Below are 141,973 nucleotides of genomic sequence, written 5' to 3'. Positions count from 1 at the left end.
AGGCCGAACTGTAGGATTAAAGCAACAAATCCCGAATCTGGGAAGCGGACCTATTTATTTATTCAGATGTGTGGTGTTTGTGACCTGGCTCCACAAATGCCACAACAGGAGGGGAAGCCCTTCTCCCAGAAGGTTTTCTTGTATTTTCATACAAGTGAAGGAAAGAAAAGCCCTCTTCCTGTCCCAGCTTTGGAGGCTTTGATGCTCACCACCTGTCCCCAGCCCCACGGTCTGGTGCCGTGTGACCCTGCAGGTGACCACCCCACTTGCCGCAGACTTCCGGAGAATGACCACGGGCTGCGCCCGTCTGTGTCTGTCTCTGCGAAGAAGCCATGCTTCTCCGTGAAAGGAAAGTGGCCTTACACCGACAGGCTGTTCTACCATAAGTGATTGCCCGATCAATTTTATCAGAACCATTAGTAATGATTTTAGAACGTTTCGGAGATTGTGGGGGGAGCGATTACTAAAAATCCACCGAAGAGTGACTTTTATTTGTCTAGATCAGGATTTTATAAAAAAAAAAAAATAAGACTCTGGAGGCGCCTGGGTGGCTCAGCTGGTGAAACGTCTGACTTCAGCTCAGGTCAGGATCTCATGGTCCATGAGTTCAGGCCCCGTGTCGGGCTCTGGGCTGACAGCACAGAGCCTGGAGCCTGCTTCAGATTCTGTCTCCTTCTCTCTCTCTGCCCCTTCCCTGCTTGTGCTCTCTCTCTCTCTCTCTCAAAAATAAATAAACATTAAAAAAAATTAAAAAATTAAATAAGACTGATTCTCAGAAGTCTCGGGGACTAGATGCTCTGGTTCCTTTAATTTCCTGGTTAAGAAAAAGCCAATCTAAATGTTTGCTTTGGCTCCTGTTGACGAATGTTTTTCTAAAACGTGATGGTTGGAAAACAGGGACTTCTCTTTTGAAAAAGGAAACGTGGTGGTTAATTCTCTGGCTCTAATAAGGTCATTGGCCTCAACATAAGGCACTTTCTGGACTTCTGTGAGAGATTCATTTGGAGACGTCTGCCCAGCTCGCAATGACCCGCCTCGGACGGGGGCACTGAGCTCCGGCCACGCTTGTGTAAAGTGACCCTGCACTCTGGTCACGGTGGTGGCGAGGGCACCCTGCCCCAGGGGACCCGGTCAGAACTTTTCCCCTGGGGATTTGGGAGCGAGACCAGTAGCAAGAGGTCAGTTTCTCCCGGAGGCTGGGATGGCCACACGAGAACTTGGGAGCTGGGGGCCACCGTTTTCTGGGCAGTGTGCGGACTAAGGTGTGGAGACAGCTAGTCTGTTAGGGGAAAAGACAGAGAGGGCTTCACCCCCATCCTGGTCCTGGCTCCCCCTCGAGCCCAATTGCATTTCTGCCCTAGCCTCAGTGGGTCTCCCTTGCAGACTTAGAGGAAATGGCCCATTTCTGCTTCAGCGGGCTCTATTTGGTCCTGCATGGTCCTTGCATCCCAAAGACACATGTGCTTCTGGTCCCCCAAGCCCATCCTGCTGGCCATGGATCCCCTAGCCTGGGTTGTATTTCTCCTTTTCTGGCCTCGGTTTTGTTCTGGTTCCACCGTCTCCCTTCATCCCTGCCTGAAACTGCGATGTCACCTTCAACCTCTCCCTCCGCCCGTGGCCAATCAGATGGCCAGACCCACAGATTCCTCCCCCCTCAGTCTCTGTCTCTGCCAACTTAAAAAAAAAAAAAGCAAACAAAACAAAAACACAAACTTTTTTTAGTTTGAGATAAGTGTATGTTCCAATACCATTGTAAGAAAGAATACAGAGGATCTCCGGTACCTTCCACATGGTGTCCCAGAAGGGAGCATCTTGTCTAATATAGTACGATATCATAGCCAGGACAGTGAACTGGTACACACAGAGACACAGAGAAGACGGCTGTGTGGGCACTAAGACAGAGACCGGGGTGACACAGCCAAAGGAAGTTGGAGCCCCCTGAAACTGGAGAAATCAAGGATTCTCCCCTGAAGCTACCAGAAAGAGCCCGGCCCTGCTGATCCCTTGATTTCCCGCTTTTGCCCTGCAGTACCGTGTGAGACGAAAGCCGGCTGTTTCAGGCCCCCTAGGTCGTGGTAAGATGAGAAAGATAATATAGTTTTTGACTTTCTCCCCAAACTTTGTATTGAAAAATTTTCCCCAAACTTACTGCAAAGTTGAAAGAATAATCTACACGTTGATCCATCAATTAACATTTTGCCCCATTTGCTGTGTGTGTGTGTGTGCTACAATACACGGCATGTTTTACATACCTGTGTATATATCACGTCAATGATCTCCCCCTTGGACTGTTTGACTCTTTGGAAGTTACAGGTATCCTGGTGCTTTACTCCTAAACACTAAGAATAAAAACATTGTCTTTTATAAGCATCTATACCACGATTGCACCCAAGAAACTTACCTTTAATATAATAATATCACCTAATCATTAACCAGTATTTAAATCCTTCCAATTATGTCCCTCATGATAGTTTTACAATCCAAGATTCAATCAGGAGCCATGAATTCGATTCAGTTCTCATGGTTTTCTCTTCATCTTCCACCTTAAGCAGCCCATCCATTCACTGTCTTTCATGACTGATATTTTCAGAGTCCAGGCCAGCCTTTTTTTTTTTTTTTTCCAATGTCCCATAATTTGGCTTGGATTTGTCTCACTGTTTGCTCAAGACAGTCTTGAGGATAGACATTTGGGGCAGGTATGTCACATGGATGATGTGTGGACAGGTGCCCTCCATCAAGAGACACATGGCAATCGTGACTTTATCCCATTACGGGTAACGTGAAGTAACCATTTTTTAAAAAATTGGCTTAATGTTTATTTATTTTTGAGAGATAAAGAGAGAGTCTGCAATTAGAGGAGGGCAGAGAGAGAGGGAGACACAGAATCCGAAACAGGCTGTAGGCACAGAGCCCGACGCGGGGCTCGAACTCACAAACCATGAGGTCGGGACCTGAGCCGAAGTCAGACGCTTAACCGACTGAGCCACCCAGGCGCCCCGTGAAGTTACTGCGTTTAAATATACATTATCCTTTAACCTGTGGGGTGACATTTTGAGCCCATGTGACTATGTTCCGCAGAAACCTTTCACCCAATGATTTTAGACATCAGTTACGATCTTTACCTGAATAATTAAATCTGTGATTCTTGTAATCTATTGATTCTTCTCAATTTATTTGCTGGCATTATTTCATAAAGAAGACCTATCCCCTCACCGCTTTTTAAAGTACTCTTTTGGATTCACGGACACCTTTCTAAAAAATTCACTCTGTTATATAATCACATTGTCTTTACCGCTCAAATCATCCCAAATTTGTACAGGGGGAGGCCCCTCAAGAAAGCTGTTTTCACACGTCCACATCAGTCTTTGGGCCCCTCCTTCTCTCTGAGGCTGTAAAATATTCCAGGATGACTTTGTAGTTTCCCTGCTCCAGGCCTGGAGTCAGTCAACTTCCCTTTGGGGGAGAAAGGAATTTAGAAACCACGTTCTGGGGACTGAGTGTGCTCATAGCCACCAAGGGTCATTGTATCCATATCTTGTCAGTGCAGAGAGACTAAAAAAAAAAATATATATATATATATATATTTTTTTTAAATTACGAGTTCCTACTGAAGATGCCTTTACCTCCAACACAAATCAGAGGGGTCCTCTTCATATCGCCATAGCTCATGTTAGTTTTTCCCCTCTCACAGCAAGATTTGTTGTTTCCAACATTTGCATAGTGACTCATTTGCCCCGTCTTAGAATACGCATGAAATAGTATTCTGTAATTACTACACGAATATCACTACTAAAACCAAACCTATTAAGTACATTTTTTAAGTTTGTTTATTTATTTTGAGAGAGAGAGAGAGAGAGGACGGGAATGGAAGAGGGGCAGACAGAGAGAGAATTCCAAGCAGGCTCCACACTGTCAGCACAGAGCCCAACAAGGGGCTTGATCTCATGAACTACAAGCTGAAATCAAGAGTCTGATGCTTAACTGAGCCACCCGGGTGCCCCAAAACCTATTAAGTAAATTTTAAGTTTCTTTGTAGCCCCTTTGTCCTCAAAGTATATCCCACCAGAGGATGTACAGCCAGAGAAAACTCTTCAAAATTTACTTGGATTGTGGGGTGCCTGGGCGGCCCAGTTGGTTAAGTGTCTCACTTCAGCTCAGGTCATGATCTCATGGTTCATGGGGTCGAGCCCCGCATCGGGCTCTGTGCTAACAGCTCAGAGTCTGGAGCCTGCTTCGGATTCTGTGGCCCTCTCTCTCTCTGCTCCTGCTCCGTTCGCACTCTGTCTCTGTCTGTCTCTCTCTCAAAAATGAATGAACATTAAAAAAAAAATTTTTTTTTAAATTTACTTAGATGGTTGTCTACCTGGTTATCAATTTATATCAATTTGATACATAGATTCATCTGCTTCTTTCCCTGCACCTTTGAGAAGCCTCCAGAGGGCTGGGGAGACTACCTAAATAGTCACACGGTAAATACGGGCAAAGTGACTTGGAGACGGGGGAGCAAGATGACACGAGAGGGCATCACGGACCAAGAAGACGTGGCTTGCTGCAAAAGCACCAGTGATCTCAGCGGACGCAAAGCCAAAACCAAAAGCGCATTAAAGCCCAATATCCATTAGGGAGCCAGACTCTCCGGACGCGGTTTTGACTGATGAGCAGGGGCGAAGCGACCGGCAGGACAGAGTCTCAGCCAGGATGGTCTGGTGGGAAACAGGGGTTTCGGTCATTTTTCACTGAGCTCATTTGTCACTGCAGTATTGGGCCTACAGGCTGTTCTGCCCAACATTTGGCAGCCGAGGCGCTCGGTCTCAGTCTTGATTTTCCCAAAGTGTAATACACAGGTAATTAAAATTTCGAGTCTCCTGAGATTCACAGATCTCAAAATTTTTAAGCCTCGTGTCATTTCTTACGTTGCGATCCAACTAATGCTGACCTCCCCGAGGAGTCACTTCAGAGAACACTGAACTGGCAACGAAATGAAAACGTCAGGGGTGAGGGAGATACGCGTCTCTGCTTTAATAAACAGCTCCCTGCTTGTATGCCGTGAGTTCAAATACGTTCCTCTGTGCCTCGTCTTAAAGTTACCTCGCAAGGCCTCAATTCATCATCCTGGGTTTCCCTGGAAACCATTGATAAGATTTCAAAACACTTCAAAACAACATAACCGCCCTCTTGAGATGTTTCCTCGGTTGCTGAGGAAACCTGTCTCTTATTTTGGCCTCGGAGTGGAAGGAAGGGAGATTCCTATGCCAGGGGCAGAACGGAATCTGAAAATCCCCGAGAGGATCAGCCCTGAGGACGCGGACCCTCGGATGCTTCCAGCCCTCCGCCCTTACCCTCCCGTGGGGGGCCCCCAGGCAGGCCCCAGGCTGGCAATGCTGTGCGAGACCTCTGTTCCGAAGGCCCCAGCCCTGCTCCCTCAACTCCCCTGCGTACCTAGAGATGCAAACTTTGGGGAAATGTATAGGCAGGGTAGTGGGTCGTGCGGTGGGTCCCTCCTCCGGGTTTCTTGCTGCTCTGCAGATAATTAATAGAAAGCATGCAAGACCAGATTCCACCCTCTCCTTCTGCTCCAGCCCACCTTCCCGGTTGTGAGAAAGGGTCTGGGGTGGGAGGCAGGGGTTGGTTAATGCTGCAGGAGGAAACGGCAGCTGGCCCGGAGAGGGGCACAATCAACGAGAGCCTTTCCTGTCCGCGCCAGCCGGGGTGCCCAGCTCCCCAGGGAGCAGAAGGGAGCTCAGCCAAGGTCAGCCTCCGCCCCAGGTCTAGGCGTATGGTGCAAGGAAGCTGCAGGAACAGGGCGGGGGGCACCCACCACGGGAGGGGTGGACAAGGGGGAAGTGCAGGGAACGGGGGGCACACCCTTGGCATCCAGGAATGGGCATGACCGGGCATGGGGCCAGGGCGGGGTGAGGTCTGAAGTAGGGGAGCCCAGCCCCCACTGGCAGGAGGCTCCTTGAGGGGGAGGAGGAAGGAGAGGGTGTTTAGCAGGGCGTGCCCAAGATGAACCCTGGAGGAAGGTTCCAGAAGGAGTCGGAGGTATCTGTTTCCAGCTTGGGGTTAAGAACTGCGTCACAGACGCCGAAGCCCACTTTTCAAAGAACAAAGACTTTTCAGGAAAAGTAGAACTGTGCGTCGCCCAGGCTCGGTTTTGACTGATGAGCTTGACTCAGGGTTAGGCCTCATTCCCGGCTCCCCCAGCCTCTCTCTGTGGGCCCGCTGCTTGGGAGGGCAGAAGAGGGCCTTGGCAGCCTGGCTCCTGTGGGGACCCGAGATGGCGGGGGACACAGAGGTACGGGCGGCAGGGGAAAGGCAGGGCGGGGCAGGCAGAGGGGAGGCCGGGGATGCTTCATGTGGGAGGCAGCTTTTGAACTAAGCTTAAAATGGTAGGTACCGTTTCTTACAAATGAGAAGGAGGAAAGACCTTCGGGAGCAGAATGATGGAGGAAGTTCAGTGCCCAGCTGTCTGGAGCTCAGGTCTTGGGGACGGGGGAGCTGTGGGGGGGGTCTGAGCAGGTACAGGGGACTCGGGGCCCCTCTCTGCACAGGTGGGGCAGCCCACAAACCCGCTGGTGGCTTAATGGCTGCCTAGTGTGCCCCCCTTGGAAAGATGGGGTACCTGGCTCTCCCAGGAGGATGGCGACAGAGGCAGGATTCAGAGGAAAGACGGCCGGGTGGATGGGGACAGTCTGGCTTTTCAGACCCTGCCAATGAGAAGACGCCACCCGTGTCAATGGTGGCTGGTAAGCTGAGCCACGTGGGCATGAGGGAGAAGTCTCAGTTAGCACCCCCCTTGCTGGAGGCCGTACCCTACCAGGCGGGGACAAGGCTCCTTCGCGGATACATGGGGAAGGAGAAGAATTTGCTCCAAAGGGTGACTCTCATGCGGCCCCGGGTCGCATTCCGTCTTGCCTCCTCGAGGATCTGGGTCCTGAACCTCCCTGTCGCCTGCATCTATAGTCTTTCCGGCTACCGCGCTGTTCCCGTGAAGCAAGCAACTCAAAACGAGCACCCGCGGAACCACCTTGCGAACTTGTCCGCTCCCCGGGCTGCGGTCACAGCCCGCCTTCCGCCCTTCCCTCCCGCCACGTTCCTGCCCTCGCTTTGCTGTGTCGAGCCTCGCGCACACGGAATTGGATACAGCACAGTCCTTGCTCCCCGGGGCATCCACGCGTCCTTGGCCCCTGGGTGACGCCCCCTTGTGCATTTGCTCATTGAGGCGTCTGTAAGTACCTGAGAACTCCCCGTCCCCAGCGACAGGTGGCAGGTGAGCAAAGACCCCGCACCCAGGTGGTTTCGCCTCCCTCCACGTGCCTTCTCCCACCCGAGGCGAATCGTCGCTGGAACCCGGCTCTGCTGCCGGCAGTCTTACCGCAGAGCCGTGGACCAACAGAGCTCCTCTGCCCACCCTTCCTCCTGATGGCCCGGGGGTCGTTCCCATGTCGCGGCGAAGGCCACCGGCGCTGCGGTGAATACTCCTGTCCAAGCTCCCTGCTGCACGTGGGCACTATGTGCCGGGTTTGTCTCTCTTCTTTCTAAACTGCTCTTAGGACTCTTTCCGGGGCCCTCGGGGCTGTTTCGCTCCGCAGGTGCACACCACAGCCTCTGCTGTCCCCACTCCATCATTCTAAGCGGAGTTCACGACTCCGTCACAGGGACGAAGCCGTCTCCCGGACAGCCACCTCTGTGCGTGACTCAGGGCGGATGCGGCTAAATCCACCACGAGCGTGCTGACGGCGCGACTTGCCTTGTACTGAGATTCGTTTCTGCTGCTCAGCTCTCTGTCACCTCAGATAGTTGAGAACGGGGGTCAGCGAAGCAAATGGTCACCCCGGACCTTCCGTCCACCTCAGCCGCCTGTGCCCCTGCGGGCTCTCTCGCTGGCACGTTTCCAGAGACTTGTGAAGGATGGACTGTTGATTGTTAAACGCCTGAGAGATGCTCCTTTGGCTTTTCTAGAAGGGCCTGGAAAGTTCAGGGTTTCCCCAGACATAACGGATGCCAGGCAAAAGAGAGGGAAGACGGAAGGAGGAGGAGATAAAAGAGGGAGACCACCCACGCATGGGTGGAGACCGAGGAGGAGAGCCACCGAGCGAGACTCTAGTTTTTGGGCACCACAGGAAAAAACTCCCTAAACGCGGAGGTGGAAGGCAATGGCCACGTTACTATGTTGATGAATTTTGTGGGTCTGGAATTCACGGGGGCCCAGTCAGGATGGCTTGTCCTTGTTCCACAGGGTGAGAAGCTTGAGTGACTGGAACCTTCTGGAATGTTCTTCACCTTCACCCTCTTGTCTGGTGCCTGGGACAGGCTGACCTGAAGGCTGGTCTCAGCTGGGACTGTTGACCAGAACGTGTCCTCATGGCCTCCTCGTGGTGTGGACTTGCTCAGAATAATTGGACTTCTCACATGGCAGTCGGGACTTGAAGAGCAGATGTTCCCGAAACCATGTGGTCTCTTGTCCCGACTTCAGACGTCACACAGCCTCACATTTGCCATACTGTCCTCCCAGCTTCGGGGTGCGGGGTGCAGAGAATGTGCATCAGCATGGGAGGAATGACTAACGCCCCTCTAAGAACTCCAGAGAGCAGGGGAAGGAAGCTGAATCTGGAAGAAAGGGTAGCTCGCCATTCTGAGGAGTCCCAGGAGATAGCGGATAGTGGCTGGAGGTGGGGTGGTGGGACCCCGACCCGGGGAGCTTGAAGACTTGGTGCCCGTGGCCCCACTCCCCCAGAAGACAAGGGCTGGGGGGCTGCACAGCGCCCCAATCCAGCCACATATGGCGAAGAGCCGACTGTCCAGACACAAAATTGCTCAGCGGTCCACGGCTCATTCCGGTCAGATGTCCTCACCAGCTGTCATTGGGGCTTGGCGACTCCTCCCCGAGTGAGATAGAATGAGCTGAGATTCAACTGGAATAAATCCACTCTGAGAAAGAGGAGAATCCTTGCCAGCTCTAGGGAAATAGTGTTTGGGATCCATTGGCTTTCCGGCTGGAGAAAGGAAGCAGCCCAGGGCGCTGGCAGCAGGGGAATCAGCCTGGGGACCGAGATGTCCGGTGGTCTGGACGAGGCCGTGGGGCCAGCAGCGCAGTGGGAGCTGATGGTTTGTCAGTGGCTGAAATGGAAGGGACTGCCTCTGTTATTCCAAAGAAAAAACAAAGCGTTATGTGAACAATGAGTAAGACAGCCCGCGTTCTTCATGTTGCTGGTTTCCAAGGTGTGACTATTCCCCCCCTTGGAGCAGGGGGCGCTGGAATCAGAGCCTTTTTGAGAGAGGCGTCTGTGACCCCAGGCTGGTGCTGGGGACAAGATTCTGACTCAAGGGCTTGCTGATCTCGTCGTGATCCCCCAGCATGCTCTGTGAATGTGTAAATGTCACTGGGACGGTGGTCATGGCAGTGAGTGACCTTGGGTCCATCCCGGAGCCCCTCACAGTGACTGTGCGTTGGAATTCTCTCAGAGCTGCGGAAGACGCGACGTGGCCCAAACTACACCCGGTTCGAAACGTGTCGTTGATGAGGGCCTGCGGCTTGAGGGAGTTTCTCGTGGGGGGGGTGGGGTGCGGGGGGGCAAACGGAAAGAGCCTTCTGGGTGCTCTGCCCAGTCCCGGAGGGAGAGCTGCACAGGTCCCGTAGATTTCCTAGGGAGATGTGTAGGAACTCCTAGAGGGGGTTTTCAACATTTTTCACAGACACCTGGATTACTAAAAAGATTTTCTTCCATTGTTTTCCTTTAGAACAAAACAAAACAACCCTTTGGAAAAGCATTCTTTACACCGCACTTAGCATCTCTCCGTGGGTAGTGACCTCATTGCTTCCTGGTACCGTGTAGGCAGGGGCGGGGCTCCCGCAGGCCGGCCTAGCCTCTGCTCAGCCTAGGGCTCGGCCAGACCTCGACGGGTCTCTGTGGCCTGTGTACATGGCCTCTGGGGTCAGCCCACCAAGGGTACATTTGGAAATAACTCATCTGAAGACGGAGGAGAGTAGGAGATCACAGAGAGGAGAGGGGAGACCCATCTGGACTCCGGACGGTGTCTGTCCCATACACTGGTCCACGGCCCAACCCATGCACACTCATACCTGTGTCTGAGGAAGGGGATCTGGAAATTAAAAAGTGGTTAGGAACGAGCGTGGTGACCTCAGCGGCTCTCTTGCGGCACCATTGGCTTCAAAGACATTGTAGACCTCCCCTCGCACAGCCGGAAGCAAGGCCTGGCATCTCGTACTTACCTGTGGCCTGGAACGTGGACAGGTCCTGGGGGCTGAGCACAGAATGGCTTCCACATCCAGCAGACCAAAGGGCCTGATGAGATGGGAAAGACAAGGAGTAGAGCGGAGATGATAAAGACCCAGCGAGGAGGCCTGGCAAGGAGGCGAGGACCTCCCGGGTCCTCGACAAATAGGCAATGAATCCACAACTGACCGAGTAAAAACTGGTCCAATTTCTCAGCTGTCAAGTTGGCAAAGATACTTAAAAATTATAATTCCAAGGGAGGTCTAAGAGACCTCACCTCGGGTCAAGAGGTGATGGGGTCTTAAAATGGATGGATTAGGCTGGCAATAGCTGATCCCTTTCATCTATCTTCAAGTCACCAAGGGAGGGCCAGGCGTCAGGCGCTTCCCAAAGCTCTGCGGTGAGAGGTCTGCGGCACCCCCTGTGAAGCACGATCGCCCGTAAATTGAACTGGAACCTAATCAAGCCTCTAGATCTAGCCAGTCACAGGCAATAGGAGGTTTAGAATAAATTTAAATGATGCCCCAGTGACTCAGCCGGCCGAATCGGGAAGTGAGACATTCTGTCGGGCAAATGACCTGGAAAATGATCAGCTTGTTTCCAGCAAATAACTGACATGGAAAAACCAGAGGAGGAGGTGAAACTGTGAAGATTACAGGCGAATTAAGAGACACGTGAACTGAAAGCAATAAAGAGGGCAGATGAACCATTAAGGCCAAGTCCAGTTTCTTGGGACAATCGGGAAAGTTGAAGAATGAGTAGTTACTATGTAATATGAAGAAATCACTGATAGTGTTTTGAGTGGAATAATGGTATTAGGTGTGCATTTAAGCTTCGATCACCTATTTGTTAGGTGTAAATATTGGAGTATTTATGAGTGAGATGATATGATATCTGGCATTTATTTTAATTGCTCCAAAAAAAAAAAAAAAGAAAAAAGTTTTAGGAGGACATAGAAATACAAAGAACGGAAGGTGGGTGAATGTTGAAAGAGGTGACGAGCGCTGTGAGGTCATCGTATTCTTCTCTCTACCTTCGTGTGTTTGAAATGTTTTCATGTTAAAAGATTAAAAAAAAAATCATTCCCTTGGTTTCGCAAAGGTGTAGAGATTTTTTTATTTCAGGTATTGTATTATCCAGCCCAGCAGTTTCCTATGGTTCCATATTCTATTTCTCTCCTCATTATAGTCTGCTTGCCTGAAAATGGTGGGGCCCTATTATTATAGTAACTGTTTTAAAGGTCTTCTCTGCTAGGGCCATCGCCTCTCTGTCATCTATAGCATTTCTGGGTCTGTCTCTATGACTGATTTTTATCCTGCCCATGTGTCACGTTTTCTCACTCCTTTCTTTGTCTAGTACGTTTTGATTGGATATCGGACATTGTGTATGTTACATTACCGAGTGTCCAGATTTTGTTGTCTTCCTTTAAAGAGTATGGCAGGGTTTTGTTTTTGGCTTTTTTGTGGGTTTCTTTTTTGCTTTGTGGAAGCCAGTGAAATTATTTTTGCATCAGATTGATCTCTTTGAGTGTTGTTTTCATTCATTCATTCATTTTTTTTGGCGATAGGCTTAGAATCATCTTTATTCTGGGGCTAGTTTTGTCTGCGACTCAAGCATGACTTTTCTGAATTCTTTTCCGAACGCCTTGTGTCTTCAGTGGGGTCTCTCCACTGGGCTGGTTGCAACTGTACGATCTCTGGAAATTGCTTGCCTTCCAAATCTCCAGAGTGGCTCTTTAAAAAGTCTTTTTTATTTTTTAATTTTTTTATGTGGCGTTACTGGAGACATAGCGGCTAGTTATCACTTTGTCGGTGATATTCCTAGGGAGGGGCCGATGGGAGGCTGGGGGCACGAAGTTTCTGAAGTTTCAGGCCGGGTTCCTGAAGTGTTTCTTTCCCCGAAAGTAGGACTTTCAACCCAGAGAGGTGGTCTCATGGGGGCGCAGTATAGTTTTTACCCAAAGACACAAGGACGCTAAAGGAGACCTTCCAAAGAGCAGTGTTTCTGGGTAGCTCGTTCTGCTCCAGTGCTGTGCTCCACACATCCTGAACTCTCCGAACTCCGGTCCCTGACCCTTAGCTCAGTGGGGTCTTTGTGGTTCACTTGGATTTCTTCTCCTTGTGCTGTGCTCTGGAGAGTACCTCCAGGCAGGAATCTAGGGTAACGGTGGCATTCCCTTGTTTTTCTCCTCTGAAAATCCTGCACTGACTTTGCTCCAAAGTCTGAATGCTGTTGTCGCTTACATTTCATCCAGTTTTATAGTTGGTTAGGTTTTTCAGCACTGGTTTCACCTCGTGGCTGGAAGCAAGAGTCCGATTTTCCCATTTCTTAAAAACAAACAAACAAACAAACAAACAAACACATTTAATCAGTCTAGAAACTCCTTCTGCTAAATGAACCAAGGCAGAAATGAGGTCTAGACAGAAGTATGGTTAGTGTTTTATGGCCAGCATGAAGGACACCTAAGGTAAGAAGTGGCCATGACTCATTATATTGTCTTATTCTTTTTTTTTTTAATTTTTTTTAACGTTTATTTATTTTTGAGACAGAGAGAGACACAGCATGAATGGGGGAGGGGCAGAGAGAGAGGGAGACACAGAATCAGAAACAGGCTCCAGGCTCTGAGCCATCACCCCAGAGGCCGACGCGGGGCTCAAACTCACGGACCGTGAGATCGTGACCTGAGCTGAAGTCGGACGCTTAACTGACTGAGCCACCCAGGCGCCCCTATATTGTCTTATTCTTATATTACATTTGTGATCTTTGTAGGAAGAAAAAAAAAAAAGGACAGATAAAGAAAACAACCATAAATCAGAATAGAAAGGAACCAGTTCCCATAGGCTTCAAAGTTTAAAAAAAAGTTTTTTTTATGTTTATTTATTTTTGAGAAAGAGAGAGACAGAGCATGAGCGGGGGGCGGGGGGCAGAGAGAGAGAGGGAGACACAGAATCCGAAGCAGCTCCAACCTCTGAGCTGTCAGCCCAGAGCCCGACGTGGGGATCAGACCCACAGACCGCAAGATCATGACCTGAGCTGAAGTCAGGAGCTGAAGTGACTGAGCCGCCCAGGCACCCCAGGCCTCGGAGACTTTTAAAAAAAATGTTTATTTATTTTAAGAGAGAAAGAGAGTTCTTGTGTGAGCCTGAGGAGGGGAGGGACAGAGAGAGAAGAGCAGAGAGAATCCCAAGCAGGATCCACGCTGTCAGCTCAGAGCCCTGCTCGGGGCTCGATCCCATGAACCGTGAGATCATGACCTGAGCCAAAACCAAGAGCCAGATGCTCAACCAACTGGGCCACCCAGGTGCCCCTCAAAGAGCTTTAAAAGAAATCCGATCCTTAGAGTGAACGATGAGCAAGCAGCCCTGCAGAAACCCGGAAGTCTCCCTCCTCCCCCCGAGGACACACTCGATACCCACACATAATAGCGTCTGGACCCAACACATTATAACCACGCATTGCTCTCAGTGGCATGCAGAAAGCTTTGAATTGCCAATAACCGTCCTTGAGTGGAGAGATGTTGGTAGAAACCACTTTTATCACGAGTGTGAATTCAAAAGAAACGAGCCTGTTCAAGAGCACAGAGAGGAGGGGAAAGAGAATCCCCATAGGTTTCTTCTTCAGGACCGCCCACCTGCTCCCTCAGGCTCTCGGGTCCAGGGCAGAGCGGGCTTCTCTGTGTCCCCGTGGGGTGGTTGGCCTGATGGAGCTCCCATCTGACCCTCCAGGGTGGGAGGAGGTATGCTAGAACGCGGGGCAGGTGGGGAGGGTGCTAGCCAGCGACAGCCCCTCTCGGTCACGGACGGGGCTGTATCTCCAACATTCTGAGCTGTGCTCCTCCCTGATTTCCACTTGCAACACAGAGGATCCTGTTTCCCTCGATGTGAGGTTCAGGCTGACGTCGCGGAGGTAAGGAAGGCATCATTTTGTCTTTCCTCATTTAGCTCCGGTTATGTGCGGATGGCTCGGGGAGCAAAAGCAGCCGTGGAAAACACTTGTTGCAAGGCAGCAGGTGGTTAGGTGCAGCTCAAGGCCGTAAGTTTTCCCGGCGGACTAAAAGGAACTTCAGCCGACTTCCTGTTTGTTGACGGCTTGACCAAGTTGAGCCCTAAAGCCACAGGTAATGTATTAGAAGCAGATATTCCTGCAGGCAGTTTTCAGGAGCCTACCATACGTTCGGATCTCTGGGTATGAAAGGGTTTTATAAACTAGGACGGCGCTTTTGTTCCTTGAAGCGGCTCCAAGCAATCAATAGAGGCTGCTGCTTAAAAGCGACATGAACGACGGTGAAGGAGCCAGGAGTTGGGCTGAGTTCTTCCAAGTCTGCAGGCTGTCAGAGCAGACCATCCGGGTGAGAGTTTGAGCCACTCCCCGGCGAGACCCTCCCTTCCGCTCCCCTGCTTCCTCCTCCCACCAGTGATTACTGCGCTGCCCAACGCTGGCCACCAGGGGGCCCAGCGGTGAGCGGAGCCAGACGAGGGGTCAGCCCAGAGTCCTGCAGGAGAGGCAGACGTGGAAGACGGTGTAGGGGCGTCTGGGTTAAGCGTCTGACTCTTACTTTGGGCTCAGGTTGTGTGTGATCTTACAGTTTGCGAGACCGAGTTCTGGGTTCTGGGCCGTCAGCGTGGAGCCTGCTTGGGCTTCTCTCTCTCTCCCTCTCTCTTTCTGTCCCTCCCCCACTCGTGCTTGTTCTCTCTCTAAATACATTGCCTTAAAAAAAATAAAGATGGTGTAAATGACCAAGTGAGGTGAGTTCTCAGGAGGAAAGAGTCACGGATCTACGTACGAGTGGTTTACAAAGGAACCTGGCCGAGGCCACAGCTGGGAGGGTAACCCTAGGGAGGTGCCGGAGAAGGAGCCACCCAGGGGTGGGCCCGGAGGGGTGCAAGAGACAGAGCCATCTCAAAGAGGGGGACCCCACGTGTGCCTCGGAAGCGTCAGAGAACCGAGAGCGGGTCTCAGATGTGACCCTTCTGTTCCTCTTGTCCTCAAGGACATCTCGGCCAAGGTTCAGCCTTCTCCGGGCTGGCAAGATGCCATTGCCTCCCAAGTCTATCCAGATAAGAGAGTTCTGGCTACCCATTCTCAGAGGGAGTGGAGCCCCCCGAGGAGGGGCCGGGCAGACACCCTGGACATGAGTGTGGGCGTTCTCAACAAAAGCACTCACGGCTCCCTACGTTTTTTAGTGGGTATCTCTTTAATTTTTTACGCAACTCCCACAGGGACGTTTTAAAGATTCACAAGCTGTCAGAGAATGTTTCAAAGTACTCTAAAGAACCAGACTCCATGAAACCTACCTCTTTAAAACGTTTTAGGGCTACGATAAACAAGGAGTATTTATGTCAGGGAGACAGATTTAAATTTATCTTCAGAAACTAAAGCCAAATGAAACCAAATGGAAGAACTGATGTTTCCTCCCCAACTACAGCTTTTGAATCACCTTACAGCTACTCCCGCGGGTGTGTAGAAAGCATAAATCGAAGGTGCCTTGTGTGATTTAAAAAAATACCATCATGTGTAACCATAAAAGGCAAGCTCTATCTGAACTCATTCTCCAATCATTTCCCCCAAAGGCGGAGCAGGTGCCGTGTATTCGAGTCGTTTTTTTTTTTTTTTCCCTTTTGGAACATGAACTCTTACACCTTTCCCTCACCTGTGGCCATTTCTGCAAAGACAGACTCCGGCAAGTTTTCCTCACCTAGGAAATCCGGATCCAGACGCACTCTTAGAGTTGAGGACAGATATCACATTGCAACAGACAGGGGAGACGAAGTCTGAAGATTTGGCTTTGCGGCAACATCTCTTTCAAATACGAGGTTTTTAAACGAACACTTCAGCGTTACTGTCATGAAAATGGAAGATTTCCAAGGGGGGGGAGGGTTTTAAGTTTATATTCAGACTCGGCATCTGGCGGGGCGGGGCTGCTCATCAGTGGGGCCTTGGCCTCTGCAGAAATGTCTTAGCAAAACGTCCCCCAGAGCAACCCTTCTCAGCTCGGGCGAGGAGTTCCCTGGCTGTTTGGTGGGGCTGCTTGGACCGTGGGCGGCTGGGGTCCGGAAGGGGGTGGGCGTGCGAGGGCCCGGGGGGGCCGCCTGCTGGTCCCCCGGGAAGATGCTTCTATTGCAACTGGAGACGACATCGTGTGTCAGGTCAACAGACGCCGGTCGTACGTGAGTGCGGGTCTGCTCCTTCTGTGGCCAGTCACGGCCCGTTCCTTTAGGGACCTGTTGGCTCACTATGGTTCAAGACTCTCTCACATCACCTCCAGCTCCCGCTTGCTCCGCTCAAACCACCTCACGGTTCGCAGGTTCGTTCCCGGGAGCAGCCCCGGCCCCGGGCCTCCTGTCCTCAGTTAGGAGGGGTTCTAGCATCTGGCGGTGTCTGGGAAAGGAGCTCAGGTCAAAGGCATCCTTGTTTTTTTATCGTAGTGAAGAACGCGGACAGAATCTGCCCACGGGCCAGGCTCCTGGCACGTCGGGGCGGTAACAGGTGCCCTCGGTTGACTCCGATCCGAGCTCTGTGTGGCTCCAGTGAAGCAGCCCCTGCTGTTTGTTTCATTTATTTCCTTGAATGTCAGGGTCGGTTTTATTAGGATGCGTTTTGCTTACGCATAAAAAAAAAACTTAAAGAAAAAAGCGAGCGCCTGGGTGGCTCAGTCGGTTAAGCGTCTGACTTCGGCTCAGGTCATGATCTCGAGGTTCGTGGGTTCAAACCCCACGTCGGGCTCTGTGCTGACGGCTCAGAGCCTGGAGCCTGCTTTGATTCTGTTTCCCTCTTTCTCTCTCTCTCTCTCTGCCCCTGCCCTGCTTGTGCTCTGTCTCAAAACTAAATATATAGATAAATAACATGTAAAAAAAATCATGCAATTATATTCATCTCCGATTCCAGCGGCACTAATAAATGCAGGTCCGTGAGTTATAACCCCTGACTGCACCCTCACAATGAGGGCGTTAGGCCAGTTTTTAGGGCCAATTGACCAACGAATCCCCGCTTGCCAACTCGCGGCAGAAAAATAGGTCCATCCACACACGCTCCGCACGGGGCCCTTGCAGTCTCCACTGGCTCCCCTCTCATCCCAGCAGGATTTCTAGTTAGCTTCTGGTTACTGCAACCAACCAGCGGACACAGTGCTCCCCACCCCCAGCCTCCTCGGAGCGGGCGGTGGCCGTGTGACCGTGCCCTGGCTAAAGAAAGGCCAGAAGGGAAGGGAATTCTGCTGAGTGCCGTTGCCGGGAAAGTTCTGGTTTCCCTTGTAAAAGGAGACAAGCTTAGCTGACGACCCCATGCCACGTGCCCCCTGCCCTTATGCCTGCCTGGAAAACAGACCTGGCACCTCGAGAGTCGACAGCAGTCTCGGCGAGGGGACAAAGCCACACGCTAAGGATGGCCGCGCAGGGAGAACGGGAGGCTGGTTCCCTGAGCAAGGGCGCCAGCCCCCAAGCACTCTCCCTCCCTGGCCACCTTGTCAGGTGACAAAAACGAACCGCTTCCTTGACCCAGCCCCTCTTAGGTTTCTGTGACAGGCAGCCAGCTGCCATCCCTGCGGATTGAACGATGATGATACGTGTCACACGTAGGCTGTTCGTGATGTGCGGCTGCCGAGAGCCTCTGGGTGGGGCGTGCCCCGGGCACAGGCTGGCAGGCTGCATCGGACCATGGCCCGGGTGCTGGCCTCTCCCTACTTTATGTTTCCTTAGCTGGAGGCTGCAGGATCCCTCTGGGATACTCACTTAAAAGCCTGAATAGTATAGGGGCACCTGGGTGGCTCACTCGGTTAAGCGTCCGACCCCACATCATGGTCTCGCGGTTCGTGAGTTCGAGCCCCGCGTGGGGCCCTGTGCTGACAGCTCGGAGCCTGCTTGGGATTCGGTCTCCCTCTCTCTCTGCCCCAACCCTGCTCTCTCTCTCTCTCTCTCTCTCTAAATAAATAAGTGACAAAAACCCAATTCTGAATAGTATAGTCTTCTACATGGACATCATCTTTTTGCACAGCTTCTAGGCAAGTGGTTGTTAAACTTTTGTGGATTATCGACCTGCAGGACAAGCCATTCAAAACTCCACGTAGCCTCCTCAAAAGATACACAGAGCAGAATGAACAAAAACGCAGCGCACCCCCTTGAGGGTCTCCTAGACGCCCCCGGACCCATCCGGGGACCCTGTCTGCAAACATCCTGTTGGAGGCACGTAAATCAGTTTTGATCATCTGCCTCTCTATGCCCACTTTGCCGATTAACAATATGCAACGTAGGTACTTGCTTGATCTTTTTTAATTCTGCGGATTGGGGTATTCGTTCTATCCCCGCAGCCGATTCTAAATGACTCTCATTTCATAAATTATTACCTGGAGCAGAAGATAGATAGAATCATGAAAGTATCACCACGAGACAGTAGGAAATCAAAAGGCACGAGAAGAAAGGCCTTCCCCCAGGTGCAGCTTCTCCAGGATCCAGGAACCCCCTGAGCTTCCTTCTTTGGTGTCAGTCTAGGGGTGCTTTGTGGATGGCCCTATTTTTTCCCTTGTAACATAAATGAAAGCTTCTGGACCCACCGTTCTATTCTGTTCCGCTTACCGGGTCTTGGAGACCGTTTCGCGCCGACGATTATAGAGCGCCCTGTTCCCGTTAATGGTTGGACGGTATTCCACTGTGGAAATGGACGGCAATTTATTTCACTGCCCCATTATTGGCGGGCATTCATGATGTGGCAAGTTCTAGAGTCACTCTTACTCCAGCCGGCCTCTGTGCGGGCTCCACACCAGCCCCTGACGTCTGCGGACAGCACGCAAACTAATCACATCCGCCCGACCCAAGGAAAGTAAGAACGAAGAGGTTATTGCAAACCCTTCTCCGCTTCTCATCATCCCCACGTAAAACATTCTGAAGTCAGAAATACAATCTGTGCCGCGTATCACTTTCAGTGAAGCAGGCGACAGCTTCCTTCTCTAGCCAGGGGGTTTGGCTCACAGGAAAACATCACCTGGCCGTGGCAGGAATGGGCTACAGCAAGGACCTCGGAGCCAAGCTGCCCGGGCCTTGAATCTCAGCTCCACACTTGGACGCTGCGTGACCTTGGGAAGGTTACTTACCCTCCCTGGGCCTCACTTTCTCATCTGTCAGCTGTGGCTAATAATGATACGTATCTCACAGGGATGTTGCAAGGATCAAGCGAGTTAAAGCCTCTCGAGTTCTTAGGACCATGGCAAGGCACAAAGCAAGTGCTAAGTGTTGGCTGTTATTAGTCTGGGTGGCCTTGGCACAAAGCTGAAGGGCCGGTTGCTTTGTGGCGGTGACGTCGCCCCAGGTAAGCAATGCAGGGGCCTGACTCAGAGTCCTCCCGGACGTCTGGTGGAGACACAACACGCACGCTCACACGCTCACGCACACACGCACACGCGAGAACACCCCCACACTTCCCGGGGACATCCGAGCCCATCGAGCCTGCACTGGCCAGCGGGAGGGACTTCTCCGGAGTCCTGCCTAACGACCAGCGTTAACCAAATGACAAGACTTGCTTCTGCCCGCAAGAGGCCTCCCACTCGGCAGCTGTAAATCCCCACAGCCGGTGTGGACCGTGGTCCCGGCATTCAGAACACTGGGTGAGGCCCAAACCCGGGCCCGGAGCTGCAGAGCACAGTCTCCAGCAGGGGGCAGAAATCCCTGCCTGCCAACCAGGAGGCCTGGGAAGGCACAGGACAGGGAGGGCTTGCCTGCCGCTAAGCACCGGCGGCCCCCTTATGTCCTCGGCGGGGATGGGGGCCTGCGACACGGCTCGCGTCCGAGAAGCCTCCCAAACAATCGGCTGGATTTGAGTTCAAGTTCAGCGGGAGGGCGAGGGAACATGGGACGATGCCCCGAGTCCAGGGGGCTCAGAAGCGGGGAGCTGTGGCTGCGGAAACACGCGGACCCCACTAAACAGAATCCGCACCTGTCCCTCCTGCCCAGGAACGGAAGTCACTTCCATTTCTTTTCTGCCAGGGGTTTTACCGTGAAATCAAAAATTGAGCCTGGTCTTCACACGTTAGCCCACCCCAGACTCAGATGGAAAGCCTGGTAAAAAAATGCAGACTCCTGGGCTGCCACAAGCATCAGTAGGGGGGCGCCTGGGTGGCGCAGTCGGTTAAGCGGCCGACTTCGGCTCAGGTTGCGATCTCGCGGTCCGTGAGTTCGAGCCCCGCGTCGGGCTCTGGGCTGATGGCTCAGAGCCTGGAGCCTGTTTCCGATTCTGTGTCTCCCTCTCTCTCTGCCCCTCCCCCGTTCATGCTCTGTCTCTCTCTGTCCCAAAAATAAATAAACGTTGAAAAAAAAAATTAAAAAAAAAAATCAGGTGAGAGGCACCAGCGTTGAGCGTCCGACTTTGGCTCAGGTCGTGATCTCACAGTTCATGGGTTCGAGCCCCGCGTCGGGCTCTGTGCCGACGGCTCAGAGCCCAGAGCCTGCTTCGGATTCCGTGTCTCCCTCTCTCTCTCTGCCCCTCCCCTGCTTGTGCTCTGTCTCTGTCTCTGTCTCTCTCTCAAAAACAAATGACACATTAAAAAAATAAAGAAATAAAAACAGGCGAGTGGTCACAGCAATTATGGTTTTGAAAAAATAATCTGAAGTAGCTGAATTTTCTTTCTCAAGATTGGTAGGCTGGGACCCGTTTCACTTCTGCCCAGAGCTGTGGGTGGAAGACGTATAGGAATCCAAAATAATAATGTCTCAACCAGACTTCTGTTGTAATCTGATTGACTTGCAAAACACCCCAATCGGAGCGAATATTAAAAACACTTGAATGACACAGAGTGAAGTTTTATGTTTTGAAAACATTTTGAAAATAAGGACGCTAATTGTCAGAAGGGAGGCAGGAGCGTTGTGCCAAGCTTTTTTTTTTTTTTTTTTGCCATTTAGGAAGAAAATGCTGCCCGAGTGCGTCAAAGATATCCAATAACACTTTAAGCACAATTTTGGGATACATTACATGCCACAAACAGAAAAGGGAGCTGCTTTTACTTAGGTATGGATTTATGAATGCAAAACCAATTTATTTTTGTGTTGATAGCTCTGATTGTCCTGTGCGTGGCATCGTGACGCTGGCCATCACCAGGTACCAAGGTACCTCTCTATGTATTTTGCACAAATCTATTATTTGAAAAATGATCGCTAACTCCCGGGGCCTGGGAACAATACATAAATCTCCAAGGGCTGTATAAATTAGTTCTAACTAGGTCAAGTGCCTGCATCCCTCACTCACATCCATTACCTTCTGTGTCTTTAATTTTCTCAACTCATCTCTCACATGGAAAATGTGATAATTAGGTATCGGTGAAGGTGTTTTGCAAAAATACTTGGAGAACTGGAATCTAATTTTCCGAAGAGATTTTTTAAAATATTTATTTATTTGTGGGAGAGAGAGACAGAGCACGAGCAGGGGAGGGGCAGAGAGAGAGGGAGACACAGAATCCGAAGCAGGCTCCAGGCTCCGAGCCATCAGCACAGAGCCCGATGCGGGGTTCAAACCCACGGACTACAAGATCATGACCTGAGCCCAAGTCGGACGCTTAACCGACTGAGCTACCCAGGCGCCCCCTGATTTTCCGAAGAGATTTTTAACACATAAACGTATCCTTCTGAATTCACCAGGTGCACAGGGAATACACCTACTTCTGTCCACACACAGGATTCTATTTGTACGGTGCGATGGGACAAGTCGTGAGGCTGACCTGTCGGCCTGGATCGTACCATACAGTCTTCATTCTGTGGACGTTGTTTCTAACCAGGCTCAGAGTTGAAAATGAAAGTGAGGCAATTCTCCGGATCTCTTCCCTTTCTGGGGGAGAAGGAGGGCCCTGGGATTGTTGGGGTTGCCAGGCAACCCGTCCTGCGTCCTGCTCCCTCAGGTGTCCAGGTAGGCCTGTGACAAGACCGTTCCCCGGGGGGGGGGGGGGGGGGGGGCTATAGATGTTCACCAAGTGCTTCCGCGTCTGCTGTTCTCACCTAGCTGTGATCATCCACACCTTGGGTGTGAGATGACTTTGCATTTGGGACGGAGAAGAAGATGTGGATGTGTGAACAGTAAAGCAAACCCTTGTTTTTCCGAGTGTGAGCTCCAGCCGAGCAAAAAACACGTAATATTATAGCAGGAAGACCGGTGAACTGAGTAGAGATATAAACATTTCTAGAAAAAATCCAGAATAGTCTCCCCATACAACTTCTATGTGCTTGAGGGGCGCCTGGGTGGCTCGGCCGGTGAAGCGTCCGACTTCGGCTCAGGTCATGATCTCACGGCTTGTGAGTTCGAGCCCCGCGTCGGGCTCTGTGCTGACAGCTCGGAGCTCGAAACCTGCTTCGGATTCTGTGTCTCCCTCTCTCTCTGCCCCTCCCCTGCTCATGCTCTGTCTCTCAAAAGTAAAAATAAACATTAAAAAAAAAACTTCTATGTGTTTGATAAAAAGAAACCCCTACAATTATACACAAAGCTATTCAGGAGCCAGGGCTTAGCTTCCGGTCCCCTGGATGGATGGGTTGGCAGGTCTCTGGAGTTGTCCACTCATCCAGCCACGCATCCGAGGATTTAATGAGGGGGCGTCTGAACTTAGCGTGAGCTAGACATCTCCCTTGCTCAGCTTATGGTCTGGGGGGCCAGCCAGCAAAGGCACAGCTCGGACACAGAAAGCTTCAGATTATACTTGGGGTAAGGGTGGAGGGCTGTGGGAAAACAGGGGAAGGGTTTTCCTTGGTGCATCCCAGAGGACTTCCCAGGGGAGTCTGATTATCAGAGCGGAATCTTGAAGGAATAAAACCGGTCGGAAGCCCACATGCTTATTTGCAGGCAACAGAAATTGGAACTGGGTCATTTGCCAGAGGGCTGGGAGAGGAGCCACGCTCCATGCCGGTGTCCAGAACGGCCTGGTGAGGGATGTGCCCCTGCACACCAACCACGGACGCTGGCTAGCACCGATGCCATGACGGGGCGAGGAGGGTGCCCCGTGACCACCACTGCCCGGAACGCCGGAAGGTCCATCACACCCCCTCCTCCCTCTGCAGGTCGCTGGTCTGTGAATCAGGGAGCTGCGTGGCGTAAGTCAGCCACACGCCCGCATTTAGCTGCAAGAGAAGCTGCAAGTTTGCATGCTCTGGGTTCCAAACATAGCCAACGTGTTCTCCGAGCACCCGGAAAACATGATCACGCGATCACCATGGGTGAAGAGGGTGGTCTGAGTACAAACAGCCACAAAGAGCCACAGAAATAGACGGTTTCGTGTCGTTTCTCCCTTATTTGTCCAAAAATTCAAGTCTTAAAAAAAAACCAAAAACGCGTGGATGTCTGTCCTCGGCCAACATTTTACTTTGCCAAGACAGGCATTAAAACCACAATATCTACAGTTTACTATTATCAGTTACCCACATAAAGGACATTTTAACGCCAAAAAAGCACGAAGGACTTAATCTCAGAATCAGGAGTGATTATTGGGTGGACCTAAGTTTGGCCGAACGGAGGTGCTCAGCATGCTGTCCTTACTTTTCTATTTCGTGTGGGCCGGGGGAAGCGTCATCAGGGTCAGCAAGGACTCGTGGGCGGGCGCTCGAGAGGCTTCTGTTCATCTGCTTTAAACACAGGGGGCTGGGGAAAATGGGGGCATGGGATTACACTTGAGGAGGACCATTCTGGTGGCCGTGTGCAGGATGATTCGAGGGGACAAGCCTGGAGTTGCAGGTATGGTCAGGATTAGAGGCGGAGCCCCCTGAGAGAAATGGAAGGGGTTGAATCAGAAGCCTTAGTGATCAATAGGCTGGGAGCTGGTGTGCGTGGGGAGAAAACACCATGGTTTTTCAAATTCTTTCGCGGTCCATTCGGATGATAACGTTTCAAACTCCCTTCAGTTTCAAAGGCCTGGATCTTCCTTCCTGGAATACAGACTCCTGAAGGGCCAGGAGCCGGCTCTCCTCTCCCTTGACACCCCGCATGCCCAAGACTGGCTTCCGGGCGACACACGGCAGGCGAGAAGCCCGTCGGCCCTCCCTGCCGCACGCACACTCCGTTTTCGTGGTCTTCTGCTGACCCCCGAGGTGAAGATTATAAAGAAGGTTGTGTTATATACTCAGGACATGAGTTTATAGACATTCTTCTGAAAAGCACACCAATTAAAATGGAAAATTAAGAAACATGACTTTGGATATTGAAAAAGTCACAGACACGACCGGTGTATTTTTTCGAGATTCCCTTCTTCTCTGTTCGGTGGAATCGGCTCAGAGAAGCAAAAGCTTTAGAAATACTATTCTGGCTAATCTCGGGGCGCCTGGGTGGCTCAGCTGGTCACGTGTCTGACTCTTGGCTTTGGCTCAGGTCATGATCTCACGGTTCGTGGGATGGAGCCCCACGTCGGGCTCTGTGCTGTCAGCAGAGAGCCTGCTTAGGATTCTCTCTCCCTCTCTCTCTCTCTCTCTCTGCTCTTCCTCTGCTCGTGTGCACTCACTCTTTCTCTTTCCCTCTCTCTCTCAAAATAAATAAACTTAGAAAAAGAGGAAGACTTAAAATCTATATAAATATATTGGGGGCTGGGGGGAGGGACAGAGAGAGAATCCCAAGCAGGCTCCACGCTGCCAGTGCAGACCCGAACTGGGAGATCATGACCTGAGCTGAAATCGAGAGTCGGATGCTTAACCGACTGAGCCACCCAGGTGCCCCAGAAGACTTTTGTTTATATGTCAAGTGTACCTCAATAAAGCCAAAATTTGTCAAAAAAGAAAAATTTGGGCTAAGTGCAAATACGTTACATACTGAAGGTTTTCACACACACGCTCCAGCAGAGGTCCGAGAGGGGTGGACCCCCAGCCCCCTTCCCAGAATGCAGCCGTCAACGGGAACCCCTCGCTCCCGGGCACCTGCTTCCCAGGCGGTGGCCGTGAACCGTCGGGGTTCTCTCTGCTTCTGGTGCGGCGGGAGGGCACGGCTGGGGTGGACGGGGCTCTCGCTGGCCCCCGCTCATCCTGTTTGCCGCCCGCCCCCTCCCCGCCCCCGGCCAACCTCCTCATCTTTGAAACCAAGGTCACCACGAAGGTGAAACAGCACACCTTTCATAGACCACAGGTGGGCAGCAAAGCCTGGACACCTGGCAGGACAATTTTTCTCCTAAATTCAGGTTACTTGACGGTTTCAGATGAAGCCATCTCAACCTATTTTAGACAATACTGAATTTTATTACAGCATAAATCGTGGGGCCAAACTGACAGTGTTTCCCTCGTGCCCAGAAATGAACTAGTAGGAAAACTAATTGCTTTTGGGGTACACTTGAGTTCCACCCCCGCCACGTTGCCCCCTTTGAACACCCAAAACTGAGTCCGATGCCCCCATTGCTGGGCTGAATACGTTCACACGGGTCGTAAACCCAGTACAGAGGCCGTTCTAGGCCCTCCAAGAGCCAAGCGATCCTCGTTCGGGATGCGTTTCTATTGCGGAGGTATGGTCAGTTGCCTCCCGCGATACGTTTATGGCACCAGGCTCTGGGGATTCAGCGACGAGTTTAGACACTGGATGCCCTTAAGGAGCTCAGTGTGGCTCCTTGAAGAAAGGAGAGGTGTGCCAGCTTGGGGGAACGGCTCAAAGGCAGGGAGTTGTGGGTGTAGGCGATGGTCGAGGGAGCTCAGCCAGGGACAAGCGCGTGGGAGGCACAGCCAAGGGTGAGGGTGAGCCCAGAGTTGACCGTATGGCGGGAAGCAGGAGGGGAGAGCGGGCCGTGGACCAGATGGGAGGGTGCTAAGTAGTAAGTAGTAAGGAGAGCAGGAGAGAAGGCAAAGGTTGTGGTCCGGTCAGGACAGTAGCAATGGTTGGGAGATCGCAGGGTGCTGGGATCTGGTGACCCCTGGTGGGGAAGGTCCCAGGACCAAGCCTGGGCTTGGCTGCTGCACCAGGTGACACAGGGGTGGGGGCTCGGTGATCACAAGCGATTTGACATGGGCCCCACGTGACATGACTGCGCGGCGGTCAAGCGAGGACCAAGGCGGGAATTTATCATGGACGCAATGGTCTTCTTCTTGGGAAATTAGAAAGTTTTTCAACCAAATTCTTTTCCTGAATATTTGGTCCTCAAAAACACCTGCAAATACCCTCACTTCATATGCAAACTACTATTATTACAAGCGTTGAAATTAACATCAATAAAGAAATGGAGGTTTTAACTGAACTTCTTGGACCGGCTTAGAGACTATTCAGTAAGAATAGAAAAGTAACATACTAAACCACTGTCACACTGACATCCAGGGGTGGCTCTTTAAGGAGGGAGCCATTATTCTATGCACAGATAAAACACTAGGTTTTATTGTTTTTTAAAAGTTTGGTGGGGGGCGCCTGGGTGGCGCAGTCGGTTAAGCGTCCGACTTCAGCCAGGTCACGATCTCGCGGTCTGGGAGTTCGAGCCCCGCGTCGGGCTCTGGGCTGATGGCTCAGAGCCTGGAGCCTGTTTCCGATTCTGTGTCTCCCTCTCTCTCTGCCCCTCCCCCGTTCATGCTCTGTCTCTCTCTGTCCCAAAAATAAATAAAAGTTGAAAAAAATTAAAAAAAAAAAAAAAAAAAAAAAAAGTTTGGTGGGGTAGGGGTGCCTGGGTGGCTCAGTCGGTTAAGCGTCCAACTTCGGCTCAGGTCGTGAACTTGTGGTTCGTGGGTTCGAGCCCCGCGTCGGGCTCTGTGCTGTGCTGATAGCTCGGAGCCTGGAGCCCGCTTCGGATTCTGTGTCTCCCTCTCTCTGCCCCTCCCCTGCTTTCTCTCTCTCTCTCTCAAAAATGAATAAACATTAAACAAAATTTCAAGTCTGGATGGGTACAGAAAAACACACGCACGCTAATAGGTTAAAATATGCAAATAAAATTTACTGCAACTTTTGTAGAATTCAATTTGTGCTACAAGACATGTTGCATAGGAAACTACTTCAAGCCCCTGAGGAAAAATATCCACGGTTTAAGGTGCAACTGGGTTTGTCTCTTCTTTGGGGAGAAGGTGAGAGACAATCTCTGGGAAGAATGAGGGTGGACAGGGGAAGCAGAATTTAAGGTCATTTCGTGTGATCATTGGGGAACTGCGGGTTCTGCTTCTTGCAGCATAAAAAACGTAGTTTTTCTAGGTGTTTTTCTTTTTTTTTTCCTAGCCAGTTGGTCTTCAGTATCTGAGTCAATAGGTACATAAGAATGTTTCAGCCCGATAGGGATCGTAGGCTGATTACACCCAGTGATCAACATGATGTGTTTCAAAACAGCAGATTCAGAGAACGAGGTCCAGGAATCCCAAACCGCCCAGCGCGGGTGCTGACCCATTCCCAGGAATTCTCTCCAAGTGCCACATCATTCCAATTCTTCAGTCCTGCCCCTTCCTCCCTTCTGAGCTGGGCGCAACCATGGTGCGATCAGGGGCCCGACACCGCTCGCCCGCACACAGCCACGCTGATCTACAACCGTAAAGGCGGGCAGCATTCTGCCTCTGGTTCCAGGTGGGGCACGTTTTCATTTGTTGAAAACATACATCCTGCTCGGATAATCTCTAATTGTACAAAAAAAAAAAAAAAAAAAAGGTGTCCCTTACGCGGTTTTTTCCTGGGGGACATGGGTGCACCAGGAAGGGAGCGGGGTTCACGTCACATGGAACAGAGCAGAGTTTGGCCAGTGACGGCAGGCACGTCTGCACACACACGAGCACAGGGGACCCTCGTGGTGAAGTCTCTTTCACGCCCATGGAGCAGAGAGGCCTGGAGCCCTGCCGGAAGCCTTCCCCTGCCCCCAGGGTAATGGCATCTGAGAGCTGCAGGGATCACCGCATTGCACGTGGCACTGTTCTCTTGAGTGACCGACCGCACGCAGGTGGGGGCCACAGCGAACGCCAGCTCCCAGCGGCCTGTCATCTCAAGGGCACCTGCTGGCTTGTGTAGGATTTTACTTTGCCCACTGAAGCTCACGGAAGGGTCACAAGTGCTGCTGCTGATCGTTTACTGTAACACGGGGCAAAGGTACAGAAGAGAACGGGAGTTCAGAGGGGACAGCAGGGCCCAGGACATTCCCAGAAAGGACGGGCAAGAGCTAGACTCATCTACCGAAAAACCACATTTCCTATTTGATTCACCCTTTTCACAAGGACAGAGCAAAAGAGGTCCAACACTTGAACAAGCGTCTCTCTGTGCTAAGTGTTCAAATGCAAAGTGAGGCTGGGAATCGCCTTTAAATACATATATACATCTGTAACATAATTTAAAAAGGTCTCTCTAGAACATAAAAACCTCAACAGCATCCGCCCCTATGAAGGTGTTTTTTTTTTTTTTTTTAAACTTTTCTGGTCCATTAAAAAAATTAGATACCACCTGTCTCATAGGCCTCCCCCCGTCCTAAAAAAGAAAAAAAAAAAAAAAAAAAAGTGATTTTAAATTTAAATTTATACCTAACAAATAGAAAGCTATTTTGGTTGGCGACAACCTGTGGTAGAAATTCCCTTCAGCACCCCCTCTCCCCCCTCAACGGAGGAGGACGGCGGAGCATCGTCTGTGCTTGGTCCTCGGGGGTGGGTCCAGCCGAGAGGGACCCCGGATGTGTCCGAGCAGCCGGCCCCTCCTGCCTCCCCCGCTCCAGGTGACTGCCCGGGCATCTGGAACAGACGGGGGGTGGGGGGGGGGGGTGCATGCCCCAGAGCAGCAGCGGACGGGAGGGAACCCGCTCAAATGACAAAGTCGTCATGGTCCACAGGACTGAAGGCCGCTGCCCTCAGGATGTCCAGAGAGTTCACCAGGATCAGAGTCCCCGTGAGGTGTTTCCAGCGCTTGGTGATGGGGTTTTTCATTTTGTCCAGGCCTATGTGCAGCTCCTGGATGACGTCCCGGTAGCTGTCCCCGATCTGGTGGCTCCACGTCAGTAAAAAGTCATAGGCGGGTTTCCACATGGCCTGGGTGGCGGAGTCCAAAATAAAAGGAGGGAGGGGGAAGAAAAGGTTAGGGGACAGCAAAGAGATTTGATCCTATTGATTCGATCCTCTTACCCGCAGCTCCTGGGCTCATTACTTATGCTTCTCTTTTGAGAGTGAGAAGCCCAGCGAAGCAGGGGGGACGGACTCCGCCTGGGACCAGCACACTGAGGGAGGAACGGGTTTCGTGCGAGAGCCGGTTAAGTGGCAAATCGTGTCTGGGCCAACAGGAAGGATTTCTCTCCTTACAACCCCTGTGGCATTTTCCGTGTGGGCCATTTCTTTAGAAACTCGCTGCGTTAATAAAGGACGCCCTTATTCTTGGGGACTTCCTGCTTCCCGGGTCTCCCGGGTCTGAGCCATCTTTCCGGAAGCTTAAAGCGAACAAGGGAGGATACAAAGGGCCTCTGAGCAGGAACCCCACCAGCTGTGGCCGAAGGTACACAACATACCTGGTACCCATCCAACACAGACCCGGACGGAGACCGACCACAAGCGGCCACAAAGGGCTCCGTTCACACGGGAGGTAGAGTTTCTCCATCCGACGGAAGGTAATTTAAGATCAGGATCTGCAGGGGCGGGCATTTCTGCTCTGGCCGCTCTGACTTCCCTCCTCTGGGCACAGCGGCCCTGCCACGGTCAGAACCAACTGTCCCGGTGGGGGGGGGAGGATGGGGCCTGCCCCACGCAGGGAGAGCCCGCCACGTGCTTTCCCGCATTAACTCGCTTATCCCCACGAACGCACTGTCGGGTGGATGTCGCCGTGACTGTGTGTCACAGCCCACGCTCACCTCGCTGTCCACGACCCCGTTCCTGTCCCGGTGGGGAGACTCGTAGGCGTCCATCTGTTGCTTGGACACCTTGGCGAGCTTCTCGGCCAGCTCCCTCCAGCGCTGGGCCACCTCCACCGCCGTGGTCAGGAGCACAAAGTCCTGGATGAGTCTGACCACCAGGCCCTGGCAGTCCATTTTCAGTAAGGCCTGAGGACAAAGGAGTAGAGCACCGGGCAGGTCAGAGGGCTGGCTCTGGTCTCAGGCAGAGCTCCACGCGGAGGCGGTGCACTCTTTTCCCCCGAAAAGTTTTAAGCCTAGTAAGTGCCCCCCGAACTCCAGCATGGCTGCGGCACGGGACGGAGTGAGAGCAATGGCTTGCGGGGTGGCCTGGGCCTGACTGTGCTCTCCCACCAGGTTCACGGGCAGCCGGAACCTCACAATGACTGCGTTTCGAAACAGCGGCTTTGCAGGCGTGAATTAGTTAAAACCAGGTCACGGTAGACGAGGGCCGCCCCTCAGCCAGTGACTGGTTGTCTCTATCAGGAGAGACATGTCCACGTCGGAAGGACAGAGGCAGAGACGGGGGAGGGGCGGCCGCAGGCAGCGAGCGCCAAGGATTGCTGTCAGAGCAACCAGAGGCAGCCCCTCCCTCGCAGCTCCCGGAGGACCCAGGCCCGCGGACACCTCCAGCGCTGGGAGAGAGTAAGCTTTTGTTGTCCCGGGCCACCCGGTCTGTGGCACTTTGTCTCAGCGGCCCCAGGATGCTGACTCCCGGCGGGAGGGCAGGTGAGCGCAGCTGGCCCCGTTTCTGCACCCTCGGGACGGCTGGAGAGGGTGATGCTTCGGGGAGACAGAACACACGCCCGGGGCTTAGGGGACCGGACCTAGAGCCGGGCTGACGTTAGGTGCCGCGGGCCTCGGCCGGATGCAGAGCTCCGCAGGCAGAGGGCTCAGATTGGGGCCCGCAGCTCACCCGGACATCTGGGCTCTCGGGTTTGGGGGGCAAAGCGAAGGCCTCGTGTGGAGGAAAAGGAGAACGGGGAGGCTGGAGGCTGAACCCAAGGAAGCACCATCAGAATACTTTCTGGAACCGACAGGACTGCTCCCTTGCCTAAGCTGCAGGAACTTTCTAGTGTGTTTTCAGGACAGGAGTCTGGAGGGACTCAGGAGGGCAAGGAATGCCCGCCACCCTGGGCGGGAAGGAGGCAATGCGACAGAGGCGGGCCCTGGACCAGCTGGTGGCCACCGGGGACTTGCTTCCCCATCTAGGAAAGGGGCAGGATCAGGCCGGCTTCCAGCACGGTGTGCTCTGTGCGACCCCGGGCTGGGGTCTTAAAGAAAGTCACATCAGCCGGCGCAAACCAGCAGGCCCACGCGTCTGCACACGGGGAGATGCAGAAGTCCTGCCACCCACGTTTCGTGACGGCTGCGGGGTGCACGTGGGCCTGGCACCATCCACAAGGCCTCTGCCGCCCAGCACCCTCTCGGACTACACCCCGACAGTGGGAAAAGTGGGAGCACCCTGGAGATGGTTCCTCAGGCGAGCATGGGGTTGGGGAGGCTAGAGGCAGAAAGGCACCTGGTGTCCGTCCTGTCCCTCCACGCTCCATGGAGCACCTGCTGTGGACACTTCCAGACTCCGAAGAGCACGTCAAGAACAACAAAGGAAGCAGCCCCTTCCCGACTGAGCCGAACACGTGGCTCGTTCGAGAACTCTGTCCGTATTTTGTGAGGATGGCGGGTGGCCTTGGATGAGTGCGGCTGCGGTCTGCCGGGTAGCTAACTTTAAAGGGCGCAGCTAGGGGCGCCTGGGCGGCTCAGTCGGTGGAGCGTCCGACTTCGGCTCAGGTCACGATCTCGCGGTCCGTGAGTTCGAGCCCCGCGTCGGGCTCTGTGCTGACGACTCGGAGCCTGGAGCCTGCTTCGGATTCTGTGTCTCATTCTCCCTCTGCCCTTCCCCCGCTCACACTCCATCTCTCTCTCTCTCTCTCCCCCAAATAAGTAAACATTAAAAAAATTTTAAAAATAAACAACAAAAAAATAAAGGGCGCAGCTAATCGAGACAGAGAACCCTCATCTCGATGTCTGGGAGTTTAACAGTACGGACAATTAGTGACTTTTTTTTTTGGCAATTTCCTGAATGCATTAGCTGGATGCCCCAGCAGGTCAAGCTCTGCAATTTTTTTTTTTTAAGTTTATTTATTTATTTTGAGAGAGAGAGAGAGAACGTGAGCGTTGGAGGGGCAGAGAGAGAGGGAGAGAGAGAATCATAATCAGGCTCTGCACTGACATGGGGCTCGAACTCACAGACTTCGAGAGCATGACCTGAACCAAAACCGAGAGTTGGACGGTCAGCTGACCGAGTCACCCAGGCGCCCCAGGCTCTGCAACTGAAAACAGGGGTGACGGGTCAATCTGGTGCTGTCCTGGGTCCCAAAGCTGCAACTAGCTGCACCTGTGGTTAGCCAGAAGGCAGCTTGAGGATCCCGTGGTCCTTTTCCGGTTTGTTTTGTTTCGCAGTAGGCCACTTCTAGTGAGACTTACTGTGAGCCAGGCATGGGCTCATCCGCTCCTCAGAACCCCCGTGAAGCAGGGGCTGAGCTCACCCCATTTTGCAGATGAAACCGAGAGAGTGACGGAGAGGCCCCCACCCCGACTGAGCATCAGAGCCGGACCCGCCTGCCTGTCCTCTGCTCCGATCCGGAGACGCCAGGTGGCTTGTCCGGGGTCCCACCGCTCGGGGCGACAGAGGTGGAGGCAGGGTCACGTTTCGTGGCGCTCAGGCCAACGAACGGCCTCCACGGTTCTGCGGACACTTGCTACTCGACGTCAGGAATGGAACCCGATAAAACACGGGTCTGGGTTGCGCCTCGTTTCAACTACTTATGTATTTCAGAAAATGGGCTATTCCCAGAGCTGGACGGTCGGCCCCCCAGTGTCCCCACTCAGCTTCCACTCACACAAAGCAAGCGTGTGTCTGTGCACTCACTCAGCCGCCCGGCTCCGGAGGCGACCTCATTTTCCAGGTAACGGAACGTGTCAGAGTCGCGCCTCTGTCCCCAGGGGCGCTGGGCAAGGACGGGGTCTCCATCCCGTGGAGCACGGGGAGCACAGGGACGGAGGTGCCTTCCTTTACCAACTTCAGCTCCGGTGACACAACTTTGATCGAGCCACACCAGCTTCAAGCGTCACAAAACTGCCACACCACCACCAAGGGGCAGTTTAGACACTTTTTTAAGGGCACACTTCGGGTGCCACCAGAGCTGGGTAGTAGAGAGCTTCACCATAGGAGGCTCTGACACCTTTCCCTGTAGCTTCCTCCTCAATTTTCACACACACACACACACACACACACACACACACACACACACGTCATCCCAGAAAACCCCATTCAAAACGATGCTGATTCCGGCTGCAATCTCAGAGTGAACTCGAATTTCAGCCAGGTGGCCAAACCTGGTGGACAGAGGGCCACACGTGGCTCTGTGGGCCACGCGGTCTCTGCCACAGCCACCCGAATCCACCGGCGTGGAGGGAAAGCAGCAGACACGTGTGGGAACCGCCGGGCACAGCTCGGTCCAGCGCGACTTCCTTCACAGGAGCCAGTCTGCCAAGCGCTGTTTTGGGAGACACTCTTAGGAACACATAATGAAGTGTCATTTTGGTTTTGCCGTATGCGAATCCCGTGCGTGCTTCTATTCCCGAGACGTACAAACACCAGAAGGGCCGCACTCCCCCATGAGCGGCGGGCAGGGGAGCCCCTGCTTTGGGGGCACAGGAGCCCCGGGAACCTGCCTAAATGCATGCACACTGGTTCGCTACCTGCCTCCTGTTTGGGGCGATAAATAGGCTTTTCTGCCGATTCGCAGAGACTCGCTGCACGCCATCCCGTCCAGCCCCCGTCTGCCCCCACCTCGCGATTTTCCCCGTGATTTCCATCAGCGTCCAAGGCTCTAGGGGTTTATCCCACCCCACCTCACTCCTGGAAACAGCCGCCCCTCCCTCGATTTGTACCCTAGAGTAAGTTTCTCTTCTCAGAGAACCTTCTCCAAAGAGCCCGCACCCGGACTCAAACGACCCCAGCCATAGCCGCCACCAGTGACCCCCGGCCACCCTGGCGGCTCCAGCAACCAGCTCTGAGCGCTGGCCTCGGTCCCTCCAGGGAGGCCTGCCCCTGTCCCCGACGGCCCTTCCCTCCCCGCCATGAGGACAGACCCTGTGTCTTGTTTGCGAGGGATTCCCGGACACGAGACGTAACTTCTCCTATCGGAAGCATGTCGCAGAACGAAAACCTCGGGGCTCCGTGTGCCACCCTCCACGCACACACTCGGCCCCCCAGATCTACTCAGGGCCGCCGCTTGAGCCAAGCCCTCTCCTTCAGTGTTGTCACAGTTCCTGGTACAAACACACTCAGAGACGTGTTTTGCACAAAGTGGACCAGAAGCAGCGGTAGAGAACCTCAACGTGCCGACGGCAAAGAGCCGGCCGTGGTTTGTCCCCCCAGAGAGCAAGAATCCCGACACGGAGCCCAAAGTCGATGAAAGTGAGGAGGGGTACGCACCGTGCGGTCAGCCACCACAGTAACAGCACCTGCCACTCACAGCTGTGCCCCGCCCCCCCCCACCAGTGACGCTTGCGACGTCGCCGACGGATGGCTTCTCGAGCTCGGGAAGGGCCCACGGCTTAGTGTCCTGGAACATCTGTGGACAGGCGTGCAGAGCCCCTGGGACATCTCAGTGTGGAGAGGCGTGCAGAGCCCCCGGGACATCTCAGTGTGGACAGGCGTGCAGAGCCCCTGGGACATCTCAGTGTGGACAGGCGTGCAGAGCCCCTGGGACATCTCAGTGTGGACAGGCGTGCAGAGACACACGGACAAGGAGGCACCAGCACCCGGCCCTTCCGCAGACCCGGGAAGCAGCAGGCACGCGCCCAGGGCTGCCCACACGCTCTCCACCGGGCACCGCAGAGGAGGGGACAGCCCCTCGGACAACCCCACGGAATTTATAAACAGCCGCAGCGTCTACGCCCCAAACCGCTCAAAGAGGTTAACAACGGGCGATGGGGCCGGGGACCCCTCCGCCTTCTGCTTCTGTCCTTCACGCGTGTAACATTTCGGTGCAAAAAAGAAACACAGGGTGTGTTTACAGACAAACAAAAATCAGTGAGGACTGTTTTCATTCAGGAAAAAACAACACCTGGGGTGAGTCAAGGAAGTTATGCAAACTCAAAGACCCCCCGCGCTCTGAAGGTCGACACTGATGTGCAGGACGACAGAGCCTGTCACCGGCGACGCAGTGAGAGAGTGACCGCAGGCCCTGGGACCCACCAGCCACCCGACGGCTACCCGCCAGAGGAGGAGGGAGAACGCGGCAGACCGGCCACCACAGGCCTGGCTGCGGGGCGCGCCCTTCGGCTGTGGACAGCCAGGTGTGAAAACCAGACGGAGGGGGCGTGGCCCGGGGAATCCGTGTCAGAATTACTCATTTGTTTCCTTCACACAAATCTACGTGGAGAGGAGTACGAAAATTAGGTCCCCCACTCCCAGGCGTCCTGATCATCGGAAGGAAGGACACTCAGGGTTGGGGCTCTCCACTGACTGCTGCTTCTGGGTGGCTCAGAGACTGGTACAGGGGGCTCCACACCCCACATACCGCCATCCTCTATCACCCCAGCCTCTGATCGGACCCCATCTGTGTATGCCCTGGCGCACCCCGGTCCTTGCCCGCGCGGTACCCCCAACCTGACAGCCCCTCCCTCATCAGGTGGGCTTCCGTGCTTCCTGCCCGTATCAGGATCCACCCTGCCCCAACCCTGTTCGCCGTTCCCTGATCCGCCGGGGGGCCCTTCTCTTCGGGGCTCGGGACAAGTAAGTCCTGCGCTGTGACTCTTCACTCCGTGCCTTCTTCAAGTCAAAGACCCGTGTTCTGGGGAAGCCCAGCACCCAGCATCGCCCCTAAGCACACAGGAGGCGGCAAAGACACGCTTCGTGAATATCGAGTACCAACGCTCTGTGGCGGCTCTTTCATTCTGGGCCCCAGGGCCTCTGTCCACCCGGCCTACCCTCCTCGGTCAGGGCCAGTCACGCCCCTTCCCGACAGCAGCCCGGCAGTGCCCCTCACCACCACGTTCAATAAGGTCCGGGGTGGGCCGTCGACGGGCTGGCCATCCTCTGTCACGGGCCGTCCCGGCTTCTCCGGCAGAGCTCGGTGAGCCGGGGACAGATGGGGCATTCTCTGACGGTGGTCACGCACCGCGTGGGTGAGAAAGGGCAGACGGAGGCAGGCGCACCAAGGAGCCCACGTGGTTGTGCAAGATGGCCCTCGGAGGAGCTCTGATATCGAAAACCCGCACTGAAGCAACAGCAAGGGCACGGAATCAAAGAAGCGGGGCCAGGGCGCGGGCTGGCCGCGTGGGCGGCACCCCTTCAGGTTCTCAGCCCGGGCCGAGGTGTGCTCTCATTCACTCGTGCATTTCCTCAAGTAGCGGACCGTGTCCCGGGGGCCAGGGTCCTTTCGATAGCGGCGTTTATATCCGATGGGGACAATAAGAAGAAACCGGAACACGAGTAAACGAGGCCACTGTGGACGGGAGAAAGCCCAGTGAAGCCCAGGGTCTGGGGCGACGAAGTACAGTGACCCAGGGCCCCGGGTCGCTTCGCGGGAAAGGTCTGCCAGCACGGCCTCCGGGCTGGTTCCCCGGGGACATGACAGCCTTCCACCTGACGTTGCGGGCAGAGCTCCAGGCCTGAGGCAGGGCCCGGACCCCACTCGACGGTGGGCAGGACGGAACCGCCCGGTTCTCATTTCGTTCCGGGCTCCTTCCCATCTCCCCGCAAACCTACCGTCTCAAACCTCCCCCCTTTCCAATTCGTTTACTCAGTTTCCAGACCACGGACGCATAACCGAACAGAAAACCATCTTCGGAATGCAAGGGGGTGGGACACGACTCGGTGGCCGGGGTGGGTCGTGGCGGCCGTGCTGTGACAGCCGGAGGGCCGGCTCACCCGAGGCCGAGCCTGCAGAATACCACTGCTCAGTGATGTGAGCGGCGGGAGAAAGGAATCCCGGTTTTCAGGACTCCTCTGCGTGCTGGGACAAAGCAGCCTGGGGTTTCTGGAGGTTTCGCCCACGTTCAGATCCGCCCGCTCTCAAGATGGTGACGGATTCAGCCCAGGGCCCGGGCGAGGGAAACCCACAAGCCTCCGAGCAGACCTTGCTGTGCCAGCCTTCCCACCCAGGGGCGCAAGAGACCCCCCATCGCTCCCACAAACGAACCCAGGGACGGCCCCCCGAAAACCTGTGCTGTCAGAGAAGTCCCCCAAGCGGGGCAGAAAGAGCTTCGCTTAAGTCTGAAAAGGCCTGACATGAAGGACCGGGATGAACAAGCCGCCTCCTCGGTCTTTATTTTTCCACAGCTGGGAAGGGCCGCTCTCGCTGTGTTGTTTTTCACCTCCGCCCACTCGGGGGAGGGGGGTGTTTTTTAGGCGGCAATGAAGGGACAATCAACACTGTTCATGTGCCATGAGAGCACCCGATTCTAGAACCCGCGGCGAACCCCAGCTTGAGGCCCCGCGAGAGAGGGACACGCGCCCCTGCCCGGTGCTCGAGGTCCGTGGAGGGGAGAGGGCCTCGAGGGCTCGACGCAGCTCCGGGGAGGATTCCAGGCCGGGCCAGCGAGGGGGCAGATGCCCTGAAGAGAGAGATGTCCCACTGCTGTGACAGCCATGCCCAGGGCCCACGTGCTGTCCCCCTGCTGCCTCGGGCCCTCCCCAGCCACGACCATCCCTCGTCCTCGCCGCGGAAGCTGCCACCACCAGCGCCCCCGGCCTCCGGGCTGCCAAGATCGACACCTTCGGTTCCCGTCCCTTCTTCTGGACGAGGTCTGGCTCTCACTGTGCGGCACGCGCCTGGCATTTTACATTCCTGGGGGCGCCGTCAGGCTGCAACGCCCGCTCCCCGCCACCGCGGACTGGGTATCTCCGGCTCCCGAGAGCCGTGTGCGCCACGGACGGACCTCAGCTGCACACCGGTGCCCACTCGTGTGCGCTCAGCACACACACCCGGCTCGGCCATTCCCAGAGGCGCTCACACAGCATGGCAGGTGCCAGGTCGGGCGGCAGAAATCCTAGGGCCGCTGAGACTCACTTCGTACACAAGTCAGGAGGCGAGAAGGCTGTGTGGAGCCTGACGGAGCAAGGAAGGAACACCAAGGGGCTTCCAGTGGAAAATCACAAGGGTTTCCAGAGGAACAGGCCCGGGGATGTGTCCTAGTGGGAAGATGGGGTGGCGGGGGTGGGGAGGGGAACGAAGCAGGCTCTCCCCATCGAGAGGACGTGGCCCACGGAAACGAGGCGGACGCCAAGGGAAGGACGTTATCGAGTTCCTCCAAGTCAGCTTCTCCAAGACAGGCCACCGGGAGCAGATGAACTGTTGAGAGCGGGTGGGGAACCCGGGCCAGGGAGGCCGTGTTCGCTCAGCAGTGCAGCGAATGCTTTCCCCCCTCACCCGGTGGCCCGGGTATGTCCTATAGTGTGACACCAACCCCCCCCCCCCCCCCCCGCTTTCCTCTTCTCAGATCGCAGTTCCCAGAGGCCGTCCTCAATCCCTACACACACACACACACACACACACACACACACACACACAGGAGGCGGAGGAAGATGCCTCGATCAAGTTAGACTTCGGGGCGGCACAGATCCCGCGGGGAACCTGATGAAACCTGCACCTTCTCCCAAGAGATCGGAGCAGAGGGGGCTGGAGCGCAAGCCTCCCTGCGCCCCCACACCCACCGGGCACCCGGGAGACCCGCCTGAGGCCTCCAAGGAGCTCGCAAGCCCAGCGGGAAGCCGCCTGAACGGGGCTCTCCACGCTGGACCCCGAGCCGTCTGGGGGTCCCTACACAAACGCCCATCTCCAGGCGCGCGTGCGTGTATTTCGGGGAGCGGAGGTGAGCCCAGATGCCGGTCCGGCGATTCACCGAACCCACGCCCGGGTGTGCGGGGCGGGGGCGGGGGCGGGGGCGGGGGGAAAGGCGCCAAGACTGGACTTGGCCCCCCCTCCAGCCCCGGCCGGGCACTTACCATCATGAGCTCCTTCTGGAAGGACTTTCGCTCTTTGTTCTCCGTGTTGTTACAATCCTCCTTGAGCTTTTCCAGAACGGACGCCACCCGCTCGGGCTCACTGTCCAGCTCGGCCCGGCAGAAAAAGGTGAGCGGCAGGTTGCCGTAGCCCAGGGCATCGGCGAAGGAGCGCCAGCTGCTGACGTTCTCCATGAGCAAGGTCCTGACCGAGGCGTAGATGTAGGTGAGGAACTTACAGGGCCGCAGGATCTGCTCCAGCAGCACCGAGGTGCTCAGCTCGGGCCCCGAGAGGAGGCTCGGCCTGGCCCTGCCCACCACCAGCACGTTCTTGGCGTGCACCAGGCCGACCTTGCCCTGGTGGTAGCCGATGTACCACTCCTTGGTCCACAGCTGCCCCTTCAGCCGGATCTTCTCCTCGCTGAGCAGCGCGACGCTGTCCCCCTTCCTGTACTCCAGCAGGTAGTGGTTCTTGCTCTGCCGCACCACGGTCTTGAGCAGCTTGCCGAACTTGAGGCTGGACACCGGGCGGTCCTGGAAGGTCGGGTATTTGGTGGTGGCAGCAAACGGGGACAGGATGATTTTCCCGACCTCGTTCTTCTTGAGAAACCGCCTTTGCCCGGAGGGCTTGATGGCGCTTTTGGGGGGCGGCTGGGGAGTCTGCACGCAAAACTGCATCAGGATGGCCTCCTGGTCGCCCTTCACCTGAACCCGCAGGGTGAAGTCGGACAGCTCGCCGGGGTTCTGGCAGGTGATGGGGAAGATGAGGCGGCTCACCTTGCCCAGCTTCATCTGGAACCCCCTCACCACCTTGGCCTGCTCGCTGGCCTTGACCTCGTAGTTGGTCATGTTGGAAAACATGCAGACGTGGAGATCCTGGGGCCTGGACAAGACGAACTGGTGCTTACCCCAGAGCTGCAGGGCCACGGGGGCAGGGCTGGGGGCCTGGCGGGTGACCTCGCTGACCAGCAGCGTCTTCGGGGCACAGTCGTGCCCAAAAATGGTCACCACGGTCTTGAAGGATGGGTGAATGTGTTTGGGCCCATAGAGGCCCACGGTGATCTTCTTGTGGATGAAGTCCCACACCGTGGAAGGGTAGAGAATGTTGGGGCCGTGGGCCACAACGGCCAGGTACATACAGGGCTCTAGGTTGTCCAGCTGCACCTGGACCGTGTCCCCATAGCTGTAGGTGAGTGGGATGGGGACATAGGGCCCCTCCTTCAAGTCACTCCTCAGGCACTGGAGACCCACCGTGCTTTTGCTAAAGATGTCGTTTTTCACCTCGGCCGACACTTTCATCTCCACGATGATGAAGGTTTTCACCTCCAGGGTGCTCACCTTCACCTCCAGCACCGGGCTGACGCTGCTGCACCTGTCGCTGTTGAGCTCCAACGGGGGGTCCAGCAGGGCTTTCATGGAGATCTGCTGCGTCTCCCCTGGGGCCACGTGGCCCTCGGGCACGTGGATGCTGATGCCGCTGTCGGGCAGCTGCACGGCGCCCCCGGAGCTGTCCAGCTTGCACGCGATGCTCGTCTCCACCGCCTGGGTCTGGCCCCACCCGGGGCTCTGGCCCAGCAGGTCCAGATCGTGGCAAGACCGGGCCAGCTTCCGGTGGCTCAGCCAGGCGGCACGGAAGTCCTCCCGGCTCTGGAACTGCTCCGGGGCCGGGGATTTCAGGCCCGTGAAGAAGCCCGAGGAGTCGGGGGCGTCGGACTTGGCCTGGAGGACGGAGAGCTCCGACAGGCTGTAGGAGCGCTTGCTTCTGAAGAAGGGGTTGTCCCGCTTGCCCGGCGCCTCGGCCTGGAGGCGGCCTGCGGCCGGCAGCTCGTCAAAGATGTTGCCGACGCTGTTGGTGGTCGCGGAGCTGGATTCGGTGAACGAAGACGTGCCCGTATCAAAAAGGAGCAAATCCACGGTGCTTCTGGGGGTCAGCTCGTCCAAGCTGGGCGTCGCCGGCGCGTTCCCGTTCAGAAACGGGTTTGTCTGGGCCCCGTTCCAGAAGGGGTTATTGCTGTAGGTCTTGCTCGGTCCCTTGTCCTCTGTCCACCCCCCGAGCAGGTCTAACTCCTTGGCCACCTCGTCTGGGCTGTCTGGAAGATGGTCGATCACCCCGCTGTCGCTCAGGGTGGAGTCCCGGTAGTTCAAGGGCTGCACGTAGGAGGACGGAATGTAGCCCATCTCCGTGGTGCTGTGGGCGTACCACCACTCCCCGCCGGACGTGTCCAGGACGTAGAGGTGGTCGCCCTTGGAGAACTTGAGGGTGGTGAAGTTGGCTGGGTGGTAGTCCTTGATTGCGATCACTTCCTTTGCATTCCCGAACGGTGTGGGATTGTCTACGAGCAAGGCACTGGGGGAAGGCACTGCATAAAACACAAAGAAACAGGGGGTGAGGGCGAGGCCCACGGGCGCCGCAGAGCACTGGCCGGAACCAGGGAGGAGGGAGAGCGCTCTGGGCGACAGGCAGCTGTGCCATAAAGAAGTCCCAGGGAACTCCGCTGTGCTCCCGGGGGCCGGCACTGCTGTCCCAGCCCACTGGGCGGGAGGGGCTCATACTCCCCCATTTCCCCGGGATCGCTTTTAAGATGCCATCTCATTTTTAAACCTTTTTTAAGCTCTAAAGATTTTATTTTTAAGTGACCTCTGCACCCAACGTGGGGCGCGAACTCACAACCCCGAGATCAAGAGTGGCAGGCTCCACCGACTGGGCCAGTCGGGCGCCCCCGATGCCATCGGATTTTGGCCAGAGTTTTCCTCATGTAACTAACTTACCCGGAGCTGCCACTGGGTCGAGAGAGAAGCCGAAAGTGACTGGCTTAAAACCTGTCACATTCTGAGTGGGGTGACCCATGGCCTATAGCCAGGGACGGGACATGAAGAGCCTGGAATAGAATCTGAGTTCGTGAGCTGGTCCCACGCTCTGCCTTGAACGCAGAACACGTGAATGGGGGGAAGGTTCCCTGACAAGCAGACCCGTCTCTTATGTTTCCAAACTGAACCCACTCTTCATCAAAATAAGACTCTGGAAGGGCGCCTGGGTGGCTCAGTTGGTTAAGCGTCTGACTTCGGCTCAGGTCATGATCTCATGCTTCGTGGGTTCGAGCCCCGTGTCGGGCTCTGGGCTGACAGCTTGGAGCCTGCTTGGGATTCTGTCTCTCTGCCTCCTCCCTGCTCATGCTCTCTCTTGCTCTCTCTCTCTCTCTCTCTCTCTTAAAATAAATACATTTTAAAAAATAAATAAAGTAAGACTTTTGAGGCCAGTGCTTTCCAGCCTCCTTTAAATGATCATTCAAAATGACAGCTTGGAAAGGGGCTCTCCCGCATGCCTTGAAAATGAAAGGTTTATGTCCGCTGTCATTCATGTCATCCCCGAGCAAGTGTTTAAGTCTGAAAAACCCCCAACTCGTTCAACAGCGACTCGAGCTAATTTCGGGTTCACGGCGTTCAACTATGTGTGCTCCCGATGTAGGCAGCAATGGGAACCACGAAAGTCAGCTCAACAAGGGGTGTGTGTTTTGGAAAATATCGGACGATGAAATACCTAAGTGTCTTCTCTCCCACCCATACATGACAAAGCACATCCAGAGAAGGAGGAAAGCGCCTTGTGAAAGAGAAGATAGCCCCCACCCCAGCTGTGCCTTGTTTCACAGGGTTTAGGGATATTCTGGCTTCCTGTAAAAAACGTTCAGAAGGGCCCGTATTTTTAGTGGAACCTATACCCACATCTTCTCTAATACACGATTAAGTCAAGAAGCGTTCTATTCTACCAAACCGGCCCTCCAAAAAAACAGCGTCTGCCAGTTTCCCTTTCCTTTGAAAAGAAATAATGGAACTGGAATTGTATTTCCTTAGCAAAGTCTGGGGAAATAAAGCAGCAAGTTTCTGTTTGTTTCCATGAACCAAGTTAGAGAGAGAAGCTTGGTAGAAAGCTCATCTGGGCGGTGGAGGCCGTCGCCTCCCGCCCTCCATGTGGGGCGGTGGGGAGAATCTAGCTCTGGGTTCACTGGGCATGGGCTTCCGTCCAGACCTCGGGAGCCCGACATACTCTCTCAACGGGCTCTGGTGGAGATGACGTTCTGATGATGTGCTTGGCATAATGATGCCTAAGGACACACAAACTGTTATGTTAAAGGAGACATCGCCCCCACCCCTCCTAATTTTATTTTCTTATTAGCACTTATCATTAACCAATATACCACGAATATTTTAGCGGGGCGGGGGGGGTGCTGCATCACCCTATTGGGGTGAGAGCCCTCTTAGGGTGTTTTGCTCACGGTGGTATTCCTGGAAGGCAGCCTGCCACATAGCAGGTGTTCGACAAGTATTCGTGGAATGAATGCTCCTCCGGTATGCACACACCAGAGAGGCCATAGTCATGTGCTGGGGTCAAGGTGTCGGCCAAAGGCAAAGCCAGAGTTCTCCGTGGCTGTGCCCTACTATAAAATCGCCCCAAGGAGAAATCACTTCACAGTGAAGGGAGGGGAGTGAATAAACACATTCAAGTGAAAGAGAGGGAGAGGTGGGGAGACAGGGGACGGGTCAGGCTGGGGTCGGGGGACAACAGCAGACCTCTCTTGCTTTGTTTTCCAGCCACCGTCTCCTGTAATAGAAACCACTTTGTGTTTCCTTGACACATCTAATGAAAATGTCACATAAAAATGAAAACCAAATGAAAATTAGAGCGCGTGCCAGCTATTAAAATCTTGTTAGAGTCCCTCAGAAGTCATATCCCTATTATGTTCCCCAGAACAATTCCCTTAGAGTGATATTTTTAAAATTAAAAACCAAAGCTATTAAGCAGGCTTTGTATATAGCCTAAGAGAACGTATCAATGCAAATTATCACTTTGGTTTCAGCAGACTGAAGAATAAAAATGGTTTCACTTAAAATTCCAAGCACTCCCCTTAGCTGAGAAGCAGTAACATATTTCACTCAAGGATGAGGCTCATCCAATGGGAAATGGCGATCCTTCCGTGGAAATGGACTGTGGTAAGAGCTCCTGCCAGACGGGTCCCTCCATCAGTCAACTGTCACAGAGCACCCGGGGACACCTGGTGGGGCGTCTATCCAATCCAACGCGGGAGAATCCCTATCGAATCCCATCTTAATGAATTCTGGGGAGCGCTGCTCAGATTCACAGCTATCCTTGATTTCCATACGAAAAAAAAAAAATCCCTGCGTGTCGGGAAGTTCAGTGCACTGAATAATACATTTCTTACCCCTCCGCCTCGGTTCTTATACGGGCGGAACATTTATCAGGGGGCAGAGGATTTCACAGAGGGCACTTTGGCTGGAATACATTCCCACCTGTCTACCGTGGGGACGCAGGGGAGGCCACCCGCTGCCCTTGGGAAATGGGTTTGAAGCTCCTCCCCAGCGGACCAGCCCCAGCTCACATCCCAGGATGTCTCCTTTATCTTTTTCCCACAATCGCGGTGTTCTTTTAGGACCCTGATGCCTCTCAGATCATTATCATAATTTTTAAAAATTCAGCTCTCTCATTTCGAGAACCCGGCCCAAACCCCACAATTTATGCTCACGTTTTCCAACTTTAACCACGATCACCTAGGCTATAAAGTAAGAAAACAATGCCCATTACTGGGCTATGAAAAAGAAATGGTTCCATTATTTATAAAACTACCTGGTAACTGTTACTGTTATTAATAAAATCTCATGATTTCTTTTGCCAGTATGTTTGAGGAACATTTAAAGCAGTGCTCAAGGCTCCCAGCATAAAGCAGAGACAGGAAGCGACTGAGGATACAGTGAAGGGAGAAGGGATTAGAAAGAGACAAATGGGGGACATACGGTTGTTAGGACATCAGGGAAGAGGGCCACAGTGTGACCCAGGAGACAGCAGTTTGGTTCAAGAACTATTCACTTAGCACTGACTTTGTGCCAAGTTAAAGATACAAGGGTAAAGGTCCGCTCCCACTGCTCAGCTTGTATTCTGGACGGCCCAGTGGGTAACCTCAACACGTTGTGGTAAACGCTGTAGGGAAGCCGCCTAACGGTGGATGATGAGGATGTAACCCATGACACCAGTAAGCACCTAGTGAGGTCAAGGTGGACTTCTAGGAAGAAAATGACCCATCCATCTCACTGACCCAGTTGTAAGTGTCTGTTAGAGGAACCCAGAGGCTCAGGGTGATTGACCCTGGGGCCACCTCTAAACCAGGGGTCAGCGAACAACGGCCCCTGTGCTGTTTTTGTAAATAAAGGTTTATTGGAACACAGCCATATCCATTGCTTACTCTCTCCTGTGACTGCTCTCGAGCTGCCGCGGCACAGTGTGACGGAACCCGGAGGGCCTACAAGGATGAACATACTCCCTGTGTGACCCAGGTCCCTACCTTGATGTCACCCAAACTCAACGAGAGGAGAAAAGACAAACATATTCTGTATGAAGAAGTTTCATAACCAACGGGGAATTCATAACCTCCCAACCCACCAACAAAACAAAACAAAACAAAACAAAACAAAACAAAACAAATGGTTGTTCCAGGGCTGAATGTGTCGTCATGAAGTTTAGAGAGCTAAAACTTAACATCTGAATGGGGCCTTGAGAGCCTTGAAGGCAGAGAAGTCCTTGGGTCTCAGAGCACTTGCAAATCCGCCCCCTCAGCCACCGTTGTGTCTCTTGGGAGCTCACCTTTGACATCATTAAAGCTCGTTTCTGAAAACCCTTCGGTCAGGTCAATCAGGGTCCCCTCGGACTTGCACCGAGGGAGGCCGCCGGAATTGGCCGCTCGGATCCGCTGAGCTGCCATCTTGAAATCTCTTCCTGGGGGGACCGTTAACGTGTCATATCTCCTCCTCCAGGTATCCCAGCGCTCGCTGAAGCTCTCCTCAGGCAACCATGCCGCACACGGGTCAACTGGGCGATGTGCTTCTTCCTGAAAGTGGGGGAAAAGGAAAAAAAAAAAAAGGAATTTCCCTTGAGCAAGCATGACATAGGTTGGACAGGAATTTTGTGGGAAGTGGGAGTCCTCTTTCTTCCAGGGCCATTCCAGTCAAGACAGACCCAGGACATTCTTCCTGGCCCGAGAGAGCAAGGGGGGGCCCACTCCCCGGATCCTGTGCGCACCCTGTGCCCATCTCACCCGCTGTGCGGGCGCACAGAGCCGGGCAGCACATCCTGGCCTGCTGTTCGCACCCTCTCTTCCTGGGGTACAAAGGGGCTTGTGAAGTTTGTTCTAGCACCTGGCCGGCCTGTTCATCACGAAGAGGGGGACGAACAGGATCTGTAGACTCCACGTGGCCGGTTCCGGGGTTCAGGGCAGAAGAAATGAGTCTGTGTGCCCAGACAATGGCTGGTCCCGTTAGAGGCACAGCCCCTGGCTGCGATGCTGGATACTCCGGAAAGCAGCACTCAGCACAGCACCTCTTGTGGCCCCGCCTCGGGGGGGGGGGGCGGGGGGGCTGCTCCCTGCCTGCCCACGCTCCCCTAAAACCCTCCCTGGATCCCCAACAACCGACAGTCCTAAATAAGACAGACACGTCGCTGCTTCTGCGCATAAGGCCTTTGCGGAACGTGTGCCCCTGAAGCTGGTATATGTGCCCAGACGGTGTCACCGAGCCTCCAGAGCCACTCTAGGGCCTGTTTCTTTCCGGAAGGGGCACAAAGGCATCTGGGGGGCTCTCTCAGGAGATGGTGACGTGATCAGCTGTGGGATGACCCTCGGCAGCCCACGGAGCGGAAAGGAACAGCCAGGAGCCAACCTCAAAGCGGCAAATACCCCATGCTCTTCCCCGGAAACGGGCGGCCATGCCATAGCTGGCCGCACCTGTTGGGGCACAGAGGGACCCGAGGGCAGGCGAACTGCACTCTGTTTCAACACGGCTCGTGTGACCGGTCTCCGGTCCCCGGCTCCCTGGCTGCGCCCTTCAAGGACAGCTGGGAATACGGCTTCTGGCCCAGATGAGTGGCCTCCACCAATGAGAGGGACCCGCATGGCCCCAACACCGCCTCCTGCAGCGGCAGGGGGGTGGGGTGACCTAGCCCGTCCGCCTCTACCCTTCCCCCAGGCTCCGCACGCAGCCTCCCGGGGGCTCAGTGCCAACCGTGCAGCGAACACACGCAGGTTTGGGTCCAAGCTCTGCCGTCCGCGGGGACGTCTTGTGTTCAGCGTTTAAGTCGGTGGCCTCAGTTGTTGCACCTGTGACGCGGGGCCAAGACAGCACTGCCCTCACCGGTGTGTGGGGAGACTGAATATGAGAATCCGTGTAAAGCGCTTGGAACGGGGAACAGGGGCTCACCGCGGCCCCGGGGAGGATTTCTTTCCTTCTTTCCTTCTCAACCACCGAACGCCACACTCCTCACCGGAATGCTCTTGGAGAGAAGGGGGAGCGGAGCTGGCCGCGGAGGCCGGTCACCAGGCCAGAGGCGGCTCTGTGCCCACCAGGCAAGACGTGGCCACGTGCATGGGGGAGCCCGCGGGCCCCGGGATACAAGCAAAGCCCACCCCTGGAGCAGCGTGGTTTCAGAAAAGAAGCGTGATAAGATCCATCACTGAGACGAGAGGATGTGAGAATCCTTTGGGTCCAAAAGACGGGTCTCACCTACTGGCAGGAACAGAGAAAATGGGACTCGTGTATGGGGGTGGGGGGAGGGGATCGGAGAGGACAGGCAGCGGGAGCTTCAGGACAGTTCTGAGACCATGACCTGTGCTTGCCGGGTAGACCTGCAAATTAACCACCCAAGATTCTAGGTCTGACGGTGCCTCCTGGAGATACAGCAGCCAGCCAGCCAGCCAGACACGGCCAAAGCCAGCTGGCTGTGAAATCTGACTGGCACCCTCGGCTCGTCCCATGAGGGCCCCCCCCCTTCCCCCCACTGCAGAGCTGCCCAGGGCACTCGGTGAACGGGGTGGGGAGGGGGAGGGCGAGTTCTTCGCTCTCACGGCGAACAGGGCTGGCGTGGCCCTGTTCCCGAGGACCCCGAGGCAGGCTGGGGGGGCCCCCGTGCTATAACACTGAGAGTCCAGCCCGATTAGCTCTGCCTGGGGGAGGCCCGGAAAGCTACCCAGAGTAGGGAACATGCCGGAGGGTTCTGGAGGCCGAGGAAGGGTCGGCAGACAGAGCGGGGCCCGGGGGCTACCTGAGCGCTGGGGACCGGCGAAGTGAGGAGAGAGAAGGCAGCCCGCCCAGGTGGCAATGGGGCTGACCTTGGAGACCACGGGAAGTCACAGAAGCTTTCCGATGGAGGACACCTGGCTGCAGATGAGCAAAACAGAAGCAGCGATGCCGTTACTGACAGTGTAGTTATGGACAGGCTGCAGGGGGGGGGGGGGAGCAGGTGCACGTGGCGATCAGCAGGGGGCACCTGCCCCAACACCCCCACAAAGGCCTGCAGGGCGACTTGGTGTGGTCGTCGGGGGGGGGGGCTGATTTCATGCAGGGCAGGGAGAGCGAGAGCCAGCAGCTCCCCTGAGGTGCCTGCAGGACAGGGCACGGCTTCCCAGCGAGCACTCGGGAGAATCTGCGGGCTGGCAGATGGAACTGGAGATAAACGTTTACGAGTGGTCAGATTCCTGCATTCGCTATCACCACCGAGAAGGCAGCGGCGGGGAGGGGGGGGGGGTGGTGAATCCGGGCTTATTGTTTTTGTTTACTGTTGATGGGGGACCTAGTTTTTTACCCTGAGCCAGCAGAGACACAAAGGCATGTTAGCAGTTACATAAAGAGATCTGCAGTCCTTTTTAAAAACAAAGATACCCCCAGAGAGGGTGCCATTCAAGGAAGAGATAAGCCACTGACTGTACATCCTGACAAGCCCAGCACTCATCAGCCGGGTGAATTCAGTCGAGGCACCAGAGCGAGGCTCCCGGGCAGCCAGAAGCGTCGCGTGCTCACCGAGTTATCAACGTACTCCTTCATGCTACCCCTTGCCGGGAAGAGGGACGCTTGTCCCGTGGCGCTCAATGCCCTGTGTAAAGCCCAGAATGGCAAGTTTTCTTCAGAGACAATGGGAGACCATCCTTGGACATGTCCTGACAGCAAAGAGGGCAGCCGGCCCTCGCTGGACGAGCCTGGCAGACTCTCTCTTCCTGGAACCTGGAACCTTCCCTGACCAGATACCAGCAGGGTGAGGGTTCCCAGAGAAGCTCCGCATCTCCACTCATTCCAGAGCCAGGCATGGAGAGATTGCTGGAGTAACTTGCCCAGGAGGCGGGTGATGCTCCAGGAGGCGGGTGATGCTCCAGGAGGCGGGTGATGCTCCAGGAGGCGGGTGATGCTCCAGGAGGCGGGTGATGTTCTAGGAGGCGGGTGATGTTCTAGGAGGCGGGTGATGCTCCAGGAAGCGGGTGATGCTCCAGGAAGCGGGTGATGCTCCAGGAGGCGGGTGATGTTCTAGGAGGCGGGTGATGCTCCAGGAAGCGGGTGATGCTCTAGGGGGCGGGTAAAACTCCAGGAGCCAGCATGGACAAAATGCCTCGAGTTCTCCCCAGCCTTGCTAACCACTTCTCTCCAGACCCAGAGTGCACCAGGCCCGTGCTGCCGGCGGCTGTGGGATCCCCCATTCCTCCTGCTGTCCCTTACAGAAGCGCCCTTTTGTCTCAAGGCTGTCCCATCGACGTCAGGTCACTGCCCTGCTCAAAACTCCCTGGTGTTGCTTCCTGCTTTTAAATCCGCGAAGTTTGACCTCCCTGCCCCGGCATTCAGAGCCGCCCCACGACCCGGCTTCCACCTGCCATTCCGGGCCTGTCACTCACCTGCACCCCAACGTGAGTCAGTGACCACACGCGGCCCTGCTGCCTCTCAGGTGCGCCCGGCGCTCTGTGGCTCCTGCTCCCTGAGCACCCTCCCCTCCCCTGCGCCTCCAGGAAAACGGTCCTCTCCACCCTTCTTGCTCCACCCTCCTCCCCACAGGCCTGCAAGCTTCTCCAGTGACTCATGTGCTGCCTCAGATCTGCAGTCATCGTCCCCGAGCTCCACATTCAAGTTGCCGGAGCTCAAGGAGCACGCCCCCGGAATCAGTCCCTGCTTCGGTCAGAAAAGTCGTGTCGGGGTGAACGGCTCAGTGCTCCGATCCGCTTTGTAATGAGTTCGAGTTGGTGAAGCTTCCTTACGGCATCTTCCAGCACAGGACACTGTTGTCAAGTGTTATTATATCCACTAGACGCGATGCCATTTTCCCCATTTACTGTTTTTAAATTATTTGCTATTTTATTAATATTTTCCTATGTGCGTACGTCTTTTAACGGGCCTGCAATCAAACAAACAAACAAAAAACACGAGGAAGGTGATGTGAGGAACCAGTCATCACCTGCCTTGCCAGAGAGAGACGGGGAATGTTGTGCGTGTCTCCCTTTGCCCCGGGGAAAAACTCTAAGGAGCCACGGGGTCACATGGCCAAGGCGCTGAGCCCCCTCACAGCCTCATAAGGAGACACGGCCGGGTTCCTGCTCAGCTGGACAAGAAACCCCAAACCCAGCTCACCGAGGGCCCCCTCAGAACGGAACCTCCCAGGTCCGAACCCAGCTCGGGGGCTGCCTCGGGCCCCCTCCAGGCTTCACCACCGCGGTCATGGCTGAATGGCACGTTCAACCAGCCACAGAGCTCGGTCTCCCTCCCCAGCAGTTCCCTCCCTCCTCCCCTGTGCCCCAGCAGCCACCCCCCTACTCCGTGGAGGCCGGTGGGCCCGCAAGCGTGTGTATGCCCAACGCCACGCACGCCCCGTTCAGAATACACCTCCGCCTGACCTTCCACGTTTACAGTAATCGGCATCATTCCACCAGGTCCACTGTGTCCAATTCTGCCCTCGGGGAGCCTACCCCTCAGTTAGCCCTCAGAATGATTTTAGAAGTCAGGACTCTCTTCAACGCCCTGCAAAAGCCTCTTAGCTCTTCGTGTGCTCACAGTGCCCTCAAGGCCTCATATAACGGGTCCTCGCTAGCTCTGTGGACCCTTTTCTGGAAGTTCTTTCTCTCTTCCCAACCTCAGGGCCTTTGCACCTGCTGTCCCCTCACCTGAGAGGCCCAAACCTAGATGCTCACCAGGCTTGATCCCTCACTTCGTTCGGCTCCCTGCTTGAATGTCACCAAATCAGCAGGGACAGGTGCCTGCTCTGGTAACATCCCTAACCCCACCCTCTCTCCCTACTTTCCTTATGGACCCAACAAATCACATGCTGTCCTGCCTCCAGCCTGATTTCTCCAAGAGAACGTTAGCTCTAGGAGGCCACAGCACTCACCCTGCTTTTGAGTCCCCTCTGCTGTGTGAGACCCGCGTGGAGCAGGAGCACGAATGAATGAATTCTATTTGAACAAAGACAAAGGCTTCGGACACCATTTTGAAAGGTATCCCTGGGATAATCTTGCAAGAGTCAAAATCCCCCGTGAATGTCTAGTGTCCCCCAGATGGCCACGTGACTTGATTATACAAAGCAGGATGATTCTGAGAATCCTAGCCTATTCTGGAAATCTATGTGCACATTCTTAATCACTGATGGGTTCCCCGGGGGAGGGGGGGCACCTCAGTCAGATGTGCCTGGATGGCACGACCTACGAGTCTGGCCACCCGCCCTCGGCTACAGTCAGTCAATTCTGGAGGTCGGCCTGTGGCTGCACACACCCTTGCCTGGGGCGGCTGGCACAGGACCTCAGGGCCTCTCAGAAGTTGGGGGGAGGTGTGTGGCCACGCCATCCCCCCCATCCTCCCCAGGCCACGCCTGGACTCGGGAACCCCCCGCCCCCTTGGTAGTAGTCAAGTCTGGGAAGACGGGAAGGGGCATTAAAGCTTCCTTGTGTCTGACTCATAACTAATGAGTTTTTCTTTTCTTTAGCGCAAAGGCTGATTCATCTGCGGAGACAAGAGCCTGCTCCTAGCTCCTCCCCGGGAACGAGGAGGCTGGCCTCGGAACAGACAACATTGTTGTACATGCACAGAATTATTTCCAGATTCTCGAGGCAAACTTGGGAACCTAGGCCCAGCCCACCGGCCACCCATGCAGACCCGCCTCACTCCTCGGGCTCCAGATTCACAGAACATTCATGTGGGGGCCTCTCTGCCAAGGCCCCGCCCCAGGAACATCGCAAAAGCAAAGCAACTGAGAAAACCCAAAGAACGCGAGCGTCTGTAGGGTCCCTGACTCAGGACCCCAGGGTGTGTGTGTGACACGCGGGGCTCCCCTGGTGGCCCCGACCTGAAGGTGCAGAGGGCAAGCTGTGGACCCGGCCCCGGGCTGCGGGGGAACCAGGGCACCCAGACTGCTCTGGGTTCCTCCCCGGTGAGTTCTGTTCGTGCCTTCTTGGAGATGACTCATCTCCACATTTGATTTTGATTTCTGGAGTAAGAGTGTCGTGTTGATTGCATCAGATTTCCTCCGGGTTAAAAAGCAGGCACGAGTTTCAACCCGCCCTCGGTGATTTCGGTCCCCGGACTGTCAGCACAAACTGCATCCTGTGTGCCCACCTGGCCCACTCCCCAAGCAACAGCGGCCTCCGGAGAAGCAAGGAAATTCAGAGACACCCCCTCCCCAGCTGACCTGTATCCCCGTGAGCAACAGCCCGGAGCCCGACGCCCCGGGGCCCTGACCCCACGGGCCAGCTGCGGACAAGCCGCCACGCGTCCCAGCACGCCTGTGGGGCCTGCGGGGGCCATTGGGGACACCTGATTCCCACGGGGGTCACACCGAGGACACCGGAAGGTTGGAGCCCCGCAGTGACCCAGCGAGGCCAGGGCTCTTGGTCACCTCTTCCCTCTGAGGCAAACAGCCCTGCAGGAGGCCCACTCCTCCCAGCTTCCCAGCTCTCTGCCGCGTCCTGACCCCCGACCCGTCCGGGCTGGGCAACGACCCAAGTGGAAAACCAGCACGTGACCTGTGTCCCCTTTCCAGGCTCGCTCTCGGTTGGCAGGGACGGCACGGGCTCCAGTTACGAGAGGGGAGCGGCCGGCCCAGAGAAACCCGAAGCTTCCACGCCACCTCGCACAGGCGGCTTCAGGAGTCTCCTCTCCGGGGCTCTGCCGCCGTGTGCACCTGCAGCACGAGACGGCGCCTCGTTCTGGGGGTGCCAAGAGCGTGGGTCCACTGGCGGGGGCCCCGGGGAATTAGCTTCCCTGACCCGTGTCGGGAGTGGGCCTCACTGAGGCTGGACGCCCGGGTTTTAGTTCAGGGCAGTGGCAGCAAGGGCCACTCGGGGCCCCCAGCACCTCCGTGAAAACCTACCGAGCGCCGGCTTCTAGAACAGGGCTCTGTGCTCAGCAGAAGGAAACGTGAGAGCAGACGTGTTCAAGGCACCCACGCCCGAGGCACCACTGGGAGCCTAGAGCTTGGAGGAGGGGAGGTTCCGAGCGCTAGATGCTAGAAGGGGCACGCGCGGAAGCCCTTATCTGTTCCCCCAAAGCTCAAGAAGCACCTCCCAGGGCCCCACGGGTGGCAGGGGTCCCTCAGGTTGCGGGGTGCCCACCCACGTCCCCACCTCTCACTCGATGCTTCTGCTGTCCAAGGAGTGAGGGCCAGGCAAGCCGGCCTGTTTCTCCGGCCTTTGTCACAAAGGAGGACACCCGGGATCCGGAGCGTCCCAGGGCTGGGCCTCCGCGGCCCAGCTTCCCCCTGCCCGGCCTCCTTCGGCCAGCGCCCTGCCGCCCAGGGTCCTGGGGTGAAAACCGCAGTCCCAGGCTCTTCCCCCCAGTCTGCCCGCATGCTTCTTCCCATTTCCCGGACTCTCGCCAAACACAGGAGCTGCTCCTCTCGTTTGCCTCCAAGGCACCCCTGAACTCACCAGGGGGCCTACTTTCTCCCCCATTAAAGCCTGCCCATCTGAGAGGGACCCTCGGCCCACAGGGCCTTTGCCAATGGAATCCCATCTCCGTTCCGAGCTCTCAGTGTCCCCTCTGGGCACCGGCCGCTTTGAGCCTGAACATCACAGCTGTTGTCATGCTCGTGACTTGGTCCCCTGACGACCACGCTCGTTTCCTTGCAAGCGGGGGACACGGTTCCTCGGATTCCCCGGCACTGAACATGGGGCTTGGCCCAAGCTGTGCGTGGTGTCGCCTGCTGAATGGACGGATGTCTCACGCGACCAGTTCTTCAACACCACGGGGCACCGAGGGCCACCAAAAGGCACAAGCGGGTGGAGTCCCTCGTCCCTCCCCTCCACCGCTTATCATGTAGCTGGGACAGCAACATGCGTGACACATCAGGAGGAGAACGAGGTGGGTCCTACCGCGTCTTTCCGGCATGCACGGGACCGGAGGCCCACAGACCTCTCGGTTCGCCCGTCATCCTGAGCGCGTTATGGCGGCTGCTGGCCACGAACGGTGCCTCATTAGCCTGCTGCGGGGAACGGCTAGGAGTTCAAAGAATAACCCTCATGTGGTGCTCGTCAAGTGCGGGAGGTTCGGGAGGTCTGGTGGTCTGCGATCTGCCACGCTGGGTCACATGGGAAGGCCGGGCCACCTTGTGACGGGCCTGGCGGCAGACGGGCTGTGAGGGAGGGTCTTGTGACCAGCCCAGATGAGAAATACTCACCACCCCTGGTCCCCGGCCAGTGGCCAGGGAGAACGAGTGTGGCCATCTCTGAAATGCAGTCAGAGCGACGAGAAGAGAGGTCCGCTCACTGGCCTGGGGGCTGCTGGTCAGGGGACGGACGCCCGTCTGACACGGTCATCAAAAGGCAAAACAGCAGCACTAAAAGGGATTGTGATTTCTAAAGGTGGGTCATTGATTAACTGTCTTCCTTAAATAAAAAAAAAAACAACTAAATTAACAGTTGTCTTTAGATCAACCCACTTTTTATAACAAGTGTATTTAAGGAAGTTATTTTTTTTAAATTTTTTTTAATGTTTATTTATTTTTTGAGACAGAGAGAGACAGAGCATGAACAGGGGGAGGGGCAGAGAGAGACAGAGACACAAAATCCAAAAGCAGGCTCCGAGCTGTCAGCACAGAGCCCGACGCGGGGCTCGAACTCACGGACCGTGAGAACATGACCTGAGCCGAAGTCAGACACTCAACCGACTGGCCACCCAGGCGCCCCTAAGGAAGTTATTTTAAAGGCAGCTTTCTGTTGCTTTGAAGAGGAAGCTAGTCGATCCTTTCAAAAAATATTCCTTAGACACGCGGATAACTTTTCCTGAACACATTAACTTGGAAACAGCGTTTTCATCAAGGTTCGTGTTCGATATCACTCTGGGAAACGAACACCTGGCCGGTGCCACTCTCTGTGCAGACGAGGAAGCGGAGGCTTATCTGGTTTTCACGGAGAGAGCCTGCCCCTGAGGTTTGTTTCTGAGACCCCGATTAAAGTGCGAGATTCCGACAAGGAAGAGACGGGAGGCGGCTTCGTCGGTTCCACGCTGCCCCGACCCCACGGACCGCTCTCGTTCATGACACGCGCAGGCCATGTCTGAGGCTCAAGTTCAAGGCAGGGGTTTAACATCCTCAAGACATGGCAGGAGCCGCAGAAGCCGAAAGGGCCACGCGGATGAGTGACCGTGTTTGCAAAACCCCGCAGGCAGAGAGCACGGCTGAGCCCGCTACACGGCACAGCTGAAAACCAGCCACAGAGGCGAGCGGATGCCAGACATACTCATCCACAGCCTCCCTCCTGGCCTTTCCGATTCAACGAACCTTGCAACGCGGGCTGCCTGATGGGAGCTGAGCGGGAGAAGGGAAAGTCAACACAGAAAGTTTCATGAATGGGCTGGCTAGCTCCGACCCGGCCAGCTGGGCCTTCTCCGTGGTTCCGCAATCGGAGAACACCCTGACCCCGCGCCTCCTGGCGGGAGCCAGATTTTTGCTGCTATAAATGGCCTGGCGGTGGTGACCATCTTTATAACTAATCTTCCTCAGCATTCTGGATTATCCTCTTAGGACGACTTTCTAGCAAGAGTATGAAGCGTTGCCAAACACTTTCCTGGAAACAAACACTAAAGTTTAAGTTCACATTCCTTTGGCCACGATGGTCAGAAATTTTCGAATATCTACTACTTCCTGCTTTCTGTTTTAAAAAAAAATCACAGGCACTTGCTTTTTTATTTTATTTAAGCTTATTTACTTATTTTGGGAGGGGAGGGGCTGAGAAAGGGAGAAAGAATCCCAAGCAGGCTTCAAGCTGTTGGTGCAGAGCCCTATTCGGGGCTCGATCCCATGAACAGTGAGATCATAACCTGGGCCGAAATCAAGAGCCAGGCGCTTAACCGATGGAGCCCCCCCAGAGGCCCCCCTTATTTCCTGCTTTATGACTATTATTTCGTATCCTTTGCTCAATTACAGCCTAAAATTTCATCCTAGCCATTGCAAATGTCTTCCCCGCTCGGCTGCTTTGTACATGCACAAACCCATTTGCTAACTTGATAAAGTCTCAATTATGCAGCCACGTATCAATCTTTCCTTTGTGATTTTGCCTGGAAACACAGAAAGGCCTACCTTAATGAAAAACCTGATAAACATTCACATCTATTCTCCTTTATTTAAAAAAATGACTTGTACAGTGACATTAACGTACAAGAAATTTATTGTGCTGCTCGGTGAGGAACTTTACAAAATTCATTACCGAACGGCTAAGCAATCACTCCTATGTCAGTTCCCGATCAATTCATCCCCTGCTGATGGATGTGATGTCATCTCAGTGCACTCAGTGTGGGCGGACACCGGGGTTTGAATCCCATCTATTCTGTGCCATCGGTCTGCAAATGTTTATAACAACATCAGCCTGTATTTAGTACAGAAGTTGGGCCACATTTGCCTACCTGGAAGGTCCAGCAACTTTGTACTTCAGTCTCTTATCAGCAATTTTTAATCTATTGTTTCTTCCCAATGAACGTTAAAATAATCTAATAAAATGTCTCTCCACCTCCTCATTCCCTCACAAAAGTAACCCCTCTGGGATTTTGTTGGCATGGCATCGGCAAGAATTGGCATCTTTATATACTTTATTTTCTTCTAGAAACATGGTGGGTCTCATTTATTTAAAAATGAGTCCCAGGGGGCGCCTGGGTGGCTCAGTCGGTTGGGCGTCCGACTTCGGCTCAGGTCAGGATCTCCCCGTTTCGTGAGTTCAAGCCCCGTGTCGGGCTCTGGGCTGACAGCTTGGAGCCTGGAGCCTGCTTCCGATTCTGTGTCTCTTCCCTCTCTCTGCCCCTCCCCTGCTCACACTCTGTCTCTCCCGCTCTTAAAAATAAATAAACATAAACCAAAAAAAATTTTTTTTAAATGAGTCCCAGGATGGCATAGAGCAAAGACTGGCAAACTCTTTCTGTAAAGGACAAAGAATAAATTAAACTTTGGGGACCACACATTCTTTGTCACAAATCCAGGCAATTCTGCCTCCAAAGTGTGTTGATCTGACCCTTCTCTCACTGCAGCAGCCCCCCACCTGGTCTCCCACGTCTCATTCCCTTCTCCCCTGACCCCTGAACACACTTTCCTTAGAACAGCTGGAGGTCTCTCAACAAAGTCTCTCCAGTGGCATTTCCCTGCACTTAGATTAAATCTAGCAGACTTACCAGGGCTCCCCGATCTGGCCCCACCCAGCCTTCCATGACCTTCTTTCCTTCTTGGTACTTTTCCTGTTCCGAATGCAAATCATCTCTGCCCCAGGACCTCGGCACCGACAGTTCCCTTTGGCGGGCAATCTCCGTCCCCCCAAACTTCACTTTGCTGACAGCTGTTGTCACTCGGGTCTTGCTCACTGCTTCAGAAGGTCCCCATGTAACCACTCACCACCTCAGCCACACTCACCCCGACCTCTCTGTGCCTGACTGTCCTCGCCTGCCCGAGGAAGGCAAAGCGGTATTGAGAGCTCCCACGACAGGTGATGCCCTTACGCGGTGCACAGGGCCTGAGGCACAGGAAAGAGTCCGCAGAGGTCAGAGGGGAGGCTGTTATCGGGACCCAGCGCCCATACAAGCCCTGTACTTTCCGTCAACAAGCGCTCGGAGTCCCCGCGAAATATCCTGTTTTTTCCTCGCTATTGTCCAACTGCACCACGGTGGTCCAGAGCCCTAGCGTTTGCTGTGGTGAAGAATTACACCAAGGTGGGTTCACGGGTGCCTCATCAAATGACCTCTGATACCTGCAGATAGGACTTCACTGCAAATAGGCTCTTGGTGGATGATCCGGTGCAGACGAAGTGACTGGGACGGCCCCTCGTGCACTATGACTGGGGTCCTTATAAAGGGGAATATTGGGCACAGAGGTGAGGCAGTGGGAGGACACGCGAAGAAACTGGCTGGCCACACACCAGGGGCAGAGGCCTCTCACGGCGTCTGCCCCACGGCCTCAGAGGGAGACAGCGCTGCAGACCCCGTGATCTCGGCCGTCTGGCCTCTGGAGCCCCGAGTGTGAACTTGTCGCTTTCAGCCGCCCGGTCTGCGGTACTTTGTTACGGCGGCCCCAGGAAAATACACGCCTGTCCCAGCGTACTCCCCCTGTGTCTCCCTCTCCGTCACATCTAATACGACCGGAACGCCAGGAAGCAGACAAGAGTCAAGGTCCTAAAACAGAGAGTCACGGACTCAACTGAAACATGTGACCTTGCCTCCCACTTCCAGAACATTCCATCCCCGGGTCCCCAGCGACCAGGGCACCGCTGATGAGTGCTCACCTCAGGCTCCTGAAGGAGGAGTCAGGGGTCGGCAGGCAAAGGGCAACTGTGGACTTGTACCCCCTAAGTGTTATTGGAAAAGTCTGGCCAAGTCACCGCAGCGGCCTTTCGAAGGCATTTTTTTTTTAATGTTTATTTACTTCTGAGACAGAGAGAGCGAGAGCGAGAGAGAGAGAGAGAGAGAGACAGAGACAGAGACAGAGAGAGAACCTGAAGCAGGCTCCAGGCTTGGAGCTGTCAGCACAGAGCCCGACGCAGGGCTCGAACTCACAAACCGTGAGATCCTGACTGTGAGTTGGTTAAGCCCAAGTCGGACGCTTAACCGACTGAGCCCCCGATTCGTACGCTTGGCCTGGGCCTCCAGCCCCACAGCCGGCCCCGCTCCGAGTCCCCGCTCTGTCCTCCGCCGCGGGCCTCGGTCTCCTCACCTGATGCTCAGTAAACCATTAAATTATCACCTGCATCTTCCTCCTCCAACCCTCGGACTGCTGTGGGGACTGAACTTAGGGGAGGTGGCACAGAAAACACGGGGCTCCAGGGTCGATCTGAGCGTGAGCACCAGCTCGAGCTGTGTGCTCTTGGCCGAGTTACTGAACCTCTCTGAGCCTCCGGCACCTGCAGGAGGACAGCAAAACCTGCCCTGCCGGGTGGGCCCACAGCGGGCCCTCGAGGTCTATCGTTCCCCGCCGTGTTCCCTGGGGAACAGACACAAATGGGAATGGCACTGGTGTCCCCACACAGCTCCGTACCAGGGACTCGATTTCGTGGTGTCCCACAAGCCACAGATCCTCTGCACTTCCTCTTGGCAGCGTCATCATCTATTCAAAACCAAGGTCCCCACTTTCTCACCTTTGAGGACCTCCTCCCGCCCCCACTTTCTCAGTAATGTCACTGCTCCAAGCTTGAAACTCTCAGCTGCATGGTGCCTTCGCTTCCTTTCTATGAAACAGGGATAACACCATCCACCTCCGCAAAGCGTGCGGATGAAATGTGCTGATACGTAAGTGCCGGCTCCCCAGGTCGGGGTCCCCAGCCTCGGGACGTGAACATCCTGGACGGGATCGTCCTTTGTCAGGCACCCGGGAGGACGTTCAGCTGTACCCCTGGCGTCTCCCCACTAGCAGCCAGGAGCGTCCCCACTCCAGACCGCCCAAAATGTTTCCGGCCACTGCCAAACGTCCCCGGTGGCGAGAGCACCCGTTTTGAGAACCGCTATCCTCTGCGAGGGCTATGATTAGTGTTATTTTTCCTTTCGATCGGAGCCACCGGCCAGCGTGATCCCCTCTCTGTCTCCTTTCTCTTCCGTCCACAGCCTCCAGCTGGTACGGCCCTCACGCGCCTGAGCCCCAAAGCGGTCCCCGTCACCGCTGCTCGACCCTGGATGTGCCGCTGACAAGCACCCGTGCAGGCTTTCAAATACTTCCCAATCCAGAGATCTGCCAAGGCTCTCACGTAACCGCGACGCACAGATAGGACAGAGAATCGCCGAGCAGCCTGCACCCACGCGCCCACCCACCGAGGGGTCGCGCCCCAACACAGAACCAGCCTCAAGTGCAAATGATGGGCTGAGGTGCCCCCCACCTGGCCTCCTCGAGACCCAAACAAACTCTACCCGGTGAGGACGTGGCCCTTCCCCGACACCCTTGAAATCCCTGCCCCCGTCTCTGTGGCCTCATTATTTGGGAAAAAATCCTCATTTGTTTTGCCCCCAAGATAACATCTGCTCACCCACCCCCGCTATCTCCCGCCCAGCCTCTCCCCTGTGACTGCCCTCATGTGTGATGCTGGGTCAGCCCACCCTCTGACCGGCTACAAGTATCCCCCCTGTTGAAAACCCAATGCGGCCCGCTCAGCCAAGGCTGTTTCCCTTGCCTGGAAGGTTCTCCCCGCCTGCTGCTGGCCAAACCCTTCAACCGATGCTCCCGAAACCGCTCTGCCATCACCGACTCCCCCGCTCCAACTCCCAGCACAAAGGCGCCCCGAAGCAGCAGCCCTTTCTGGGTGCCACACACAGGTCCCGAGTCAACACGCCCCCCACACTAAACTCTTGGAGGCGAAGTTCGTTTGCAGACGTGCACGAGGCACACACAACAGGGCTCTTGGGGTCACTGGTCCCCCATCGGGTGCAGACTCCGAATGCCCAGGTGATGGGAGCTCTGCCAATGGATGGGCAACTCGGTCTTAAAGAACGCTTCGAGGAGCGCCTGGGTGGCTCAGGTCATGACCTCACAGTTCGTGGGTTCGAGCCCTGCATCGGGCTCTGTGCTGACGGCTCGGAGCCTGGAGCTTGCTTTGGATTCTGTGTCTCCCCCTTTCTCTGCCCCTCCCCTGCTCATGCTCCGTCCCTCTCTCTCTCTCTCAAAAATAAAACATTAAAAAAAAGAGAGAGAGAGAACACTTTGACCTTGAGAAGATCCATGTGTGTCCTAAGAGAAAAGTGGGGCAGAGCAGGGACCCCCGGGACGGTCTCCTGGTGTGGTTACCGTGCAGATAAACCTGCGGTCCCGATCGAGCCCAGCTCTGCTGTGGGGGGCCGGGGTCTGAACCGAACCAACCACATAAATGCACAGTCGAGCGCTTGGGAACAGTCGCTGTGCATCGTGAGGCCCGGAGGGCACAGCGTTCCATCTTCAGAAGCAGAGCCCATCCTTTGGGTCTTGGCAGAAGCCCAAGGCAAGGGCGAGGGGACTACGCAGTAGCTCTACGTGTAGGTGGAAAGGGGGCCGGGCAGGCGTCTGCAGGAGGAGCCGGGCCCCACCCATCTGCCCACCGGCTGCCCCCCGCCCGCTCCAGGCGGTCGAATCCCTCGAGATGCATCCGGCCGGAAGTGTCAGTCACATCCACCGCTTTGGGACACTTCCCGTGTGCCAGACACGGCAATCGTACCCCTGGGCCCACGTGCCCCTCTGTCCACGGAGGGGGCCTGCCTGACGATGTTTGCGGGGGTTTTATCCCTAACGGCCCCACGCTGGAAACAGCCCTGTGTCCACCAACTGGAAACGCTCACATGTGACAACACAGAGGAAGCCCACGGGAATTATGGCCAAGAAAAAGCCCAACACAAGAGAGCACACACCATGTGACCCACGAGCACGGTGGAAATGGAATCTGGGAACCAGAATACTGGTCGAGGGGAGACGGCGGGATCGGCAGGGAAGAAGGGCCCGGAGAAGGTTCTCCGGCGACGGGAGGGTGGCCACGCGGGTGGAAGGGTGCGTGAAAGCTCACGCGCTCGAGACCAGTGCACGACGTGTGCAGATACAGTAACAACACGCCTCGCTCGGCGTATAATGAAGCAACCAGAAGAGAAATGCGGAGCTGCTGACCCAAGTCAGAGAGCTCATCAGTCCCGCAGAGCTGAGAACCCAGGGCTCCGGGTCCCAGCCTGGGGCACTCTCAGAGGTACAGAACATCCACCGTGGCGCCTCCAATGATGGGAGGGCTTCCCTGCAGTAGACAGAACCCTCTGGTATCAGCTAGAATCATCTGCAGCTGATGCCCCAACCTGGCCTCCACTTGCCCACATTCGCCAAGGGGAGCGGGGGACGGGCTTTCCTCCTAGTCAAGGTTGAGGGGTGAAGGCTTCAGAGCCCCGGGCAAGGGCTTACGTGGCCGGCACTGTTACCGGCCCACACACCCACAGGACACACTCCCTGAGCCCCACAGCCCGCACTGTCCAGCGCCTCCCCGCTCACGAGGCTGGGACAAGGTGGATGGGTCTGTTTCCCACGGCCGCTGGAATCAGTCGCCATGAACTGGGTGGCTTCAATTAAAGGAACTGCTCTGTCCCCTCTGTCAATCCTGGTCTCTCCTCGACTCCGGGTGCTCTGATCTCGGCTTCCACACCACGGTCTTCACACAGCTGCCTTCTAAGGACACAAGTCACGGGATCAGGGCCCACTCGACTGCGGCGTGACCTCCAGTTTTTTTTTTTTTTTAAGTTTATTTATTTTGAGAGAGAGCAAGAGGGAGCATGTGCACTTGTGAGTAGGGAAGGGCAGAGAGAGGGAGAGAGAGAATCCCAAGCAGGCTCTTCGCCATCAGCGCGGAGCCCGCTGTGGGGCTCGACCTCATGAACCACGAGATCGGGATCTGGGCCAAAATCAAGAGTCAGGCGGTTAACCGACCGAGCCACCCAGGCGCCCCAGACACGACCTCATCTTAACAGAACTGATTACATCTACAAAGACCCTGTTTCCAACTACGTTCACCTTTCGTGGCTCCGGTGGACACAGCTTTTGAGTGAGGCCACCGCACCTGGCACATCAACGGACACGGTGAGAGAGGGCCTGGGGCTGGCTCCTGCCAGGGCAGCCTGGTGCGCACCTGGGCCCGGCGGGCCGGGCAGGTAACAGAGGAAAGCGGTGCATGGCTCGGGATGAGGCCAGGCCTCGCGGGCACAGGGGTCACCGGTAAAAGCAAGAGCCCACTTTCCTGGTGACGTGGGCCACCCGCCCCACTCAGATACGAGAGGCGCAAAGTCATCTCAGAGGACACACAGGTTTGAGAAGACAACACAAGGTGCACTTGATAGGCTAACTCTGGCTTCTCCCTCAGGCCCCACGAGAAGAATTTCACGGAGCCCCTAACCGGCACCTTTCTCAACCGGCACACGCAGGGCCCGTTCTGGTGATCTGCCCAGCAAACCGGGTCACCAGCTCTGGTCCTCAAGCCCTGAACTGTGCTGTGATGCAGAGGGGGCACCGTGGGAGCTGGGCGCTCCGTCCCCAGTTCCTGTCCTTGCTGTCTCCTCCGGCCCACTGTCCCTCGGGGTGCTCCGTGAGCCCGTGCAGGGCAGAAAGGAAGCTGCCAGGAGGCTCCAGACCCCTTACACCAGCAAGCTTCTCTGGGCGCCAACGCCAACATCTGCAGTCACCAGCCCGGGCGCCCCAGGCACCATGGGACCCAATCACTTGGCTACGACTGTATTTAAATGAGCGTCTCTCCAGCTGGGCTGCAAACTCTGGGTCAGCGAGGACGGTGTCCTCCAGCAGGCAGCGCCATAGCGCCCTGCACAGAGTGACAGCCGCTCAGCAAAGACCTGAACCAGTGAACGGCCCGCGGGTTGTCCCAACCTCACCGTTTAGGGATGTGGCTGCCTCTCCAAAGCCAGACTTCCTAGGTTCGCGGCCTTCCTGAGGCCCGTCTAGCACAGGCTACTGTTCTGAAAACGACAAGGGTCGTCAGAAGGGGGAGTTTTCCTTAATTTCAGTCAACTACAGAGATGCATCGGCCACACGCCACGTCAGCTGCTACAAGAACAGAGAGAAGTAAGCCTGTTCCTGCTGAGCCGGCCCGCAGAAAGGCTGAAGGCACACGAACTCCAACAGAAACCGTAACACAGGCAATCCAGACAACCACACCCACCGCTGTCGGCTAAATGCACCCCCTCCCCCGACCCTGCCGCGAAAAGATCCATTAGATCCTGACCCCCAGCGTCTGTGAACTTGGTATTTGGAAACAGGGTGCAGATGCGATCAGGTTGAAGTAAGGTTAGACCAGATTAGGGCAGGCCCTAAACCCAATCACAGGTGTCCCTCCGAGAGGAGGAAGATCGGGACAGGGACACCCAGACAGACACAGAGGGACGAAGGCCACGTGGAGACAGAGACAGATCCAAGAGATGCGGCCACCAGCCAAAGACCGTCAAGACGGCGGGTCCCCCGTCGAGACTTCCCAGACGCCGGGAAGAGGCAAGGGTGGGCTCTTCCAGAAGAAACGTGGTCCTGCAAGTCTCCGGATTTCACACCTGCAGCCTCCTGGCTGTGAGAACTCGTTCCCGTGGTTTTGAGCCACGCGGTTTGTGGACGCGAGCACGCACAGCGCCTGTTGGACACTGAGTGACCGGCAGGCTCTGTTCTAGGCGCCTTCCGCGCACCTGTTCCCGAGACAGACGATCACTGCCTCCACCGTACAGTCGAGAAACTGAGATTCGGAGAAGTGACAGAACTGGTCCAAGGTCTCCCCGCTCCCAAGCGTCAGGGCGAGGGGCTCCAGGACCTCCAGCAGACCTGCCTGCCCTCCCCCCGAGGCTGGGGTGAGCCTCGACACAGCCAGGCCGCCCCGAGCCACGGGGCCGCCTCGTCTCTGCTGATCCCCAAGCTCACGTCTCTATGGCAGCCATCTGCCTCCCACACCCACTCAGGACGGCGACATGCTGGCCTCGCCTCCCCCCCTGCACCCCTGCATCCCCATCCCAGCAAAGGGCACCACTCAGAATCACCCGTCCTAGACGCCCCCTTCCCCAACCAGTTAGCACAGAAAACCGCTTCTGGAAAACAGGATTTCTCAACCCTGGGGCGACTGCCATCCGGGGCCTGGTCGTTTCTTGCCGTGGGGCTGTTCCGTGCATCGTGGAGAGGCGGGCGGCATCCCAGCCTCTACCCACTGGATGCCAGTAGCACTCCCAGCCCCAGCTGCGGCCACCGGTCATGTCCCCAGACACTGCCCAATGTCCCCGGGACAGCACTGCCACGAAGGGCCAGGCGGGGAGTTTCGCGGGCTCTGTGGGCCTCTACTGTGACCCCTCAGCTCCGCCTCCGAAGGCCCAAGACAGCACAGATGACGAACGGGTGGGCAAGGCTGGCTTCCAATAAACGTCTCCAAGGCAGGTTCGATTAGTAGAGATGATGAAACAGATCTGGAGAAGCAACGCGCCCCAGGACACACAGGTGCTGTGTGATGCCCCCGACCTTCACCTTCACCGTGATGCTACACAAGCCCTCCCCTATTACCTCCTGGTCTCTGCCCTCCTCTGGGTCCCCGGGCACAGCCACAAGACGGAGGGGTGGCCCTGGAGGCCTGTGGCAGCACTCCTCTCAGTGGTCTGGACGCTGGTGGAGCAGGAATCTCCCCGGCTGGTGGCCCCAGGGGGCAAGTGAGGCGAGCTCGGCGTGCAGGGACCGCCGGTGCTGAGAATCCTAGAGGACTGGCTGCCTCCACCCCCCCGGCTCCTTTCTGGAAAGTTTTTGTATCACCCTTAAAAATGCATTAGAAATAAAAGGGAATATGCTCTGTTTCCCATAGCAGTGCTATTCCGCGAATTTCTGACTGATCCATTCTTTACTAAGACCCAGGAATATTAGGTAGGATACCGCCCAAAGCAGCAAGTGGCCCTTCAGAGATTTCCTCGGCCGCACCCATCTCCAAAGGAGAAGGGGGAAGGGGAGGGGGGGAGGGGAGGGGAGGGGAGAGGAAGGGAGGGGAAGGAAGGGAGACAGAAAGGAGGAGGAAAAAGCCTGGTTGGCTCGAAGCAGGAAGAGACAAAGGAGGCGAAGTCCAAGGCCCCACCGCCCACCTGCTGTCGGGCTTCCGTCTGCACCTGCTCTGTGGGCGGGAAGGGTCGGTGCCCAGCCCACGCCCAGGTAGGGAGAGGGCAGCATCCTCGGGCGTCCTCCACCACAGCCAGCCCAGGACAGGATTAGTTAGTATCTGGAGCCAGGGGGCCAGAGCTGGACAGCTGCAGGGGCACCCGCACTGTCAGGGGCGCGGGGACACGACCTCGGGACGCCCAGTGCGGTCGCTTAACATCCGGTTGTCGGGAAGGGCTCAGTAAACATCTGCCTCTTCTTATTTTTTTAAACCTTTCAAAAACTTTTATTTATTTAAATCATCTCTATGTGGGGCTTGAATTCACGACGCTGAGATCAAGAGTTGCTTCCTCACCCGATCGAACCAGGGGGCGCCCCTGCATCTGCTTCTCGTCTGATGGGCCCTCCAACCGGGGGAGACAGGCAGCCGAGACTGGCAGCGACCGACCAGGTCAGTCGGGGTCTAAGAAGTGCAGGTTCCTGGGCCCTGCCCTGGCGTTTCACTGGGTGGGAGGGAACAGGCTGAGCTGTCACTCGAGAGTCCCGACAGGAAGGGGACGGTGTGCTCGGATCAGCATCCTTCGAAAGGACTTTCACAAAGAAGCAATTGGGTCAAGCCCTGGTTCTTGGGACTGGCACGGGGGCAGGCTGGGGGAGCTGGAGCCCAAAGCGAGCGGTCTCTCTCCAAGAGCTGGGAGCAGAGAAGAGAGCTCGTGGAATTTAGTTAGAACATCAAAATAGAAACGAGCCTCAGCGTCACATGCAATCACCAAGAGGAAGAAACAGCCCAAGAGTCCACGGACGGAAGAAGCCGACGACACGGTCCAGCCACACAATGGACGTTACTCTCCACAAAAGAGAGGCAATTCTGACACATGCCCCAACACGGATGACCCCCGAGAACACTCTGGCAAAGGGAAGAAGACGGTCACAAAAAGTCACACATCGTGGGGCTCCAGGCAGGCACATATCCACAGAGACGGAGAGCAGGTTCGCGGTTTCCAGGGCTGGGGCCACGGAGGGAGGTCGGATGACTGCTCGCAGGTCTCTTTCTGGGTAAAATGTTTTGGAACTAGACAGAGGTGGTGGTTGCACCACTTGGTGAATATGCCGACTATCGCTCAATTGGGACGCTTTCAAAATGTGCCCGTCAGGAACCCATTAAGGGGCTAAAATGTTGTGTCTGTGCTGGGCCAACGGTCCGAAAAGACGCCTTCGCTGAGAAGCGTGTACACACGGAGGCTTCTGTCAGTTACAACCAGGAAGAAACCACTACAGGACAAAAGGAACTTCCGTGCAGTCAGGAGAAAGGAAAGGAAAACTCGGGGGGGAAAGCAGGCGCAGGAAGAAGCCGCGAACAGGCGGGATGGAGGCGGTAGTGGCCAGAGGTGCTGACAGAGAACCCGGGAGCGCTGGGGTCCCGCTGCGGCCGCACACCCCGAACAGAGACAGGTGTGGGGCCAGCTCGGGTGTTTTTTGGGGCTCTCAAGACCCAACTCCGGCTCACTAAGCAAAAGCGGGAACACACGGGGGTGCCCAAGGTCCAGCTGAGGGAGGCCAGGGCCGGGCCCTGGAGCCACTCGGACGCGGACACGCAACGTCCCCCAGCCTCCAGCCCCTGTCACCGTCCCTGCGGGACCAGCTCTATCCACAGACGCGCTTCTGTACGAGGTGGGAGCACAGTCGTGAAGGCACCACGCTCGCGTAACTGCAGCTCCTCATTCCCATTTTACAGATGAGCAAATTCAGGCACAACGGCGGGTCAGTCATTGGGGCCACACAGCTGTTAGTCACCCAGACAGGCTCTCTCCAGGGTCTGGACCGCAGCCCTGCAGAACCACACTGGTCAAGAGGGTTCTTCTTCTCCCAACCGGTAAAGCAACACCCAGCGGCTGCACCCCCCGAGCCAGGATGCGCTCACCAAAGCGTCTGCTCCCCTCACACCAAATCCGTGAACCGGGAGCCTGGCCTCCGTGGCCTGGGTCTGTAGGATGGAAGTCCCCCCCTGAGTCTGGACTCTGGGGCCAGCAGAGACTCTCTGGGTCGTGCTGGTCCAGCCTCGCCGGAGGACTGCAAAGTGGGAGTGCTGCCTTCTGTTTCCCGGCCACCCCCCCCGTCCACAGGGCCCCTCGACGGGCCTCACGCAGCCTCATTCAGATTCACTCAGACGCCCACTCCCGTGTGGTGCCCTGAAGAAATTTCCACAGAAACCTGGCATCCCAAGGTGGGCAAACTATTTTCTGGTGACTTATATGCAACTCTGCCCCCTGATCAATCTTCACGCCTTGGCAGATGGGGGCCTGGTTCTCATTAAATCCCTCTGAAATCAAGAAATCCAAGCCAGATAGGAATCTGGTGAGCACTGTTCCCGGCAGGCCCATCCAGGAGCCCCTGGACTCCGCTAGAGTCGGGCGACTTCTCCAGATGGACAATTCCAGAACCCTGCTTTTAGCCTTCCACCACGGGACCCCAGATCTCTTATTATGGGGACCCTGGGTGATGGTGCTGAGGTTGGAAGGTTCTGTCTGACCTCACTTTAATCCCCGTTCAGTTTCTTTTTTCTTTTTTTTTTTTTAATTTTTTTTTTTCAACGTTTATTTATTTTTGGGACAGAGAGAGACAGAGCATGAACGGGGGAGGGGCAGAGAGAGAGGGAGACACAGAATCGGAAACAGGCTCCAGGCTCTGAGCCATCAGCCCAGAGCCCGACGCGGGGCTCGAACTCCCGGACTGCGAGATCATGACCTGGCTGAAGTCGGACGATTAACCGACTGCGCCACCCAGGCGCCCCTCCCCGTTCAGTTTCTACGAGGTACAAAGCTCCCTCATCTATATGACAAGGCTAGTAGTTAATATGTGGCTCGCTCTACCTCTCCCTGCGGAGATCAAGAACAAATCTAAGACAGCTTTGCAAACTGTAAAGTACTGTGTGAAATTTAAATACGAAACAAAGCTACAGAAGAGATCTTCAAACACTATACAAGTAACATTTCTCTCCCTGAAGCTTCCTCTTTGCCCGATCTGACTTTGGCCCCAGGACTTCCTGTACCATTCATTAAAAAGAAACAGCCTCCTTTGAAAGCCACAACTCATTAATTCCTCTTCTAATGCTGCTTCAAGACCTCAACGCCGTGGAACCTAAACAATTCGGGAGGACCCACGGATGGCCTGCTGGTAATGTGGATGCTGCCCCTTGATCTGGACGCTGGGTTTCCGTTAGCCACCTGCACGGCGCCTTTGCTCTTCGTGTGTTGTTTTTTTTGAAAATCCAAAGCATTTTCATAAGGCAAGTCTTCCCCATTCTGTAACTGAGCAAATAATATCTGCATTGAACAAAAAGCAAAAGAAACAAAGGGAAGATAAAGAAAGAAGAGATTTAACCGGTTTCTGTCCAGTTCCACATTGGTTTCCGCTCAGTACTCCAGCCAAGGAGAGAGATTCGGTGCCTCGGTCGGACCCAACCCCCGCTTAATTTATCTCCAATGTATCTGATCTCCAAGCCTGTCGTGGGCTTCCTTCCAAGTCCAGAACTGTTGCCTTTTTGAGGGTGCAAATCCTTTGAGAAACCTGGTAAGGGCTTACAGGCTTTCTCTTCAGAAAACCACCTGTACCTGTAAAGTTCTGCCACAGACTCTCTAGAAGGACCACGCTAGGAGGCCGTGGGCCCCAGGTGAAACACATCTGCTCGCTTCTGATAAACATGATGTTCGAGAGAACAAGGAGCAACCCAGAGGGTGGTGGACACTGTCAGAGGCCAGCCTAGGCCAACCTAAAGCATCACTCGGTGACACAATTTCAAGGACAACTGAAGGAGGCTGCACATTCCAGCTCCTACAGGGAACAGAAAGTAAACAGGATTTCCAGTGACGACAGAAAAGGAAGGAAAAAGGATCAAGTTGTGTTTACTGAGCACAGAGTCCAGGGAGGCCTGGGGGGTGGATGGGGGGCATGGGGGACGGGGGTCCGTGTTCACAAGGAAGGAGCCAAGGCGACAGGCACACCACACAGTGTAGAACATGACAGACCCTCACCAGGGCGGACCCCTGACCTGTTGGGATAGCAGACGGCCAGGTGGTCAAGGGAAGACACCGTGACCTTGGGAAAACGCTGAGCTTGGACAGACGCCGGCTTTTTTTAAGCTTCTGCTTCCTCTCCTGTCAAATGCAAGGCTTGGCCCCAGGGTCTTTTAAGTCCCTTCCTACTCTCGACAGAGCGGGAAAGCAGGTCCCAGGCGCATCACAGGTAGAGCTCCAGGACATGTGTCTGCCCGACGACAGCCTACAAAACACCACCAGAGTGTGCCAGGAAGGTCCAGGCTGGCGCCTCTGCCCGGCCGTCCCGCAGGCCAGCTGCTCACTTCTTGGAAAGAGGGGCCCCAAGTCATTCACTCTGGCCAGTGGGGCATGTTAATCCCTCTTCTGACCTTTGGGACCCTCGGGACAGCCCGAGGTGGGGAGGGCGACGTGCCTGACAGGCAGCGTGGACCGAAATGTCAGGGGAGGGCCGCCCCCTTGACCACATTAACCGCATGTTCGGAGGAGCCACATGGCGGATGCTCGGTCCCTCAATAAAGACACGAGAAAAGGAAGGCCCAGAGGGGCTAAATGGCTAGTCCAAAAGGATGGGGTGGTGCCAGGTCCCGAAGGAAGGAAGAGGAGGGAGGGGGGAGGCGAGAGGGAAGGAGGGAAAGGAAACTGCATGTAAGTCCAGGTGAGGGTGAATGCAGATCTCTCCTCCTCACCTGCCCGGGAGGACCATCAGCCGTCACTGCCTGGCCCAGGGACACGCCCGTGGCCCCGCGCCCATCCCCCTGATGGATCCGAGAGGGACAGCCCCTACTGGAGAGCCAGTCCACGACCTGCCTGCTGACCCAACGACTCAGCGAGGACTGGCCCAAAAGGATGAGCTGGCCCGAGCGACTCCCGAGTGCCGGAAGCCAATATGGCCCAGGGGCAGGTCCCGCTGAGGACTGCGGTGCATTGGCTGGAGGCCATTCCTGGGCCAGGTGCACGCTGGGTGAGCAGCAGAGGCCAGGTGACAGGGCAGAAGCATGAAGGGGTGGGGAGAAGGGGGGCGGGGGTGGGCATCCAATTCTTGGAAAGCAGCTTCATTTCTCAAATCCTGGTTCTCGGGTCCTCCGTAACCCACTATGCTTGGTCTCGATCCTTCTAATAATCCTTTTTCTTCCTCTTGAGCAAGTTTTTATTTAAAAAAAAGTTTTTTAATGTTTACTTATTTTTCAGAGAGAGAGAGAAAGAGACAGAGCACAAGTGGGAGAGGCACAGAGACAGAGAGGGAGACCCAGAATCTGAAGCAGGCTCCAGGCTCCGAGCTGTCAGCACAGAGCCCGACACGGGGCTCGAACCCACGCACCGTGAGCTCGTGACCTGAGCCGAAGTCAGCTGCTCAACCTGCTGAGCCACCCAGGCGCCCCACTCCTGAGCAAGTTGGAGTGCATATTTAATTGGATTTGATCTGAAGGAACTTTCTAGACACTGGCTCTATTTTTACAGACAAGTAAAGTGAAGGCCAAGGAAATTAACGTAGGCAAAATGCTCACGGGCTCGTAACTGAAACTCGTCTATGCTCAGGACAGATGAAAGCGCTAAGCTCTTTGCGTGGACGCTTTCTGACCAGAGAATAAAATACACTCACTCTGCCCTTCCCGAGTGCAGCCGGCCCGTCAGCTTTAAACAATGAACTAACAAAGGGGTAAACTCAAGCCAGAGAGATAGGAAAATGTGGGAGTTTCTGATTAGATCGGTTCTTTGTCGTCTGAGCGGGGGTTTAGCCAGAGATTGGGAGGCTCTCGAAATAAACAATGGTGGACTCTTCCTTCACTCACACCTTTTATCTCCAAACCCTCAAGTATGTTAAAAATTTCTCATCTGTCCTCAGGCAGGCCGGGTAGGAGGGTTAACACAACTAACACAGGAGGCTTTTAAGAAGGCAGGTGCCATTCTGAGTGTAACCCCTCACCGGGAGTGGCTCGGGTTTCTCATCTGTCCACATTCCCCAGATTGTACTTTGCTGGCCCGCGACCTCACTCAGATTCAACTGCACCCTTGACTTAATGAGGCGGCACCGATGTGAGGCATTTTCACGCAGAGGTTTTGAAAGAGGCTGAGCGCTGTCTCAGGTCGGACGCATGGCTGAGGGGCTGCCCTCTGCCTGCTCCTGGGTCACCCCCTGACCCTGTGAGGTCAGCCCCTGCCCCAGGGGGTGTCCCCGCAGACCTCGGCAGGTGCAGAACGGGTGCCTCTAGGTCATCTGGCCAGGGGCAGTCCAAGCAGGCCTGGGAGTCACCCCGTGGACAATGCGGGACTTAGCCTGCTCTGTCTCAAGGGCATATGAAAGAGGCTCTCAACGACCGTACACACTGGGGCCAGACCCAAACCGCAAAAAATAACCGCTTAGTGGTAGCCAGGGGGTGGGGCCGGGGGGGCAGGGGGACGATGGGAGTAACTGCTTATCGGGTGCAGGCTCTTCTCCCAGGGTGATGAAAACGTTGCAAACCAGAGAGAGGCGGTGGCTACACAACACGGGGAAGGCACTAGATGCCAGGAAATGGTACACTTTAAAAGGGTTAACTGAGGGGCACCTGGGCGGCTCAGGTCATGATCCCAGGGCCGTGGGATCGAGACCCGCGTCACGCTCGCGCTGAGTGTAGAGCCTGCTTAAAATTCTCCCTCCCTCCCTCCCTCCCTCCCTCTCTCTCTCTCTCTGTCCCTCCCCTGCTCACTGCCATGTGCATGTGTGTGTGCATTCTCACTCTCTAAAATTAAAAAAAAAAAAAAAAAATAGAGGCATCTGGGTGGCTCGGTTGGTTAAGCATCCAACTTCAGCTCAGGTCATGGTCTCACAGATTGTGGGTTCGAGCCCTGCGTTGGGCTCTGTGCCAGAGCCTGGAGCCTGCTTCGGATTCTGTGTCTCTGAGCCTCCCTCTCTCTGCCCCTCCACTGATCGTGCTCTGACTCTCTCTCAAAAATAAATAAACATTAAAAAAAATTTTTTTAAATAATCAATCAATCAATAAAGTACAATGGCAAATTGGATGTTACATGAATTTCACTGCAAAACAAAACAAAACAAAACAAAACACTCCCAAACCCCACACAATCAGAAAGGTCTGGAGATCCCCGGTCTGAAAAGTAGCCCCTGAAAAGAATTAGCAGGTGATTCTGACGTAGTCTAGACAGAGGGCACCTGGCCAGGGCCGGCCCTCCTCCAGAAGAGGAATCCAGGTAGCTGAAAGGCACCTTCCTTTAAGAGCAACTCATTCCTGAATCGTATCCTTGACTTTCAGGTAAATTTAGAGTTCTAAAAGAAACGTGATCAGCTGTTTACTCTAAGAATTAGCTCTGTGGCTCACGTTTGTGGCTTGCAATTTGTTTCCACTGGCCAGCACTGGACCCGGAGACCCTAGCCCACATGAGCCACGATGCGCCCTCCCAGGACCAAGGTAAAGGGGGGCGGGCAAGGAAGGAGTGCCTTAGGGCACACGAGGTGGGCTCCAGGATTGGGATTCTCTACTTCCTAATGACTCTCTGAACTTGAACTTGAATGAGGTACTCCCTTGAGCCACATCTCTGATCTGTAAGATGGGCAGGACAACAAGAGTGTCGCAGGGCTTGAGCAGATACAACGTGCGGAGGGTGGTGACTGGAAGCCTTCCCAGGCACTGGCAGAACCGTGGGAACGAGCCTCGGTCTCCCCTGCGGAGGAGGAACGGAGCTCTGCCCGCGGCTGGCACGCTTCCCGAGGAGATGTAGGGCCAAGTTCTGGTACTTGCTGGAGACACGGCGACACGGTCGTTCACACTGGTCTTAAGGTGACGCGAAACAGAGTCAGGGCTCATTTCTGCTCCCTGCCTTGGTCCATCATCTTGAGCAGCCAACATTAAAGCAGGTGCTTTAACAAGCCATGTCTGGCGGTGGTAACAAGGCGCTCGCTAACAGGTTAAGACTCTAACTCGGAGTTGCTGGGATTACAGGCAAATCACAGAATCGGGCACCAGCAAAACTCTGCACATCCCCACTGAAACCCTGGGAAGCCCCACCGCACGATGAACTTGACACAAATCACATCTTGAATATTAAAATGCACAAAGAAAAAACTGCATTTATGTTCCCGTGGGGGGGAAGCCACAAACACTGACCACATGTGTTAAGAACCTCCCCCCCCCTTTTTTTTTGGCCACAGCCAGCAGATGATCTCTTTAAATGCTATAGGACACACATCCACTCCCCTAAATTTCAGTCCCCAAAACAAGCTCTCCAGGCTCCTGGGAGCCCTTTATGCCAAGACAGAGACAAGGGGCACCACTCTGGCTCCTGTCTAGAAGGAAGGCGCTGTCCCACCAGCCTGCTTCCTCTTCACAGGCAACCTGCCGCCCCAGGAACCCTGCCTGGTTCAATGCCAGGAAAAGCAAGCCACGTGAATACCACTCAGGTTGCTGCTGGGGTAGGAGAGGGGTCCCAGGCAGGGGCTCCCACTAACTTCCTGCTGTTTACTCAGGAGGGGGTGGCCTGCACTTGCCAAGCTGCACCCCACATCCAACCCCAGAGATGAGACCACGTGGGGGTCGGACAGGGAGTCGTGTTGTACAACCCACTGGTGTCTATCACGTTTATCTAGAGAAAAGAACCGAGCTTCGTGTTTGCTCGTTGATTTCAGAACCCCTGGCATTCTGGCCAATGCCAGGCCAGAAGAATGCTAGGAATTTGGATGCCTTTCACTGGGTTTTGCTGCAATCCAAACAGACCACAGCCTCCAGGGCAAGGGGCTGTACTTATAAGGCAAGGGCAGAAGTATTTTAAATCCTGAGACCTCAGTGTTGGGGGCAGGGCGGGGAGGGGGGGGGGCGCACTGACCCTGGGGTCAGAAGGCTCCTAAATTCCTTACATCACTATTAAAAGCCCCCAGGGCGTAACCTGCAAACATCCCAAACATTCTTTCCGTCCTAAAGCACTTGCAGATACTGGGGAACAAGGAGACCTGATCTACAAGGTGGGGGGATAAGAATGTTGGAACAGAATCCAGCCATCTAGCCCCCTCCCCAGTTGAACAGAGGATACATAAGGCTTAAGGGAAAACCTGGAATAAGTCAAGCAGCTGTCCACTTTATTTGGAAGGGCTTTTATCACTCAGACACGATCTGGAAGGCAGCAGCCTCTAAGCCATTCCTTACGAGCTCCCCTCTCCTACCCAGAGGCTCCATGTAATTCTATCTGATCCTTTCACCCGAGGGGAGGACACGTGTGTGGTTTTTAAACACAGGAAGCCCGCACCACGCTGTGTAGACGACCCCACCGAGGTGGCTGTCCCATGGCTGGCCAAGCGAGTAAGAATCACGAGCTGCTAGGATCCCACTTTGGAGTGGAATCCCACGCGGGCTCCACTTCCCCGAGGAGCAGGGAGTTACATCCGGACTTATCCGGTCACGACATGGTGCGCCTGGAACTCACGAAGTAACACTGTATGTCAACTGCACCTTCAATAATAAAAGTTAAAAAAAAAAAAAAAAAAGGAAAAGCCAAGAAAATACCCGGGAACGTTCTACGAGGACACCATTCTCTCTTTCTCGCTGCTGCGGCACGCCTGCTCCTGGTGACGGCTGGTAATGCTTCCTCCTGACGTCCTGCCAACGCGTTTCCGGGACAAATGCCCTCCCAGAGCTCCGGGGTGGGCGACCCGGAACCGCGGCCACATGGCACTCTCTCAACCCGCACCCCGTCGCCGGTGGTCATTGTTTGGGAGCTCATAAGCTCTCCCGTTGTAAGAATAACTCCTTTGTGCATACACAGGACAGCCAACCTGGGCTCTGCCCCATGGCTGTCAGGGCAGAGCAAGCTGCCCATCTGGTTTCTGGGTAGAGCGAGAATGTTCCACTGGTGGCACCAGGAAGGGAAGTCACCGGTGCCAGGCACACCGGTGCCACCTGACCTTCCCGTGTTGGGGACCCTGAGAGCGGAGGAGGGTAAGAAGACAAGAGAGCCCCGAGGGAGGTGTGTGCCGTGCCATAAACGGCCAGGAAGCTTCCAGAAGTGACTCCTCCCTCGGGAGTTGCTCTGCAGGTGTACGGGCCCATCTCCCCATCCGGGTCTGTGCACGTTGGCCACGACACCACACACACTCTCCACGAAGCAGGCCCGGGGCGGCCACCCACCCCAACACCCTGCCTGCGCGGCTTACCTGCCACGGGCTTCCAGACGTCAGAGCAGAAGTCCCGGGAACCGGCCTTCCTTCCAGAGAAGGGGGGAGCTGCAAGACACAAGGAGGGCGCCTAGGGTTCAGGGCGTCGGTCGGCCGGAACCCCTTCTAGGTCTAGAGTCCCCTGTGCTCCGAGCCACGTTCGCACGGCAAGGTGGGGATGCTGGGGACCCTTCCCGGGCAGCCGCCCCCACCCTACTCCCCAGGCGTCCCTGAGACCCACTGCAGCCCCACTTTCCCTCTGCAAGCCCTGCCCCGGCAGGGTGGACCCCAAGCATGCATCCCCCCAGTCAACCTCCCGCACAAGGACCTGTGTCAGAGTTGGCCTCCCGGGCAGCCCGGCCTGCGACAAGGGCTTTTTTTTTCCCTTGGCTGTTTTTTTCCCCAGTGCCGTGTCTTCCCTCACCTGCTCTTACATCTGCTGCAGAGACCGGCAGTCTTAGCTCCACACGACAATCTCAGGAGCTGAACCCCAGAGACACAGTCCAGTCGCCTTGCCGGCAGTGGGGTTTGCCTCCTCACGCACACCACGCAGGGCCGCTCAGGAGGAGGTGGTTCGAATCCCACCTAACTAACGCGACACTACAGAGCCCACGGCTGCGAAGGACTCCTGAAGCGGGGATGGCAGGACAGAGCGGCGGGGCTGAAGGTCACCAATGCGTGACTCCCTCTCAGCCACTGCCTCCCGGCCCCATCACGTCGTGGAATGTGAGGCTGAAATCTCATTCTGGAGGCCCTCCTTAAATAAGGCCCCCTGGCCCCCTGTCCCTTCCCCGGAACAGACCCTCTTCCGTGTAAATATGTCACACGTGATGAAAAGGGGCATCATTAGGAATCATTCCCTGTGATGCTGAGACGGGGCGGGGGCGGGGAGTATGTTGTCTGCCCTCCCATCCCCCCCCCCGGGGGTTTCAAACGTAAACAATTTCCAGATGTACAGAAGGGCGTGGGGACAGAGGAAGAAACCAACCCGAAGCGAAGAGAAAATGTGGCATGTACACAGTTAATCTCGAGGTAGACGGAACTTCTAAACCTCGCAAGCAATGAATGAAATCACAGAGGCAAGGCAGACAGCTCGATCAAAGTCAACGAGCGCTGAAAAAGGCAACAATGTGAGAAAATATATTCAAACACGACAGAAGATTTAGATCCCAAAAGAGCCAGAAAAAGGCGGGGGGTGGGGACAGGACGTTCAAGGCACAGGAAACCAGAGGCCGCTGTCCACCCGGCACGTTGGTTTGGGATGCGTCCACCTTGCTACCCATGGGGGCCAAGGAACTCCCCGAATATTCACCAAGACTCAAGGAGACTCAAGGGACTTCCCGAATATTCACCAAGACTCAAGGAGACTCAAGGGACTCCCCGAATATTCAGCAAAGCACTCGCGGCCCTTGGAAGACTGATGGCAAGACAGAACGGAGACCTCACCACGTTAAAAGGGGATAATGTGCTCAAGGCGCCGAGAAAGGACAGGAGGTGGTGACAATGTTAACACAAGGGGGCTCACGGGGGCTTCTGCGTCTTCAGACTTCTCTGATCCCAACTTGTTCGACGGTGAGGACAGGATAGCCCGCGTTTCCCATTGCGAAAAGTCACTCCTCCCACGTCACGATACCAGCCTACTCCGGAACTCGGGGTGCCTCCTTTCCTGTTCCCCAAACCCCTCAAATCTTGGCTGGGGTCTTGGGAATCTCGAGCCTCGTTCTGACCGGGTGCCAGCTCTGGGGGCCTCGTTCCCCCGCTCTGGTCCCTGTGCGGGCTGGGTACTTGGGAGGCCGGCGAGGCCGGAGTTCTGGAGGAGCACCTCCACGTGGTCCCTGCCTTGGCCTCCCTCACCCCTGCTGCGGCTCACCCTGCCCCGGGCTACCCAGAGCCCATCTCCCAGGCACAAAATAAACGTCTGCTGGGAAACTGCAGGCTGCTACCTCGTCTTAACTCGAAAACGTTGCCAGGATTTTTCTTCGTGAAGAGATTACCACAACACGCTTACTCACTGCTGAATGAAGGGCTGAGTCACTCGGCACTTGGGGTAAGGACCTTGCAAGCTCTCTGGGCTCTCCATTCGCTCCTTCCAGAGGATTATTTAGGGAGAGAACTTTCGCTTACAGACCCGTGGCCCTGAAGCTGAGTTGTATTGCATCACACGAGTCTCTGGCAGACGGGGGAGTGACTGGGTCAGCTCCTACCTTATACCTAATACCCCGTGTTGCCCAACAAGCTGGCTCAGAGCTGTCTGTGTTGGACGCTGGGCAGGTACTTGGTGCGCGTGCACACACACGCACACGGAACCCTCTGGCAATTCGGTGTTGAGAGTGCAGGAAGGGAGGGGGTCTGGCTGTGAAGGGAGGGGGTCTGCCCGGGAGGTCCAGGGGGGATGGACTGGGTGGACAGGACCTGCTGGCCCCCCTCCAACTCCCTAGCTCCATGCTCTACCCCTCCAAAAGCCCCAGGTTTCTGCACAGCGACCAGCTTTCCTGGAGGAGAGCTGGTGTGGTATTTCGGGGAAGCGCTGCTCTCCCCAGGGAGTGGCCATATGCCTGAGTGGGCCCCCCAATCCCCATGGCCCCCCGGAAGAAACCACAGGACTTAATGTATGTTCGTCAAGTGGGCGTCAAGTCCTGAAGTCGGGAAGATGCCTCACTCCCTGGTTTTATTTCAAGAAACGTCAACGCTGTCATTGGACAAAATTAAGGGGAATCCCCAAGAACCACCGAGCTGTCAAAAAGCAATGCGGAGGATACACAAGATTCTGTTGATCTGGGGAGTCTCCAAACACAAGTGTCTTTGCCCACAGTCCAATGTCCCTGGGCACCTGTCAGTAGCTGTTTTCGCAGCTTACAGTCTCGGCTGAAGACACAAGTACAGAGGGTTTACCCTACTTGAAAAAGGTCTGGAAGGCTGGGTGCCTGAATACCAAGAGGCTGGAGACATTTAGATGGGAAACTATATTCATACCAACACAGAGGTGACAGCTTGGTCCTACATTCTCACCCCAGGACGGTCACCAACAAGACGCTCAGCCAGGCCTTCCATTTCCTCTGTTGTGACATGGGAATTGTGCCCCCCCCTGCCCCGCACGTTCCTATGTTGGAGTCTTGCCCGAACCCCCAGGACCTCAGAATGTGACCTTATTTGGAAATAGGGTCTTTATGGAGGGAATGGAAGGAAAACGAGGTCCTTAGGGTGGGCCCTGATCCTATCTGACTTTACAGAGGGGGAGATCTGGAGGCGCGCATGCATGCACACACACGCGCGCGCACACACACACACACGCACACGGATAACGCCATGTGAAGGCAGAGGCAGAGATCGGGGCATGTGTCCACAAGCCAAGGAACGTCAAGGATGGCCAGCGAATCACCAGAAGCAGGGGGAAAACGTGGAACAGACGCGCCCTCACCCCCTCAGAAAGCACCAGTGCCGTCGATGCTCGATCTTAGACGTCTAACCTCCAGACCCGTGAGACGGTACATTTCCGGTGCTTACGCCACCCACGGCGTACTTGGCTACAGCAGCCCTAGGAATCCGTAACACCGTCTCTGCGAGACGGGAAAAGAAATTCCCATGATCCCTCTCGTCCACCTCAGGGGCTGCTGTGGGAATGACAGACTTGCTGAGGTTTCCAAGCCACCACGAGGGACATGTATGGATCCATGTGCTGAAGGAACCTTGGCACCCCGAGCCTGCCGGACTCTGGAGTGTCTCCACGACAGGAACTGGCTCACCCTCATCACACAGCTGTCCTAAAAGGGACCACAGTAGGAGAACAAGAGGAGAAGGCAGAACCAGATAAACTCCCGTCCTCTATCAGCGGCAAACTTTGGCCCAGGGGCCAAATCCGGTGCTGCATCTGTCTTCGCGTGGCCCACGAACTATTTACATTCGTAAATAGTTTGGGGGGAACAAACAAAAGAACGTTTCGTGACGCGGGCATTCTATGAAATGCAAGTTGCAGTGGCCATAAGTTGTATTGAACATAGCCACACCCGTGTGTGTACGTTCTGTCCTTAGTTCTTTTGTACGTCCAGGACTCAGCAGCCGGGCGGGAGAGGGGACACGAAGCCGGAAAGAGTCACTGTCTGACCTTCTACGGGGAAAGTCGGCCGACCCCATTTCCCTCCGGGCCCTACTTGCGCGATGGGGCAGAGGGCCAGGCCGTGGTTGGCTCAGGCCAAAGGGAAGTGGGCATATATCCACAGGTGCCTGGCTAAACGCCAGACGTGCTGGCCAAGATCGTAGGTAGGAGGAGATATGGCAACAAGGAGGGAAAGAAAACAATAGGGGTTGTGGCCAGAAACAGAGAGAGAACTGGCCCCAAAGGCAAACTTCATCAATTCAAAATTGTTATCTAGACCTACCTCTAACCTCAGTGATGGAGGCATCCCTGACCTCCCAAGGGCAGCGGTGACCCCCCCCCCCCGCCCCGACCCCCAAGGGCAACACCAGTAGTTTTTATGCAAGTGACCCTCAAGACAAAGCGGGATCTCCTGGCCTGACCGTGGACTTCACCCCAGGCTTTTCGTCATGGAAGAAAACCATTCCACTCCAAGATAACCAATTAATAAAACTGAAAACGTGGCACTTTGGTAACGGGCAACGACCTTTGTATCTAATGTTATCAAAATTGAAACTCGACTCTGTTAACGGACAACGTATTTAGCCTGGTGGTGGATTACAGAGCCAAGTGAAAGTGCCTGAAATCTCACCTGATGTATGTGCTGAACTTTCCTCACACAGGATGGGGACCCGGCTCACGGACTTTTCCTATAATTACACAACATTTCAAGTCTTACAGGGTATGTGAGAAGCAATAGCCTTTCCTCTCTCCTGTATTAAACCTGTATTGAAAGTTAAGCACAAATGGGGTGCCTGGGGGGCTCAGTCGGCGGAGCGTCCGACTTCGGCTCGGGTCATGATCTCGTGGTTCGTGGGTTCGGGCCCCGCGTCAGGCTCTGTGCCGACGGCTCGGAGCCTGGAGCCCGCTTCAGATTCCGTGTCTCCCTCTCTCTTTCTCCCTCCACTCATGCTCTGGGTCTCTCGCTCTCAAAAATAAATAAATACAAAAAAATTAAAAAAAACCAGAAAATTAAGCACAAGGGGACAGGGGTTTATTGAGACAGACCGCCAGCCACCCACGGTGGTTTCTTTACGGGTCCATCCGTTCACTCTCCACGACTTGTGGGTTCCTCCGGGGCACCTGACGTGGGAACAAGTCCGTGGTTGGTCACTGTGTGCGATGGCCGGCATTTCTGGCTGTCCCTCCTCCCCAGAGGGAGGCTTCTGTTTGTGTGTGTGACAGAGGCACTCTCTGTCCCCTCTCTGTCTCAGACACGTGGATTCGCACCCCTGTGGCCAGACGCTGCCTCTCGTCCTCTGGGTTTCTGTCCCCTCTGGTTGCAGCTGGTGGGGGGTGGGGGGCCTGTTACGGAAATCTTTCTGTATTTAACGATCACATGAAACAAATGGCCAAGTGTGCACAAGGGCAGCTTCCACGAAAATCAGCTGGAATATTCCGCAAAGGCTCCATGAACGTGAATCGCTTAAGAGCAGGTGGCCAAATGAGACGGCACTGAACACCTGAGGAAAAAATAAGACGACTGGACCCAGGCTGCTTCCCTGGCGTCTTTGTGCTGTTATGTGACTTGAAGCCAGAAAACAGGGGGGTTTGCTGTGGTTCGTAACAGACCCTGCTCTCAGACTCGCTCAGAGAAGACCTTCACCCAAAGGAAGATGCGTGGGCCTGGGCTTTCGCATTAAAAAAAAAAAAGAAAGAAAGAAAAACAAAAAAAAGGAAAGTTGTTCTTCTAGGCTTTGACTAACTTTTCCACCTTGCTGGGTGGTTACGTAAGGACGCAGGCGATCTGACCTGCTTGTGATCCTGGGCTTCCCGTGGGGGACCAGAAGTGTAAGTCCAGCGTCTGGCCAAGTGACAATGAAGGAGACCGCTTCCCCAGGGCAGCATCCGGGGCTTTTGAGTCTGGCCCCCGTAACTTTTCCCCCGAATACATGGGAGGGAGACGAGCTCCAGTCAGGGAGGGAGTGGCGTCTGGGAGCGGCCCGGGTGGCGGAAGGCAGCCGCGTGGATGCAGGACGTCCGTGGGCCCACGGGGCAGCTCGGCCCTTCACCAGCTCGACGGCCTCGGGTAAGCGGCCTAACTTGAGTCTGCGCCTCGGTTTCCTCAAGGGTAAAACAGGGCTCTCCGTGCCATGCTAGAGTCTATCCAATTAGGGTTTCTTTTTCCTCTTTGGAACGCGCAAGACCAGATATTTGGTGCCGACTAAAGGGCAGAGACCCCACAAAACGCCTGGGGAATAAATAGACGGGTGAGAACCTAACGTTTAACATTGGCATCAGGCGACGGTTCTCCGCCTAGCCCGGGTCAGACCCGCTGGAGGCCTCACCACAACAGACCGCTGGGCTCCACCAGGTGATGGTGACGCAACGGGTGCCTGGAACAGACTTCGAGAATCACTGGAACAACGCATGATGGCTGCACACATACCTTCCCACTCAGCCTCTTGGCTGTTTCCCACAATGACACCGTGAGGTGGGCAAAGGGAGGAACCGTTGTGCCCATTTCCGAGATGGGAGAACGAAGACTGGACGCTTTAGATGGCCGAGCCGAGGTCCGGTGGCGGAGAGCGGGGGTCACGAGGCACAGTGCCAGGCCAGCACCCGTGACCGAGCCACAGAAGAAAGGTCAAATGCAAAGCCAACAGAGGAGGACAGAGCAGGCTGCGGTAAGACTGATGTCTCCAAGGCAGGGAGAAGATTAAAAACACCTCTCAGGGCTTTTCAAGCAGGAGGAAGTCAAATGGGCCGCTTGAACGAGGCGAAGGGAGTTCAGGAGTGAGTCCTGGGCGAGGGCGCAAGTCGGAAGTCTGGTGTGCTGAACACCTGGATGCTGTCAGATACAGAACAGGGACTCGGGTCCTGGCTCTGTCCGGATGCTGTGACCGTGGGAAGTCTCACCCCTTTGCCTCAGCGGTGGGCAGCGCGGGGAATCACCTGACTCGGGCTTTGTTCCAGAACCCCACAGGCTACCTCCTCCCCCGGGGCGCCCTCCGTGTTTGCTCGCCCCTCCCCGACGGCAGGGAGAGCCCAGGGCCGCCAGCCGCCTGACCTCTCGGATTCTCCCTCCTGGGGTCCAACCTTCACCCTGGCAACCTGTCACCTCAGCAACAGTGAAAGAGACAAGAGGGAGAAATGCAGCTGGAGCCCCCTGGGGTCGGCTTTTCCAACCGATTCCAGTTCCCTTCCACGCCTGACTCATCCCAGACTAAGGCCCTCGAGAGCCCCCTCCGCTATTCAGCTTCGTAAAGGGGCCCAGGGGGCCTCCGCCAGCCTCGCCGCGGGGACCGTGGAAACACCCACAGTTTAGAAAGCCCAGCCAGAGCGGGGGAGCAAAGGGCAGGATACTCTCTAGGGGCATTAAATGATTCATAATTCGTTAAATTTGACTACATATCACAGACCACTCCCCTCCGCAGATAACAAGCCATACCCGCGAAGCGTATATAGAAACTGGGTCAGTGACAGGATCACTGACTGGAATAAACATTTTCTGAAGCCCGAGACCCAAATAATGTGACAAGAGGACCATTCTGTAGTTTTAAATATTTACCCGAAATGAATCTGCAGTTTCTAGATCTCCTTGTTGAGATAAGCACATTGTTATCCCGAAATGCAAAGCAGTCCCCATCCTCGGGGAATAGCCTACTTATTAAACTTTAAAAAAAACAAAAAAACAAAAAAACCCCGCAATCTTCAAACAAGAAAAAAAGAAAGAGTTAAGAAAACCTTGCAAACTTGGAAAAGCCACCGGAGCGGTGTGCACCCAGGGAAAGGTCTCCCTTGGGGGCACGGGGCTGGGTGACCACCGTGCCCCCCTGCCCACTGGCAAGGCTGGCAAAGGGCATAGCTGTGTGGAACCTCAGCTCCCTCTTGGTCCCCCCAGCTCCCAGCTACAGGGTGAACGTGTGGAACCGGGTCCTGCTCAGAACGCAGCAGTCCAGGTGGTCACCGGGGGGCGTGAAAGGTGGGTTCTCACTGCCGTCCCGCACTTCCCCACAAAGCCACCTGCACCCGTATGATCGGTGTCTCCGCCCAGTGACTGCTCTGGACACCTGCTTCCGCTTGCCTTCCTGATCAGCAACCACCGATTAAACACGAGAGGTTAACACCACTATAAACGCGGCTCGAGCTTCGGGGGCTGCTGCTCGTTCGGGTTTGGGGGACGCGAGCTTCGAGGGTCAACCGGCCACTCTGTCGTCTCACAGATCCCCACTGGGCCTCTGCTCCTCGTGAAGCACAGCGGGACAGCGCGGTAAGTAAGAAACTGGCGTTTTGCATCCTGGAGCTGGAAGGAAGAGAAAGCAGGCAGGGAAATTCGAGGCTGGAAACGGAAGACACGGAGGGACAAAGTCCTCGTCCGAGCGCAGAATGAGGAGCAAGGACTCCTCGGAGGGGAAGGGGCTGCTGGGGCACAGAGAAGGCGCCACCCAGCAGGTCTCAAGGGAGGACGCCAGGCACACGGCACACAAGTCCTTCTGCAGGTGCGCGGCCCGTGATCCCCGTGCGCCCTCATTCCCACACACGTCTGAACGTTCTCTGATGATCCTTGGAACACCTCCTGTCACACTGATGGCCGACAGTCGTTAAGCCAGACCTTGCTGGCTGTCTCGGCTCTTGCTGGAGGGAGCCGAACTAGCAGCCTTTCTCACGTCCCCAGGGAACCGTCACCAAGTCTAGACTACACGAAGGCCACACGGTATTGGGTCTGTTGCCCCCTCGCTGTGCTGAAGAGATGCTCTCCAAACGGACAGGTGAAATCGCAACACCCCAGGCCTCAGCCGTCACTCAGCCTGGAGGGACACGCTCCTTGGGGCGGCCCTGGGTCAGTGCCCCAGCCTCCTGTTCTCCAAGGAACGGTTCTATGGCACAGTCACATGGTTCCTAGGACGGTCCCCAGCATGAAGGAGCCCCAGCATCACGGTGGCCATGAGCTCAGAAACTCACTCACCTTGCCCTTGCTTATCCCTGCTCTCAACTCACACTCCTGGCTCCCCGCTACCGGTCCCCAAGTCCTCACCTCAGGCTCTGCACTCGGGGGTCCCAAACCAGAACACAAGGCAAATGTGAAACAGAAACTTTCCCTTTCCACCACCATCGCACTAATAACATACATTTATATTCAGCTAAACTGGGGAAACGCAAAGGGTCCTCATACTCCAACTGACCTTTCACATTAAAATAAATTCGCTGTGGCTCACGTGCAGGCTGGAGGCCAAGGCCATCAGAGCTCATGGCTCCCAAGGAGTTCCTGACGCTAAGTTGGGCCTGGATCCCGGTTCAGGCCCCGCAGCCCCAGCCCACACCAGCAGGGACGCCCACCCCAGCCTTCTGGAAGCGCCATGAGCTGTGACTTGCAGTCAGCCGCATTCAGGGCTCTGCTCAAATGTCGCTTCCTCGACCCCCCAAGGACTTGGTGGCCTAAAACACCACCTCATTCGCTTTCAGTCTGGAAGCCAGAAATCTGAAACCAGTCCTAAAGTCAGGGCAATGGCAGGTTCCGTTCCTTCCGGAGGCTCCAAGGAGAGAATCTGTCTCCTGGCCTTTTTTGGCTTCTAGGGGCCACCTGCGTTCCTGCCTCGTGGCCCCTCCTCCATCCTCAAAGCCCACCACCCCGATCTTGGTCTCGGTCATCACGAGGCCTTCTCTAAGGTCAGGTCCCCTTTGCCTCTCTCTTAAAATGACACTTGTCACTACATCATATTTAGGAGAATCCAGGGCGATGTCTCTCTCCATTAATCACATCTGCCAAGTCCTTTCTGACCATATAAAGCACCCCTCACAGGTCCTAGGATGAGGATAGGACTATCTCGGGGGGCCGTCGTTCAGGCTCCCACATATCCATCCAAACCAGCACGCTTCCACCCCTCGACCCCCTCGGCTGGCTTCGCGGATCACTCTAGACATTCTGTGCTGTTGTTTTGTTTATTTCCTTTCTCTTCCACCGGAGGAAAATGCTCCGCGAAGGCAGGGACTTCATCCTGTTCAGCCGGAATGCCCTGGAACACAGCTGGCACGCGGTGGACGCTCCGGGAGCCCCTGGAGGAGCCAGCAGCCATCTCTGTGAGCAGCTAACCGGCTGGGCCCCTGGGGGCGGGAGCCGCCTGTCGGCTCACTGCCGTGTCGCCGGCCCCAGGCCTACGCCTGGCCCCCGGGGACGACGCTCCATCACCAGGACCTGTGGCCTGATAGTAAAAGAAAGTCCCCCAGGTGGCTGCGATCTGCCGTTTGATGTTGAGCAGCTCATCACCCGCCTCCCAAGGGGTCCCAGCCGCCCCGTCCTCCGCACACCTACCTGCCCGCCGCCTCACCCGCTTCCCCGGCTCCTGAACACAAGGTGCCCTGCTTGCCGGCCACCTGCCCGCGTGGAGCCCGGCCTTCCGGAGCCATCCCAAGGCTCTTCCCCGCTTTGGCCCCGTGTCACCCCCAGCCTCCTTAGCACCCACTGCCAATTCCTCTCACTGACCAGCTCCACCGCCTGACCCTAAACTCCTACACACACATCCCGCCTGCTCCAGTAGGGAAGGCCTCCCCGGGCCCTGCCCTGCCCGTGCAAAAGAAATAATAAACCCAGGGTCCAGCCCCTACCCATCCCCCCGACAAAGCCTGTCACTTCAGCTCTTGGCAACACCCCCTACCGCCCACTTAGAGGGTGGCACTTCCGGGGCCTCCCGCACACGTGAGCTCCTCCCTGTTCCCTGGGGGTGAGTCTGATGAGCACTCCGGCTCTCCAGAAGGTGCTACATGTCTCCGGGCTCTCTCGCTCCTGCGCCTTCCAGCAGGCAGACCCGACTCTGCGTTTACGAGCTACCCGCCGCCGCTGGACAGGCCGTGAGCCCTAAGGCGTCTCTGTGACTCCCAGCCTCAGCTCGGTGCCCACAGCGGCCGGCAGGAGGACGGAGCAAAGCTGGGGAAGCCAAAGGTGTGTCCCCAGGTGCCACAAGCCAGCCGGCCACGAGCAGGTGATGCCCTCTCCGTACCTGGGAGAGGCCCAGGCACCACGAGAGACCAAGATCCAGGATTGCCAAGCACAGCCGGGGCTCAGGGGGCATGGGACCGGCAGAGAACACACGCTGGATCTCCAGAGACATCCCATTAAATGTGAATTTCGAATCCGCAGCGAATAATTTTGTTAGCGTGAGTATGTCCCAAACAGTCAAATATAGCTGGATGTCGTGCATTTTTACTTGCTAAACCTAGCACCCCTACAGGGGTGGGGGGTGACGGGGTGGCCACTCCGGGCTGTGCCAGATGGGACTTCCCAAGAAGGCTCGCTTCAAGGGGAGAGGTGGGAGGAGGAGGACACTCAGCGGCCAAGCCCGCCAGGGCCAGTCCTGCCAGACTTCACCAACAAAGAGGTGCGCTCCCAGATAGTAACTTCCCACTAAAGAACTTTGTTAAAAAATAAAATAATTCTTGCCGGCTAGGGGAAAGGGGTTGTTTCCATTAATATTTTTCCATTCCTGCATCATCTGCAAGAGCTCACAAACACACAGCCGCTCTCCGGCCACAAAGATCGCCATGGAAACAGATCACCTCCATCCCCAAAATCATGACTTCGCCTCCCATTCCACCAGAAACAGACTACAGATTGTTACCAGAAAAATCCTTGTGCAAACAAACACAAGCCAACTGCCACTGAATGGCAGGAAATGCAGCCGCTTTCTCTAACTTTAACTTTCTCCAGGAATGCACTTGTTCTAAACACGCGGGGCACATTCTCCCCAGACCCACATGCGGAGCAATCTGGACCGCAGAGAAAAATGCGGATTTAGACCTGCCGGGGGGGGGGGGAGCGCACATGGAACCCGGGTCCCAGCACTGACTCACGGATTTCTCTAGAATGACAGAGACTGACAGGAGCTCCTTGGACAGGAAAGTACTCCCAGACCAGGAACCTAATTTCACAGGCACAGCCATGGCCCTGAGACTGGACCACAGGCCAGAAGTGGAACCCTCCAAAGCAATGCTGCAGATTATCCCCTCGGGAGAGGTTTCAGAATGTACGTTATTGGGACTGTTAACGCCCCTGTGGCCCAGTAACAAACTGGGAAGCAACCCTTGCAACACTCGAAGCCAAGAAAGTTTCATTCTCCAGCAAAATTCAAAGATATCCTGCAATCCAATAAGGAAAATGGGTTAAAAACCCTGAAAGGGACCTTCACTTCGGAAGAAACCAGAAAAGCCAATAAACATTAATATATTAGCTACAGTCATTAAGCATAAATTAAAGCAAATCAGATGCCCTCTCCCTTCCATCAGACCTCCTCCCAAAACGAAAAGTCACACAACATGGGACAATGGTGGCGGTGTGGAGCAAACCCAACGACCCGGAACAGTGCTTGCGGGAAATGACGCTGGCCCCTTGCTAGACGGCTCCCAGAGATGGGCATCTGCATGCAGGCTGTAACAGCAAGGGCTGTGAACGCGCTCTGGTGCCCGCAAGTAAGTAAACTAGGGTATTAACATACAGTGGAAACCCACAGTGCGGTAAAAGTCAATAAACTACAGCTATATGTTATCACAGCACAGGTGAACCTCAGGGACACGGTGCGCAGCCAGAAAGGAACTCTCAGAAGAATACACATCAGTTAGCCAGCGCTGCGTAACAAATGACCCCACACTACACATGTTTACTATTTCGTGGTTTCTGCGGTCGGGGATCCAGATGTGGCTCAGCTGTGACGTCAGGCTACACTCAGGACGTCAGCCAGGGCTAGGGGCTCATCTGGAGGCCCCCCGTCCATGCTCACGTACTTACTGGCGCCATTCAACCCCTTGCTGGCTACTGGACCGAAAGCCTCGGGTCCTCGCCAAGTGGGCTTCTCTGTATGGCATCCTACTTTATCAAAGCAAGCAAGAGATAAAGGCTGTTATCCAGCAGTTAGAATCTAGGTAACCTAATCATTAAATGGCACCCATCACCGGAAGAATCCTATCTGAAGCAGGTTGCCGGGCCAGCCACACCAGGGGGAGGGATGAGCCAAGGGCGTGGATCCCAGGTGGGGATGACTGGGGACCCTATTAGGGTCAGCCAGCCTCAAACAGAACGTGCATGCTTCCGTCAATACAAACGTTACGGATGTGAAAACCAGAGGGCAGTGCTTAAGGACCCAATGTTTACTGGCTAATGTGGAAAGACTATAAATAGCAGGGGAAACCACAAAGTTCAGGTTAGGGGCCACGTGAACGCTTACGCTATCTTGGATAAAACACACTGGCACGGGGGGAGGGGCCGGGGACCTCAAAGGTAAAGTTCTATGTCTTGGCCTGGGTAGTGGCTACAGGTCTATACAGGCGCTCATTGGGTTTGTGAGTTCCTGTTCATCCCCCAAAGCGTTCTTTGTATCTTCTCAAGATTTAGGGACCGCGGCACCGGCCTTCTGGCACCTCATGGAAGAGGGAGGACAGGTGCCCCGCACACTACAGCCGCCTCCTGTTCGCCCCGCCCTGCAAAGAAACAGACCAGCTTCGACCTAGAAGGGAGGCCCACCTGGAAGTCCTCGTCTCCCCTCCCGGCAAACTAAGTTCAAAGGCCTCCAAGCTCTACCTGGAAGCCTTCTCCTCCAAGGCTGGATTATGACTCAGAACTGGCCCCGCGCGTCTTCCCCCCACTCCCTTCCCTGCAGTTAAAGGCGGGGTCAGAGGCGCTGCAGAACTCAGTCTCCCTGCATCAGACCGGAGGCTCCCCTCCAGGGCCTTGAAGTGCCCTGTGCTCCCCCGTGGCGGGCGGTGGCCGTGGGTGTTACCTCCTGAGGCAACTGCAAACAAGAACCACCGATGGCTGGAAGCTGGGAGCCACCCAGACCACATCCTGTTTGGCTGCAGCATCGATTCAGTCATGCCAATATTGCCGAACAAAAGAACTTTCTACGCAGGCTTACAGAAGAGAGACGTGCCGTCTGCAGCAAGGGAACCAGCCCAGCCAGAGTTCCCGCACGGGTCGGCACTGGTCGGCGGGCACAAGTGGCCTGAGCGTGTGCCGGCCTGACCTCCGGGGTTTGCGGGCCAGAGCGTCTGGGCTGAGAGGAGAGACGGCACCTGGGACCGTGCATTTGGGCCAGCCCTCCGCACCCTGGTCAGAGCCGGCTCTCAAGCGGTTGTTGAGTGAATGGGTGAATGAAGCGCCTCTCCAGATGGCGTGAAGAAACGCCAACCATAAATGGATCGTCTGAGGGAGACAAAACTGCTTCGGGCAGCAGAGCGAACCCCCTGCCAGGCCCATGGCGGTGGCGGTCGCCTTGTTCTCCGGACGCCTGTCCCGCGGCCCGACGGCATCTTGAGAGGGAGGAAGGGACCCAAGGGAGAAAAGACTTCTGGAAGTCCAGCCCCCTAAACACCAGGCCTTCTCCGGGAGAAACCGCACTGCCTGTTTCTACCAGAGAAGGGACCAGAAAATGTGTTTTCCCTCACATACCTTAAGCATGTAAGGAATCTGGACGAGCTTCTTCCAGGACTGGATGGGGAAGGTTGTGGTTTTGAGCTGCAAAGTGCCGCCAGTCTCAGTTGGGGATGGAGAGACACACACCCGGGTTTGAGAAGCAAAGGGAGGCCAGGGAAAGGACCTTCTGGAAAGCCCGGCCAGCCGTGAAGGGGTCCCCGGTGCAGTCAGGACCCTAAAGGCGCCCTCCCGGCTCTAGGTCGCCTCCCGGGAGCCCTCGGGGTCCCAGTGCTCATCCCTGAGCAGGGTGGAGTCCAGAAGCTCCCAGGTGGCTGGCACTGACCCAGTGCAGGGCCCGAGAGCTTTGATGCGCGTGAGTGCCGACGCATCGGCCGGGAAAGGCCACCTGTCCCACCTGAGCACCTCCGAGCAGACGTTGGACCCCCCCAGCATTCAGGGGCCCAGCTCCCACCCTCTCTTACCTGCAGGGCTTCAGCGGGCAGCAGAAACGCTCATATCTCAAAAAACAGGCACAAACGGGGCCCACCTCACGGGGCTGCCGTGGGGAATGAACAGCATGTGCGAAGCACTTGGAACAGCACCAAGCCCCCGGTCAGCGCCACAGAAGTGTTCACAGCTGTCATTCTCTGATGACGGCACCCCAGGTGCACACACACGGGCCCCCTGGGACGCTCTCAAGCCTACTGCTCCTAACCCCCTGCCACCTCCTCGTCCCTTTCTCGCCGAATCTTGTCCCTCTACGCACAGTCAGGCTTATCTCCCAGTTCACCCTTCTGGCAAAATTTCAGCCCCGGCCCCAAAGCGTGAAGCACGAGCCCACTTCTCCCGAATGCCACGCCACCGCCAGCCCAGGGCCCAGACTGAGACTCTGCTGATCGCGGAGGCCCCGGCCACTCAGAGTGCAGTCTCCGGTCAGAAATGCACCTACCCCAGGCCCTCTGTGCCAGAATCTGCATTTTAACAAGATCCCGGGGTGATTCCGGAGCACCTAAGATCTGAGAAGCGCTGGGCTGGGAGACGTCGGGTCCAGGCGGAGACTAGCATTCTGTCCACCCGCCCTCCTCGAGGTGGGTCCTGGAAGAAAGACTTCTTGCCTAAGACTCCAAACTCTGTGCCTGTGAGCCTGTGCACCACAAGTCTGTGCGTGTGTGTGTGCGTGTGTGCGCACGCGTGTGCAGCTGGAATGTAACATTGCTTGCTCCCTGAACCCCGACTCACTGCATAAACCAAAAACATCTCAAGCAGCACACCCTTCAGAGCAGCCGTGTGTACTCTGTGCATACAGACAAGAGACAATCTCACCCTGTTTTCCGTGCATTGACCCCGAGATGCTAACAGGACCAGCGGGGCTCTGGCCCCCAACACCTGTGCTCGCTACGAAGCCCAATGTTCTGGATTCCGATTTTCAGAGCAGCTTATAAACGGGCCCATTGTCTCTGCTGCTCTGCTACCTTTCTCAAGTTCACCTGGCAAAAAGATGATCCGTGTTTGTGTTTAGAAGCCAGCTGCCTCACTGGCCAGGAGAGCAGCTCACCTCTAAACGTCTGGTCCGGGAGAGAACAAAGAATGTGCTGACGGAGAGAGACAGGCCACGGCCTGACCCGGAGCGGTCCGGGCCCACTGCACTTGGCTTTGTAGAGAAGGGCCGTTTCTGGCCGGGGTGCGGGGGGCCCCGGGCTCCTCCTGGCAGGGGGCACCCGGTACCACTGGCCGGCATCGGCAGGACACCCTCATGCTGACACCGACCGTGGCGGAGGCGTCGCAGACACGGGGGCAGAGGGCCAGCCCGGCCACCCCGCTGTTGCCCACTCGCTTCTCTGCCGCTCTTCTTGTCTATTCTTAAAGATGAACTTTCTTTTCCGACTAGATTTAGGTTTATAGAAAAGCTGGGGAGAAAACGCAGGGAGTTGCCCTCTACTGCCCAACACCCAGGTTCCCCGGTGACTGACCTCTCACGCGAGGAGGGTGCATTTGTCCAACGTACCTGACGCAGATACATTATAATTAACCAAGTCCGTTCTTTACCCAGATTCCCTGGGTTTCTCCCCGGTGTCTTTCTTCTGTTCCAGGACACCACATGACATTTAGTCTTGTGGCCCGAGGCTCCTCGGGGTGGTGACAGTTCAGCTCCTGCACCCTACCCCCCGGCCATCCCCTTTCCAGGCCCCAAACTCCGCGAAGTGCCAGGCAGCTGCTGGCTGGGCCACGCGCGGCCTATCCCCAAGGGCAAGGCCAAGATGTGTGCCCGGAGGATGCCACACACGCCTGCAATCAGGGTGAGCTTTATGATTATCCCCGTTACAAATCGCCACGTGTCCCGGACAGGCAGGCCTGCCGTGGCTAAAGATGAACTGTATCCCCTCCAGTGTGGGCGCACTGACTGGCTAGGACCCACCTAACTCCCTCCCGCCTCCCACTCATCAGCCAAAAAGCACCCCAACACCACCCAGTGAACACACGGGGCACCACGGGGAGGGAGGAGGTAGAGAGAAGCTGGAGAAGCTGTGCCCGGCCACGAATCCCTGAGTTTTTTCTGAGCCAGGAAATCCCATGCCAGTGAGGGAAGGAGCCCCCAGTCTCCTCGAGCACCCAAGGGCCATGCTGACATACAGGGCCAGCCCATCACCAAGGCAGGAGCCTCGGGGCCCAGACAGGCCGAAGATCCCAGAGGTGCCCACCTCCAAGTTGTGAGTCAGGATCACTGGTAGCTTAGAGCCGTGCGTCCACAGGCTGAGCCACCCCACCTGCTCTGCCCAACCAAGTGTCTCACGGGGAGCACCGCGGGCCAAGGTCACCATTCTCGGGGATCTCTGAATGACTGTTCCCGGGGCTGGCGAGGCGCTGACCCACGATAACGGAAAACATTCCTTATCAGAGGCTCAGGAGAAGTCTCCCAACCGCACCTGTCAACCTAGACCCGGAAAAAACACGTGGCAAAGGGCTCGCAGTCCACGGGGGCAGCGTCCTCTGCAGTCGCCCCAAACCCAGGCTGTAGAAAGGGCAGGAGGGCTGAGGGAAGTGCAAGAAAGCATTTCCTGTCTGTTCCAGAAGGCTCAAACTGTGTATTTCTTCTCCCAAAGCTAGAATGGCTCCCAGACCGGTGCCTGCCACGTAAAGCGTGGTCACCAATGCCTCGCTGGCTTGACTTCAGGACGGACAGAGTGCTGAAGGACTTATGCCAAGGGAGGGCACCCGTCCAGAGGGCAAGACTGGCCGGGCAAGCACAGGAGGGGGCGGTCAACTCAGGGGTCGTCAAGGGTTCCACCAGTAACACCGCCCGGAAGACAGCATTCCACCTGACGCCGGGGCGACAATGTCGCCGAATGGCACGCGGTGACGTCAGTGCGGCCAGAAAACGCTGTTCCCACGGCCGCAGAGTGAAAAGGCAGGTTTGCAGGACTGAGCACGATGGGCCCTACTTCTGAGAACGTCCTAGTGATTTATCTCGCAGGCAGGGAGCCACCGGGAGTCAGAGGAGTTTTCATTTCTTCCGCAGGCTGCGTTTTCTAAATCTATGATTAGCATGGATCCCTCCTAAACAGAACAGACAATGAAGGGCCAAGCTTTGCAGTCACTGGGTGGCCTTTAGTCTCAGATTCCAGGTCCCTGAGGACACATGGGTGTTTTAGAGGTTACTCATTGCAATGGACTTTCGTTACATAGGTTCTTTAAATAATCTGCAAGGGGGAAGGAAGGTGGCTCTCTGGGACCGATTCCAGGGGAAGGCTTGTTCCCTCGTTTCACGAAGAAACTCCTCTTCTAAGTGGTCTATTCAGAAATAAGGTTCCCGGACGCCTGGCTGGCTCAGCGGGTTGAGCTTCCGACTCTTGATTTCAGCTCCAGTCATGATCTCATGGTTCGTGGGGGTTCGAGCCCCACATCAGGCTCTGTGCTGGCATGTAGAGCCTGCTTGGGAGTCTCTCTCCCTTTCTCTCTACCCCTCCCCCGCTCAAGCTTGCGCTCTCTCATACGAGAGAAAGGAAGAAAGAAAGAAAGAAAGAAAGAAAGAAAGAAAGAAAGGGAGAAAGAAAGAAAGAGAGAAAGAAAGAAAGAGAGAAAGAAAGAAAGAAAGAAAGAAAGAAAGAAAGAAAGAAAAAAAAAAGAAAGAAAGGAAAGAGCCCCCCCCCCCCCAATCTACTGTGTGATGGGAGGACACACAGGACGATTCACTAGAGTTTTCGTCTTTACCACAAGCCGTGTGTACCCATAAAGTGTACCTATAAAAGGGCTTGTCAAAAGCACTTTATGGAAAATCTAAGTAAATAAATGCCACTTGGAAACTGCAGACCCGCCAACAAGCACATGAAAAGATACTCCATGTCAATAATCACTGAGTGCAAATCATAAACCCCCGGTATCACTTGACTTGCCTGAGCGAGGCTCCGATCAAACATACAGAAACAGAAAACAGGAGAACCCGGGACACTGGCGTCCTGGTGCGGAGAATGGAAAAAGGTACAGCCATGGTGAAAACAGGATGGAAGTGCTTCGGAAAGTTAAAACTAGGGGGCGCCTGGGGGGCTCAGTCGCTTAAGGGTCCGACTCTTGGTTTCGGCTCAAGTCATGATCTTGCCGGTCGTGAGTTTGAGCCCCGCGTCGGACTCCGTGCTGGCAGCGTGGAGCCTGCTTGGGATTCTCTCCCTCCTTCTCTCTCTGCCCTTCTTCTGTTCACCCTCTCTGTCTCTGTCTCTCTAAAATTAATTAGCTTTAGGGGCACCTGGGTGGCTCAGTCGGTCAAGCGTCCGACTTCGGCTCAGGTCATGATCTTGCAGTCCCTGAGTTCGAGCCCCGCGTCGGGCTCTGTGCCGACAGCTCGGAGCCTGGAGCCTGCTTCGGATTCTGTGTCTCCCTCTCTCTCTGCCCCTCCCCTGCTCACACTGTCTGTCTCCCTCTCTCAAAACTAAATAAACAAAAAATAAATAAAACAAAATAAATTAACTTAACAAAGAAATTAAAACGAGAACCACCGATAGGATCCAGCAATCCCACCTCTGGGAATGCACCCAAAATAACGGAAAGCAGGGTCTTGAAAGCTATTTTTGCACACCCAGGTTCAGAGCAGCATTACGCTCAAGAGCCAAGAAGTGCAACCACATGTCCACGGGTGCACGAACGCGTGAAGCAAACGGGGTCTGTCCTCACAGTGGAACGTTGTTCTGCCTTGAAAGGGAAAAGAGATCCGGTCACACGCTACAGCGCGGATGAACCCGGACGACGTCACGCTGAGTGAAATAAGCCCGTCACAGACGGACACACACTGGATGATTCCACGCATCGGAGGGGGTATCGAACACAGTCAGTAGAATCAGGGGGTGGAAAGGTGGTCCCCGGGGGCGGCGGGGCGTGGGGGGTGAGAAATGGGGAGGTTTAGTGTACGTTTCGCTTTTGCAAGATGCAAAAAAGTTGTGGAGATCTGTTGCACGATCGTGTGAACACGCTTTACACTACTGAACTCTACACTTCAACACCGTTACGATGGCAAGTTTCGTATCAGGCGGGGTTTTTTTGGTTGTGTTCACAACTAAAAAGAAGTTAAAGTTTGTAAGAGAGGAAGGTCGTACACAACAGCCTCTTCTGTTTTCCCATGTTGTTTCTGAAGAAATTCGCGTCCGGCCACACCCTACGACGACACGCGCCAAACTCCTTGCGAGTCGGGCCTGGTACCCGCAAGACAGGTCTGAAGCCGCGGGGGGAGGGGGGGGGACAACAAAAAAAAAGAACGTCCACTCCCCTTGTTTTATGTGACAAAAGTGACCCTGCTCCCCGAAACTAACAAACAAAAAAAAGAAAACTGTGCCTGAACAGCACTTGGGAATCCAGACACAGAAACCCGAGCGATGCAGGTCGGCTCAGTGGAATCGGCCCGAGAGGTCAAGGGCAGTCAAGGTCAGTTGCCCGACAAACGCAGCCAAGGCCCTGGAGCCGAGACTCACTTTTCACCTTCTACGTGTCCGTAGTACTTGGAGTGGCTACAAAAGCACTTATTACTCTTACAATACAGATTTAGGCACGCGAAAAGTTTAGAAAAAACACCATCTTGGGAATGAGAACCAAGACGTGTATTCCCACGGGGGAGGGGTCACTTTAACCTGGTGATTTTCCGTCTCAGCTGGGCCTACAGTCTAGGATGCTTTTAAATTTAGAGACGCAGAGACCCCAGCCCCAGGCCAACTAACTCTCTAGGGAAGGGACCTGAGCAATGTTTGTAATCCTCACAGGTGATATTCTAGACCTGCTGAGGTTCAGGGGCGCCTGGGGGGGGGGTGGGGGGGCTCAGTCGGTTAAACATCTGAGTTCGGCTCAGGTCATGATCTCACAGTTCGTGGGTTCGAGCCCCGCGTTGGGCTCTGTGCTTATGGCTCGGAGCCTGGAGCCTGCTTCGGATTCTGTGTCTCCCTGTCTCCCTGTCCCTCCCCTGCTTGTGCTCTGTCTCTCTCTCTCTCTCAAAAATAAATAAACACTAAAAAAAAATTTAAATCTGCTGAGGTTTTTCTTCAAGGAAAAGTGGGGAGCCTGGGGGGCTCAGACGGCTGAGCGTCTGGCGTTTGTTTTCAGCTCAGGTCACGATCTCACGGTTCCCAGGATGAAGCCCCGTGTGGGGCTCTGCGTTGACAGTGAAGCTTGCTTGGGATTCTTTCTTTCCCTCTCTCTCTCTGTCCCTCCCCCTCTTTCTCTCTCTCTCAAAATGAGTAAACTTAAAAACAAAAGTAAGGAACGCGCCTGTGCCGGGCTCGGTGCTAATGCTGGCGACTTCTGAGTTCTGACCAGTGCAGCTGCACTGAGACGTAAGGCGCCGAGGGTCCCTGTTTGGGGGTGGGGGTGGGGGTGGGGCAGCCATGTAGCCTTAAGGCCTCAGGCAGAGGGTCCCACGGGGCAGGAAGCAGCAAAAGCAAAGCCCAGGGGTACGAACGCGCATCTCTTAGGGGACCACCCTGGAATCTGGGGGCCGGGCGTGGCGGATGCAGGCAAGAGCAGGTCGGAGATCCAACTGCTCGGACACCAGCCTGCCAGTCCCCGGAAGCAGGCCACACCGAAAAGTTTAGGCTGACTCTGCAAAGCCAGGAAGGCCTCGGCGACCTGCAGGCCAGATCGTATTTCCAGTTCTTGGGAAAACGCAAAGGCCGTGGGGTGAACCGTGCCCAGCAGGCTGAAGCCACCAGTGTGCATTCGCTGGGGGAATCAACGAATGGATGGATGGATGGATGGATGGACGGTTAGAACAAGGGGGACACCCGGAGTCGCAGAGCCACACGGCTCACAGCTGACGTCAGCGCGCGCGGGACGTGACGCGACTGTGGAGTCCCACAGAAACCCACCAGCACACATATCAACGCCACGTCCCAAATACAGAGAAGGGGGCTTCTGAGCACCGGGGCAGGGGCTGGGACCTAGACCCTCGCCGCACCCCAGAGGCACCCCCAGACGAAGGCATTAAACGCCCCAAACCAAAAGCAGACGCACACGGGACTGGAAAACCCAACTAATTAGAATCTCCACACAGCGAAACCCGGGTGACAGGATCGGCGGACCCAACAACACACAAGTCATGCGTCTCGGTGAAAACTGGGCCGGGGGCCCCAACGAGAGGAGGGGTGGTGGACGGGAGCTCGGCCAAGCCTCTCTCGTGGCCCAGGGGGCACAGTCCACGAGAACCGCACGCAGTCCCGACACACGTCAGGTGACCTCGGCGGGAACGCTCTCCGTGTCGTTTCGAGCGAAGTAGACCAGAGCCCCGGGACTTGGTGTAACCCCCGCGTCCAGAAGAAGGAGCTCGCCAAGTGGGCCGAGACGCCAACTCTTCAGATCAGGTGGCGACAAAGCCAGCGGCGGTCCATCAGCCAGCGAATGGCTTACGCGCGGCGTGAAATCCATCAGAAACGAAACGACCCAGAAAACGGGACCGGAAATGTCGAACACACACAAAAGAGGAATTTTACAGCGACAAAACGAAAACCGCAAAGTGGCAAAAGGGTCTGGTTATCATGCTCACCGAAACCGTTAGTGGTCGTCCAGAGAAAACGGCGGAACCGCGGTCACCTCCAGGAACGTGAGCCCAGCTCTCGAAATCCGATGGGCCCACACGCGGAACACACACAAACCACATAAACCCAACCTAAATAAAACCCGACATAAACCACAACATCATCGAGGAGCTTAATCTCATCGACCTGCCTCAAACTCCCTGTCCTGGAGAAAATGCAATTGCTGTGCAAGTAACCAAGGAATACTCGAAAATACTGGAAGCAGTCCTGAGGCCTTTATTGAGCCCCAGTGCAGTAATACCAGAAGCTAACTAGAAAATAAGAGGGAAGAAAGAGGGAAAAAGAGAAAAGGAAAAAAACGAAATACTTAAAGAACAAAGAGAATAGCTCAGGGTCCACCTGGCTCTGGGCCCTGATCACGTGACTATGTCTGGAAGGCCCCACTGTGAAAACCAACTGTAACCACACATCCCCCCCACCCCCGCCATGGTTCTTTTTTTTTTTTTTTAATTTTTTTTTTTCAACGTTTATTTATTTGTGGGACAGAGAGACAGAGCATGAACGGGGGAGGGGCAGAGAGAGAGGGAGACACAGAATCGGAAACAGGCTCCAGGCTCCGAGCCATCAGCCCAGAGCCCGACGCGGGGCTCGAACTCACGGACCGCGAGATCGTGACCTGGCTGAAGTCGGACGCTTAACCGACTGCGCCACCCAGGAGCCCTCAACCCCCCCCTCCCCCCCCACCATGGTTCTACTGATGCTGCCATTTCCATTTATTCCCTCTGGGTTCCAACATTCTGGAACTTTCCATCAGTCATCACCTCTACCACCAAGCTAACCTGAGTTCCAGATTTCTGGGCGACTACAACCCAGAGGGGGCCTGCCTACCATTCATCCCATCGGTGGCGGCCAGGTTACGGAGGACCACGTGGCCCTGGGCGTGGCCGCCACCACCTAATGGAGGGAAGCCCCACCGGGGGTTCTCCAAGGGTGGCAGGAAAAGCAGTTGCTCCTTCACCCATCTGGGCAGGGGGCTTCTGGTACTGTGCTGATTCTTAGTTCAACGGATAATGGCCATTCAGAAAGGCACCCCAAAATGGGGGATATCTGAGGGCAGACCTCTCGGGTACAAAGACTGCTGTCTGAACACCTACCGCTCAGGGCCGTGAAGATCCACGATTCCCGATGATCGCAACGGAGAGCTCCGTACGGTGCCCGATGTGGTGTCCCTCTTGCCAAGTGCCACCTTCGATGGGAACGAGAGGGAAATGGTCACACGGCCACACGGCACAGCGGGAGGGCTCACGTGGGCTTGCCAAGTGAGGGCGCAGTCGGGAGGGAATGTGGACACTCTCTCCTGCCCAGGTCCCCAACCTCCCAGCGTTAGGGGCTGCTCCACCCTTGGCTCCTGCTGGGGGACTGGAACGGTCCAGACTACCCACCTGGCTGTCACCTGCCCATGCCCATCTCGCCTGAGACGTCATCTTGCCTGTGTGCCCACGGCACTGCCCCCACGCTGCTCCCTGGTCTGGTTCCGGAAATCACCTCGCTTGCCCTGGGGGGGTTCCCTGTCCCGGGCACCCAGCTGGGGGCGCAGAGCAGTGTAGCACGGCAGCCTGGATTCAAATCTGCTTCTGCACTCACAGCTCCGCCAGGTCCTTTACCCTCCCGGTGCCTCAGTTTCCCCGCTCCACAGAGATGGCAAGAGTCCTTCCCGTCGCGGGTCGTGAGGACAAAGAGTTTTTTGGGAAAGCCGTGAAGCCATGGGATGGCACAGAGCAAGTGTTACTGACCTCTCTTCTACTACGATTAACCGTCACTACTAACATATGCATAACGTATCTGTGTTATGCAAGAACGTCCAGGAAAATGACTTTGGTTTCCAAAGTTTCTGAGTATCCTTACAATTCAAAGCAAGATACGGGAATCAAAGACACAGAAACCACCCCCCCCCAGGGTGTGGACGGGAGACTGAAAATGAGACGCTGGTGTTTAACACAAGCGCGGCGGGGGTGGGGGCTGGGGAGAAGCGCGCGGCCCCTGACATGCAGTCAAAGCGAGACATGCACCCCTGCTTCGGTGCTGAGCCCAGAAGTACCAGTGAACAACCGTCTTCCAGGGACACGTCTGGGGTGGTCATTTTCAGCGATCTGAGCCCCTCCACTCTGCTATCCACAACCATTACACGGAGAGCCCCGCGGTCAAGTGCCTCGGCAAACAACCCCGTCAGTTCACATCCAGACACTGGCACCACGTAAAACTCCTCACTGCCTGGTATTTCCAGGTCCTCGTAGGGTCCACGGACACATCCATGAGTCTCTTGGCCTCAGTGTCCTCATTGGTAAGTCGGGAGCAAACGGTTTCGCTGCCTGCAGGGGCAGGTGCAGGGGGAGGTAGCTACCACTTCTGTCTCTCCTCTCCTCTCCCACGACAGTTTCAATGTGCAGATTCCTTGCTTTGTGGAAGACAATGGAGGGGGCTGGGGGGGAGACCGGTGACGACCACCCCAGCCCTCACCCGCCCCTGTACACGTCCAAACGACTACTGCTTACTTCTGGGTGCTCCCCTCCAGCCCCGACTGCCTATTTGCAATTCCCAGCACTAAAACCCGAAGGCAAAGGACAACCACAAACCACCTGACGTATTCGAAGTCACACTCGCTCAGGTTCCCCCCCCCCCCCCCCCACCGAGTACCTGAGTCCCAGTCGTCTGCTCAGCCATAATTCGGCATTGTGTCCTGCCTGCCTCGTTTACCTGTTACTCCCAGCCTCTGCGCACCCCCTGCCCACCCCCCCCAGGGGATCACTGCCATTCTCTCCCTTTTCCTGCTCATCAAAATAACCCAGCTCCTTCCCAGAAAAATAATCAGACTCCCAATTTAGCCAGCAGCCAATTTCTTGACAATTCCACTAATGACAAAAAAGCGGTGTTTGTGACATCATGTTCCAGCTTTTCAGTCATGTTCTTTTAACCTTGAAAAAGTAACAGTTTTACCCTGAGCACGTTGAGGACGGCGGGTTGTCCTCCTGGGACAGAAGGCTGTACTGAAGTTTCCCCCCAAGCGGAACCGGGATTAGCCAGGTCAACGTGGGTTAAACACAGAAATCCGCTGGACGGTCAGCAAAGCCACGGCCTCTCAGCGGCTCAGGCTGCTGCGGTCCCTGGAGGGGGCTGTCAGGAGGGGAAGGACGGCCTGGCCTGGGGGGTTGGGCCTGACCAGGAAAGCCAGGGCTCACCCTGATGCCCCTGTGTGCCACGGCCTGGGTGCACACGTCGGAGACAAGCGACCCAGGAGAGGTGCTCTGGTCTCCGTCACAGGGTCCCTCTGATGTTGCTTCTGCTGAAAGACCTCCCCTTCTTCCTCAATACCTCTTCCTTTCTGGAACACAAAAATGCTGTGGCTCTCTTACTAATCTGACAGCTGCCTTAGCTTCCTGTGTCATTCCTGTTAACAAAGGTAATGCAACCCCGCGCAGAGTGGTCATTTAGTTGGATGATTTTAGGAGACTTTCCTAATAGGTCGGGAGGGAGAAGTGGCCGGTCACCCGGCAGGGTCACGGGAGTCCCAGGTGGGGAGAGGAGGGCTGTGAGGAGGTGATCCGGGGTGAGGGGAGGGTGTCAGACCCCTTTCAAGTCACGCCCACATGTTTAATCAAGTTTTTCCAGGGCCTGGAAGTTCAAAGCTGAATGAAGCCCAGAAGAACTGTTCCATCCAGCCACCTGCCCCTGGCATCCCCCGCCAGGGTCTCCCAGAAAGCAGTCACCTCCTTTGATTTCCTGTACTCACCCAACCACCCACTGCCCCCCCCCAAGCACCCTGCAGGCGCCTGCCCAGTTCTTTGTCTCTCACCTAGTGTCCTGAGCCCCCAGCACAGCTCGTGAACCCTGACCTCTCCTCCTGTACTGGTGGCCACTTCCCTAACCTCGTGAGCCCTGACCTCTCTTCCTGTACTCTGGTGGCCACTTCCCTAACCTCGTGAGCCCTGACCTCTCCTCCTGTACTCTGGTGGCCACTTCCCTAACCTCGTCTCCTGTACACTGGTGGCCGCTTCCCTAACCTCGCGAACCCTGACCTCTCCTCCTGTACTCTGGTGGCCACTTCCCTAGACAGAGGCCTCCTCCAGTGGTTTCTCCAGCCTCCTGCCTGGCACACAGCAGGGTCAGTGTGAGTGAGGGAATGAAGGACTTTGAGTCAAACAACAGCTAATCGGGGGGAACAGGGCCAGGGACAGCGCCCCGGAGAGTTACAAAAGGCTCAGCGCTCAGGCCCAGTCTAGGGGCTCCCCGCCCCCCAAACTCCACCGAGAACAAATACCCAGAGCGAAGGAGCTGTCCCCAGGCCTTCCCGTCAGCCTGCACAGTGCTGCCTCATGTTACAATAGGTGAGCAGTGACTCATGGCCGCGGCTGTGCCAAGAGGAGGCAGCCAGGCCCCCGTTGCAAAGCCACGCTGAGGACACAGGCCAAAACACATTCCACCCCGAACGTAGTCTTCCTCTTTTGCCAGAACCGCGGCAAGAATCAGCAAACCGCGGTTAGGAATCAAAAGGACAGCCTCACTGTCCGTGGAAGGCAGCAAGCACTTTCTCCTCTTAATGAACCTGGAAGTTGAAAACCAAGTCTGGGACGCTGCCCTGGGCCAGACCCACCAGATCCAACCGCAGTCCGTCTCGTCACAGCTGATCAGAGACACCGCCCCACAAATCACCCCCGTGCCCAGAATGACATGGCCCTGGGGGGCAGGGGGGGCCCCTAGCAATGACAGTTCCTGAAGCAGCCGGCGAGGAAATCATCAGTCACTCCTTTCCAGGGCGGAGGGGGCCCTTAGGACCTCCGACAGAAACTCCTCCTGTGTCCTCAGACGCACACTTCCCCCCAGATGTTAATGTTTTTGAAACCCGCGTGTAAGTGCACATCCTAAAATTCAGGTGTGCGTTTCCAAGCAAGCCCACCCCAAAAGCTCACAATGCAGAGCATGAGGGTTTGGGGTACCGGCAGGTCTAAGGCTGGTCTTAAAGTTCACCCGGTTGCATGAATCGGATGTAGAAACTCTTCTCAAGGTCACTGCCTTTGGAGGTGTTTCTCTGAGTAGCGATTACACATTCGTCCAACCGTTAATAGAATTAGAAGTCCTCTGGAGAATTTTAGCACAATAGTGGTAAAAAAATTCATCCAAAGGAAAAACTTACATGTACTGAAAGAAAGATGTGTGTATGGAGATGTTCACTGTAGTACTGTTTATAATTTCAGAGGAGCTGGAAATGGTCTCTGAACAAGGATTTGTTAAAGAGGGTACCTCCCGTACAAATCTGACGGTCATTTGGGGGTCCAAGTCTGTGTTTGCTGATGTGAAAATACGTCAGCAACAATTTTAGGTAAAAAGCAGTTTTTCAAAAGCATAGAGTTCATTCAAAAATAAGAGGGACTTGCTACGCATCAGGTGCACACTGAACAAGTCCCCACTCTACCATGCTGCTCTGTTTGCAAGGGCTTGGACTTGACCTCTGAAGACGTCAGAGAGACCCTAAGAAAAATGTCCTGTCCACACCAGAGTGGTTATCGTGAGTGGCCGACTTCCAGTGATGTGAACTTTTTTCTCCTTTTGCATCTTATAATATATTTTTTTAAGTTTACTTTTATTGATGTTGAGAGGGGAGAGAGAGAGAGATAGAGAGGGGGGCGGGGAGGGAGCATGCACGAGCAGGGGAGGGGTGGAGAGAGGAGAGAGAGAATCCCAAGCAGGCTGACAAGGAGCTCGAACTCACAAACGCTGAGATCACGACCTGAGCTGAAATCAAGAGTTGAATGCTTAACCGACTAAGCCACCCAGGCGCCCCACGTTTTGTAATGTTTCTAAGATGAACATATGATTACTTGACTAATTTTAAAAACCTCAGGGGGAGACGTCTTTTTTTTTTAAGAGAAAAGAAGGAAAAATCACAATAAACTCCTCCAGAAAAATGTGTTTATCTAGAAAGTACTTGCATTAAACACACGTTTCTCAGTCCCCCCACTCGCAGCCCCCAGGGTAGTCCGGGCAGGTCAGGCCTTTTATTTTTTTCAACGTTGTTTTTTTTTATTTATTTTTGGGACAGAGAGAGACAGAGCATGAACGGGGGAGGGGCAGAGAGAGAGGGAGACACAGAATCGGAAACAGGCTCCAGGCTCCGAGCCATCGGCCCAGAGCCCGACGCGGGGCTCGAACTCACAGACCGCGAGATCGTGACCTGGCTGAAGTCGGACGCTTAACCGACTGCGCCACCCAGGCGCCCCCGGTCAGGCCTTTTAAAACGCAGGCTCAGCGGCCACCAGGGACCGGCTGCTGGTCCCCCCGCACGTGAGACCAGCCAGAGCCACAATCCAGCCCAGGTCTGAGCCTGGGGCACAACCTGCCGACTGTATCCCTCCCATTTCCTCCTGCTCCCAGAAATTTGAGGAAGGGGGCAAGGATTGGGGAAGTGATCCTTATTTAGACATCTACCAATACATCACGCCATCAGTCTGCGCCTGTACGCGGTCCAGAGGTCAGACTGAACACCTAAAAATATCGAAGCCCTGCACTCCGGTTTAATTCAGATGGCGAAACATCACCAAAGAATCTCTATTTACTCGGTATTTAAGAAAAACCTGCGGTGCACACAGGACTCAAAAGAGGCCACGGTCACAAAAACCTCCCAGGATAGGTACGGGGCTGATGCGGTAAAATCCACACCTCCGCGTCGACATCTGCCAGCTCCCAGAAATAAGCACTACACCACCCTTTCCCAGACAAGAAAGCCGGGTCTCGAAGTTGTCCAGTGTCAAAATCAGAAGTAAACAGAAAAGCCCAAGTTCCAGACACGGACAGGTGCATGGGACTGAGAAGCCCCAGGTGTGCCCCGAGTCATGGGAGACGCCACGGCAAAGAGGAACTTCCCGGATTCCGGTCTGTGAAAAACTTAAGTTTCACCTATTTCTGCTCCCGGACAGCAGCTTGTGTACAAAGAACAGGGCTGGAAGAACAAGATAGGTGGCTGGTCGCTTCATTCTTCATTTTCCTTGAAGATTTTCCTTGAAGCACGTGTGACTTTCGCTTGTGCAAGTCAGGCTGTTTCCTAATTGACTGAAAAGAAAAGGCCATTTATAGGAGACTCGGCACAGTGCCTGACAAGGAGGAAAAGCCCGACGAATACTTGAAACCACAGAAAAATCTCCATGTTAAAAGGTGGATAGGAGTATTTCAAGTGTGTGCGTGTGTGTGTGTATCCCTTTCAAACAGTAACTACAGTTCCGAGAGATGAGCATCTAAATGTCAAATTATCTGAAACTGACTATCTCGGGCTCTTAAGATATTTACAAATAAAATACAAGTGAGGGAAAGGACAAGGCTCGCACCTGGAGAAAATGAACTCTTGGTGGCCTTTTCCTTTCTTCCCACAGTCACTGTACCACCTGTGACTGCCAGCATCCGCCACAGCCCTGATTATGGAGCAGAGAAGGTCCTTCAGGCACCTGTCTCTGTGACCAGCATACACTTGTCCCCAGGCGAACAGTCCTGAAATCATAGATGGTTCTAATAAAATACGAGCGAAACACGTGCGCTGCATGAACTCGAAGAAATTCATTTTGGACGTACAGCCAGTGTCCGATCTCCCGAGACGTCACCCTGAGCCAGCACCCTCTGACGAGGGCCTGAAACGTGAACAAAATGGGACAGTGCGGTTTCCTCATCCGGCACTACAAAGGTAAAATATCCAACAGGTGTCGCCAGGACACCAGGACTCTGAGGGACAGAGCTCTTCTCCTGTAAACGTCTTGAACACTGATTTCTGTAACCACAAAGGGGGAAAAACAAATAGCCCAACTTCCGCGAGGGGTATTCGGGATGGGGGTGACGGAGAGGAAAAGGGAGACCAGATCAGAGCAGACGACCGTGTTGACTATGACCGTGAACCTCCGCGCCGTCAACTGAGCGATTCCGGCACTTTACGTGAGTTATTTACACGTATTATTGTATCAGCTCCAGTGACGGTTTCCAGTGAAATTTCAACACAGCGCCTTGACTTTCCATTCGCCCAAAGGACACGTACACATATGTGATACCACTTCGCAAAGCCACGATTCTCAGGGTCATAAGAAACAGAGAGTCGAACGCATGTGCAGCGTTAGCATATTCCACTTACTTCTTTGTATTCAAAACCTATTAAAAATTCAAATCCTTTCAATTTGAATTCGGGGCAGTAGCGGAAAATGGGTAAGCAAAGGTGGGGTGAGCCTCGCTGAATGAAACGTTAAATGGCAGAGTGACAGAGGTGCCACTCGACATTCCCGAGTAAGCTGATTACCATTCACAGGCCAGAATCCTTAAAAGCCAGAAATTACTTTTGCCACCCAGTGTGCGTTTTGAACTGTTAAGATGTCTAAGAAGAGAATGTTAATGTGCTCCCCAAATGGTTATACGGGAGGTCACCACCTTGAGTGTTCAGCTTGGTCAGCCCCTCTCTCCACCTGTCAGTTCCCACGTGCAGGGGACACACTGTCTGTGCACGGAAGGTGTGGCGATCAAGTGTAACCGGTGATGAGCAGTGTCCAGCCTAGCGGGTCAACAGACATGCAGGGAGCAGGGTCAGCTCCCCATCTTGGGGACCCAGGAAGGGGTTCTCGAGAAGGGGCCGGCACCCAGGAGTCCCCCAGCCAGCACCCCCCAAAGGCGAGCAAAAAAACGAGCCAGATGAGCACAGGGCGAAAAGGCATTTGGGGAAGTCTTCTGTAACCTGTTCTTCCCGATGACAACCACCCACAACCATCTCCTTCCTTCCCTCAGGGGACCTGGGGCCACTCACCCACTCATTGCCCTGGAGCATCGCAGGCCCTCTGACCCAGCCCTGGGTCCCTCTTGTCTCGACACCATCAAACGACAGTGCTATTTCTTTTACCGCTAACATTCTTCTCAGTGGTCCACGCTCGGTGTTCTCGATTTTTTTCTAGAAGCTTCCAACCACCACAATCACACGGGTCTAACAAGCCAAACCCAGGGGCCCCCTGTCTTCCTGATGTTGCTTCTCTGATCAACCCCACAACCACCCTGTTTATGTCAGGCTCTCAACCCCCTTCCTCTACACCCCATCTTCTGCCCGGCTCGGTGGGACACAGAGCCTGCGTGGTCTCCCGCTTCCAGCAGCTTCTTTCCTCCTCCCCCTTGGCTTTCCTGCCCCATCTTCACGGGGTGACCCGAAGCGTGCTCCCCAGGGGCCCCAGCTCACACTCAAAGTCTCCAGTGAGCTGTTCCACATTCATGGGCTCAACCCTAAGGAAACGAGGCCCCAGTCGGCGCTCTCAACCGGTCCTCATCTCATCACCCTGTAAGGGAACAACCCCAGGGACGCCTCCTCCAATTCTGCATCCCGGGGGCCTAGCTTCCCTCTTCCTGCTAACAAGCCTGGCTCAGAAGTTCAAGGACGCTCCCCCCTTCCCACGTGCTTGCTGTCTCCCAAGGAGCTCTCGCTGTTTTAAAATAATTTGGCTGCTAATGATGATAGAGAACAAATAATCAGATTACGTGTGTAACCAAGCTCAGACTCACAAAGCCCTTAGTTTCTCCTTTCTTCGCTTGGGTGGTCCTGGGAAGCTCCTCTCGACTCTGGCGCTCTGCTTTAAAATCAGCTCTTCAAAAACCCACCCAAGAAGCGATCGCCCCAAGGACAGGCCTCCTGGCTTGATCCCGATCCCTTTGTCCACGAACACCCTTCTCTGCTCTAGACCAAGGCACCACCAGGAAGTATGCTGATCGCCACCCACGGAAGGAAAGGGCCAACGGAGTAAGGTCTCCAAATGGCAACTGGAAAGGTCGGGGACCTCTGGCTGCCTTTCCAAGAACCTGGCCCTAAAAACCTTCCCTGGCCTCAAATACCGGGTCTGCCCCACCCGGTCCCAAACCACATCTCCAGTCCTTCCTACAAATTCCCCCACCTCGGCGGAGTGGAGCCCTGAGTACTAGAGTAGAACAGAGATTCTCACGGGGAGTTTGTAGAAACTGCCCGTGTCTGGGCCCCACCCTCAGAGATCTGGATTCCGCCGGGCACCAGGCTGGCGAAGGTGGCTTTTTACAAAATCTCCCAGGAGATTTCAACGTCCAGTACGTTTTGAGGCTGGCCGAATCAGGCTACCAGCGACATCCACGTCCTCTCCCGGCCCAGCTGCCGGGCACACGCGGTCCGGGCAGAAGCCGGGCGACTGGGTCACGGGTTCCCCCACTCGGTAAGGGGGCCGGCTGCGGGGGCTCGGTGCAACGGAAGGCGGGCTGCAGCCGGCTCCCACTGGCTCCCGCAGGTTGTGCGACATTTAGTGCCGCAGCTGGTGCCAGAGGGGGTGTTTACACGACAGCACCCTAACCGGCAGGTGCCGCCAGAAAGGCTCTTTGTTCCTTTCCTCGGAGAGTGGGGTTTTCAGTGGAGCACAGGCCCGGGCGGGCCGGCAAAGGACACCTCCGTTCCCTCCAGGCCCGGGGACCCGAGCAGGCTTGCGTGTTCCTGAAAATGGGACAGGGTTTCCTGCCTCAGTCCCACAGACCGGGGGAAAGAGGAAGACAGAGAGAGGAGAAACGAATACCAGGAATTCTGGAACCACAGAAGCCTTCCACGGGAAGTTTTCTTCTCAATTTGTTCAGAGGAGTGGGGCTAACAGGAACCGGCAGAGAGTTTCTCCAGAGACAAGCTTTTAATGAGCAGATAAGCATAATCGCGGGGCATGTCATTTATTTGATTACGACGCGGAAGGCAGAATCCTTATCTTACATTGACTTAACAGACTTCCCATAATCTTTACCTTGTTCTAGTGACCTCATCTGCCCGGAATACCCTCGCTTCCTGGTACCAGAACAGACTTCACGGTGGCTCCTGTCCGAGTTACCCCAACTTCAAAACCTCAGTCTCCCAAAGAAATCAACCCTGACCCTGCGGACAGGGCGGGACACAGCCACCGCCCCCCCCCCCAACCCCGGGGAATAAAGGTGCCAACCGGCTGCCTTCCATTTAGGCTGCAGAGATTTTTACGGGTTTTAGAGATGTCTCACCTTCAGAGTGCAAGCTTTTTTAGGATTGTGCAAGGGAGGCAGGTACTCTGCTATTTTCCTGAGCGTGGCTTCATGTGACCCAAAGGTATGAATGCCTTTCATTTTAGCACACTGGGAGATGCATGCGATCACGAGCTCTGGGCTCAGGCAGATATAGGCTGATTTCTCAGCTCAAGCACTTTTTGGACCACTGTGTTGTGAGAGCTGCTTAAATTCTCGTAGCTTCCTTGTAAAATGGAACCCCTCGCGGTGTCTGGAGGGATTTTTAAGCGTGCACTCCAGGCCCGATGCTTCGTAAGCCCTTCTTGCCCCCAAACCTCCCCAAATTTCAACTTCAATTAGGTGAACCCAGCCCACCTCTCTACTTCCTGAAATCTCACTCGCTTACTGAGCGTTTGGTTCGGGCGGGCACTGGGTCACCTGGCGGATGGGGGGCCGTGATGCCCCGGGTGGGGTTCACCCTTCCTTCCCTGAAACACACCCCTTTATTTCTAAAATACCTTCTGCATTCTCTTGCCTTCGAAAGGCCGAATACTGACATCCTCTCCCTTAAGACGTGCGGCCAGATGGCACCAGGTGCTGTTACGTAACACACGGATGCCCCAGGGCCCACTGAAAAGCAGGCTCAGGCTTCCTGAGAGATCCTGAATAAGTCGCGGGACCGTGCCCTGGGTGTTCGGGGACTCGGTGAATTATTTTTCTGTCCTTCCCGCGGAGGGTGAAGGCGGAAGGTGGGGCTTCTATTGTGCCCATAGCTGGGGAGGCCGGAGGCCCAGAGTCCTGGGAGCTGAGTGTAAACACTGAAAGACCCCGGGCTCCCCTCTGGGCCAGGAGCAAAGCCAGCCAGAGCACTCTGGGTGACGTCTAGGCAGCTGCTCGGTGACCCTTTTCCCAGTAACTGGGTGGTCAGGCAGTGACCTCGGGGCAAAGATGCCCCAGTGTGCATCTCCAGGGCCTTCGAAAATATCCCGGGGGCCTGACTCCAGTTCTCAGAAGAAAAGTCACAGCACTGCCCGGTTCAGGTGTTGAATTTGAAAATAACAGACCTAAGGAAAACCCACGTGGCTGGCCCAAGGCCCACTCGCTACAACAGCAGCTTCTACTCAGTCAAAACAAGGCTGATGCCCTAAACAGGGAGCCACAGACATTTGCGTGGAGCCCGGCATGAGGTCGGCAAGGGTCGAACCCAGGGATTCTTCACCTTGTTTGGGTCAAGGGCTTCCCCTAAGAAGCCGAGGGAAGCCAGGGGGCCTCCTCCCACAAGGAACTGGCTGCGATCTGAAGATTTAAATGTGGGAGCGGCCTCCCAGGACCCAAGGGCGTAAACCCCATTCACATTAGCATACCTTATCGACGGACTAGAAGCCATTAGAATAAGAAAGAAGTCTGCACCAGCAGCCGCAGGAAAGTAATTCCAGGCTGCTGGGTAACCAGAAATCAAGTTAGCAAACAACAGCAAGGGAGAAAATTCAGGAAGACTGCCTCTTCCTCCCTCCACCGAGAAAATTAAGAGCATAACACTAATTGGCAGACGGCCCAGTTAAGGACACTTAGCTGCAATTTGTCCAGCCCTCATTCTGGGTCCTTCTGGAAATCCCCCTGTGTCTGGGCTGCGATCAGCTAGACCTTGGGCAGATCAAAGTGCTGGTGGTAGCAACAATAAACACACGAAACTATCAAATGACAAACAGGCGCCCTGCAGACCGGCCTACAGAGAGGCTCTGCCACCGTGGTTTCTCTGCCGGGGGAACAAAAGGCAACGTGCGTGCACCGCGCCCCACGCGGGCTTCGCACACCAGGTCCGAGTCCCTAGTAATTGTTTTCAAAGGCCACAAAGTGTGGGGCCTGCGTCTTGGAACAACAGGAAAAAAAACTAAAGCTCACAGAAGCTTCTCCGGCACCGCAGATCTGAGCTGCTCATTGTTCGTTTAGTAAACAAGCGAGCTGTAAGACAAATCCCTAGGAAGCCAGGTTTGTTCACTTTCTGAGTCCTCCCAGAACTAACTGTTCCTTCTGGGATCAGCGTGGCCTTGGCATTCCACAGATGGACAGGCACGGGGGCCTGTGCAACGGGGGGCCCACTTAATGTCAGTCTCCCCTCACCCTCCCCACAACCGCCCACATGCGGAAAGCAGAGCGAGGAGGCGGATTGGGGGGTGCTGTCTCCTCCAAGCCCCCGCCCCCTCCCCGACCTGTTGGACAGAATGCACTGAGCAGGGAGCCGGGAACGTTCTCCAGGCTCCCCCGGACATCAGTAGAGACTGTTTCCTGGTCAGGGCGGCCAGGTGGGAGGTAGACTGTTTTTATTTGATGACGACAGCAACGTGGAACAGCAAAACGCTCCCTAGCCCCTTAAAGTACAGCCGCTGTCCATCCAAGAATGTCAAAACGCTTTGCAAACCACCCATTAATTTTTATGGTGGCCTGAGAAGCAGATTGAGAATCATTACCTTCATTATTACAAGGCAAGGAACCAAAACCACAGGGGAAGGTGGAGAGGCACCAGGCCAATCAAGTCTTACCCAGTGTTCTAAGCTGACTGCGCCCTCTCTCTCCACCTCAGGCCTGCAGGAAGGGAACCCGTGGCCAGCTGAGAAGGGAGCCAGGCCAATAAACCCAAACTTTGGTGTTCAGAGACCATCACACTTGGAAGGGTGGGGAAGGGTAGATAGAGTCGCATAAAGCGATTACTTTGATTTAGGCAGGAGAGGCTCCAGTTCTAACTTACTCATTAAATCGGCAAGACTGTGACCCCAAGAATGTAAACATTGAAGGCAGGTAGGAAGAGTGCGATCACGGATGGTTTCTGTTTTACTGTTTCTGTTTCTCTTTATTACGTTTTCTACCCAAAGCATATACTGCTTTTTGTGATCAAAAGTTAGACGAACTTATTACTGATGGAGGACACAGTGCAAATCTGCTGCATTAACTTGCCAAGAATCAGCACGAATAAAATCCAGCCCAACGTCCCCTTCTTGAATCTCACTGGCCGGGAGACTTCCCCGGCCTCTCGGCACGTAGAGGGCCCGCCGCCCGCGCGCCGCCCGGCACCCCGGGGAAGGGCCAGCGCCGGCCTGGTCCCCCGGCTGCAGGAGCGGCCGCGGGCCAGGAGCCGCCCGCACTCCCGGGCACCACCAATCCGCAGCGCGGAGCCGGCTTCCCGGGAAACATCACTTGGGAGAACAACGTGCCTCTCTCCCGGCCGTCCCCACCCGCCGGCCGCCCGCGCTATCAGCTCGCGGCTGCTCGCTCACCGGACAGCCGGGCCAGAACCCGGGATTTTCATTTCCATCCTAAAACGAGGGATCTCCGAAGTTGAAATATGCATTGTCACCAACAAGTTTAACCCGGGACCGCGCTCCCCCTCTCCTCCCCAGGGCCGCGCGAGGGGGCGCCCCGGGGACGCGTGCGGTCACCGAGCCGGGCCACCCCGCAGGGCCTGCCTGGGAGGCGCCAGGGCCAGGAGAGGGGGGCTCCGACAGCGGCTCGGCGCCCGGAACCCCGGCCCGGCCGCCTGCGCCGGGGTGACTCGGGAGCCCAGGAGGCGGCCAGGGGCGCGAGTCTTCCCGAAGCCTCCCGGCGCCGGCCGTGCCCAGGCAGCCGGAGCTCCGAACTCAGGCGACGGGCGAGCGATCGGCGCCCACGAGGGTGCGAGCCCGCCGAGCCCCGGCAGGCGCCGCGGGAGCGAGGCCGGGCGCGGGGCGGGAGCGGCCCGCAGGGGACGGCCGGGCTGCCGCCAGCTTACCTGGCTCGCACTGCGTCCCCGCGGGCTCCTGCGGCTCTCGTCGCGGTCTGGGAGCTCAGCCCGGCCGGGGACGCGCGCGGCTCCGCGGAATCTCCGCGCGAATGTCCGCGCGGCGGCGGCGAACGGCCGGGACCGCCGAGAGTGCCCCGAGCGCTCGGCCCGCGCCTCCGCGGGCGGAGGGTGGTCCCCGCGCCGGGGCGGGGCCGCGAGGGCGGGGGCGGGAGCGGGGGCGGGGCGCGCGAGGCGGGGACCCGGGCTCGGAGGGGAGGGGTGGTCTCCGCGCCGGGGCGGGGCCTGGGGGCAGGGCGGTGCCTGAGCCGAGGCTACTTGGGAGACGGGGAGTGAGGGAGAAAGAGGGACAGGGAGGGGGAGCAGGGAGCAGGCCTCCGCAGGCCTATCGGACGGAGGCGGGGCAAGAGCGGAGGGGGCGTGGCCGATCATGGGGCCGGGGGGGCCAGAGGCAGGGGCGGGGTGTGGACCAGCGGGTCCCCCCGCTCCCCCGAGGCCGTGGGGGCGGGGTTTAGCCCAGGAGGCTGCTAGGCCGGGGCGGGGTAGGAATAAGTAGGGGGCGGGCCAACATGGAGGGGCGGACCTCGCTGCGGCAGCCGAGAGGCCGAGGGGCGGAATGTGGATAATTAGGGGGCGTGGCCGAGCCGTTGTCGCCGGAGGCCGGGGGTGGGGCGAGCGTGAAGGGGGCGGGGCCGACGGGCCTCCGGGAGGCCGGAGCCGGGTGTGGTTTGCCGGGGCGGGGCTGTGCCGGGGCCGCCGGAGGCCCGCCCGGGAGAGAGCGTGCCGGCGGGGGGTGGCGCCGCGGCTCTCCTACCCCTGGCGGGGACCTGGCCTCGGTGCCTCCTCCTCTTCCTCCTCCCGGCGCCAGCCCGGAGAATGGGGTCCCGGTCGCCGGGCGCCCCCGGGGTCGTGGTCCCTGGCACCGAGCAGATCTAAATGCGCCTGGTTCAGAGTGACCTTTCGGTCACGCTCCTGTGCTCCCCGCACCCCTGTCCTCCCACCCCTTCTTGGAGAACTCCAAGAGGGACCCCTGGGTGAGGTTTGGATCCTCCAGCGTCGGCCAGGACGCGGAGGGTGGTGCCTAACTCTGAGAATCCTGTTTCTAACACCGGTCGAGGACGGTGGAATGCAGGCGGTTGCGGGGCTGTGAGGGCAAGTGCAAAATGGAAAAGTAAGACGAAAAGAAAGGCAGTCACGGTGAACGTTACAAAGAAGGAGTACTTCCTGCTGCGCAGAATGCAAGTGGAATACGTAGCATCATAACCGTTTACGTTTCGCCAAGCCTGTGTCCCTAAGCCAGGCATGCAATAAGCGCTCAATAAATGCTCAGTAAATTGAACCACCACTGACTTGCGTGGCAAGCACTTTCCATGGGGTGACACACTTAATCCTAAATCCCATACTTGGCTACTCTCTTTAGTCCATTTCACACTTGCGTAGACTGAAGCTCCAGGGTTTGACTGGACAGCAAGAAAGTAGTAGAACCAGAATTTGACCTGAGACCACTCTGGAGACTGGATTCTAACCACTTCCGGCAATTGCCAGCCTTCTTACTGCAGCACGGGAGTCCCCCCTGCACGACTGAGGGCCCTCGACAATGCAGAAACCTGGAGGAATCAGGGGTCTTTCCTGGGACAAAAGCTATCATTGGCTGACCAAGGTCCATAGCTAGTTACCCCTTGAGTCCTTTTTCGCCATTAACCAGTAGGGCAGATACTTTTATTATTCTCATTTAAAAAAATTTTTAATGTTTATTTATTTTTGAGAGAGAGAGAGAGACAGACAGACAGAGCACGAGTAGGGGAGGGGCTGAGAGAGAGGGAGACACAGAATCTAAACCAGGCTCCAGGCTTGAGCTGTCCCTGATGCTGGGCTCAAACTCAGGAACCATGAGATTACGACCTGAGCCAGTCGGAGACTTAACTGACTGAGCCACCCACACGCCCCTTATTATGCTCATTTTATGTGCTGTATCAGGATCTTATGGGAGCACAGGATTCTAAATGCAAACCCTGGATTTTCAGAGGACACAGGAAGACAGAGACATGGTTCAAGAAGGGTGAATATTGGTGTTCTGATTTTGGTATGGGCAACTGAATTCCTGCAAATGATACAATTAGCCCTAAAATGTATGTTGCAGCCTTTAAAAGGAGGCAGTCACCCTGAAAGGGCAGGTGGAGAAGACTCAGAGAGGAAGAGAACATCAAAGGGGCATTTGGGGGGCCCAGGAAATTCTCAATGGTATCAGGACAGGCTAAGAGCACTGACCCAGGAGCCAGCCTGCTGGGCTTGAATCTCTGGCTGTTTGACCTCTCTGTGACTCAGTTTCCTAACCAAATATGAAAATTAAATGCTGCATGTAAACTGTTTAGCAGATTAGCACAGATCAGCATTCAACACACAGAAATAATCAAATAAGAAAGCCAGAGTCGGGTCTGGGAGAAGCTGGGCGACAATGTTACACGTTTAGGGGTAAGTTGTGTGCGGACTCTTTTTGCCTTTCCTGTTCTTGAAGGCAAGGAGGTCTCAAGAGGTTACTTCCTGTTGAGTGTATGCTTTCTCGTTCCACCAATTTTTATTCCTCGCCCTTCCAAAGACAAAAGAAACAAACAAACAAACAAACAAACATGTAAGCTATTCCTAACGTTCAACAAGCATTTCTAGTGGGAACACGTACAGCAAAATCAGTAAGTTGGGGTTTTAGGTACGAAACTAACGCATGTTTGTTTCAAAGGACAGGGATGATTAGAAAAGTGTGTTGTGTAACAATTTCATACCTTCTCCCTAGAGTCCACGGGTTAACAGTGCATTATTATATGTCCCTGCAGAAACATTTCCTAAGCATTTACATATGTGTTAGTGTGTTTGTGCCTGAATTTATCTTACACGGGTGTGTGATGTGAATGTGTGTCTTCACTCTCGTATGTGTAAACACAAGCTCAAGTACACAGAGGAAGCCAGGCTGGCTGTAATGGGCACTGAGATGGGGCTTCCCGTGGCTGAATGCCAGCCGCACCGCTTAATGGCTGGGTGTTTACTCATCTGAAAATGGGTGCAGTGCTCGCAAGGATTCGATGGGAGAGAATGCATGCAGATTGCTCTGTGTTGCGTGTATATTATTTATACACATAAGCCCTTGTCATCATTACTTACACACGCACATATCTACACGTGTGCTTTGAGTCACATAAAACCCAAGAGAGCAATCTCAGGTTTGTATCATCTGTGCACAGAAATACCTTTTTTTCAAGTCCCTGTAGTTCTTAAGGGGACAACTTGGTAACTTTGCTCTGAGGGGAAAGAGTTGAGGAGACAGGCTGAGAAAGCGAACTTCAGACTTCACAAAAGGATTCCTCCACGAGGGTGGGCTCTTCTAGAAGGGTCTGTATTCTGTGCGTAGGAAAAATGCCATTCTAGGAAGATTCTTGAGTGTAGGAAAGCAAAATGCACAGATAGGTTAGAGGAAGGGAGTGGGGTGGTTTGGACTGTCAACACGTGCCTCTGTTATTTCAACCCGCAGTAGTTTAAGCTTAATCCGCACCAATCGCCACCACCGAAGATTCACTCTAAGTGCTTCTCAAAATAGACACAGCGGCCCCAGAGATAGCAGGTCAAAGAAGAAAACTCCCAAGGGCCACATACGGTCCTGAACTCTGCCAAAACTTGCTCATGTTATAGCGTCCTGGCCGTCTGCAAAATACACTTCCCGTTAGGGTGGAACCACCCAGAAATTTCACGTAGGCCCATCATGAAAGTATCTCTCTATGGACGAGGGCGTTCTCAACAAGGAAATAAAAAGAATACTGTTCTTTTGGTGACGTGAAATCAGGAATGACCAAATTGCCCGTGAGAAGAAGAAAATAGAATAAAAAGATACAAAACACAGCTAAGGGAGAAAAGAGTATAAGGCATAAGGCATTTTTTTTTCCAATCGACTCCATAAAACAGGCAGTGAATCATCAACGTGGCCAAATGGAATTTCACATTTGTTGTCTGCAACCGTAGCCTGAATAAATGCCCTCTGTGGGTTTAAGTGGAGGGAGAAGGTGGTCTTTGCGTGATTCATAAGCCTGAAGAATGAGGTTTGTGTACTTGAGAAATGTTTCTTGAACACCTACTGTGTGCCAGGCCCTGAGAATATGAGGCTGGGAGAGACAGGATCAGCTCTGCTCTCGTGGTGCCGAGAGACCAGAAGTGGTTGGAGACGGGAAAGGGGCCAGCTTGCTCGTGGCACCTGCCCTAAAGGCAAGCACCAGAGGCTGAGAAAGGAGACACCTGCCTTAGGTATGATGGCCAGGCAGGGCCCTCTCAAGAGAAGTGACATCAGACAAAGTGAAAGGAGCCAGGGAAGAGCATGCCAGGCAGAGGGAACAGCATGTGCAAAGACCCTGAAGCCAGAAAGCGCTTTTCACCTTTAGGAAGCTGAAATGATGCCCTATGTGTCTGGGGTGAAAAAGTGAGGTGAAGACAGAGGGACAGGTGAGGACAGAGAGATGGTGGGTGCTGGGTCCCCAAAGCCTATTGCCTGTATAGGGATGTGGGGTGTCCAGATACTGCCCCGTCCTCTGCCACTCCTGCGGCAGCTCAGAGAAAGTTGCTTTGCCAAGAAATCCGTCAGGCACTAGCTTTACGAGAGACTGTCTGTTTTAGTCAGAAAATGTTGGGTGACCCGTTTGCCATTCTGGGGAGCCTCTGAGATGCTCTGACACCTAGCCCTCCATCTTGCTGGTTGTCCTTAATTAACCCGTACACACAAGGGCATAACTAGGGCATCACCGGAGCGCGTGAGTCTCTCGTGCAGAGTCCAGAAGGGACGCGGACAAAATAGTCAGCTGAGGGGAGTTCTGGGGCTTTCAGGAAACTTCTAGAAATACTTCTAAATAGATACTCCTAGTCCTACTCATTTATTCAGTGATTCATTTAACAGTTAGTGTCTGGAATGCTTATTGTATGTCAGGTAACATGCTAGACCCGGGGATAAGAAAAGAAGTGCATTCTAGATCTTTCTGGCTAGGAAGTTGTGAGAACAAGCACTTATGCTGTAGCGTGTTAGGTAGTCAAGTAAGTGGCAGGACGCACACAGGACAGCCACCTGACCCAGCCTAGATGAGGGGGCGGGGACCCTCGTGGCTGGATGGCTGAGACTGAATGCAACTGTGACAGGTGTAGGAACAGGGAACAGGGGCGGCATCCAGGTGGAAAGTGTGAGTGCCAGGCTTGGAGGCTGGAGGGGCTGTGGGCTCAGAGGGGGCAGCCTGCGTGTGCGGCGTGGCTCGGGATGTGTCCACGGGCCAGACTCCCCGGGGAGTCCTGTGCAGCCCGGAGCACCCCAACAGCTCAAGGCCAGGCCTCCCCACAGGGAGTATTTCAATGTCACACCGTGAGAATTTAATAAAAGTGCTCAGTCGGCTTGGGAATAGACAGCAGAGATGACAGTTCTACAACCCGTGGCCAATTTTGTGAGGAGGAAACAGTGCGATCAGCAAAAACGTCTACCGGGAGGCTGATATTTACCTGCTCTCTGCAAGTGGCTTGGCCGCATGGCCCAGGGCAGTAGCTTTCTTTCTTTCTTCTTCTTTTTTTTTTTTTAATCAGTTACTACTGGTCATACCAACGTAGGTTTAGATTGGGCTTAAATACGGCTTTAAATTGGGGTTAGACTTTCCAGAACCTGGGAAGACCATCACAATGCAGCAGTGGGGAATGCGGCTTCCTTTTTGCGCTGTCCTCACCGTGAAGCACACTGCTTCCCCGTCCTGTCCAGCAGTCACCCCAGAAAGACCCAAGGATGTCCATGCGGTGGGAAGGAGAACCTTGGGAACCTTCAGAATCCCGGATGTCTAAAGCCTTACAGGAGGAAATTATTGTTCCCAAGAAATAACTATTTGTCAGAAAAATAGTACCGTAAAATAGCACCTCAGTCTAAAAACCATGGCCTATATAAAATCTAACTACAAATATAAATTTTTTAATTTATAAGGAAGCCACAGGCAACATTTGAATCTCTTCCTAATGATAGAGCACGGAGGTGGACAGATACTCCTTAGCAAAACCTCTAAGTTTTTCTTCTGTTCTGTTGTTATGTCTACTGGTGGAGTGGGTTTTTCCATGGATAAGATGTTAGGAAGGGCATTCCCACCCTTCCTTCCTCCCTCCCTACCTCCCTCCCTCCCCTCTTCCCTTCCTCCCTTCCTCCCTTTCTTCCTTCCTTCCTTCCTTCCTTCCTTCCTTCCTTCCTTCCTTCCTCTTATACTATTGTGTGATAAGAAGCTTTCTTTGTCTCTTAGCCATCTTAGCTGCATTTTTGTCTTCACTGCCCTTTCTGGGGACTTGAGATTACTATTTAAAAAATTTTTAAGTTTATTTATTTATTTTTGAGAGAGAGAACCCCTCACTCGTGTACCCCAGTTTTCCTCTAAGGAGTCACCCTCTCGTATGTGTGCTTCTGACGGGGATGACCCCACCCCCAACTTCTGGCCCTGCCCATCAGAACCTCCAAACCTTAGGGAGGGACTCGTGACTCAAGTAAGCCAATGGGGCATGAACCTCAGACTTTTCTGGAAGCACGGTGGGACAGAAGCTGCATGGAAGCGTGGTGGCCTTTTGCTGTTGCCAGGAGAGGGCCCACCTGAGCCCATTAAAAGGGAAAGAGGAACCTGGGATGGAGAGAGACACGTTCTGGCAGCATCATTGGAAGCCCAGGCATATAGAAATTTCCAGGTGCTAATGATGGTGATAATCACCGTGCTTTATCAGGCCCCGCCAGGGACCTTATGCCAAGTCCCTTAGGTGGGCAACTATACTCAATCCCCATAGCCACCCTTTGAGGTAGACATAGTTTTCATCATCCCTTCTTTGAAGTTATGGAAACTATTTTAAGAGTACCCACGATTTGCCTTGGGGCACCTGGGTGGCTCCGTCAGTGGAGCATTCGACTCCTGATTTCCACTCAGGTCATGATCCGTGGGTTGTGGGATCAAACCCCCATTGGGCTCCGTGTTCAGCGTGGAGCCTGCTTCAGACTCTCTCTCTCTCTCTCCCTCTGCCCCTTCCCCCGCCGCATTCTCGTTTTCTCTAAAATAAAATTTAAAGAAAGAGTATCCAAGACTTGTTTTAATCAGGTGTGGTAAGACACACGGACGTGGAAAGGACGGTCATGAAGGAGGAAGTTTATCATACGGTCCCTTAGAGAAGGATGGGACACACGGCCACGTGGAGAAGAACCAGGGTCAGTGGGGAGGCAGAGAGAGTGGGAGATACGGGTGAGGAACAGGAAGGGACGGTCAAGGCAGGGTGAACAGGCTTAGGGTTAGTCGTTTAGAAAAACCGCCTCAGACTCTGGGGCGCGAGGACTGTCACTAGCTGTCTGGGACCTGGCTGGAGGGTGATTAGGGCCACTGGAAAGGGGCTTAGGAGCGGGAGGCCCAATAAAGAGTATGAGATCTGGATTGACTGAATCCTGTCCTGGCAGGCAAGTTGTTCACTCTCTTGAGCATCGAATGTCCGAGTAGCGGAACCCAGGAAATCAAAGATGTGGTTGATACAGCAACCAAGGCTCAGGGAATTTGGATGACTCAGAGGAGATCCCGGCTAGAAGAGAGGGAGAACCGAGCTGTGGGTGGGCCTCACACCAGATTCTGAGATTCCAGCCACCGTTCGGTGCCTGGATCCCCGTTGCTCTAGTTCTCTTGGCGTCAAAGGGGAGGGTCATGCTTGTCGTGACTCTAAGATAGTCTAGGTCTTTCCCTCATGATTCATTCCTCCCTGGCTGCCAACAGCCCTCGCTGCTTATCTGAAAGCAGGCAGCTCTCCCCGGAGATGAATCCAGAAGCTGTCAGCAGACCTCTGCTCTGGCCAGCGGAGTGTTTAGCATTCGCTGGAACCGTTACATAGGAGGAGGGGACGGTGTTGGGAGGCGGCCTGCTATGGGGTTGGCCTTGGGGTGATCCCTCTCCAGTGGCCCCCCTCTAGGCTGATTATTCAGGGTATCAGCCTGAAGGGCCCCCCAGCTGCTCTCCCGGGACAAGGCCACATCAGGGATCAGGTGGGTCAGAGGGCAGGCAGCAGGTGACCCGCAGAGTTCACCCTGCTCCCTCTCTGGGTAACTGGCCGTGTTCAGAGAGGGCACACTGGGCAAGGGGGTCAGCGAGGTTACCTTGTCTTTTCCCCTGAGCATCAGAATCTAAGCTCTCATAGACTGAGGGAGGGGGACCATCTGTTTCTGGAGTCTCAGACGTGAAGGTTCTTTTCGACAGCAAAACACTTGCTCTCGAAGTGTGCATCCAGTACCGAGGTGTATTCAGAACGTACAACTCCAGACTGCGCACTAAAAGACTCCCCAAACCTCTGCGTCTGATGCAACTTCCAGTTTCTTCCTCCCAGAGGCTGTGGTGTGGAGCTCAGGCGGTGGGAGGCTTCCTCGTCCTTCGTGGACCGGACCCATGTCGTCTGCACAAGCCCCCCTCGACTCGGTCTTGTTATTGCATCTGTCACGCGGGGACTTGCACTCTCGGGTGATGGGTCCTCTGTTCATGCCCTTGCTCAGAATGCAGACCTCGGGTTCCCAAGGCTTCGCCAGTTGTTTCCACGAGAAGCTCTTCCCGACATTTATTCTGCTCCGTGCCTTGCAGGTGGACCCCCCAGCCCCAGCGTGGGGAGTCTCTGCCCGCCTCACCGTCACGTCCCGTTTCTCCAGCAGCCGCAGGAAGAGTCCGTCAAAGGCACAGACTGTCTGCATCATCTTAGGAGCCACAGCGCGCTTTCCAGGGCAGCACCTTCCCCCAGGAAGCACCGAGTCAAATTTAACCCACCGTTCTTGAGAGCTTCTAGAGTGCCAGGTGTGATGTTACACACTTTACCTCGTATTATTTTCCCTTCTGCCGAAATCGTCCTCGATGATTAATTAGGTTTGCTCGAGATCGCACAGAGCCAGAAAGTGGCATTGTCAGGAACTTGAACCCGGGTTTCTTTAAACAGTTTTTTTTTTTCATGGTTATATATTTTTGAGAGAGAGAGAGAGAGAGAGAGAGAGACATAGAATCAGAAGCAGGCTCCAGGCGCTGAGCCGTCAGCACAGAGTGTGATGTGGGGTTTGAACCCACGAACCGTGAGATCATGACCTGAGCCAAAGTTGGACGCTTTACCAACTGAGCCACCCAGGCACCCAGAACCCAGGTCTCTTTGACATCCGATGTCCTTCCCAGCAAGCCGTGCACCTGCTGCTGCTTCCTAACAAGCGAAGCCTGTGCAGTTCTTCGTGTCCTCCCTGCTGCCTGCGTGACCCGGAATAGCTCACTCTGTCCTCTCAGTTTGGGTCCCATAAGCAGATGGGCTAGATCGCCTCTGAAGTCCCCACCAGCCCCAAGATTCCAGGTTCATTTTTTCATTTAACGAATATTTACGAGCCGTTACGGACTACCTTGTGTGTCCCCCTCCCCCAAAGTAGTAAAGATTGTGGAGGTGGAAACCACAGTTTGGCGGCTGAGTGAAGGGGCCTCAGTTTCCTAGTGGACTACGTGTCCCCCCCCCCCCCCCCCCCGCCGTGGAATGGAGAATCCCAGAAGAGGAGCGGTGGCGGTTTGGGAGGAAATGCTGAGGTCAGGTTTGGACGCGTCATGTCTCGGATGCCTTAACTACGGGTCTGATGCTTGACTGAGAGGTACGGGCTAGAGTTGTAGATTTGGAGTCACCGGGATGAAGGGCTTAACAGAAGCTTAATTGAAGATGGATGAGAAGGCTCCTCTATGAAAATGTAAGAGAGAGAAGGCTCAGACGGCAGCCTGGAGAACGCTGGCATTTTTCCCTCCGTGTGCAGGCCCTGACTTCGTCATTTACGCCCAAGCACCTTGGCCTTCACGTTCGCTCCAACCTACCAGGCACCTGCTCGGCGTCCTAGACTTGCTGTTCTGTTTGTCAGTCCCGCGCTCCCCCAGACCCTCGCCCTGTCCCATCTCTGATCGACTGTGTCCTTCTTGGAGACACCTTCTCCGACCACCTCTCTCCCTTTAGAGACCTCCTCGACCGCTACCCTTGACCAGCTCTGACTTTGCCTACACACAGAGTTCTTTGACATCAGATTGCACACTTGTTCATTCCGCGTTTGTCCGTCACCCCTTGCTCTCCCTCCCTCCCCCTGCACGCTGGATTGTAAATTCCGCCAGAGAAGAGGCTACTGCCGCGGCTTTATGCACCGGCAAATAGGTGATGTTGCATAGCTGTTTGTTGAGTGAGTAAATGAGCATCCGAAGAGGAGTTGGAAGAAGGCTAAGGAAGGGCAGTCAAAGATAATAGGGATCCGGGGTAGATAGGAGACTTCGAGACAGGTAGAGAAAAGATTTCAGGTATATGAGCGCACCAGCAGGGTCCGGTGTCAGCAGGATGGCTAAAAAGAGAAACACAGGAAAACATCCATTGGATTGGCAGCGGGAAAATGAATCACTTTAGCAATAGCCACGGAGGAGGGGCAGGGGGGCAGAGGGCAGACGGCGGAGGGTTGGAGGAGGCCTGGGAGGTGAAGGCGGACGGCCAGCACTCAGGACTTCCTCAACGTGTGAGGACAAGGAGGAAGATAGCAAGAGGGTGACCAGGTTTTGTTTTCCAACTTGCTGTATGTTGGCTGGGGGCGCGGCATTCGGATAAAGGAGAAGGCACGGTCTGAATGGGACCCTGGGGAGCACCATTTCGGAGGTGGGGGTACTTGGGATGGTGGCCACGAAGGCCGGGTGACGGGAGGGAGCACGGTGGCTCTGTGTCTCTCTGCGTCTTCGTCATGCATCCATTCGCCTGTCCGAGGTCAAGTCTGGATTAGACGCTCTCCTCCTGCCTCATCACTTCCACTGCTCCTGGTTCCCATTAAGTGGGATTTGGAGAAAATTGGCTTTGGTAAATACCTGTTTTCTGCCGGGGAGAGTGCTGATAGAAGCAAATGGAAGGACCACAGCCCACTGTCTAATACAGGAGGACATAAGTGTATGCTTGTGTCTTCCCCAAATTGGTATGTTGGAATCCTAACCCCTCACCGACCTGGGATGGTGTTTGGAGGTGGGGCCTTTGGGAGGCAATTAGGTCACGAGGGTGGAGTCTTCCTTGTGGGACTAGCGCCTGAGTGGGAGACCCCCCAGAGAGCTCCCTTGTCTCCCCACTTCCCACCACACGGGGGTCACAGCGGGAAGGGGCGGGCCCCAGACCTGGAGGAGGGATCTCCGCAGAGCGGGCCCAGCCCCCCCAAGCTGGGCCCATCCGGGACTCCCATTCCCCGGAACTGTGACAAGTCAGTGTCGGTGGTGTTTGTGGTAGTGGCTGAGCTGACTGGAAGGGAGAAAGGAGTAGCAATGGGTTCACTCTCCAAGTCAAAGGAAAAAATCGGAATTAGAAAAACAGAGCCCTGCGATGCCCACACAAAGGGAAGGGCTAAATGTGGCGAGACGGGGGTAAACAGGGGTAAACATGCGCCAGCTGGAAGAGAGCTGGAAAGGGAGATGGGGCATGTGGGCATCGGAGCCCGGAGGGAAAAGCCTCCCAGGGAAAGGGCGATCCCGGCGCCCGGGTACCAGACGCACGCGCACCGTGTCCCGGGGAGGGGGCCCAAACCCCTGCCCCGCGGTTGGGTACCATCTGTCGTCCTCGTGCTGATGGTCCCCAACTTACACCCAGGTTCGGTTCTCTCCTGTCATCTCGGCACCCCGTTCCTCCCTGACCCGAACACCTGCCTGCCCCCCCCCCCCCCCCGGCCGCTGGCCCAGGACCATGCAGGTTCCAGGGACTTTGGGTACTCGGTTGGGCAGTTCCAGGCACACCAGGAAGGGTGGGCCGCCCGAGTCTCCCGCCACAGAGAAGTCCCCCTGCTGCTGTTCTCACGACGATGGGTGTTGCTCACTGCAGATTGTACCTCAGGCCCGGGTGTGTTCCCTTTGTCCCCAAGCCCAGGAGGGCGAAGCCTGCGCTTGGGGTCTTTTGCCTTTGAGTCCCACCCTCTCCCTCCGTGTCTCAGGGCTCAGTCAGTACCCACTGCACGAAAGAGCATGAGAATGACAATGGCACCATAGTCAAGAATCTCCTTGTGCTGCAGCAGCTTCCGAAAATTTGCTCCTATGTTTATTTACTTTCATTTTATTAAAGTTTATTTATTTATTTTGGGAGAGAGAGAGAGAGAGAGAGAGAGCGAGAACCCCAGGCAGGCTCCACGCCGTCAGTCCATAACCTGCTGTGGGGCTCGGACTCACAAACTGTGAGATCATGACCTGAGCTTAACCGGCTGAGCCACCCACAACCCCCCAAATTTTTGCTCCTTTAAATACATATTTCAAAAAGTATCCAATGACAAACCATAACTGTGTGTGTGTGTGTGTGTGTGTGTGTGTGTGTGAGCACGTGCGTGTGTGTTCCGTTTGGCCATCTTCTACAGAGAACATTCTGGAGCACCTCCATCTCCTCAAAACTCTCCCGTCGCCTTTCAATTTGTATCCTTTGTTTCGCTTCCCAGAGGTTTAACCCTTACACGCGTTTCAGTTTCTGGGGATTTTGGATTCCTTCAACTTTGTGGAGTAAGTTTCGATTCTCAAAACAAAGAATTCAAGTGGCTTGGCCATTTATGAGTAACCTCAGACTTTTTTTTTTTTCTCTTGCTGTAAGAATATCTCATCTTGGTACCATTTGCAGAAACACTTTGGTTTCCCTAAATATTTATTAATGGAGTATTTTTATCACCGAGCACGCCTTCTAAATATTTACGTTTTAGGAATCGGCTTGCAAAGTTCCGTTTATAGGATCGCCAGGAAGAAGTGAGAACAATGTCAACTTCACAGGCCTGCAGCGGTTTTCACAACAGCGCTGGAAATGTGTTTGGCCGTCGGCGCCCCCCGCCATTTTGTGAATAGATTCGGTTCTGCCGTGTTCTGGGCAGTGGCCGCCATGTTCAGAAATGCTTATCCAACAAGAGACGCAGGCAGGTATCTGTGGCGTCCTCACCGTCCCGTAGAGGAGAGGGGCACCTGAGCATCACAGGTGGAGATTCCAATGTTCGGTTCACGGCTGCGCCCGATGGACACGACCCAGTGCCGCCACCCTGGGCACCAGGACACAAGACACACACCCCTCGTTGTCACATGGTTAGGGCAGCGCCTCGGGTCCTTGCTGCCTCTCCAGAACCTCTCCCATTCCTAATTGTCCACCTTTGTCCCCCTCTTGGCTGGATGGCACGGGCCTTCCCTCTCCTGACTTCACGACATCTCTCAGATCTTACAGAACCATCTGGAATTTAGATAGTGCGTCTGTTTTCTGGCTGCCTGTAGCAGATGTATTCCAGTTTTTGGCGTGAAAATTGTGATCCTCCCTCACTGGTGCCTTCAGCACCTCACTTGGTAAGAGAGAAAGGGTTCCCTTAAGCACGTCTACACTCAAGGCTCTGAGGGTTTGCACTGAAGTTTTGCGTATGCCTGCAAAATAAATGCGACTCTTGCTTTTTCTTTGGCGTGCGTTACTTCCCATGGTGGGGGCTGCTTTATTCTCTACTCTGTGTTAGCTCTTTCTGTCCGGGGTTTGCAACCCATGGGGGGTATCAGACGCATTTGGTACACCCCGCACAATTTGTTACGGCAGATACGTAAAGGACCAAAGTTAGCTAACGATTTGCATCAGAATAAATTGAGCTGCTACCTCCAGGACAGCATCTGTTTTGCTGGGTTGGAAGAAAAGCATCCGAGTGACAGCCAGAGAGCGGTGGCTTGCCCCTCCGCCCCGGCAAAGCCCCCGGGGGCTGTGTCACGCCTGTGAGCATCCTCTGGTCAAATGTAACTCGGGGAGTCAAGCTTGAGAAAGCCTGCGTTATGTCACTTGCTTTCCAAAAAATGCTTCCAGCCCTTTCCTTTCTCCCTAAGGTGACAGGGGCAGTTCTGCGAAAAGAACTTGTCTGACGGGGCTACGGAAACCCTTCCGCAGAGCTCAGAGGAGAGTTTATGACAAGATTCACGCTTGCGTAATAGTTTTGATGTGCTTTCTACCACTAAGTGATTTGTGCTAATGGAGGAGGTAATGAGAAGATAATGCAACATGGGCACTAAACCTAAGCGTCTTTATTTTCAGCTTCAGAGTGTGTCCCTGGGTGCCTCCAACCAGCTGTCCCACCCAAGTGTATTTTCTTAGGTGGGGATTCGGGGCGCACCTTCCTATGGGTGCTGAGCAAGCCCTACCCACGCACAGGAAAGTGTCGCTTCCAAAGTGGCTAGAGCGGAAACATCGGAACCTCATATTTATTATAGAAATCCACAAATCGGACACATCTGCATTCCCTGAGTTGAGTGTTGGTGAAAAACAGGCAAACAGAAACCAACACTGTGTCCAAGTCTAGAAACGTCACAATCTATCAAGGTCCTAACACTGGGTGGTGTCACCAAGATTTCATGAAACTGACCACATAGCAGATGTGTCCTAATTAGTCACTCTGCTGGAAAAAATGTTTTCTAGATGTCCCGGGGACTTGGTCTAAAATTCGATATTCTGGGGCGCCTGGGTGGCACAGTCGGTTAAGCGTCCGACTTCAGCCAGGTCACGATCTCGCGGTCTGTGAGTTCGAGCCCCGCGTCGGGCTCTGGACTGATGGCTCAGAGCCTGGAGCCTGTTTCCGATTCTGTGTCTCCCTCTCTCTCTGCCCCTCCCCTGTTCATGTTCTGTCTCTCTCTGTCCCAAAAATAAATAAACGTTGAAAAAAAAAATTAAAAAAAAAAAAGAAAAAGAAAATTCGATATTCTTCCAATAACAATTTTATCTTTCAAGTCATCTAGAGATTATCCTTGGGCCGCAGCATGGTATCCACCCAGTTGAGACCCTTGAGCTGTTACTCGGAGTTTTGATTATTCAATTTTTTTTGCGTGTTTGTTTCTCATCTTTTCAATGACAAGGACTCTGTCTTTTCCTAACCGGGATGCTCTCACGTGCCAAGAACTGTGCCTACCCAGAGGAGAGTTCCAGTGAATTTTAATTCAGTCTGTGACTCTCAGAGCTACAGAACAGATTTTCGGATCCCACGTTCGTAGGACTCTCGGAGGTCATGCTCACGTTCTGAGGCACTCCGAATTCAACCTCTGCATTTTGAGGGGACACGATCCGGCCCCTAACAAATGTCATAATCGAGAGTATGGGGTAGCATCGGGCCACGTTCGGTACCATCACTGCTCTCTATACAGACAGGACCCACGCCCCAGAACTGGGGTGCAGAGAGCATGACCTCATACTGGGGGAACCAACCACAAGACTGGGCCACGGTGGTGGAGGTGTGTTGCTGCATTTGTTCAAAGCCTGGACTGCTTGGATGACTGCGTTCAGGGCTCACGGGGCCCCCATCCTGCCCTCCTGTACTCGGTGCTAGAGCGTGGCTCCTTGTTGGCTGACCCCAAGGAGTCCGGTGCTCTGTCTTTACTGGTCGTCTCTGAACAACGGTGAGCCGTGGGGTTTCACTGTAAAACGCGTCATTGGAATGATGGGCTCTTCCCCAAGCTGTGCACCTAGGATTTGATGTGGACGGAACGGGCAGACGGGGTAGGGCTCACCGGTGCACGCTGATGCAAAGGCTGTTTTCTTCTGTGGTCCTCCCTTATCTGGGCTCAGTAGGTGTTTCTGCAGAGAATGGGAGATAATGTCAAGCATGCCTTTTGTGTTAGAATGGCCTCCCGAACCTGGCATGGCTCCCTTGAACCCGTTTGTCAGTGAGCCCAGCTCGTTCCCGGGGGGCTAGCTTCGTAGCGAGGCCACCTTTGGATAGATGCCTGAGACCTATGCTCCGTGCTTTTTCTTGCCTTTTTTTTTTTTTAAATACCCCAGGGACTAAAATCATACAGATGAATGCAATTTCTAGAGCAATGGAAAGAAATCAGGAACAAATTACAAAATGCCCCACGAATCCTCATACTTTTGGTGTCCTAAAATAGGCTGAACATAAAACTGTATATTGAAGTCTTGCTGTTTTAGTAACAGACTCTACGCTTTGGGATTATGTTGAGAAGCAAGGTTTCGTCATGAGTCCCCTGGTATTTCCAGGAATCTGCCTGTAAATGGACCTGGAGACAGAGGCTGCTTATACTCACCCCTTTTCAACTGAGGACAGATCTGAGCTCTGAAAGGGCGCTAACACCGCATCTCCGTTTTCCAAGTAATTAACACCCTACAAGTGTGTGTGATGTACAGTCTGAATGCACACCCATTTGCGTTTCAGCGTGAAATGCATTGTCAAAATCATGTACTATTCCCTCGGCTGCGTATCCAGGATTTGCTATCAAATGTCATAGCTCATTTATAAGGGATCTCAGAAAAAGGTGGTGATGGCTGGGGGTAGTACATCGTCATAGAAACTGGGACTTTCTAACCGAGAATGAAGTATTAGGATTGTGGTATCCTGGAATCCTGAAAATGCAGTATTCTTTAAAAAAATTTTTTTTCTCAATGTTTATTTTTGAGAGACACAGAGAGACAGAACATGAGTGGGGGAGGGGCAGAGAGCGATGGAGACACAGGATCCGAAGTGGGCTCCAGGCTCTGAGCTGTCAGCACAGAGCCTGACTTGGGGTTCGAACTCACGAGCCGTGAGATCATGACCTGAGCCGAAGTCGGATGCTTAACCGACTGAGCCACCCAGGCGCCCCGAGAATATGTGTTTTAACAAATATGAAACCAAAAGTCCTGTCCAAGGTGGAGGATGAGAGTGTTCCAGGACTCCACGCCCCCCAAATGTGTTTCTTCCCCGGGACACCTGCTACTCTCATGTTTTTGATGAGATCTTCTCTTTGCTTTGATTTTTGCATCACTAAACATCTAGCTTAGTATCGTCTGGAAACACTTACATGGAATATAACGCTTAGATCTTAAGTGTTCGGTTTGATGGTTGCAAAACCAACATTCCGGTCAAAATCTACGATACGCCAATCACTCTGGAAGCTTCCCTCTTGCCACCTTTTGTCAATGCCCCGCCTCATAGAGGCACTACGGCTCTGATTTCTGGAACTGTGGCTTATCTGTCATTTCTCCAGCTTTATGCAAATGAACCATGCAGTATCTATCTGGGATCACGGAGATTTGCGGTCCACGTTGTATGGATCAGTAGTGAGTCGGTACTTGGTCTCTAAGTACTAGTCATTGTATGAATACACCACAGTGGTTGCTTTTTCGGTCCTCCTGTGAGTGGAGACCTGAGTTTTGTGGTCCCGATTTGGCAGTCAGGAAGAAAGGTGCTGAGAGCATTCTTGCGCGAGTCTTCCGAAAGGATGCTTTCAGTGATCTTGGATAAATCCCAGCACTGGAGTTGTGGGGGGTGGCGTGGGTATATGTCTCGCTTCGCAAGGGAGTGCTGGTTGGTTTTCCAAAGAGGGTGCACCATCTCTCCAGCACATGGTATTGTCAGTCTTGTTAATTTTAGGTATTTCAGTGAGTGTGGTTGGTACCTTACGACAGTTTTCACTATCATTCTCCTGCAGAATCGCGAATGTGAATGAACTCTTTTCATGATATTTTTTTGTCCATTCATATATCTTCCTTTGTGAAGAGCCTATTCAAATATTCTGTCCATTAAAAAAAAACTCTATATGATTTTAACCCTTCTTAGTTATTAAGACTTGCTTTGTAGACAGCACATGGTTTATATCAGCAAATGGTCCGTATGCATTTGCAAAAAATGTGTGTTCTGCTGTTGGGTAGTCAATCACATCAATTGCATCATGTGAATTTATGGTGTTCTTTGCACCTCTGTCTTGCTGACTTTCTTTCAGCACTCTTTTTTAAGTCGCTAGCATTGCCACAGTATAGTGATCTCCATCTTCCTTGACACAAGGGACTTTTCTGAGCGTCTCATGGATTGGACCAATTTATTATTTTTTTTTAATTTTTTTTTCAACGTTTATTTATTTTTGGGACAGAGAGAGACAGAGCATGAACGGGGGAGGGGCAGAGAGAGAGGGAGACACAGAATCAGAAACAGGCTCCAGGCTCCGAGCCATCAGCCCAGAGCCCGACGCGGGGCTCGAACTCACGGACCGCGAGATCGTGACCTGGCTGCAGTCGGACGCTTAACCGACTGCGCCACCCAGGCGCCCCGGATTGGACCAATTTAAAAGACTGAAATTGCGTGGAGGCGAGCTACTTGAACTGAACAATGTTAGAAATCCCAGATGGTGAGTACCAGAAGTATCCATGAAATGTCTGGACCTCCCTAGAGAATGTGGAGAAGGCTTTCAGGGGAGGTCACCGGACCATTACTATATAATATGTACGGAGTGTGATATGCTAAATCTTATCTGGAACCCAAGAAACCAAGTGACACTTCCTTCCATGACACTGGCGTTTTGAACTGAGCATCCACTATTTTGCAAGCAGTGTCCCAGGGACTGGGGCACAATAGTGGTGAACGCGATTAGTCCCTTCCTCAATAAAGGTTACATGTTAGTGGAGAAGACGTATCACAGGCAAATTGAGACATAAAGTGTGGACACTATTAAGGCTGTCAAGACAAACAAGGCAGAGTATGAACGGGGAAGCGTACTCACAGCCGTATTAATCACGGAAGCTCTCTCTAAGGACGTGACGTTGTGCAGAGATCTGGATGAAGTGCAGAAGTGACCCATGCAAAGATTTGAAGGGTGAGAACCTATTTCAAATAGAAGGAAGAGCCAACGCAAGGGGCCTGAGGTGAAAGCAGGCTTGGCAAAGCGGAGGGATCAGCAGCTATGCCTGGCATTTACAGTGTCTTATGCTTGGTCAGGAATCTTTCTTTCCCACTGACCTTCATTTTGGAATGAGCATTGGGGGTGTAGAGCATTTTTATTTTGGAATGGGCATTGGGGGCCATACCCAATGTGCCTTCAAACCAAGAGTCCTAGTTTGGTTATCGCAGCACCTTGCAACACTTCTAGAAGAGGGAAGCTTCTGTGTCCTCGTAGAAGTCATAAGAGGGAGAAGGACGGACTTCCCACGGAGGTAGGGACATGCGTGTTGATGGTGGAAGAGGTTGTTCCAGGAAAGAGATGCTTTTCCCTTGGAACGCTCTCATGCCTGTGGAGCAAACAGGTCAGAAAGGTACCCACCGCTGCCACCAGTGAACACATGAAATACAGGTAGGGTGACCAATTGTCTCATTTTCCTGGGACCAAGTCAATTCCCTGGACATGTCCTTGGCAAATCAAGACAAGTTGGTCTCTCTGGGTGCAGACCCAGGCTCTGGGCTCAGACTTCTCGTTCTTCCGAAGCGCGATCCTCCCCCGGGGGTCTCGAGACCCGTTGGCCACCCAGGTGAGACTCGGGACACTCCAAGCTTGAGGTTCTTTAGAGCTAAATGAGGTTGAGCTCTGTAACAAGGAGCCAACTTTCTGTATGGACCACGGTGTAGGCGAGGGGAAGCCAGTGGCTTCGGCGACACCTCTCAAAGGAATCCCCCGTTCCGCCAAACCTCGCTCAAGAGTTGGGGAACCCGAGAGGCGACGCCAGGAGAGCCGCTGAGAACTCACTGCAAAGGTGGCTCATCGTTCCACGCCTCCTTGCAGAAAAAGATCCTTGAGCAAGAAAAGACAAACTTGCCAAGATGGCCAAGTTTTACCTGGGAGAGGGAAACACGGGTCTCGGCTTGAATCTGAGCCTCGTTCGCCCATAACCGGACACTCAGCTGCAGATCAGCAGCAGGATGAGAATCTGCACGTGGCCCGCGTGAGGCTTCCCCGGGAGACACCCCAGCGATGACCGGGGGGCAGGGGGGAGTGGGTGGAAGGAAAGGTCGGGAGCTCACACAGCAGACGGTGGCCAGAGCAAAATCATCTCTGCGAATGACTTACTGCGATTGAATTTATCTCCGGGGTGGTGTCACCTGGGCCACTGACCTCGTGTAGCTCTTTAAAACTGACGAGGTCCTTTTCATCTGTCACGCTGAGCCACGTGCCATGCTACGGCGAACACAAGCCGGGGAGCTCACGTTTCCTCTTTGACCCATTTTTGCATCGGCAGAGAGGACCGGAAGCACAACCCCTAAAACGAGAGACCAGCCACAGCATCAGAAGAAGGAGGGAAGCGTTGCTGAAGGGACAACTCAGAAACCAGGCCAGGCCTGTGCTGCACACAGCTGCAGACTTGTGTCAAGTGGAACTTGGAAGGAGTGAACGAGAACCACCACCACCATTCATCCAACTAGAAATGTGCGCTGGGCCAGATGTGAGAAAACGAGACCCATCTGCTGGTTAACATTCCTCCGGTTTAACGACTCCTTTCCAGAAGATTTAGGTCCTGGTAACAGGAAGCGAGGCATAAAACATACGCAGGTTCTAGGAACAGGATCTTACTGGCTCGGGGGACAATTTGAACTTACAGCGGTAAACTTTCTTGCGTAAGAGGTGATTTTACCTGGGTTGCGCGCGGGCCGAAAATGCGGCTCTCCTTACGGGGTTGTTGTAAAATAGATTTCATGTTGACTCGCGAAGCAGAGCGAGAGGAATGAGAAATCGAGGCCTCTCCTTTGAGGCACGAACATGGGAGTGATCAGGCATTTTTCTCCTGGAAAAAGGAAGAGGGCAAATGAAGCCGGATAGAATGACATCTAAAGACCACGGGAACATTACCGTGTATTCGGACCAGGTCCGCGCCTCCCGCATCTGTGTGCGTGCCTTGATTTCTGACCAGAGTGGCTCTGGCAGTGACAGGGAGCCAGGCCATGGGCACCTTAGGGAGCCACCAAAGTGGCCACCCCAGTCCTTCCTGTGGCCCGAGGGCAGCACCGGATGGTGTCCTGCCTTGCGCTCACAACACGTGTCTCTTGTCTCTTGCCTCCAGCATCCCTGTCGTCGCCAAGGATTGACCAGCTAGGACCCACCAGGTGCCTGCACGCCCAACCCACAAGTTCAGGGTCAAGTGCTCTGGTGAGTGAACTCGGAGCTCCAGGCTCTCCTCCTCCCTGTGGGTGGACGGTTTGGATTTGTAATCACTTCTGAAAGCATCTCTAAAGCTGTCCCTCGAGACAGGCCACCTGTCCCAACGCGGCGGCCAGCTGGTAACTCCTTTTCACACCCACTCCCCACCTTCCTGCCCAGCTAAATGCGGGCCTATAAATACTCATCAAAGATTTGCAAAAGAATAACTTTTAACAATTTCATGGATATTTGGAACTGTTGGCGGTTCTGAATATATAGATATATGTGTTCCGAGTGAATGGACTTCACTTTGTCCGTTCCGTCCTACCCTCTCCTTTATTTCAAATTCAAACTTGCCAGGGATTGGTTATGAGCCCCCTGTTTGAAAACAAATCAAATTGAATGGACGGTGTGGGATCACAGAAACTGGAGCTAGTGTAGTTCACGTTCATTTCCCCAGAGGGGAAACTGAGTCCCAGAGAAAGGCCCGGACTTGCCCAGGGCCGCACGATCTATTCCAACCCCTGGGGGAGGGGAGTGGTGGGAGGAGCCAGGCCTTCCCAAGACTGGTTCACAGAACTTCTGTCGTGAGTGCTGTTATTTTGAGTTTTTTATTCCCGTTCCAATGTACACGTAAATACAACCTGACATCTTACCGGTGTCTCACCCCTTGCGTAGTGTCAAAAGACAATTTTTAGGGGCGCCCGGGTGGCTCAGTCGGTTAAGCATCGGGCTTTGGCTCAGGTCATGATCTCACGGTCCGTGAGTTTGAGCCCCACGCCGGGCTCTGCGCTGGCAGATTCTGCTTCGGATTCTGTGTCTCCCTCTCTCTCTGACCCTCCCCTTCTTGCGTTCTCTCTCTCTCTCTCTAAAAAAAGAATAAAAATAAAAAGAATTCTTGTAACTCATTGACGAATGAGGGAACCAGCAAGATATTACAACCTGTTCAAAGGAGAATACAAACTATCATACAGACAACAGCAGGCAAGATGCAGAAACGATTTCACCAAGAGGCGCAAACCGGTCGGCGATCAGTCGCGTTCCGGGAGACACCACTAATTTGCATTTTTACGCACAAAAAGAGAAAATTGCATTGGTACTTCTGTTCTACAACTTACAGACTTGTAACGTAGCTCAAAGACAGTGAGCAGAGACCCTGGAAAGGTGTGCTAGACAGGACACACCGCAACCTTTTTTTTTTTTTTTTTTTTTTGTACTCTTCAAAGTCTGTCAAAAGCCTTCTTGACGGCGGTAGGAAGTGACAGGTGTGACTTAAGAATGGAGAGTCTCTATAACAGACGTTTAAACAAAAGGTTCTTTGTAACTGTCTTCTCTTGTGCATCCGTACGGGCTACATCGTACTGCCCAACTCCCGCCTAACTACCGCACCCTCCCCTTTGTCCCTGTTTTTATAAACACGCTGGGTCAAATGAAATGATTTTATAACCTTGGTCGAATGACTTCCGTCCAACGGTAATTTTCTGTGTCGGTTCCCACTTCTGTAGCCCAGCCTCAAAGACCCTCCTCTTCCTTTAGCTGGGGTCCCAAGGACAATCCTCCCCGCGCCCCCACTGCACTGCATTTTACTTCTTGGACAGATATCGAAACGTGGCCAGAACGGCCCTGAGAGGCTTAGCGAGCTTTCCCCTTTGCAGCTAGTCTGACTGGGGCGGGTCATTATAAGTGACCCCTCCTTTATTTTTGAGCCCCATACCCCCTGCAGGTCCGAGTCATTCCACCTGGACCTTGGCTTTGGGCCTTATTTTCATTTCTGTGATGGGTCTACTGTCTGCCCCGCTTCCACTCATGGTCCTTCCCTCCTGGCTTTGGGCGTGCTCATCCCAGGGACGAAGACCTAACACATCCCCATGCTCCCTCAGTTCATCCAGCCCAGTGTTCACTTCCTGCCTGACGCCTGCCCTTTTCCCGTCACACATCAACAAGTCACCCTGTGTGGTCTTGTCGTCGATGTCCCGAGCCACGTCCGGAGAACTTTGCGTCCCTTCGACACAGTGATGGTTCCCGCTGGACGGAGCATCTCTGCGGGTTCCCCCTGCATCCGCCCCACCCCAGTGCAGGGTCTGGGGCGCAAGCCATGGGCTTCTCTCCCGCACAACTGGCTATAAGGGGTCAGCGGTTCCAGATCTCAAGAACGTTTTGTGCTCTTGGAAACAGTCATAAGCACAGAGAGGTCTAGGGAGCACACAGTTCATTAGCACTCATTAGACAGGTATTTTATAAGCACCTACTATGTGCCTGCACTATTAGGCTTGTTCTCCTTAACCTTCAGGACACAGAACTGTTGGGTGTGATGTGAACTTAGACCAATGGTTGAAGTATAGCCACACGTGACCACCAGCAGCGTGATCCAGGGAAAAACAGCATCTCAGGATTTTTTTTTTTTGTAATTTCAGTGAAATGTATATATGATTTTTTTTGAAATTGTTATGGATTTTATTTAAACTAAAAACAAAACATAACAAAACAACTCATTGATTTCTTCTACCCCCATCTCCTGCCTCTTGCAACCATTATTTCCTATCTCTCTGAGCTTGGGTTTTTCTCTTTTTTCTTTTCCTTTCCTTTCCTTTCCTTTCCTTTCCTTTCCTTTCCTTTCAATTCCACTTATGAGAGAGATCACACAGTATTTGTCTTTCTCTGTCTGACTTATTCCACTTAGCACAATACTCTCAATGTCCATCCATGTCGTCTCAAATGACAGGATGTCCTTCTATCTCATGGCTGAATAATATTCCATTATCATAATATATATATATATATATATATATTACATATATATGTATATATGCACACTACAATTTCTTTACTCACTTATCCATCAGTGGACACTTAGGTTGGTTGCATATCTTGGCTTTTGTCAATAATGCTGCCAAGAACATAGGAGTGCAGATATCTCTTCAAGTAAGTGTTTTCACTTTCTTTGGATGAATACCTAGTAGTGAAATTGCTGGATCCTACGGTAGTCCTATTTTGAATTTTGGAAGAGCCCCCATCCTGTTGTCCACAGTGGCTACACCAATTTGCATTCCTGCCAACAGCGCATGAAGGTTCCTGCTTCTCCACATCTTTGCCAACACTTGTTATTTCTTGTCTTTTTGTTACTAGCTGTTCTGGCACGTGGCTGGCACTATCTCATTGTGGTTTCGATTTGCATTTCCCTGATGATCAGGGATGCTGAGTGTCTTCTCATGCACCTGTTGGCCATCTGGATGTCTTCTTTGGGAAAATGTGTATTCGAGTCTTCTGTCCACTTTTTAAAATTAAATTGCTTATCGTTTTGCTCTTGAGCTGCATGTTGTGTTTTGGATATTAACCTCTTATCAGATATATGATGTGCGATTCTTCTCTCCCATTCGGTAGGTTGCCCTTTCATTTTGTTGACTGTTTCCTTTGTTGTGCAGAAGCCTTTTGGTTTGACGTAGTCCTACTTGTTTTATCTTTTGTTGCTTTTGCTTTTGGAGGCAGATTTAAAAGATCATCGCCACGACCTGGGTCAAGGAGCTCACCACCTATATTTTCTTCTATGAGCTTTATGGTTTCAGGTCTTATGTTCAAACCTTTAATCCACTTTGAGTTAATTTTTGTGTGTGGTGTTAAGACGGTGGTCTAGTTTCATTCTTTGCATGTGACTGTCCAATTTTCCCAACATTACTTATCAGATAGACTGTCCTTTCCCTATTTTATATTCTTGGTTCCTTTATTGTAAATTAATTGACCATTTATGCATGGGTTTATTTCTGGGCTCTCTATTCTGTTCCATTCATCTATGTATCTGTTTCTATGGCATCACCATAGTGCTCACTATAGCTTTGTAATATAGTTTAAAATCAGGGAGCGTGATGTTTCCAGCTCTGTTTTTCTTTCTCAAGATTGCTTTAGCTATTTGTGGCCTTTTATGTTTCCATACAAAATTTAAGATTGTTCTATTTCTGCGAAAAATACCTCTGGAATTTTGATAAGGATTGCACCGAATCTGTGTATTGCTTTGGGTAGTATGGACGTTTTAACAATATCAATTCTTGCAGTCCATGAACATGGAATACCTTTCCATTTATTTGTGTCTTTTTCCATTGCTTTCATTAATGTCTTGTAGTTTTCAATATATGGGTCTTTCATTTCCAAAGGTGTAAGTGATTAACACTTTTGTTTGCAATTCTTCTGTTATTTCCAAGATCAAATGTAATTTCCATGAAGAGTTTCTCTATGAAGTAGAGGTGGTAATATGCCGGTGGGAGGTCCAAGAGAGTAGCATCGTGCAATAATCTACTGGATCAATGGACAATCAATGTTTTTACCTTTTTAAGTTCATTTATTTATTGTTTGGAGAGTGGGGGTGGCATGCAGAGAGAGAGGGGGAGAGAGAGACAAAATCCCAAACAGACTCCATGCTGTGAGTGCAGGGTGATGTGGGGCTCAGTCTCACAAACTGTGAGATCATGACCTGAGCCTGAAACCAAGACTCAGACACTTAACCGACTGAGCCCCCCAGACACACCGAGCACAGTGTTTTTGTAAACTGAAATTTAAGGTTGTGATGATCTTAGTTTAGCTGAATGTAGGATAATATTATTTCCACTTTCTTTAGCACAGTATCCCAATGAGAATATGGCTAGGCAAGGGATGACTTGGGAAAGAGTGCTATAATTTTATCTGGGCTACTCTTATTTAATATGTAAATCTATGATAGGCGCTGGTTTCCAAGAGCTGGCTTTTGTAATATTTCCTTTTCATAAGGACTGCTAAAGTCCTTTGTTAAACAAAAAGGTGCTTAGCACAGTTCATGTCAAATAAAAAGAAATTATTCTTAGACTCACTACCTATTCGTCCTGTGTTTATTGCTAGTTGAAATTAGTTGCGGTAGCAGAACATTTTTTAGCCGTGTGTTTTATCAAAAAGCAAGAAGCGATGCTTTAGATGTAGAGGGCAAATAACTATAAGCAGCTATTTAAACTTCTGAGCTAGTAGAGGACGTGGCTAATTAAACCAGCGTCGGGTCCCTGATTCGCGAACCTGCATTTGGCAAAAGCCATCAGGTTACTGAGTCACTCTTTCAGGGATCCCTGGTGACCTCCCAAGAGCCATGCACTGTATTTTGTCTCTGGGCAAAGGAATAAGTAAAGGTTGTCAGATTCCAAACAAGTGTCCCCGGCGAGTGTCTAGCACCATGTGTGACACGTAATGGACCAGCAGAACAACCATGGCGGTGGTTGGTCATCCGGGGCTGCAGAGAATACCCTGTGGGATATAGTGCAGCCGCTCTGTTCCTTCCTCTCCAGACTCCAGTGGTGAAGTCGACAGGCCCCTCTATCCTGGACCTCTCTGTGGCCTGTGACCTGCACCCCCCTGCCTCCTGAGATCCTCGGTGTCTTCACAGTTCTCCCCTAACCCCCACGTCCTTGTGGATTCTGATTCCTGCTGCTCTCAAACTTGCAAATAGCAAGCCTTTAGGCCACTTAGGATCTCCATCAAGACCCTTTCACCTGGAAGGTGAGCCTTTAATAAGTTTGAATGATATATACATACACACACACATATATACACACACATATACATACATATATATATACACATACACATATACATATATATACACATACATATATGTATATGTATGTATATATATATTTGCCATCTATAGTTTTCCTTTAGTGAATTGTTTGATGCTGTTAATCTTTGGACATTTTTCTTTGGGGGCTGGTATGTGTAAAATCATTTGTAAGAGTTTTTTTTAAACATAGCAATGGTGTTAATCCTTCGTTTTGTGTGTACATAGCCATGTGTATTCTAGTTTGCTTTTTTATTTCATTCATGGGTGTTTTGTTTTGTTTGTTTTATAAGAAGGTGATTTTTTAAAATGTTGCCCAAGCCAACGCCCTTTATGAGGTGGAAATGCTTGCCATTGGTACAGTGGGGTCCATACCTGAAAGGACAGCTGTTGTGACCACCGTCACTCCCGTTCCTAGAAAAAAATTTCTCGCCTCTTGCCTATTTGTGTGATAAAAGGTGATCACGTCCCGAAGATGTGTGTTGGGCAATTGTTAAAGTGGAGGGGAACCTCTGCTCCTGAGCGGGGACCACTAGGGCATATGAGTGCTTTGGGAGGAAAAAGGACAGATTGGTCAAAACCTGCCTCTTGTGGAGTATGAATTAAACACACTCTTGCATATTAAAGTGTAATTTTTTGCTTGAATTGAGGGTCCATTTCCTCTCTTCTTTGCACCTGCAAGTTCTTGAATCTGGAGGTCTTTCCAGATTAGCAGGACATTCATGACTGCGTGTGGTGGCAAGGAGCATGTTGTAATCCTAAATAATTCACAGTCTCCTTGTCTCCAGACCAATGTGCACACACACATTACTTTCTCGGTAAGGGTTAGTGTCTCTCTCACACACACATGTGAACGTAAGTGTGGAGTGTGATTCCATTGCTTTATGTTGGCAACCATGACTGTGGATGCTGAACTTGCAAATAGCGTTATTTTTATTACAATATTTTGATGGGGGGTGGGGGAGAGGGGAAGGTGGGTGATGGGCATTGAGGAGGGCACCTGTTGGGATAAGCACTGGGGGTTGTATGGAAACCAATTTGACAATAAATTATGTTTACTATAAAACAAATAAAAAATATTTTGTAAGACTTAATGAAAATATGTGTGAAAACGCCGCTCTACATAAATAATGATCATTTAAAATTCTGATGGCCATGAATTAGAACTCGGCCTTGTAATTGTAATAGGTGATCTTGGATGTTTTAGAAGAAAACTATTATTTGAAAATGTACTAACGTCACTCAAATTTTATACATTTGGAATGTAATTAAATTTTACATGTTATTTTTGTAACGTTTATTTGAGAGAGAGGGGGAGAGAAGGAATCCCAAGGAGGCTCCACATTGTCAGCACAGAGGCCAATGTAGGGCTTGATCTCATGAGCCGTGAGATCATGACCTGAGCCGAAGTCAAGAGCTGGGCGCTTAAACGACTGAGCCACTCGGGTGCCCCTAAGTTTCGCTTTTTAATCCCTTAGAACGTTAGTGTCGACGGAGTGTAAATTCTGTGGAAAATTTTATTTTTTATTTATTTATTTATTTTTTAAAAATTTTTTAAATGTTTATTTATTTTTGAGACAGAGACAGAGCATGAATGGGGGAGGGGCAGAGAGAGAGGGAGACACAGGATCGGAAGCAGGATCCAGGTTCTGAGCCATCAGTCCAGAGCCGGATGCGGGGCTCGAACTCACGAACGGTGAGATCGTGACCTGAGCCGAAGTCGGACGCTCAACCGACTGAGCCACCCAGGCGCCCCACTGTGGAAAATTTTAAAAATAAACACAGTGATTTTTGCTGAAGTGGAGATACGAAAAGCATTTTTATAGAAAAAATATAACAGATTTTACTAGTTATGTATATATTTGTTGTGTGGCTGGCCCAAATATTGCTGGCTCAGCGACAGAACACCAGATACACACAATAATTATTAAATTCCGTCTTGGATACGTTGGCGACTTCCGATCCTATGAAAACCATAGCCTTATGCAAATTTCTGTTTCTGTTGTTATGACAGTATATTTGTCAAACTAGAAGGATAAAACAGATTTCACTTAACAGTGTGTTAGCTTGATTTGTAACTTTCGGATATTTATACTTGCGATACGTGGGCTGTGATTTGTAATCTGTATTTCTGGCCTCGTAAATGTCTGGCAACCCTGGTCAAAACGATCCCGTCAACATGTCTATCTTTGGTGTCCCCTTTTCACCTTGATGTGA

At 54.2% G+C, this 141,973-nt stretch overlaps 1 protein-coding gene and 1 non-coding gene across 5 annotated transcripts; one reads left to right on the top strand and one right to left on the bottom strand.

Annotated features, from left to right (window-relative positions):
• The first annotated feature begins 16,876 nt into the window (after positions 1-16,876).
• Positions 16,877-16,961, top strand: TRNAR-UCG. The gene has a single exon. It is a non-coding gene; the product is annotated as a tRNA-Arg (tRNA).
• Positions 16,962-27,054: 10,093 nt separating this feature from the next.
• On the bottom strand, positions 27,055-113,506 carry SH3BP4 (SH3 domain binding protein 4). Of its 4 annotated transcripts, XM_043578227.1 has the most exons (6): positions 113,315-113,499; positions 76,047-76,115; positions 45,642-45,885; positions 38,996-41,352; positions 29,935-30,123; positions 27,055-29,125 (listed from the first exon to the last, which is right to left on the bottom strand). In XM_043578227.1, the coding sequence occupies exons 3-6, from the start codon at positions 45,757-45,759 to the stop codon at positions 28,901-28,903; spliced, it is 2,889 nt and encodes a 962-aa protein (XP_043434162.1). In that variant the 5' UTR covers positions 45,760-45,885; positions 76,047-76,115; positions 113,315-113,499; the 3' UTR covers positions 27,055-28,900. The 4 variants fall into 4 exon arrangements, with proteins under 4 accessions (XP_043434162.1, XP_043434163.1, XP_043434165.1 ...); XM_043578228.1 differs by lacking the exon at positions 76,047-76,115 and having other exon boundaries at positions 113,315-113,506; XM_043578230.1 differs by lacking the exons at positions 45,642-45,885; positions 76,047-76,115; positions 113,315-113,499 and adding an exon at positions 42,890-45,635.
• Positions 113,507-141,973: the final 28,467 nt, after the last annotated feature.

The sequence above is a fragment of the Prionailurus bengalensis genome, chromosome C1, assembly GCF_016509475.1.
Source record: "Prionailurus bengalensis isolate Pbe53 chromosome C1, Fcat_Pben_1.1_paternal_pri, whole genome shotgun sequence".
NCBI classification, from domain to species: Eukaryota; Metazoa; Chordata; class Mammalia; order Carnivora; family Felidae; genus Prionailurus; species Prionailurus bengalensis.
The sequence above is the reverse complement of the archived record's forward strand: the minus strand, read 5'-3'. Positions and strand labels throughout refer to the sequence as shown.

Coding starts and splice junctions, on each gene's coding strand:
- SH3BP4 (XM_043578228.1), bottom strand. CDS start 45,759: ATGGCAGCTCAGCGGATCCGAGCGGCCAATTCCGGCGGCCTCCCTCGG. Junction 30,124..38,995: donor TCCAGAAGGAGCTCATGATG/GTAAGTGCCCGG, acceptor CTTTGTCCTCAG/GCCTTACTGAAAATGGACTG. Junction 29,126..29,934: donor ACGGGGTCGTGGACAGCGAG/GTGAGCGTGGGC, acceptor TCCGCCACCCAG/GCCATGTGGAAACCCGCCTA.